General features: G+C 44.1%; 1 protein-coding gene across 3 annotated transcripts; it reads right to left on the bottom strand.

The window, feature by feature from the left end:
- Positions 1 to 68,168: 68,168 nt before the first annotated feature.
- Abcc12 (ATP binding cassette subfamily C member 12) lies at positions 68,169 to 128,258 on the bottom strand. Of its 3 annotated transcripts, none has more exons than XM_015488807.2 (29): positions 128,140 to 128,258; positions 125,942 to 126,097; positions 123,600 to 123,747; positions 123,080 to 123,313; positions 121,494 to 121,667; positions 120,944 to 121,091; positions 117,881 to 118,029; positions 115,476 to 115,583; positions 113,376 to 113,654; positions 109,430 to 109,501; positions 105,615 to 105,739; positions 102,428 to 102,500; positions 100,684 to 100,887; positions 96,747 to 96,881; positions 96,557 to 96,638; positions 96,408 to 96,482; positions 93,233 to 93,322; positions 92,475 to 92,578; positions 90,481 to 90,678; positions 89,545 to 89,771; positions 87,224 to 87,361; positions 83,211 to 83,367; positions 76,918 to 77,007; positions 74,248 to 74,437; positions 73,634 to 73,793; positions 72,409 to 72,487; positions 71,277 to 71,390; positions 68,439 to 68,603; positions 68,169 to 68,331 (listed from the first exon to the last, which is right to left on the bottom strand). In XM_015488807.2, exons 1-29 carry the CDS (start codon positions 128,256 to 128,258, stop codon positions 68,245 to 68,247), a joined length of 4,080 nt encoding a protein of 1,359 aa, XP_015344293.1. In that variant the 3' UTR covers positions 68,169 to 68,244. The 3 variants fall into 3 exon arrangements, with proteins under 3 accessions (XP_015344293.1, XP_048648010.1, XP_048648011.1); XM_048792053.1 differs by having other exon boundaries at positions 83,211 to 83,397; positions 96,408 to 96,479; positions 96,563 to 96,638; XM_048792054.1 differs by lacking the exons at positions 72,409 to 72,487; positions 76,918 to 77,007; positions 83,211 to 83,367; ... (19 more) ...; positions 125,942 to 126,097; positions 128,140 to 128,258 and having other exon boundaries at positions 73,648 to 73,793; positions 74,248 to 74,427.
- Between the last annotated feature and the right edge of the window lie 15,921 nt (positions 128,259 to 144,179).

Here is a 144,179-nt window from a genome sequence, read left to right as displayed (position 1 = left end):
CTCTTTATCTCAAAACCTTCAGAAATAGCCAGGTGTATTAGTCAGGGTTCTCTAGAGGAACAGAATCAATAGGAAGTATAATTATAAGAAGGGGACTTATTAGGTTGGCTTATACAACCAGAAGCTGGATAGTCCGCAGTGGCTGTCTGCAGGCTGGAGAGCTGAAAGAACCAGTAGCTATGCAGTCCAAGAGGCTGAAGCCCCCAAACAAGAGGGATCAGCTGCCCTAGTCTGAGACTGAAGGCTTCTGGATAATCACTGACAGAGTCTGCTTTGTAAGAGTGAAGAATGGAGAGTCCGATATCCTCAGAGGATCACAGCAGCAATCAAGAACCCCTTCAAGAAAAATTGATCTTGCATTCACAGCTACTTCCTTGTTCTTACAACTTTTATTACATCCAAGCCATCAGCCCACTGGTGGGTGCTGCCCATGCTTAGGGAGGGTCTCCATTTCAGTTAGCTCTCCCATAGGCCAATCATTCCTAGACCCACCCTCACTGACACACCCATAAACCTCTTAATCATCAAGTTCTCTTAATCTAATCCAGTCGACAATTCAAATTAACCATTAACAACCAGGCATATGAAACATGCCAGTCATCTCAGCTACTCAGGAGTCTGAGTCAGGAGATTGCAAGTTCAAGGACAGACTGTGCAATTTAAGGAGACCAAAATCAAAAGGGCTGGGAGGTGGGGTGCAGGATATAGTTCAGTTCAGTGGTAGAGCACCCCTTGGCCCAATCTCCAGTACTATAAACTAAACCAAACCAAACCAAACCAAACACCAAACATTCAGAAAGATCTTTCTTAAGTACAATCAGAATTTGTACCTCCTGCTTAAAACTGCCTCAATAGATTTCCAGGTTTAAAAACCTAGATTTTTTCCCCAACCACCAGGAGCATGCTTCACCTGCTCCTTAACACTAACCTCTTCTCCCTTCTTCATTCCACTGCAGTTCTTTTCATTCAGTACAGCACCAAAATAATTCCCACCTTAGTCTTTGCTTTCATCTTTTCTTCTGCCTGAACTTTGCTCCTTCAGTGCTGCCCAACAGAACTTTCTGGGATGATGGAAATGCTGTACGTCTTTGCTGATCCAACACAGCGGTCACTAGCCACCTGAGGCTAGGGAGCACCTAAAAAGTGAATATGACAACTAAGCAACTGGAGTTTAAATCCGACTTAAAATTTTAATTTAATTAACTTAATTTTGTTATTAAGAGGCTACCACTTCAGACAGTGGAGCTCTAAACCTTTAGATCTTTAGAGTTTCTTGTTCAGGTTCTTCCGTATTCCAACTGGATATTCGCACTTCAATATAATTGCTACTTCCTTTATAAAGAAGCTTTATTTCATCACCTGCCTAAAACAGGTCCACAAGTCACTCTATCCCATTTCTCTCTTTTATCTTCCTCCTAGCACTTATCAGACCTGTTTATGGTTTTCTTCACATTTGCTGCAGTGTGGAAGTTTGTTCAGGGGCTCAATGGTAAGCATTGGCTGACTGATGGTATAAGGTTAATAGTTCATAGGAAAATAAAATTTTAAAATATTTTTTAGAGTTAAGACACTTCAGAAATAGACTTAAGAAACCTTAACTGGACCCAGTCTTTCAGGAAAAGACTCAATAAAGACTTGTAGTAAACATACAGGTGGTAAATTTATGACATTCTTATTCTTGAGCAGAGGCTGAGGCTGACAATATATTGTCTAACTTAAGTAGATCTATGGATGAGGAGCTTCTTGCTGACTCACATGGGATGCAAGGGTTCCTGATGGGGTCACCCCACTCTCATAGCAGAGGTGCAAATATTTTTCCAGAGTCAGTCTGGGTACCCCTGAGTTTTGGACTGGAGGGACCATGGTTCCCACCCGTGTGATATCACTGCCTCCTTTAGCCCTGCATGTGAGTTCTGCCTGATTTATTAGGTGAAATCCAAGAATTTCCATAAATGATGGAATTTGGAGAATCCAGAATGAGATAACTGTGACTTCATGGGATATGTACATCTTCAATCTTCTAGTTCATTGGTCATCTTCAGAACAGAAAAGCTGCTTAAACACAGCCAAAAAGTCATTTATGCATCTATTCAACCAACATATTTTAGTTGCAGTCACAGGAAGAAAAGCAGTGATTTATAAAGTATTTCAATAATTCCTAAAACACTCTTGTGGGTAAGTAGTATCTAACAACAAATATTCTATTGGATTAAGAGATTTTAATTGAGTATTTGGCACTTTATTCATTTACCAAACAGTATAAGACATTGTCCTACTTAAAGATGTTGAAAAGGTTGACAGCCATATTGAAAATAGATTAACATTCCCAGGTCAATTGTAATTCAGTGAATTACATAGCATGGTGGAAAGATCAGAAACTCTTCTATGTTAGGGTTCCAGCTCCTTCACCTCCCAACTATGAGGTCTTGAACAAATCCCTGAATGTGGGTCTCTCTTAGCTTCTATTTTCTCCCTATATAAAGCAAGAACAAGATCTTCCTGTAGACATGCTGAATTTGGAGAAGACATATATAAAGCTCATAGCACAGGGTTTGGTACATAGAGTCTGAAAAATTGGGAGTGCTTATTAGTAATGACAACAATAATATATAGCGAATAAATATTTATTAAAGTAAACAAAAGCTTTGAAAAACTCAAAAGATATCCCATTTGAGTAATTGGAGATGAGGCAGCATTTTTCACCTACTGGATTAGTAAATATAAAACTTTTAAGAAGACATTTTTGTAAAGGTTGTGGGAATATGAAATAGTACAACTTCTTTGAGAGACAATTTGACCATGTCATATATATATAAATGTACATACCTTTTGCCTTAACAATTCCTTTAAGAGTGTACTGAGCTTGTTATTATACACAAAGTCAACGTACATGAATAGTTTATAATGGCAAAAAATACGGAGCAACATAAATATTCACCAATAGGGAACAGTTAAATAAACCAGTTCTCCATACAAGGAATTTCTAGGAAGCTGATAAAAAGGCTGAAGTAGATCTATAATATACCCTTAAGGATAGTGCTTCAAAATATGTTATTAAAAGAAACTAGGAAACTGCAGAACTGTGTGATTAGTATGCTCCCATTGCTCAAAACATACAAACAGACATGCATATAAATATCCAGGAGGATAAACAACATATTAATTCTAGTTTAAACAGAGGACTATGCATCTAGAATGAGAAGGAAACTCTCTTTTTATTACTCATTATTTTATATTACTTGAAATAATACAGATTGTACCTTTTTTTAAACATAATGCCATCTTTTCTTAGCTTTTACTTTTTTAAATTTATTTTTATTTATTTTTTTATTAACTACACATGACATTACAATGATCTTGGAAATTCATACATTAGCTTTTACTTTAATATTATTTATTTATTTTTATGTGGTGCTGAGGATTGAGCCCCATGCTTCAGGCATGCTGGGCAAGCACTCTATCACTGAGCTACAATCCCAGCCCCTGTAATCCTTTTTCTTGAAGTTAAGAAATATTATTGGAAAAAAAAATGAATACATGCATTGTCTATTACAGGAAGTCAGAGAAGAAAGCAATTAGAGAGATGGTCCCATATTCAGATAGGGCCACATAGGAAAAAATGAATCCATACAGGCAGCTAAATAAAGGGAATTTAATATGGCAGGGGAAGTACTCATCACAAAGGTACAGAGGTATCAGAGGACCTGAGAAGCCAAACAGGGCTACTGAGATGACCATGGAGGAAACTAGTTACTACCACAGGTTCCACTCCTCAGAGATGTTCTCTGGCCTCTTGTCGCCTGTTGGATAAACTTACCTGGAAGCCAGCTCACAAGAAAGATTGGGAAATGAAGTTTGCAGGGGTTGGCTCCCTGTAGATAGAACAGAACAGAAGAAAGATGGCAATGAACTGGAGAGCCAAAGGTAAAGGACTAGCACATTCTATGGGGCATGGTAGCCCTCTCCAAAGGTGAGCATCTAACTGAATTTTAAGTAGTGGAGGAGGTTTGGCTGGGGTGAATTAAAAGGAGGAGATGAGGATGCCAGAGGTGAGAATAAGCATAAGGCTTTGAAGGGTTGAGGAGGCAACACCAGCTGGAGTAGTTGGAGATGAGAATGGCTTAGGGAGAGCCCCATTATGTGTAGTTTTGAGCACTAGGAATTTATGGAGACTCATAATGAAGTAGTGTTTTAAGCAAATTAGCCTGGCATCTATGCAGAGGACAGATTGAAAGGAGCTTAATTGGAGTTGGGGATACCTTTAGAAAGCCCACTTGAGCATTTTCTGTTTTGTACAATTAATATTAGATATAGGAAGCCTAAACTAGACCAATTTGATCTAATGTTTATTTCTTTTTTAAAATTTAGAAACAGAAGAAACCTCAGGCTCACAGAGCTCTATGTTTCCCAGTAGGAAATTCATATCTTATTTTTATTTTCTAAAGTAATTTTCTCCTTGGTAGGGAATGGGAATACGGGCTATATTACTAATTCCTAGCCAAAGAAAGAAAGATTGGAGGCAACATTCCAGGTTACCTGGGTCAAAACATTTCCCATGAACTATTCAGATAATTGAGCCTGAGGCCAGTGTTGTTTTGAATTATTGACATAAGATCCTCAGTTCTCCAACATTTAGATGCAGTTCTAGTCTGTAGGTCCAGGGTCTTCTCTTGGGTCTCTATTGAGTTATCTTTGCTGTGTTTGCCCCAAATACTGCCTTCTTCTGAGGACATCACCTTCCTCCTCTGTAAATATTGCTGATCTCAGTTTTCTGCTTCTATGGCCACAAGGGTAGTCATAGAAGCAGACAATGAGGGGAAAATATTGGGTCCTGTAACTGTGTTAAAAGCAAAGCTGTTCTCCAACTCCATTCTACATCATGTACAATCAGAAGAAGGAGAAATTATACTCCATTATATATGATAGAGTATATAGGCATTACATATGCCCACAATCTGTAGCAATTACAATCTCTCTCTAGGATATTTTGAGTTGGAGCAGGAGTAAAGACGGGTCTTCTCAAGTCAGGTGAGACCTAATTTCAGCCATGTTACTTACCAGGGGTCAGAGATAATGAAACCTACATAAGGAAGGAGGCAGAGAACAATACAGAAATGAAAGGCTTTGTCCCTGGTTCCAGTTACCCATGAGCCTATTAAAGTTACATCATTGTTTTTTAAAAATTTTTATTATTCTTATTTGTCTTAATTAGTTATACATGAAAGTAGAATGCACTTTGATACATCATATATAATGGAGTATAATTTCTCATTCTTCTGGTTGTACATCATGTAGAATGAAGCTGGAGAACATCTTTGCTTTTAGCACAGTTATAGGACCCAATAATTTCCCCTCATTTGAATTGATTTCTGTCATTTGCAGTCACAATAACCTTGACATATATGACTCTTACATGTATATAAACCCAAGAAGGTTAAGAATCCTTTTATACACTCTAATGGCTGTTTGCTATTTTTGTGGTGCTTGGGTTCTTTACCCAGAGATCAGCCCTATTAATCCAGGTATGCACCAAAGCCAGAGATAATTGCTCCTAGAAGCAATTGGGAGACTGTCTGGAAAGGGGCCTTTTCCTGGAATCAAGAGCTAGGAGGAGGTAAAGAGCATCTTATTGGAAGATAATGAGAGGTGTCTGGATTATTTGGGAGGCGTGCTAGCAGAGCATGGATTCTGGAACCAGGCTATTTGGATTTGAATGCCAGCTCTTCCTCCAGCTAACTCTGTAACCTTAGATAAATTACTTCTCTGTACTTTAGCTCCATCAACTGTAAAATGGGGAAGCATGTCACCAGACACTCTAGACCACAATATTACCTACTAAAGGTCAAACAGAAAGGGCAAGGCTCTTTCCTAATAGTAGCAGTGCAAGTTTAAGATCCCCAGATTAGTCTGTGTCATGGTTTAGATATGAAGTATACCCCTAAAACTCATGTGTTGAAGGCAGCTTGGTCCCCAATGAACACTGTCCAGAGGCAAGGTTTCTGAAAAGTGATTGAACCATGAGGGCTCTGACCTCATCAGTGGGTTAATCCATTGAGCTGAATGGACTATTGGGAGGTGGGCCTAGCTTGAGGAAGTAGGACACTGGGAGTGGGCCCTGGAAGTCTGTTCTTGTCCCCAGCCCTTACTCTCTCTCTCTCTCTATCTACTTTCTGGCTGCCATAGCTGATCAGTTTTCTTCCATCATTCCCTTCTGCCGAAATGTTCTGCTGCTCCTCAGGCCCAGAGCAATGGAGCCAAGCGCCTATACCCGGAAACTTCTGTATCTGTGAGCCAAAATAAATCTTTTCTCTGCTAACCACTCCACTGTGGTACACCGTGAGCCTCTTCGAGGCGCAGATCACATCTTGTGCTTCTCTGAGCACATTCTTTGGCACTATGAGTACATGGTAAGTGCTCAATAAATGATTTTTCATTCATTCTGGCTATTACCAACCCTAACTCATTAAATATTCCTTGACACTAGATGCTACGATTCTTCCTATTTAGGCAGGAAAGCCTGGGGCAATACTTGTGGACAGATATGCAGTGTAAGTGCTTTTTAAAAACTATTCTATGCATTCAGAGTTGTGCATGGCGCTTCACAGCCTCAGACTGAGCAGCAGACCTTGAAAGCATCTTTGGAAACACAGTTGAGGCTAATAGTCTTTAAAATGCATGAGGGATTGACCCAGCCTGGTGCTCCTTTACATAGGCTCTCATGTAGACACCATGGTAGGCCTTTGATCTACCTTGAGAGGCAGGTGAACACAATGTTTCTCTGGGGATCCCTACGGGGACACGGATGCAGCTGATTTACAGCCCTAGCCAGCCTAGAATGGAGGACTCCCAGAACACAGTTGGATTTTACTTTTCAGCTAATATGCTGGGGAGATGAAGTGTTTGCCTGCCTGTAAATCTGCTCAGCCCAAATGCTGAGACAATTCTTTAAAGGGAAGGATAATCTGACCGATATAAAAACGCAGATGGAGCCCGCCTAGTTAAATGTCACAAAACAAGGGAATTAGGATAATAACAAGAATGAGGAGAAAACCTCCCTCTGTCTTCTTGCCAACGACTCCGTGTCTGCTCCAACTGAGAAGCGCTGCTGGGAGGGCTCAGAGAAGGGAGATTAGGTGACCAGATGCCTCGAATTTCACCGTGAGCTGTGAATTTGGGGTCAAGAGCCTTTAAAAATTTTTGATCTTTTGTCTCTTTTGTAAAACACAAGAATACCATTAGAGAAAAATCACACTTTAAAATCCTAACAGATGATCTTTTGCTGGAGAGACAGAGGGAGAGACAGCAGCGTGCACATGTGCCAAGCCCCATGCAGATGATGACCTCATTGTCTCCAATATCCAGAGAAGGGGCATCTCCTGGAGAAGGATGTCACATGACAGGGTGGGAGCAAAGCAGTGCATAGGTGGCTTTGAGATATGTGGTCAGGTGATGGAGGAAGAGGAAGGGCATAATACCTTCTGTAACATCTGACCAGCACCGCTGACCTTTTTTGCTGGGAACTCCTCAGCTTCTCCCTTTACCCATATGGTTTCCATGGAAGCCATGATCTTACATGTCCCTCCTCCCCTAGCCATAGTTGGTTGGCACCTGACTTAAGCTAGGCCAACGACTATAACCTCACCATTCTGATCATGGCTAATTGGTCCAAGTATGGGCCTCTGATCCCCTGGACTCAATAAGTCCCTTCCTGAGGAATTTATATTAGAGCCAAAGAGCTTGTCAATTCAATGTCTCTCTGGGGGATAAAGCTAATATAGAGCTGCTGATCTCCATGTTCTCTGCAGAGGAAGCCCCTCTGCCAAGGGGGAGACGGAGTCGATGTTAGAAAGAAACAAGGTTACAGGATAGGCAGGAGCTTGATGGCATTTGAAGCCAGGCCTCCTTAAGGAGGCCCATTCCTGCTTTTTTTATGGTTGACTGCTTAGCCTCCCTTGGATTCCCTTTATTAACAACTCCCAGGACTTCTGTTACTTATGAAAGATCCCTAAATAGCACAGGCACTTAAAATAGTCCTTAGGGACTAAGGAAGCAGCTCAGGGGTAGAGTGCTTGTTCAGAAGTGCAAAGCCCTGAGTTTGATACCCAGCACTGCAACACAAATTAATAAAATACATGAATAAAATGCTCTGAGAAGACAGAGAGTAGAAAAATAGTTGCCAGGAGCCGGGGAAGGAGAGTGAGGGGTTGTTTAATAGGCACCGAGTTTCAGTGTTTCAAGATAAAGAGTTCTGGAGATTTGTTGCATAGCAATGTGGATGTGCTTAACGCTACAGAATGATACACTTAAAAATGGTTCAGATGGAAAATTTTATATTATGTGCATTTTACCACATTTTTTTTTAAAAAGCGTGTTCTGAGAAGAACAAAATACAAACACATCTCCCCCACTTGCTATGGGTTCACTGTCAATTATTTTCTTCACATCAGCTGTGTGTCTGAGCTTGAAACTTTTCTATCACCAGTCTGACTCTTCCCTGCCCATGTAGATCCCTTTGTTGGTCATCCCTGCCTGTGTGGCCTCATTTTAATAACATGGAGTCTATTAGGCTAAGCAATGGCAAGTAATCCAGAAAATAAATTGGCTCTATCAAAACCAAACTCATTCACTTCCTTCCAAAGTCATGTATAAATGATGTGGGGACCTCGGCTCTGCTGCCGGCCTCCACCAGCAGAGATAATGAATAGTTGCCTAAGCAGATGTACATGTGAGGGAGGGAGGCCTTCAGTCTGGACTTGGGTCCCATTAAGAGCAAGAGAAAGAGGCTTTGATCACAGCTCAATTTAAAAAATCCTTTTGTGTAGCTGCAATCGGGGGGAGTGCCTTCTAATGGACACAATCTGGTCCTGATCCATGCAACACATCCCCTTCCAACTGCAGCCTCCTGAACACACTGGCTGACTGGGGGTGATAAGGGAGATACCACAGTACATCTGTCTCCTGCTTTGGTGAGCCCTTTCCAAGGGCTGAGCCAGAAGCAACACAATCAACAAAGGCAGGATTTCAATAAAGAAAACTCGAGTTGCTGATTGTGTTGAAAAGACCTAGCAATACCAAATGCAGAGCTTTGTCTTCCAGACCCCCAAATATTTTGTGAGTATTTGTGTGTATAATAGTCTTATCAATAAACTGACAAATCCCTTTCTTTTCCAAATGTGCTATTTAAAAATATACAAATCTTCGAGACTTATTTAAAGGGAATTGACTTGTAGAGATGGAAAATCCCCCCAAAAGAGGTGAATAGAAAAAGATTTTAATAAAATATTGTGAAAAAGGTGAGTTTGAGTTTTAAGAGATGTGGAAGAAGCAGTGGGGCGGCGGGGTGGGGGGAGCAGTAGAGCAGCTCACAGAAACACATTTCTTTTCCAGAGCTAAATGCAGAAGACGTTTTAAAGTGCAAAGTGTAAATTCTATAAAGTCCTTTGACTTTAAGATATACGCATATGTGTCTCTGCCCCTGACAAGCCAGCTTCTCTGCTTTTGCTTCATATTAACATTCTGGGCAGCAGCAAAAAATGATTTGATTTGACCAAATATGAGAAGCTATTAATAAAAACAGAATTGAAATAAATCACCATCACTCCAATGCCGGCTGCTGGACTTTGAGGGAAGGTGAGATTCATGAGACTATACAGCACAGAAAAAAAAAATTAAAACAGTTCACCTCTGAGCATTCCAATCCGGATGCTCTGATAAAACTGCCAGCACTCTCTGCTGGAACCAGTTGGCCTACCGATGCCAACTCTGCTCACACTCCCAGTGCTGGGGGTGGCCTGGCCGAGCCCCAACCTGCCCTTGCTTGTCCCCTGTTCCTTGTCAAAAGACACTACATTCACAGGAGTTCATCTATCCCTAGCCCTGGGGAAATGTGATTCACCTTTTCAAGATGGTCAATAGCTCCAGCAGAAGTTGTTTAAAGTTTAGAACGGCTCCTTACAAATGCCTCTGAGATGGACATGGACAAAATTATGAAATAGACACCTTATGAAATATTATGAAATAGTCACCTGAGCTCCTAAGTCTCATTGGTATCAACCACCTCTGATCACCCTGGTATAGTCCCTGGCTCCCTTTGAGTTATGGAACTTCTCCTAACCTTCTATCTCAGTCCTCAGATCCCTCTCTTTTTCAGGGAGTAGCAGGTTATAATGGTTGAGTCACTAGATAGCAAACTCTACTTGGTTGCTTTTCAAGGAAAGAAATCTGTAATGCAGTTACAACCTACTTTTTTTTTTTTACATTTGTAAGTAAGTCCAAAGCCTTTCAAACAGACTTCACGGAACATTAGAAATGCATCATGTATATTTTAGGTCAATGCTATCAAGTGTGCGTGTGCACAATTTTTAGTATGTGCAAATGTGTTTGGTGTTTCATGCTGAAAAAACTATAAGAAAAGCAGATTGAAGGTAGCATGGAAATACCCTGTTCCCCAGTAATGCTGAACCATATGCTATTCCCCCAAAAGTACTATGCTGTTCCACACCCCTGTTCTCGCAGCCATATCTCAATTAACCGAAATATGTTCCCCTGTTCTTCATGCAAAATTCAGTTTAAACATCCCTTTCAAATCCATGTTTGACTGTAACCAGGCAGTTAATCATTTCCTCTTTGATATCCATTGTACTTTATTTGCATGTTTCTCTCCCCCAGTGGTTTAGTGAGAGCAGGAATTATATCAACAAGAAAGCCTCCTGAAGCACAAGTCTGCACTGTGTAGAGCACAGAGCTACTTGTGAGGAAGATATTAATGGGAAGATGGTAACCGACCCCCGGTCACCCATGTGCTGAGTGCCATTTATGTGCATAACAGAAGTGACCAAGATCTTTCTGGAATCTTATGAGAATTTCTAATAAGAGCTTCACAGCAAGATCTCAAACCAAGGGAGAGAATCCGTTTGTTTCAGATTCTGTTTGAAGAATATTTTGATGTTCCAGAAGAGTTTTAGAAAATTAAGAGATTCCATCCTGGGTGTAATTGATTTTCTTGATGTCATTTGCAGAGGAGATGGAAAAATTTAATTTTGCCATTTATTCCTTTACTCATTTGGCTAATGTTTATTGGGCATCTGAACTTTAACTCCAAAATGACTTTGCACACTTGAACTTAACACAAAATCTTTATTCAGACAGAGTGTTGTAATGCAGGACTTAGAAATTTTGAGAATAAGGCCACTGTATTATCAATATGTGGTAACCTACACTTGTAATGCACTTTTTCCTCTAAGAAGCCCCGAGACCCTGCTCATGGAGTTTACAGTAAGTTGACGACCAACTTCAAGTTCCTTTCCTCCATGTGCAATGAGAAAAGCAAATCATGGGGAGTGCTGACTAAGGAAAAGAAATCAATCAATATTCATCAAACATTTACTACATGCTTGGCACAGGAAAAGGAGAAAACAAACTACTGTCCCCAAGCCTTCTTCCTCTAATTTTTCTGGAGTGACCAAACTCACACAGGGGAAATGATTACAGACAACAGGAGACAGCTCACTCCTTCAACCAGCACCTTTAAAGTGAGAGCCCCTGAAAGTGCAGTCAGTCTCTTTCCTCTAGGATCTGGCTGTCCAAGGGCCATAAACACGTGATTCAGCACAAAGTAGTGTGCAAGCTCTGGCAGAGATTTGTGGTTATCCAAATAATAAGCCCACTGGAGGTCAGGATGTATTTTTCAGAGGGGAGGAACTGTGGCAATGAACTCCTAGTGAGATACACCATTCGAACTCTAATGGAGTCTGATATCAAAATAGTACTAAAAAATGAGTTTGAAAAAGGGAGAAGTTCCAAGTTTTGCCAACCTCCCATTCGTTTCTAGAATCATCTTCCACCAAATGGCTCTGAATGGACACATACATACATAAAGGTTTTCTTTCTGACTGCCTTTCCTATTTATCCATTCAACCAACTTTATTGAAGTCCCAGATACCAGGCAGAAGCCTGAATCCTAATGATACAGTAGTGCACAACCTTTGCCTCCAGAGAGATTTTATTCTGATGAGGAAGAAATTAAGCAAGATTATGTCAGATTCTGACAAGTTCGATGGAGGATGAAGGTATGATGTGTTTGAGAGGGGCTTCTGAACATGCTCTGGTCAAAGAAAGTCCCTGGGCCTAAAAGATAAGGGTGGAGTCATCTGAAGAGGTGGTGAATCTTCTAGGCTGATGGAGTTAAGAAATGTCTATTGGGCAAATTTCCCTTCAGGCTTTGATCCACTTGACCATCATTTAGGATTGGCTGGATAATGCTACAAAAATAAACAACTACAAATCACACTGGTTTATAATGACATAACTTTCCATCACATTCATGGCACAAAGCAGATCAGAGGCAGGGTATGTGTGAGGGAGTAAGATCTGCTTCATCTCTCTTCACTCCAAGGCCCAGGCTGATGGAACAGCTGTCATCTTAATGCTGGCACTTGTGAGAAAAAGAGGAAGAGAGGATACAATCAATCACACACCAGCTCTTAGAGCTTCCACCTGGAAGAGATCATACACATTTAATTGGCTAAAGTCTCACCATGCACACCTAACTCCAATGGGATGGTGAAGTGCAACCCTACATTTGTACCTGGAGAATGAAAAATGTCTATTCAACAGCTCTAATGATGACCTTATATGAGAAAAGCAAAATTTTTATGATTCTCCTTATCTGGTACATGGAATCAAGAATTAAAGGCTTGGAAAGACAGTATGTTCCTATAAGAAGATACCACCAGTAAAACTCCACATCGTGTACAACCACAAGAATGGGATCCCAGTTAGAATAAGTTATGCTACATATATGTATAATATGTCAAAATACACTCTGCTGTTGTGTATATTTTAAAAGAACAAATAAAAATTTAAAAATACAATAAAAAAAAAGAATTGAAGGTTTCAACGTTTGGCATCAGTCTCCAAGAGATTTGGTCGTGGCTCACCTGAGCTCTCTGAACAAAGAAGGAAGGTAAGTCTCTTTCATTAACTGTCTGAGTCTGTTAGGGCCACCACAATAAAACACCATGGACCGGGTGACTTAAACAACAGATATTCATTTCTCACAGTTCTCGAGGCTGAGGGATCCAAGATAAGCTGCTGGCACATCCGTGTACTGGTAGAGGCTCCATTCCTGGTTCCTAGATGGCGCCTTCTCGATGTTTGCTCACACATCCTTTCTTCAGTGTATGCTCATGAAAAGGAAGAGTTCTTGTGTCTTCCTCTGCTTATAAGACGAACTAATCCCACAATGAGGGCACTATCCCTGTGATCTCATTTAAACCTAACTTTCACAGATCCCAGCTCTAAATACCAGCACATCAAGGGCTCCAGTGTCTGAATTTCGTAGGAGACATATTGAGACCATAGAAATCCCCTCCTGTCCTGTGGCCTTTCAGAGTCAACATCATTTCTGAACATTCTGTTTCGCATTAAGTGAAGGATCCTGTGGACAATAAAACCTTCAATAATTCTTCCAACCAAACAAATGTGTCTTGATTCCCATTACCTGAGGACCCTAGAGATCAGAGGGGGAGACAGGTCCTGACAGCAAAGTATCCATTAGATTGTGTGGAAGTTCAAAGAAACAAAGGCTCAATAAAGTGTGGACTGAGAGCAAAGAGACAAACTTGGCATTAAAGGCTGCTCTGCTACTGTGTTCTCTCAGCTGTAAAACCCAGAGAGATGTTTAATCTCCCCCGAAACTCAGTTCTCTAAAACACATGCTTCAAAATGCTCAGAGACCCATCAAGCAAAACTGCTGGGCTCCCATGTGCCTGGACCGAGACCACAAAGAAAGCATAGAAGTCAGTGGAGAAGCAGGGCTTTGGTTTTTAATGACAATGGGAAAATGCCAGAAGAAGGTCAGGCAGCAAAAGGAAGATGAAAGATTTGAGGCATCTCTAATGGAAGAGCCTGAGTGAGGTGAATGTGAAAAGAGGTGGGTGAGCGTAATGAGGGGCTGCCAGTGCAGGTGGGGGAGAGAGCAGGGACCAAGAGATGAGGGTGGTGTCTCAGCAAGTGCAGAAGGGGGAAGTGCCTGGGAGAGACCAGTGTGGGACAGCTCTCGCTGTCTGGACTCTCTCCTCCTAGGGAAGACAGACTGGCTCATATCTGTGTCTTAGAAAGCTAAGGATTCCAAGGGAAAGCAGCAATCGATGCAGGGTTCGTTTAACAGTGTCTAGTCACCCCCATTTCCCTGTATATACCAGAAAGCAAGAGTTAAGCATGGCTGCTGGTTCTGCCTTGCCCGGCACCCATGCCCTTTTCTTCTGATCATGACATTCTGATTTTCACTTGGAGATGCCCCCAATTAATGCTCAGTGTTCCCCTAAGGAAGCTAAGTTGGGCACATGACCCAGGTTTGGCGGATGGGATACAGCATCAACAAGATGGTTGGTATGAAGTTGGTATGTGATCCAAATAGAACCAAACATGCCAACATTGTCCACTTTGAGACTGGCCTGGAATGATGAGGAGCTAGGGAGCTGGGTCTTCTTGTTCTCCTGGAGTTAAGCTTGGCAGAATGCCACTCGGAAGCTGCCAGAGACACCTTTGCTACCACCTGTGTAGATTGCAAGGATGAAGCAAAGGGAGGGGCCCGGGCTGACCTGAGCTGAGGGACTGAGGATCTGGACCCACTTACATTAAATGTGCCCGTGGGCATCTCTGTATCATGAGCCCCCACATTCCTTTTGTTCCTTCTGACTGCCTGAGTTGGGTTTTTGTCACTGAAAGGACCTTAATACTGTTCCCACTTCTGGCTGTGAGTTCCCTTTCTGCCCAGCTTTCTGTGCATTAACTCATTTGACTTCTTCTGGATCCAGCCAAGGTTCAGGATCCTGATGTGTGGTTTGAATCCTAGCTCTGTGGGAGGCTTTGAGTAAGTTGCTAAAGCTCTCTATGCCTGTTTCCTCACCTGTAAAATGGGGACACTACAGTATTATCTCCTCAGGGTGTTGGGAATCAATATAAGCTAATTGCCTAGAACTGTGTCTAACAAATAGTGAATTCTTAATAAGCAGTAGCTATTACATTCCATCTCTTGTCCCATGGGTGGACCCAGGAAGAGATGGAACACAGTGACCCCTGCCTAGGTCATTCCACTAAGCCTGCTCTTAAAACAGTGGGCTGACAGAAGTGGGGCTTTCTTTCCACATTTCCTGTTGCCTTTAAAGCATGCAGAGGACAAAGTGAATGTTGATATGTGAACTTAGATTTCTGGGTGTCACCAGCCATGGACCTGTGGGGGAGCCAAGGGGAGCATCCCAGCCTTCCTGGCAGCAGAAAAGTTGAGGGCTTTGAGGGCACAGTAGCCTGCAGGGCAGAGCTGTCAGTCAGTGGAAATGGTTTTCCTCGATTGGGCATTAAGCAGCTTCAAACAGGACAGAGCATCAATCCCTTCATCCTTTGTCACTTCTCTGAGAGATCTGGAACCATGTTTAAAGTTATTTGTAGGTCTGTTGCCTACATAGTAATTGAATTATGCACCCGACAATTCACCCTCAGCTATGATTTCCACCTCTTCATCTTATTTTCTGAAGTCTTAAATAGCCTATATATATATATATGACAAAAGGTGAACTTTTAAGGGAGCTAAGAAAGTCTGGGTTGGTGGATACTCCACTTGCTGGGATTATTCTCTTTGACATATGGTAGGGTAGCCCTCCAAATGCCCTGAATTCATTTTTAATTCTTCCCATGTCAGAACACACACAAGTCCTTTCTTCATGGACCCTCCACTATCCTTGTTACCATAGAAACCTCTGCCTGTGTCAGAGCACCTCGGAGAGGGTGGGAAAGAGGCATGAGCCGCTGCCATAGCAACACACATCTCCACAGCAGCATCCCACGCTCCATGCCATCTTGATTCCAAAGAGGAGGAATGGTTGTTGCAGAGGCCTTAGTAATTTACTCAGACTGGGAAGTGAGAACTCAAAAAATTTCACCCTCAATAATGACACTTGTCGGTTGTTTGGGCAACTGTGCCTGGGATGGAAGAATTTGTTCATTTCCAAAATCCTAACAATTGCTCACAGAGGCTAGAACTCATTTGAAGCCATAGTTTTAGCCATTTGCCATTGTTGAAAAGGTTGAAGTATTAATTCTAGAATTCATACTAACATTGTATTATGTGAGTAATACACATAACATCATGGTCAAGGGTAATAACTCAGGAGAACAACTCTCTGGATTCAAATTCTGGCTTGGTCACTAAATGGCTGTGCCACTTTGGTTAAGTCAACTTGGCCATGCCTTGATTTTTCTTTTCTGGTAAAATGATGACAAAGATAGTCCCTAACTCACAGGGTCATTATGAGAATTAAGTCACTGAATTTATGAAAAGCTCTAAATCCCATCATACAGTAACCCCCAACAAACATTAACTACTGTGATTCTCATAAATAATGATGCGATGGTCCTCACAAGGGCTTAATTTGTGCCAAACAGTGTGCTAAGCCCTTTACTTCCAATATGCCCTTGCAATAAGCCACCTTGCCTTCCAGGGAGGTGCTATGATGATTCTAAATCCTCACAAGGATTGCAAGCATTTGCATTCCCATCACCTAAGCAGTTAACCTCTGAACATTGAGATTTTAATTGGAAGAAATGATACACTGGGGCCTGGCAGGCTGGAAAGTCTGAGACTGGGCGCTCTCAGTTCCCTTTCTGTCTCTGGAGCATGCATTCTCAAGCAGGATAAAGTCACCACGACGGGGGCAAAATTTGGCCTGGTAGAGGTAGTGCAAAAAACACTACTCTTTTTATGTATAAAACACAGATACCTATAGGACTTGAATAGACAGACGATGTATCTGAGCTCTTAACATTTCATGGCAAGAAGGAGCGTGAAAGCAATGAGAAAAAAGTGTCTGACAAGGCTCTTTGGGGAGGTGGTTTTGAAAACAGGGCTGGGAAGTAAGAAATCAGATGAGAAGGTTTAGGAAACCAAGGAGAAGGTAAATTCGACCCTAACTTTTCTGCAGGTAATCAGGGCCAGAGCTTTCCAATTATTTCACCCCATCCCAATATCAAGACCTGGCAGGGAGAACCGTACCTTCCACCATGACCTTGGAAGAAATGAGCCCAACATCTGAAGCAATTTTTACCTTGAATTTTTTTAGAAGAAAGGGCCTGTGCAACCTCAGAGGTTTGTCACTATTCTTAGCACTGGTGGTACGGTCCCACAGATTGTCTCATAGTCCCAAAGCTTCTTTGACCTATGAATGTACAGATGTGCAACATCCTAAGGGTCTGTGCCAGCAGACTTATCCCCACTCTCCTGGGAAGCTGAGAGCCAGCTCATGAGAGGGATGAATTGAGGTCAAGGCTAGACCTCCCTTGTCTTGGAAAGGCTGACAGGACTAAATCCTCTCAAGGATTGAAAGCATTTCCATCTCTATCACCTAAGCAGTTAACCTCTGGGCATTGAGATTTTAATTGGAAGAAATGATACCCTGGGGCCTGGCAGGCAGCAGCAGCCACAGGACAGAAAGATGGGAATCTCCCCCTGAGCTGTGTTGGTGGTCCCCGAACACCCAGCTTCCCTCTCTGCCCTCCCACTAATATGTTAACAAACCTACTCAGCAAAAGTTAAAATCAGCCTGGAACTTATTCATACCCAACACTTTATGATGTGATAAGCAGATTCACCTCCCTCATAGCCATGAGACACCATTGCCATTAGTATTATTATAATTAGGGGAGGCAAGGAAGAAGATGGGCAGAATTTCAACTTTGAACATTCAGTCTGTTTCCCCAGAGGGATCTCACAGGCTAGAGGCCTTCAAACTGATTTTGATTATGATTAAACTTGGAAAATACACTTTATGTTGTAAACCCATATATGTCAAACTGAAAGAAAACTGTCCTAAAATAATACTTGTCCTTAGCATGGATGAGGCACTTTGACATTCCCTATGGTAGTCTAGCATAGGCTGTTTTTAAGGGTGCTCACACACACTAAAATGATTTCATGAGTTGGAAGCCAAGATCAAAAGTATTGTCAAAAATTACAGGTGATCCCTTAAGACACTGAAGCGCAGGGGTTAAGAATTGGATTCTGGAGTCAGTTTAGCATGTTTTCAGCTCCCACATTCCAAGCCACTGCTGTAAAAAGTTTAACTAAGTTCCTTCAGTTCCTTAATCCTGATTTTTTCCTTATTTTCAAGGCAGGAATAAAGTTTGTAGAACCCAATCTCCAAGGACTGCTTTGAACAGTCAGTGAAATAATGTCAGGTAAGGAACTCAGCTCATGCTTGGCAAATAGACATGACCACTGCAGGTAATTATCTTCATGATTACTGCTGCAATTTTGATAGAAATGGCATGTGCACCCAGGTGTGATCATTTGAGGATTGAAGGCCAGATAAAGCAGAGGTGGAAATAAAAACAGGCCCAAAGAAAGAGAAGAATGTGCCCTGGAAGAAGAAGAAAGGAAGCCTACATGGGGCGAGGAATCCCAGTGTACAACAAGGAAGGGGATATTATTCCCACCATATGGTTATGTGTGTGTGTGTGTGTGTGTGTGTGTGTAAAAGAAAAACAGAATGAAAGAGAAAGAGGGAAAGGGAGAGAGAGGTGGGTGGCCTCAGAAATCCTCCCGTATTTCCCTTCCTTGCATAAAGCCCAGGGCCTGTTTGCTTTCAAACTATAGCCAGTTGCAAAACAAATTCCAGGCATGACTGCTGTGGCCTAGGCAAACCTGGAGGCTTGTGATGCACTAATCGAAAATTACATGCTTGGTTCTCTGACTGCCAACTCCCGTCCAAGGATGATCTTAAACACAGGTCTGAGCTCACAGTTTACCCACTCCTGACTCACAGGCTGTGTTTACTGAGCAGCTGAAATTGCTGGAGAACCTGCAGCAATAGCCCAGCGTGGCCTGCAATTCACTGTGTTCCAACCAGAAGCCAGACACCAGCTCCTTGCCTCGGTTCAGGTGCTTCTTGGATCCAAACAGTCTGGGAAAGAGGGCGTGAATGTTGAGAGTGCGTGTGAATGCACGTATGAATGTGTGTGTGTTCGTGTGCCCACGAGGAACGCAGCTAAACCAGACGGCTCCCCGGAGCAGTCAAGGAAGAAGCTGCTTTCCCAGACCGTGTGCTGCTTGTGCCTGAGACTCAGGATTGGAAAGAAAAAGAATCATCGTGGAGATTATCATCTTAATAATATTAACATGACTAACCACTTATTTTGAGCCAGGCATGGTACAAAATTCTTTAATTGAAAATCACACTTGCTCTTCTCATCACTGTCTGGGCTAGTGGTTACTATTACCCCCACTTTGCAGAAGAGGAATCTGGGGCTCCTGGAGGTTAAGCAACCACGGTCAAGCACTCAGTCAGTGCCTGAGCAAGGATTTGGACAGTCTGACTTGGAGCATCGTCTTCAGGGAGGCAGACAACAAATGCCTTTCTATTTTGGAGAAGGGGGTCCTCTGACCAGGCTCCAAGCTGCCCCAGATTCTCATTTTTGGTGTGCGGGGGTTGCTGACATCTTCACCCAGCCTCAGGTGTTGAGGACAAGTGAGTCGGAGCAGGGAGGAGAGCTGGAAGGTCTTTCTTGAAAGCTCTCCTTCCAAGAAGTATAGGGAGTAAGTACTCAAGCTGGAAGGGCACTTGGGCTTTGCAGACAGGGAAAAATTGAGACCCAGAAAGAGGAAATGAGTTGCTCAAGAATACAGAGCAAGTTAGTGGTGGCGTCGAGATGAGAATTGGCATTGACAGGCTCCCACACTGAAATGTTCCTCCCACGGTCCCAATGACAGCAATAAAAGTCAAAGCAAAACAGTAAACGTGCGTTGAGTACTTATTATCAGAAAGGGTGCTATGTAATTTATTGAATCAGTTATTCCTCACAACTTGATAGGTGCCATCATTGTGCCCATTTTACAGCCAAAGCAACAGTGGCCACAGAGAGATTAAGCAACTTGCTTGTGATCACACAGCTAGGAAATATTCTATGTCCTTCAAGGCCATAAAAAGGAGCTATTGTCCTACCCTGTCACCCCCTTGATTTCATTTGACCACAGTTGTCTGTTGTTTCCCTCTACCTCCCCTTTCCTGGAGATCCCTAAGGGTCTTCTCCTGGTGCTAATCTCCAGGAATTTAGGCTGATGTAGGTGGAGAGGGTGAAGAAGGAGCCCTGGATACCAGAAGCAGGAGTTTTGCCTTCTAAACGGCTGCTGTTGTTCCATCCTTCATTACTGCTGAGTAATGCTGGCTACCCTGTGACCTGTGGGCTGCTGTCAACTGCATCTGATAGGCTCTGCCAAAGGTGCAGTTAGACTCAGCTCTAGGGCGTCTCTGTAAGTCATGACTAATAGCTTCACTGCGCCCTTCGAAAAAATTCCATTTTGAATCAGGTGTCAACTTAGATGGAAAAGGCTTTTGTATAATTTGGGTTATCTGGGTGGCAGTTTTTTTTTTTAAAAACTTCACCTTACCCTTTTTACAGCTGCAGATAATCTTTCTTTCTGTAGACAGGCCCAGAAATGTAACTATATTTATGAGTCAGGTTTTGCACACAGTCATCACTCAGAGGGAAGATGGAGCCGTAACTCACCAGGCCGTGGGCAGTCACAGCCCCCTGTGCCCTCTGTTCTCCCTCCCCTAAGCTGGTTCTTCTGGGGCACCAGCGAAGGTGACTCCCTCCAGAGTGGAATAGAAGATGAGATTTCAGCCCAGATGCAAGGAAATGAAAAATAGAACAAGAAGGAGAAGTTGGGGGTCAAGCATGTTGTGAGTGAGGTGGTTAATGACCTATTACCTCCCTCAGTGTCTGACCTGCCCAGAACAGGAGACAGAGCCCCTGGTTTATTGGGCCTCAGTCTCTAGAATCAGACACCTGAACTCCAACTGTGACAGACTCACTAGTAATGCGATTCTAAGCAAGTTACTTAACCTATTTAAGCCTTAGTTTTTCTATCTGCAAAATGGAGATATTAACAACATTCCCTGGGAATATAACAAAGATCTGAAGAATGTAACCCAAATGTGGTGCCTGCATCATCGGGAGTATTAAAAAATGTTAGATATACTTACAAGCATGTGGGTCAACTTCAGAACATGCTGAGTGAAACAAGTTTGACACAAATAAGAACATATTGTATATATGAGTTCACTGATAGAAAGTTCTGGAACAGGCAATACTAATCAACAGTGGTTGCCTGTGAGGTGGGAGATGAGGAGAGATTGAACAGGAAGGTGCACACAGGATCTTCCTGGAGTGATGGAATCCTTCTGTCTTGACAGGGGTGTACATCAAACATTAATGAATTGTACCCCTAAGATCTGTAAATATTATGTATATAAATTATACTTCCATTTAAAAATTACCAGCAAAAGTCAATTATTATTCTACTTATGTTTAACATTTTGTAATACAACATCTTAATGAGGAATCCTTTCATGATGAAGATAAAAAGAAATTTATTAACTCTCTTAGCTGGAAATTCCAAAGAGTTTGGTTTCAGGAACAGCTAGATTCAGGGGCTTTGTCTTTCCACGGGTGCAGCCTACTTTCCACGACATAGGCTCTGCCAAAGGTGCAGTTAGACTCAGCTCTAGGACATCTCTGTAAGTCATGACTAATAGCTTCACTGTGCCCTTTGAAAAAATTCCATTTTTTTCGAAATTATCATTATCAGGGCTTCAGAGGGTGGCCAGTGGCTCCAGAATTACTAACTTCCAGCTCAGCGGTCCTGAGTGGGCTGTTTGCTCCTGCAAAATCCTAGGGTTGACTTTTGGATGAAGAATGAGGGAGGGGTTCCCCAAAAAGATCTCAGTAAAACATAGTGTCCCCTCAGTGTTTAGGTGTTATTGCTGCTGATGCTCTCAAGCCCTCTAACCAGGATAATTAAATGAACCAATTTAACAGAATGGAAAATCAATCTTAACAAAGGCAACCAATTTTCAAATTCACGTTGGTCTCTTTATATGAGATAATATTTTAGTTGTCCCGAGTCTCAAGCTGAGAAGGCTCCAAAACATGTTTTATGGGGATTTCTGCAGCCTTGTTTCCATTTGCTGAAATCTCTTCTCCAACTGTGCAGTCTCTTCTGAGGAGCTGTTTGGGGACCCATGGAACTTATTATATGTTTAAGACCACGCGGGTTTTACTTTCTTTTTGTTCTAAGACAAGTTACCTCTTAAATACACTACAGATATTTTCACACACAAACTACACTATCTGATTCTGATGATATTCCTACCAGTTACTGAGCATAATTACTTTTTCTCCTGCTGAAAAGGGACAAATGTGACAAGTGGGTGACCTTGGGCTGTCATTGGCCTCTTCTGTAAAATGGGGATACGATTAGCTTTTCAGCCTGCATATCAAGGATTTGTAAGATCCAAAGAAGCTAATGCAAGTGAAGATATTTGGAAAACCACAAGTACTTGGAGTAAAGGTTACTAGAAAGAGTCCTAAATATCCAGGTAGAAAAAACCCTTGTCTGGCTCCAAAGCCCCCTGCTGGTCATCAGGTGGATTCCTAAAGGAGAAACTGGCTCTCCATGTGAGCCCCAACACAAGCCTGCACAGAGAGATGCTGGACTAACCGTCTCAGAAAGAGGCTGTGGTCTCAAAGCCCTGCAGACCCTTGCCCAGCTCCTAAGAGGTCCCTTAACATCATCAAATTTAAGTTCCATTGTACCTTCCTACTCAGAAGCTCCCCTACAGAGAATCTTCCTAACTCACTTGGGCACATTAAAATACATGTGCAAGAGGGTACATTGCACCATGTTTGTAACTGAAATACTGCAAAAATACCCAAGGGTTTTTTAACAAGGAGCCAGTCCAATTTGTATATCTGAATTATGGAATGCTTGGCAGCCCTAATAAAGATTGAAGTAGGTCTGTAGCTCTGATATGAAGTAATGTCCATGATACAGCCATTTTGTTTCATGGGAAAGAAGGAAGGAAGGAAGGAAGGAAGGAAGGAAGGAAGGAAGGAAGGAAGGAAGGAAGGGAGAGAGGGAGGATTTGCAAAGCAAACCATTCATTCACCAGTCAGTTAACATTCAAAGCACAACTGGCCAACTCACTATAGGTCAGACCCACTCCTGGGATTATAACGGTGGGCCACACAGACACAGTCCTTGTTCTTGTGGAACCTATATTTGATGTAAAAAAAAAAAAAATTTTTTTTCTTGGTGCCACATTCTCAGAAAATGCCTACTTGCTGTGACTACCCCAGAAAGTGGGATATGGAGAAGGGAATAGAGATACAGGGGCAGGAGTAGGGAGGCTTTCACTTCTTCCATCATACATTTCTGTGCTACTCTGAATTATTTTTATAATGAGCATTTATCACTTTGTAATTTTCGTAAAACCAATAGAGGAAACAAAATAAATGAATTGTGTGCGCGCTCCAGCACACACCATCCATAAAGAGCCGGGCGGGGAGGAGACACCAGGAGGTAGGAGGGAATCCGTGTGGGAGACGGATAGCCTCCTCAGTCCCTGGAAGGCGGCAGCTGCAAGGGATTCTGGAGAAGTTGCTACAGTGCTCCTTCCTCCAAGGGCTCCTGAGCCAGATCCAGGTCCAGCCTGAGCATGAAGCGCCCTCTAGGTCCTGGGTACAAAGGAGGAAAACACCAGGGGGCAGGTATGGGGCCCACTTTGTGAGCTTCTAGCTCACCTCCCAGATCTGAGAGGGAAACCTTCACCATCTCCGTCATCTTGTCCAGGTCCCTCGTCCCTGCTCCTTCCAGGCACAGGACAACCCTCACTCCTTGTATATTAATAGGGAGGTCATGATGGAACTGCAAGCAGTCCCCTTCACCTTCTTGTGCCTCAGCTCTCTCAACTATAAAATGGGGATGTTGCAAATGATAGTCATGGTGAGGATTCAGTAAGTTAATACAAAGGAAAGTGCTTAGCCTAGTGCCCAGCACACAGCAAGAGTTTAGTTGATGTCACCTGTCCTATAGTTGTTGTAAGTATTGCCTCTCACCAAGGCAAGAAGTAGAAGAAACGTTCTCGCTGTTTGTGCTGGGTCCCCAGTGCCTTTGGGTTATGATTATCATCCAGTGTATCTGCATTCAGAGCTGAACATCTAAACCCAAAGAGCCTTAGAGATTCCACAGCCCAACATTTTACAGATGGAACCACTGAGGCTCAAGAGGCAAAACCTGAGCTCCTTAGCTCACTGGGTGATATAGAGAGCAGGAGCCATAGGTGGGTGGATTCATCCTCCTGCCTTGTGTCCAGGGGCGTCTTGGTAGGAAGGAGAGCTCTGAGGAGGTGCTTAACAATGTCTGCAACAAAGCAGCCTTGCTAGTACAGTTGGATTTTAAACAAAAAATACCCCGCAGTGTAGAAATGATGCTATTAAAATTTTCCTGTGGTTTGGTATTATTCTCTTGTGGATGTGGCTAAATGTAAATTTCTTGCTGTTGCATGTATTTTCATCATGGACCATACGGTTTTTTTTTTAAAACTTTTTTGATTTTAAAATAATTTTAGCCTTATGGGTTGCAAAGATGGAGTTCCCACATAACTTCCATCCAACCTTCCTAACATTGCATCTTACATAAGCACAACACAATGATCAAAACTGAGAAACGAACATGGATGCAATGCTATTAACTGAACTCCAGACTTTATTTGGATTTTTTTACTCTATTCCATGATCCAATCCAGGCTACCAAGTGGCATTCAGTCATTGTGTCTCTTTATTTCTCTATAATCTGCGCTACACTGAGTTCAGCCTCCCAGGGTGCTCTGCAGGGCACAGAGACAGGGGGAGTGGTGGACAGGGGCAGATGGAAAATGCCTGGCCCACCATACAACCTGAACTGTGTGTTCCACCCCACAATCAGCCTATCACCTCATCCTGCTTCTTCCCCACCCATCATACATCTATTATTAGAAACTGTTTATTTATGGCTTGTTTATTCCCTGCTCCCTGAGTATAGTGCAGTTTCTACGGGGAAGCAACCTTAAACATCTTATTCATCACTACCACCTACATTCACAGTTCCTGGCACATAGTAGATGTTCAATAAATATTTTTGCATAAATAAAAAAAATGAATCAGTAGTCAGAGGCCACACTTCTGAACCTACAGCTCTTTTTGTCCTTTCAGAATGCTTCTTGTGGCTGAGATGATTTGTGGCATTCTAGAGTTGGGATTCTCCAAGGCAGCCACTCCAGCACCTCTTCCCATACCAAGGACCCCATCAACCTGGCTGAGCTGACGCCTGGCCCATCAGTGATGTTCCACCTGCTGATGATTATGCCATCTCTTGACTCCCAGCCCTGAAGCCCGGCTCACCCGGCCTCCCTGCTCACCTCTGCACAGGTGTGGGTCCCTTACTCCCACTATCACTTATTTCTCTAGATCTCCACTGTCCAAGGTAGTAGCCACTGGCCATGTGTAGCTGCTAAACACTTGAAATGTGGCCAGTCTGAATCAAGAGATGTGATGAGTGCAAAGTACATACGAAGTACACATTCAAAGAGTTGTGAAAAAAAATTAATGTGAAAATCTTGGTCATGCGGTGAAATGATAATATTTTGGATATATTGGGTTAAATAAAAGAGATTATTAAAACTAATTTTGTGGGGGAGCGGCCCTGGATGAACACTCCTTTAAGTCCTGATGCCCTGGCGTCCTGAACAATTATTGCGTTCTGCAGTAACTTGGGTGTTACCCCAGCTCGGATAACATGGCGTGGCTCCAGGTGTAGGCGTCACCTGCTGGAGTTGAGCTACACTCACCTGCCCCTTTGTAATCCTACCCTTTTGCCCTTTTGGAGATAGAATGTTCCATGGAACCTCCCCTTGTGCATTCCCTATACAAGAATAAAGAATTCTAGTGGCTTTCTCTCTTTCCACCGACCCTTAAGGTCAGAGAGCCGTCACAGATTTTGAAAAGGTTCTTATGTGAGTTTGTGTGCTTTATTTGTCATTTTCTTAAGTTATTGGAAGAGTCAGATTTTTGTGACCCCAGAATTAGGCTTCCAGCTAGGATAGATGGCAATTCACCTGTTTTTTACTCCTTATCAAACTTCAAATTACATACGTGACTCACCTCCTATTTCTCTTAGCCAGCTCTGCTCTAGACTAAATGTCTCCATGAGCCTCTGTTTCATTTGCCACAGAATCTCCAGAATCAGGCATTGAGCTGGCATGTAGTAGCTGCTCAACAAATACCTGCTTATTAAAGGAATATCTCCTGCTAGAGCTTTTTTCCCCAGGGAGGTCTTGAGCTCTCAGAGGACAAAGCAGGGATCCTGTCTACCCCATAAGCAAAGCACAGAATGACAGTTGGGTAAAGCGCACTTTTTTTTTTTTTTAGCTGTAGATAAATGCAACACCTTTGTTTATTTTATGTGGTGCTGAGGACTGAACCTAGTGCTCGCATGTGCAAGGCAAGCACTCTACCAGTGAGCCACAGCCCAGTCCAAGGCACACATTTTTGAATGAAGGAGACCTGGAAGGTTGGTGACTGACTGAGGTTCCCGAAATGACCCTTGTTGGGGGCTGATGTGGGAGACAGGAAATAAAACCAAAGGATAAGACTGGAGAATAAATGACCACATTACCTTCTAACAACAATCACTAATGCAAGATTTTTAAAAGAACATTGAACTATAACAGAAGAACCGCAGGACCCTGGTGGGGAAGTTCCCTTCTCCCCTGGAGACTGCTGGATGCAGGTGGGAGGACATTTTTTTAAAAATATGTCCATGTCCCTTCATTGGTCTAAACCTCAATGACTATTGGTTTCAGTGACTATGTTGTCAAGAACTAAAAGCACACTTCATGCTTAAAAGATAATTACTGGGCATACTGTTGATTTGTAAAATAATGATAGAGCAGTTATCTAATATAGTCAAGTTCACTATTTCCTTGATTTGAGTATTCCACAGGTCATATCCTAACTCTGGAACAGAACAACTACACTTGATTTGAGGCATCAGCCCATTTCCCATGACCAGCCTTTCCACTGCATCTCTATAGAAACTTACTCAATGCCATCGAGATTGAGTTTTCTCCAATTATAATTTTCTCCCTATGTGAATTATTAATGACAAATTCTCTCCTTATATATCTCCTCATTATTCTGTGGCCCATCCAGATGTTCGAAGTCGCAACCCTTAGAAAGAGGGTTGCATGAAAATTTGCTGCATTGAAGGGCAAATAAGTGTGCTTACTAACTAGGTCATCATAAATATTCCGGTGCAATTTATGCACAAGGTGCTATGGCAGGAAGTGAAGTCATAGGGGGAGACAGACCCCTGCCCTCCGCTGGTGGTGGCTTGCAGTCTGGCTGGACAGTTGAGATGCTCATCTATGTTGACAAAAACTAGCCATTTTGCTGAAAGTATCACCTTAAATTCCACATCTGAGGCTGTGGAGTGGCATATTTTTGAACATGTATCTCAAACCTGACCTTTGTAGCATGGATCTCAGAAGCAAGTTCAAAATGTCAGTTCAGAAACAACGGCTTCTAAATCTCTAATCAACCATGCTTAGGCTTCTCTGTATTCCTTTCAGCTGAATTTCTTGTCTTGCAAAGTTTTTTTCTTTTTATCAATTTACGAGTGAAGATTCATTTTGTTTGATAAAAGAGAAAAAATGGGAAGCCCTAGACGGTCCACATTCATCTTGCTTTCAGTTTATGTTTCATTACAGATTTCCATTACATCTGACTCTCACATTAACAAATCTTTGGATACATCGTTTTGGAGTTAAGACAATAATTTGCCTACGAATTTGACTAAAAAAATGGGTAATGCTGAAGATCCATCATACAGATATAATTTGCTACTGCTGTGATCATTTTCAGTAAAATGATCCAATTATACTCCACATAGCTTGTTATTAGGTTCCTTCCCTCAGCCAGCTGGAGAGAGAAAATAGTGTCATTAGTAAATGGCTAAAGTTTCCTTTGCACATCTCAAGGTCTGATTATGACAATGAGTTGTAGGGACATCAAGCTCCAAACCCTGTAATGATTTGTTTACTCAACAAATACATGTTAAAGCTTTGCACTTTGCAAGACACTGCTAGGTATGAAGAGGAGGAGGAGGAGCTACAAAAGGTGAGAGACAGGAGTTTTCCCAGACTGAGAGCCTGCAATTGCCAGGTGGCTAAAATAATTGACTGAGGTGGGCACAGGACTCAGGTCCCCCATCTATTTCCTGGTGCAAAGGTAATACTGCTTTGATATAATCAGATCATCTGAATTATTACAATACTGAAACCTGGAATCTGATTTGAAAAACATGGCTGTTCTCCTATGCCCCTATGCTAATCAGGACCCCTGACCAGAATGGCAGCCCAGCCCCCACAAAGCTTACAGTCTAGGAGGCAACAGTAGACAATTTGACACAGAGTAGAGTGAAATTAGTGGTGTGATAGAAATAGCTTCTCTGTTTTAGAGAAGCAAGGAGAGAGAGCCCTCTAACTATGGCTCTCAGCAAGGTCTTCTCCTGGGAGACAGGTAGGCCATAGACATTCTTCCCTTTGAAGACCCCACCCCAAGACACATCAGTCATATTAAAATTTCCAAATTCCAGTATTAAATAGAGCATTTTGTTGTTCAAAATATTTGAATGAATTTTTTAAAAAAAATATTATTTTGACTTTGTACTTTTCCTTTTAGGTCTATCTCGTCTACCAACATCATCAACAGTCTCCTGAAAACTCTGCAGGACTTGATGGATAAAATAATTCTAGAGTCAGAGATGGTATCATAGATCTTGATAAATAAGGATATTTTCCTCAACAGAAAGGAAGATGAAGGATTTTCCAGGAAGAATGAATAATGGGAGAAGTTTCAGGAACAGTAGAGAAAGAATAACATACTCAGCCTTTGCCAAAGGCAGGTTAGAGAGACGTCTGGAAAGATTGGAAACTCAGTGTGGATTTTAGAGTTTATGCTCCAGGATGTGAGGAGACACTGAGAGTTCTGAGAGAAGCTGGTCCTGTCCAGAATGCTGGAGGGAGATGAATCCCAGCAACTCAGGAGGCTGAGGCAAGAGAATCACAAGGTGAGGCCAGCCTCAGCAACTTAGCAAGAACCTGTCTCAAAATAAAATATTAAAAGGCCTGGTAATGTAGCTCAGTGGTAAAGTGCCCCTGGGTTCAATCCCCAATACTAAAAAACAGCAAAAACAAAACCAAAAAAAACCTTGATTAGAAAAATAAGCCAGCTTGGTATAGAATCCCTGTTTGCTTCATTTCTCCTGTCTTCTCAGAGCTCCTCACTTTCTTTCTCTGCCTCCAACTTCCCCAGGACCTCATTCTACTCATCCTGCCTGGCTTCCCACCAGTCTGGACTTGGTTTCACTGCCTGGCCTTCTCAGTCCACATTTCATTCATTATTAAATCTGCCTTCCCCCAAACACATTTCCATCTAATTCACACTGTATAGTTTCTCTTTCTCCTGCAGAAAAGAATTATTTTGTAGAACTTTAATGCTAAAAGAGACATTGCAGGCTTACCACCCTTCACTTCTCTTAAGTAAGGAATATGGCTTAGAGAGTGAAAAGGGAGTTGCCAAGATCATCAGAATCAGGACTGGGGTTGGGACAGGAATCCGTGTCATCTGGTGCAGATAATTCTGCGTGTCTGCACTCAACCACATCCTGCAGGGATAACCTGAGTATTAAATTGACGATTATGCAAAGATAGAAGCACTACAAAAGAGACACTCTGTGGTCTGAATTAAGATTGATGTCCTCAAGGGAAACCTAGAAATACTTTGGGACACAAGGCTTTGAAGTTTGCTATCAGACCAGGTTGTCAGGCACCAACGGGACTCATCCATGGATCACATTCCCCATGATGTCCCCCAGTCAGACTCTGGTTGACTCTCTAAGTCCATCCCAGAAAAAATGGTGGTCAGATATAGCCCTTAGTTTCTGGGGTATTCTATCTGCTTTCCCTTATCATTTTAATTTAGAAGGCATCCTGGGCATCATGAATTTGTCATGAAATTCCTAAGGGACTATAATACCGAAAACTTCCATGACAGTTTGTTAATGCTAGTATAACTCACAGTGAAATGTAGTATTATGGAGGTAGTTGGGGGGAAGCCAGGAGGCATAGAGTCATACCTACATGGCCTACCTCCCTCATAGTTGTGGAATTGTTTCAGGGTAGCAATCACCATCAGGGGAAACACCACACCCTGACTCTGAAGCCTCCACCCAATGATCTCCCGTAGTTTCTGATTCTTATCAAACCTGCAATCCCTTTTGACATTCGTTTAATTCCTTCCCCTTTCAGGTCAGTCCCTAAAACATGCTCAGCTGTGTTCTCCACCTTCCTAGTTTAGAAAATAAGACTGGCAGCAAGCCCCCAGTGTTAAAGGCAGGTTGTAGGAAAGGTTTCCTTGGACTCAAGGACCCGGATTTTCAGTCTGAGCTGGGTTTCACCTAGGCTCTCTTGGAGAAGTTGGTAGTGCTCACTTCTGTGCTGCCTCTTTGTTTCTTTGCTGTGCCCGTGAACCTCCTGAATGCAAAATGAGAGCTCTTCCCTCGTTTGAATCTGTGCTTACAGTCCCTAATTAAATAATAACTTTCACAGCATTGTGCTGCTCTAAGCCTGAACGGCACTTCCATTACCTCTTCTTAACTGAAGTCAAAATTACAGACCTGTCATTTCCTGGATTTTCTCATAAATGCAAGCATTAAATTATACCTACACTCACCCATTAGTAACTTCTCTTTGTGGTGGGTGTTTTAATGTCTTATAATGACTCCACTATCTCTTCGACTTTCCAGCCCTCTCAGAATATTAATGAATTCTGCCTTGTTCTAGAACTCCTGTCTAGTTTGTCTTCTAATTTCTTGATGTAACATGAATTTGATTGCATAAAGTTCTCTCTCTCTCTCTCTCTCTCTCTTTTTCCTTTCTTTCCAGGGAAGAAAAAAAAGAGAAACCTCTTTTCTTACACAGAAAAATTGCCATGCTTCTGGGCAAGGTGAGAATCTGAGAGGAGAGAAATCATCTTTTGGGTTTCAAATTGTCTTTTAGCAAAAGTGGCCCTTCAGTCATATTGGACCCTCTCTCTGAGGAATTTAATCATGTTTTGTCACTTGCCCACACTCGGATGACAACACTTGTGTCCTATTTGTGTTACACTATTAATCTTCACAATATCCCTATGAGAGAGGTCCTATGATCGTTCCTGTTGTTCATCTGAGGAAACTACGGCAAAGAGGTTAATGGGCTTCCCTCAAGATATCACAGTTAGCAGGCGCCAGGTGCAGTCTGAACCCAAGCAGTCAGAATCCAGTTATCTGTCAGGATTTCCTGTGTTACAAGTGATAGAAGCTCGATTCAAAATCCTTAGGCAAAAAAAGGAGTTTCTTTCCTCAGACAAGTCCTTGAAGACAGCAGGAAGGGGCCTATTCTCTGAGATGGCTGAGGCTGGGAATTTGGCCCCCTCAGGACTCTGTGATCTCCTGAGTGTGTCCACAGTGGCCTCGGACCGGCTTCTTCTGTAGGGCTAGTGTTGAGTTTACCAATTATTCTTTAGCTGTTGTCATCCTTGCAGCTCCAATGAAAAAGAATGCTCTTGCTCCCAAGCACTAATTAAAAAAAAAAAAAGAATTGTAAAGCATGCTGATTGGTCAACAAGGGTCACATGCCCAGCCCCTGACCAATCACTGTGGACAGGAGAGGGGGATTCTAGGATTGGCTCTGCCTGAATTAAGTGCCAATCTTTGGATAAGTTAATGTGGAGAGTGAGCTAATGTAGTCTCTGGTTCCCCCCCAAAATCAACGGCATGGAATTTAAAAAGAAAGAAAGAAAGAGTTCCCTAAAACATGGAGGATAACACAGCTTTACCACAAGGATGATTACTGCAAGTTGAACAAAGACTCAAAAGAAATAAAACTCAGGAAACTTTATAAAGGGCGAGATAGTTGTTTTTGAAGCAGATGAACAGATCCGCAGATCTGGCAACACTAGTCAGCAGTCTTCAGGATCTGAGGACCAGGTTCCCCACTCAGGTGGGACAAGGACAATCCACCTCTGTGGAGTCCCCTGAGGCCTGCTTTGTTCATTTGTGTAACCTGCCTGGCCCCTGCAGGCACATAAGTCTGAGGCCCAAGGCTTACTGAGTGTGTCACCAAAATGGCACATTCAATCATTGTGATGACAAACTAGAGCATCCGTTTCCTCCATCCTACCTGGCCAAAAGCCAAAGAAGAGGGCTAATGCTCTAAAGAAGAAAAAGCCAAAGCCAAGGATCCGGCAGTTAAAAACAGTTTTCCTGACAGCATGGCTTATGGCATTTGACAGAATTTTTCAAGGCACAGAAAAACAAGTTTGACAGAATGTGTTTTAAGCAGAGACGCGTATATGGCACTTTCAAAGTCAATCACCGCCAGCCTCTGGGTGGGGTGGGGCCACTTCATTTCTTTCCTCCTCCTTTCCACCCAGAGCCTCAGTCTGCCCTCTTCAGGTGGTTGTAGGAACAGGCAGCCCCCCTTCCCTCTGGTTTCCACTCATTTCCAGCGGTTCCTTTTGTAAGGATGCTCAGCAACTCCTGGAAAGCCAGAAGCCCTGGGGGCATCACACCCCCGACACCAAACTTTTCAAACTGTGGCCTCAAAAATTCTCTATTGAAAAAATCCAGAGGTGTTTTCTGGCAAGATGCCTGCTGAAAACCTTCTAGAACACAGAGAAAAGAGGTTTTTGTTTCCCCCCTGCACCTGAGGGGCTGGGATGGGGTCGGTGGGTAGTGGAAACCAGGATGAACATTTCATGCTCCTCATGCCATCTTTATTTTTCTCCCCACCTGAAGCTACAAAATATATATATATAAAGAGCCACTGTTGGGAGGAGAGGGCAGTAACCCTGAGCTGGGAAGTGGAAATTGAAGGAAGTAGGTGATCATTTAGGAAAAGACGTCACTCTTGTCAAGCCAAATTGGCTCCTTCTATTCTGATTTCACCTGCTGACCAGGAGATGAGCCTCTTGCTTCTTTTTACAGGATTATTGGTCCCATTATCGTATTTGGTGTGGCTGCAAACTTGGCTGCCAGTGACCATCTGTCTCCTTCCACTGCCTCTTTCAGAACAACAACCCATATTTATGCAGTAGACTCGGTTTTCCTGACTGCTTTGCTGCCCCTCTGGGCACCATTGTTCTCCCTGTGACTTGTGTAATTACCCCGATACATTTCTAAATGATTTCACTGCTTATTTGTATGTTTTCCCTTTATTTCTTTGAGAGAGAGAGAGAGAAGAAAACAGTTCATTGTTCCCTAGTTGCACCCCTACAAACTCTCAGCTTCCATTTAGTATTAGACTAACCTCTCATTCTGATGATTTTTTTAAAGGCAAGAAACACTGTCTCTATCAAATCTAGCTGTTGGCCAAAAGGAAGTGAGAATGTGTTTGAATTTTCATTTGTATTCAAAATTTATATAACCTGGGATTAAAGTCATCCTTAATCTAACAACTGATTGTCTGTTATATCAGATTCACCCATTTATCCATTCACCACCCATCTACCCACCAATGGGTCCATTCATCTCTCATCCATCCATCCACCCACCTGCCCATCATCCATTTCATTCATTTAACATTTTGTTGAGTGGTTACTATGTGCCACTCACAGACATGTCCCTTGTTCTTCCTAGCTACAAGTAATATTTTTTTCAGGTGAAAACATCAGACCAGAGACCACCCATCTTTGGTGTTTTCATTCATCCCAGGAACCATATAGAAATCAGCTGCTTCACAAAATAGCTACTAAGTGAAAAACTGTTTTCAAAACATCTGAAGAAGCAATTTGATGAGGCAATTATTAAGTGGGTCACTGAGCTCTATTAGATTTTTTTTCTGGAGAGCATTATTCCTAAATCCTTAAAAGTCATTTCTAGGCATGAAGGTAAAGTGTGACTGTTCTGTCAAAAAGAAGAACAAAAGGAAGATAAAGAGATGAGAACATTACAGATGTCCCCTTGTCAAAGTCCCTTTGTTCTCCAATAACCTTGGCCCCCTCCTTTCTCCCTAAGGTTATCAATGTTAGGAAGTCATATTTTTAGACTTTTTATATGTGCTTGTGTACACATATATAGTGTGATACAATTTATATTAAAATATACACAAAACACAGTCATGCATTTTTCCATGGGTAAATGCAAATGTATATTTTCGCTGAGTTTTTATAGCAAGCAATCTGATCTCCCATGGATTCAGTAGAAATGGACAGGGCACATGGGTCATTTGTTCCTTGCTTTTTGGCATAAATTTAAAGTCCCTGGCTAAATATTAGGGCTTTAGTGTTAGCAGAGTCTGGGCTCAGGTCAGAATGAATTTGGCATAGATTTGGAGAAATGCAATTTGCCTGGATCAATTAAAATTTTAAACTACCTGTGTTGATGGTGGGTCCTGCATTATCAATTGTCCCCACTGTTTTTCCTTAGTGGGGACTGGGGATTCAGGAAAGTAGCATAATACCGCTCTGATTTTCAAAGGCCTAGCCTTTCTCCCACAACTCACTTCCTCTTAGCTCACTGTCCCTGAATTGAGAGGGTAAAAATTGCCACCCAGGGAACAATAACTTGAACAAGAGAGAGTCTTAAAGCTTGGGGCTGTCACTATATCAAGCCCAAACTGGCAGTGGTCGAGGCATTATAAACAGGGCCCTAAGTCACAGTGTTAAACTTGCTCTAGCTCTGACAGCAGTCTTTCCTTCAGCCCTTCCTTTACATCATTTATTCATTGTGTGTTCTCTTTTTGCTTTGCTGACAGTATTGATCATAATAAATTAATTTGCTTTTAACACGGAAAGTTCATTCTGTATCCCCTATTCCAAATCTTATCACCAGCTTTGCACCCCAACATGGGTTAAGAAAGCTTGGATGTCATACCTCAACTAAAACATAGCCCGACAACAATATGTGGAGAAGTTTCCAAATTGGAAATCTTTGAGCTTAAAAAAATATGTGTCTGATTCAGGAGGCTGAGGCAGAAGTTCAAGTCCAGCCTGGGCACAAGACTCTATCTCAAATGCATCGAATACATAAACACATACAATGCATCTGCAAAGACTAAAGGAACAAGAATAGAGAACCTATATATAAATTTGTGCATCTACAACCAATTGATTCTCAGCCAAGTTTCTAAAAACATACATTGGAGAAAAGACAGTCTCTTTAAAAAATGGTCCTGGGAAAACTATGTATTCACATGTAGAAGATTAAAACTAGACCCCAACCTTTTGCCTTGTACAGAAATCAACTCAACAATGGATCAAAGACCTTAATTTAAGACTGAAACTCTGAAACTAATGGAAGGGGAAACGCTGTAAGAGATTGGTATAGGCAAAGATTTTTGGACTCCCAAAACCCAAGAAACAAAAAGCAAAAATTCACAAATGGGATTCTATCAAACTAAAAAGCTTCTGCAATGCAAAGAAACAATCTGAAGAAACTTATAGAATATGAGAATAACATTGCCAGCTTTTCATCTGATAGAGGGTTAATATCCAAAAAGAATTAAGGGTGCAAAAAAGTTTACAACAATATAATCCAATAAAAATGGGCAAACAATATGAATAGATACTTCTCAAAACAAAACATACAAATAGCCAATAGATCTATTAAAAAATGTTCAATATCATTAGCTATCTGGGTAATGAAAATCAAAACAAAAATGAGGTACTACTTCATAGTTAAAATGGCTATTATAAGGGTCAGGCATGGTGGCACACACTTATAATCACAGTGGCATGGGAGAATGAGGCAGGAGTATCGCAAGTTCAAAGCCAGCCTCAGCAACTTAGCAAGGCTTTGAGCAACTCACCAAGACCATGTTCTCTAAATACAGAAAGAGGGCTGGGGGTGTGGCTCAGTGGTTAAATGCCTCTAGGTTCAATCCTTGGTACAAAAAGAAAAGATGGCTATTATTAATATATTTTATATATATATTAGAGGGGAGGAAAATTTACACACTGTTGGTGAAAATGTACATAGTCACTATGGGAGACAGTATGGAGCTTCCTCAAAAACGTAAAACAGGGGCTGGGGATGTGGCTCAAGCGGTAGCGCTCGCCTGGCATGCGTGGGGCCCGGGTTCGATCCTCAGCACCACATACAAAAAAAGATGTTGTGTCTGCCGAAAATTAAAAATAATAAATATTTTAAAAAAACACGTAAAACAGAACTACCATATGACCCAGCCATGCCATTCATGAATAAATATAAACATCCAAAGGAAATAAAATCAGAACAAAAGAGATACCTGCATGCCCATGTTCACTGAAGCACTTTTCATGACAGCTGAGACGTGGAATCATGCAAGGTACTCCCCAACTGATGAATGGATAAAAAAAAATATCGTGTGTGCATGCGTGTGTGCGTGTGTGCATGTAAAAAATGGATTATTATTTAGCCATAAGGAAAAGGGAAATCGTGTCATTTTCAGCAAAGTGAATGGAACTGGAGGACATAATATAAAGCAAAATAAGCCAGACACCAAAGAGACAAATATCCCATGATGCCTCTCTTGTGGAAACTGGGCAAGTGCTCTGCCCCTGAACCATGTTGCCAGGCCCATGTGAAAACTAAAGAAGAAAGCTAATCAATAAAAAGTCAACCTGAAAGTAGAAGAGGGTTCGTTGGGGACTGGGAAGGGTTTGGGAGTTGGGGTAAATGTACAAGAAAGGCGGATTGATACAATCAATTCGTGATGTAGACACATATGGAAATATCACAGTGGCCATTTTCCTGTATAATAAAAAATTAAAAACTTGTTCTGAATTAAATCAGCAGGATACACACACACATACACACACACACACATATATAGAAAACGAGAGAGAGAATCTATAAATATGAATAATAGTGTCTGTTACCCCTAAGAATCCATGTTAAATTATTCATTCCTACAGCATATTTTCCCAATTAACTGAGAATCCTTGTTTTTCTGTTTTGTTTTGTACTGGGATTGAGCCCTGGGGTGCTTAACCACTGAACCACATCCCCAGCCCCTTTCATATTTTATTTAGAGACAGGGTCTCACTCAATTGCTGAGGTTGGCTTTGAACTTCCTGCCTCAGCCCTTGAGCTGCTGGGATTACAGGTGTGCACCATCCTGCCCGTGCTGGAGACACTGTTCTTTTATATATATATAAACATTTTTTAGTTGTAGTTGACACAATACCTTTACTTTACTGATTTATTTTTATGTGGTGCTGAGGATCGAACCCAGGGCCTCACATGTGCCAGGCGATTGCTCTACCACTGAGCTCCAACCTCTGCCCCTGGAGTTCTTTAGGCCGCTGTTTTTGAGAGTAATGATTATAAATTTCTAATTTATAATTAGTCTGAGTTTACCATAAAGAATTAAAGTGATGCCAAATCTATAAAGAAAGTAAAAGAATTACCCTAAACTTAACCCCCCAAAATAGATATCATTAAAATAATGTGAATATTTTGAAAATTACAAAAATATAATTCCAAACATCTCTCTTTTGAATACATACAGATGAGAGGCCAGATAAATCCATTAAAATACATGTCTATAAAGTGAATGATGCTATATATGCTATTTTAATAATAATTAAATAAATTTAATTTTACTTGAATTAAATGGGGAAGATTGACTTTAAACTGAAAGAATTTATAAATTTCAAGTAAAAGTTTCTGTACCACCAGAGGTATTAATTTTTCAGAGGGCCCTATTAGTTCAAAATAATGATGACAATTAAATTTTAAAAGTTGAAGTCTTGGGCTGGGGCTGTAGCTCAGTGGTAGAGCGCTTGCCTAGCATGTGTGAGGCACTGGGTTTGATCCTCAGCACCACAGATAAATAAACAAACTAAAGGTATTAAAAAAAAAAACAATAAATTTTTAGAAATAAAAAAAGTTGAAGTCTTTGTTTTTAGCTATCTAAATATTCCCTCCTCCTATTTTTGTTAGTGTTTTTGTTGTTGTTTTAATTTCCAAGGTTTGTGACTTGGACAAGCTATTCCATAATTGTAATTTCCAATTTATTTAATTCTGGTTTATATTTAAGTGACTCCAGTGCTCACTTTTCTGTGGAAAAACTACACTTTCCCATGTCTTCTCTACCCTTCATTCTTTATTTTGAATTCTCTCTTGCTCAGTTTTATTTTGTTGTTGGGTTTTTTTCTTCAAGGGGACCCAGCAGAGGATGGGGGGCGTTATTTTCTCAGAATGCTTTCCTGTTGAGAGTCTCTTTTTGTACCACTACAGCTGAATGACATCTTGTTGGCGTCTAATAGGTTAGGAAAGGATGTTACGTCCAGACCCTGAGAAATGAGGAGAGATGCTGACACTATCTCAGCCTGCCGGGCTACAGCGGTCCAAATACAGACAGATGGAGGAGAACTAGGAAGAGGAGAAAGAGGAGAGGGTGCGGGGGGAGAGGAAGGGGCCTCTGCAGGAGGAAAATGTCCCCTGGTTCTTTGTGGGTATTGAGGAAAGGCTGCCCAGCAGAGAGTCAACCCGCACCTGTCCCTGCTTTTGGATCAGCTGTACTTGGAATCCAAAGGAAGAGGACAAAGGGCCCCCATGAAATGACAGAGGCCAGGATGTGAGCCAAAATCAGCCTGCCAGGAAACTGGGGAGAAAACTCTGCCACCTGAAAGCCAAACCCTCTGAGGAATAAAACAGGGTACAACTAACTAAATAAACAAATCAGAGCAAGAGCAAATGAGAAGGGGACGGTGAGGCTGGGAGGAAATGAAAAGCTGATGATCAGCACAGCTGGCCCATTCAGAGCAAGCTTAATATCTCTCAATTACGAGACGTGCTCTGCTCTTCAAGAACACTCATACCCGTTTCCTCATTCAGTCCTCACAGCCACCCTGCCGGGCTGACAGAACGAGGCTCATTTCATGGAAGAGGACACCAAGCTGGGAAATGGCAGGCTGGAGGCACATGTTAATCCAGGGGGACTTTCTATGTGATGCTGCCTCTGGTATTGTCAACAGACAAATGAAATAAGGGGGGAAAAAAGACAAAGACGATAAAACTCAGAAAGTTTAGACAACAACTTACTTTTCTTTTCCTTGCCTTTGGCAAGACGGTGGCTGGGGCCATCCATGTAACGGACACCATCATCTCTTCTACCTGGCACCTCTGCCCTTCACAATAGCCTGACACTTTCTTACTGGTGAATTACCTCCTGCCCCTCCCTACTGGGGGTAGTCTTGGTACAAAATAATTTCAGATGATCACCTCTTACTTCTGAGACTAAGGGATCCAAACATGCCAGGTGGCCTGGAGAAGAGCACTCTTTCCCTAGACTTTGAATCTTAATAAAGTACTGAAAGCAAAGATGTCAGTGGTTGGAGGCCATTCATCATGGCAATGGTGGGGGTGAAAGTAGCCATGGCATCCATACCTGATGTAACAGGTCCTGCCTGTTATGTCTTTTTTAAAAATAAATCTCCATTTGTATAAAAAGCAGTTGCTTTTTATAGCAAAGTTATATGCAGTCCAGAACCCTGATGCAAAGCGGTTGACAGAATTTGTCATCTTTGTAAAACTCCAGTCTCATACTTAGTCAGAGAGGACCTAAATGGACATCCAAAGAATTAGTAAAAGAGAAGGGCGTAATAGATCCTTCTTGGATCATGCAGCTATAGGTGAGCAGATCTTGAATTCAGCAGATGCTTAGCACTCATGATCAAATCACAGTGAAAAGCTCCTGGATGTCTGGGGTGATTGATTGTGGCTACTCACGCTAAGGCGTGAATATATACGTCCCTCCAAAATTCATGTTAGAACTTAAACTCCAAGGTGACAGCATTAAGAGATGGGGCCTTTAGAAGATGATTAGGATGAGAGAGGTCCATCTTTTTGAATGAAATTAATACCTTCCAGAGAGCTGCCCAACCCTTCAGTCCCTTTTGCCCTGTGAGAACACAGCTTTCATCCCCCCTGAAGGGTATAGGAACCTGAATCTTCCAGGACCTTGATCTTGGATTTGTCCACTTCCAGAACTCTGAGAAATAAATCTCTATTGTTTATAAATCACCCAGTCTGTGGTATTTTGTGACAGTAGTAGGAACAGACCAAGCAGGAGCCAAGCAGAGTCGTTCCTGTCCCTAGGGAGACTCTGGGTCTAAAAGTTGCATTAAGCTGGGGTTGCCTCAGGGAAAAGACAGAAGCTTTGTGTAAGAATATTCCAGAGAGCCTGTCTCTCATAAAGTTTGTTGAAGGTGTCACTTCCCCCTCCAAAATATTCCCTGCACCCACAGAGAGGCAGGCATCCTGCAGAAAGGCTACCCTTTAATTATGTCTGCTGCTTGTGGCAAAGCAATGCTTAAAAGAACCTGATTGGGAAACATCTGGGAATCAAGGCTGCAGCCTTCACCCTCGGACTCTGCACAGGAGCCTCATCCACGCCCGGAGCTGCCCATAAACATGACTTTGCCAATTTATGCCAAAGCTTTTTTCCAGCGTCCTCACTGGAGTGGCCTGGCTCTCAGCCTCTGTAAACCACACCCGGGAGCCCACTTCCTCGAAGTCTCTGTCCTCCTGTCCAGTCAGACTGCCCCCCCCCATGGGGCAAGGCAAGGAAGCCTCCCCAAGGCTGTGGGTTTTCTGATTCTCTCCTCTTTTTCCTCTTGCTGTGTGAGAAAAGAAGAGTTGTCTGTGGAGAAGGAGAGTTGTTCGTTGCTGTGGTGATAAATGCAAGAGTAGATGTGGTGGGAAAAAAGTTTTTATTTGACTCTATTCATTCCCTCCTTTTTAAAAAGGCTGCTTGCAAAACAGAGATGAGAAAGACAAAATGGGTAAGGCCACAGCAACAGAAGATACACAGCAGATGCTGAGTTTGCTGTGGTCACTGCTGGGTGAACCCGACACTGGGCGCTCATTAACTAAGGTGGGAAAGTGAGTGAGAGGGACCACTGCTGTGATGTGGTAACGTCTCTTTTTCTTCTCCTTCATGACACCGGGAATAAAATACAGAACCTAAGGCATCTTGGTAATGTATGCTGATGGCCTTATCCTATGCTGAAGATGTCCAGAGAAGTAAAATAACTTACTCACTCACCATGACACACAGCTGGTTAGAGATAGAGACGGACTTACACTGGAGACCTCAGGACAAATCTGTGAAGACCACAGAAGTAAAAACTCCTCCTAAACTCTTCATTTTTCAGGCTACATTAGAAATAGATGGTCTTGTTTAAGTGCCAGATTTTAAGGGAGAGTCAATAAATACTTTCCGGATGAGTTAATATTGAAAGAATTACTTTGACAACTTGGATGAGCTGAGGAAGAATGATGGAGAGATCTGGGAGCTGTGTCATTTGAGAACCGGATGGATTTGTTGGAATCCTGGAGAAGGGACAGCGATGGGACACAGAGCCGCTCTCTTCCCATATGTCTTTCCTTGCCCACCAAAACTTAGCTCAGAGCAGGCATGCCACAAATATTTGTTGTGTGAGTGAATTAATTGTCTTACTTAGAGAAGAGAGGGCTAGTTTATTACAGGCTGCTCCAGAAAGCTCAATAATAGCTAATAAGTAGGAAAGTTTCAGAAAGCTGGCTGTCTCTGGGGAAGGTGGGTGGCATCTGTCAGAGCTGAAGGAGAAGAGCGCTTCTCATATTTCAGTGTGCTCTTGAATCTCCTGGGAGTCTGGATAAAAAGCAGATTCTGATTCATTAGACGTCTTGGTCCATTTTGTGTTGCTACAGCAGAATGCCATGGATAGGGTTATTTATTTAAATAAAAGAAATGTATTTCTTATAGTTCTAAGAAGTTTGAGACTCGGGGAACATCTGGAGAGGGCCTCTTCTAAGAAGGCATCACATGGGCAAGAGAGAAAGCAAGAAGTCAATCTCCCAACCTCAAGCTCTTACATCAGCATTAATCCATCCATGAAGGTGGTGTTCTCCTGGCCTAAACACCTCCCCCCAGGACCCAGCTCCCAGCACTGGTGCATTGGGGATTGGGTTTCCAACACATGCTTTGGGGGGGACACCTTCAAACCACTGAACCATGTTTAGGGTGGAGCTGATATTCTGCCCTGTCAATGGGCTTCCAAGTGATGCTGATCCTAATGTTTGGGGACCACCCTTTGGGCAGGGAGGATGTACATGAAAATCATTCAAGAGGTAAACATCAATAATCATTTTGGGTCACTTCCATCCAAGACTCATGAATGCTGAGCCTCCCATTAAAAAAAAAAAAAAGTCAACATTGAGAAATCTGGTAGGCTCTGATTTCCAGGCATACACATTTATTTTTATATTTATGTAAATCCAGAGATCTCTGCTGGGAACTGTGATGGAAGGAAGGGGAGTCATGTGTCTCTGTATTCTCACACCAGAAGAAAAAGCATGCCTGGTGCCTATGAGTCTACTAAAATACTCAGCATATGTGTACTGCATTTCACAACAAATCTCCTCAGTTTGATGCATCTTAAACCTGTCAAATGCTTTACAAGCAGGAAATACATTACTCAGGCAGAATCCACAAAACACCCAGAGCTACTCTCAGTAAAATGAGGTCTTTGTACTCCCATAGCTTCTCTATTAGGTTTGTTTCTCTGGTGATCAGCTTTCTGTCTAGATTTTCCACATTCGTTCTGATGCTGTTCCCCCACCTGACCCTGAAAAGCCCAAGAAAATTGTCCTCCGCCACATAAACTAAGCACACTATCTTTCCTAACCAAGGGGCAACAGTTGTAAGGTAGAAAGCCAGTTCTTTCTCTCCAGAGATCACTGAATTGACAGCTGTGGTTAGGGAGAGAGGAGAAGGAGAAGGAGAAGGAGGGAATTGCATTTTTTGAGCACCTACTATGTGCTCATTCTATATATTTTTCCTAAATGCTCATTCACCTGCCATTAGAGGAAGGGTCAAAAGAGAGAAAGAAGTTTCCTAATGGACATAGGCATCAGAGACCAGTGAGCATTTTCCAGTCTGTCCTATATCCTTCAACTCACAGGTCCCACTTTGCCTCTGTGTCCAGAAATCCTGGGGGCCAAGCTTGCCCAGATCGAAGCTGCACAGGGAGATCGAGTTATGACGACTCTGGGTTGTTTTGATTTTGCTTTGTTTTCCTCTAGCATTGTCTGTTCCCAGGAGAGAGCTACAGACAGCAAGTGCAGAAGTCCTGCCTGGATTCTGTCCTCACAAAAATTATAGATCCTCTCCTGGAGCCAAATCGCAAGAGTGCCACACTGCCCAGGCCAAAACACTATGGCATGAAGCCCAATTATTAATGCCACTGATTTCAGGTCTATTTTCCATCATCAAGGAATAGTTTTTGTTGTTGTTTTGCCTTGTTTCAGATTGAAAAGGGCTAAATTGATAAGCGATGATGCATGTCCCTTGTGGTCAATTGTTCATACTAGCAAAAAAAATATCCAAGATAAGAATGACAAAAATAATAAAGAATAACAATGCCACCGTGACCTTTTAGCAACATGGAGGAAATCACACTTCAGCAGGGATTCATTTCTCCAGCTTTCATGTTTTCTAGCCACAGGAAATAAAGAAAGGATTGCATCCCGCCCTTTAATTCACTCTTTCCCTCATCCAGTTTCTATTTACTGGTAAATTAAATAGCTGTAATCTACAAGCTTTTCTTATTCTCTTAGCTCCTGTGACTCCCGCTTTCAAAAGTCTCCCAACTCTTCCTCTACCCCTCCACCAAATTTCTAACCCAGTTCTTCCAAACAAAGCTTATGTAGATCCTGTTTAATTGATGTAAGGGACTCTGTACATAGTAGGTGCTCAATAAATTCTGACTAGGATTCAATCAAAGCACCAGTAGTTCCTTTTCTTAGTCCTAGCCTGATGGAGATTTACAGAATCCGGGGAGTGTGCTGATGACACCTTGCCTCCCCCGTCTAGTTTGTCCTCTTCTGTGTCTGTAACTCCGGACTCGTCATTGAGATTCAATTCTCATCTGAAACCTCAGAAGAGTTGCCCAGAAGGAAGAGCTATTTCTCCCTAAGTACTGTGTTGGACATGAAGCATAGAGCCCAGTTCCTATCAGCCACAGCAGCCTGCACCTGTCAACAAAAGGCCTGAGGGTCAAACATAAGGGACCTTCTGATGAAGCCATCTTGGCAGGGCCATTGTATAAGAAAGGAGTCACATACTTGCAAAATGAGGGCAGGAGCCAAGCACACCAGCCAAATCTTCTGAAATCACGAAATTAGTCATGAACTGAAATAATCTCTCTTTGTCTTTTTCTTTTTCCCTCTTGGTAAACAGCTCGGCTCTTGGGGCCACTCCCTGACCACAGCAGCCCCTAGTGGAAACAAGCTGAACAGGCACGACTGCAGCAGGATCCCAGGAGGAAGGCTTCAGGGTTTAGATTCTAAATATGTCTTCAGAGGTTAATAGGAGCCTCAAACCGTTCCACCTCCAAAACCCTCGACACTAATGGGGGTTGGGGAGACACGGGGTCAATGAGGCCCTGGGGTGCAGACCAGAAGGCTCACAGGGAGAAGGCTATTCTCAGCCAGTCCCCAGGTCTACTGGTCCAGTGTGCCCCATGCCACTAGAGCCCAGTTCTGACTTGATCTTTATCCAGAAGAATCATCTGTCAGAGAGTGAGGAGTGGCCTCACTCACCCAGGGCTCACACCTCTGCTTCTATCTCCACCACCTCACAGGTGGTCACCACCAGCCAAGGTGAGAGAAACATGACAGCGTCCTCGAGAAAGCCCTTTATTAAGCAGCAGAATGGCTTCTCTTTCCAAGGAATGAATTAACAAAACCTCACACTCCTCATTTATATGACAGCTTGAGCAACTTTTCTTAAAGAAAACCTAAATGAAACCACATCCTTAGAGAATCTCCCTATACCTAAGCTCAGGTAATGAATTTATGCCACGATTGCATTCCCTCAAAGAAAATCTAAATAGTCAGCTCTCTCACAATCCCCCAGCATAGAATCAAAGGATAGTCGGAGGCACCAGCCTCCTCATAGTCTGGGAAGAGAGGGAAAATAAATCTTTGAATATCTTCTGAGCATTGAGACTGTGATAGATGCTTCCCTCACCAACCTGTCTTAGTCTGTTTTCCATTGCTATGACAGAATACCTGAGGCTAGGTGCTTTCTAAAGAAAAGAAGTTTATTATTTACAGTTCTGGCAACAGGAAAGTACAGGGTTAGGAGGCTGTATCTGATGAGGGCCTTCTTGCTTGTGAGGACTCTTTTCAGAGTTCTGAGGTAATATAGGGTGTCATGTGGCAAGAGGAATGCATACAAGAGACAGAGCCAAACTGGCTTTAATAAAAGACCCACTAATTCCCTAATCCAGAAATGGGATTCCCATTCATGAAGCTATCCCTCATGATTCAATCGCCTGTTTAAAGTCCCACTGGTCCCACCTCTTAATATGCACAGCAGGGATTAAGCTTCAACAGTTTTGGTGGGGACATTCAAACCCTAGCACCTTATCTCACTTCAGACTCATGTGGAGAAAACCAGCATGGAAATAATTCCTCTGGAAGGGAATTGACCCAGGAATGGAACTGTAACTCTTGATCCTGCCATTAGCTGGCTCTGCAAAGGTTTGAATTGATTCAAACACAACTGAAACTGAGCTGGTCAATTTTGGCATCAATTAATATACTCTGATAACCTTAGCAGAAGAGAACTTTGATTTAAGCTCCCAGAAGAGAAAGAGAGGAAGAAAGAAAGAAAGAAAGAAAGAAAGAAAGAAAGAAAGAAAGAAAGAAAGAAAGTCAGCCCTACACTTTTTGCTTTAAACTCTCATAGAACATACAGAGCAATTCCCCTGGAGTTTATTATCAAAGCCTCAGAAGATGATAAGCCCACGGGGAAAGCCTGGAGCTCTGGGTCTGGGGGGGGGGTGGAATGTGAGTGAGTCAATAAAGGATCAGCAGGTCCTTTAAACAATATGTGAACTTGGAATGTGTGTGGCATGCTTTTCCTCATTTGAAGGATGGATATCAGAACAAACAGGCTGGGAACTCAGGGGTCAACTTCCAAGCCAAGGTCCCAAAAGACCCAGGCATTTTAAGATGGCATCCTTTCCCATTATACCTTTGCTGAGCTTTTGCTTTGCCCAAGCCCCAAAATGTAGCACATGGTAGTTGTTACCATGTCTTTGTCCTTCTGCAGGCCGCATTTCCTGAAATGGCTCTTGGGAAGTGCACCAGTGTTCTCCCAACAGCAAGACCTATAAACCTCTTCTTGAACTTCCTGGCCTTGGACCTCCTTCTCCGCCACTGTCACTGAGTTCCTGAGACATGGCCTCTTCCCTCAAGCCAATTCCCTCTAAGTGTTGATGCTCTCAATGGTTCAAATACTTACATCTGGTCTTTAAATCACATAATTCCCCTTTATTATTTATTCCAAAAATATTCATTCCAAAAAATATTTATTGGGTGCCTACCATCAACCAGGCATTCTTCCAGGCCTGGAAATATTACAGTGACTCTAACTAAAGGCTTTGCTCTTGTGGACACAGCTCATTGTGCTAGGGTTGGCAAACTTTTTTTCTGTAAAGGCCCAGATAGTAAATATTTTAGGCTTTGCAGGCCATATGGTCTCTGTAGAAACCACAGCTCTGGCTGTAACTCAGAAGCAGCCATAGACAATACATAAACAAGTGGACATGGCTGTGTGCCAATAATTTTTTATACAAAAAAATATGGTAGGAGGAAGGGATTTGGCCTGTTGGAAAGAATATGTCCTCAATTCTGCTGCGATTTTCAAGGTGGTAGATTGAAGTGTTGGGGGTATCAGGGCCACTCCCATTGCTTGAGAATGAAGCCATCCCAGGGGAAAGACATCCTCGTGGCATCCAGAACATCTTTTGTGCTTAACCATGTTGTTTGAGCTGATACACATTCTCACCTCCTTTCTTTTCCCAGTTCCTTCCCTTCCTCCAATCCGCACTACATTTCATACATTGAAAATCCCCCAATGAACAAAAATTTAAAACCTCAGCATCTTGTCACTTTTCTGCCCGGAAATCAAAAGTCAATAGCTCTTCCTACAAAAATAGAAGTCAAGCATTTTGGGTAGCAATCAAGGCCATTTGCAGGTGGCCCAACCTACTTTTTAAAAAAATTTAAGATGTAGAACATAATGTTTTGATATATTGAAACTGTCATTACAGTCAAGAAAATTTACATATCCAGCTTTTTTTTTTAACATATCTTTTTTTTATCTTCTCACTTACTGATGCACTACTTAATACATTCTTGGTCTATCTGCTACTTCCAAAACAAAACACGTTTAATGTTCATCTCTAAAACCACTGAAAATGGTTCTACCTGGAACGATTCAACTGCTCTCTGCCTCCCCTCTAAGTTCCTCCTCATTTCCTATTCTTCCTAATACTCTTAATATTCTCACCTACCCTCAACTCCCCATTTCTGATCTCTCTCTCTCTCTCTCTCTCTCTCTCTCTCTCTCTCTCTCTCTTTCTCTCTAAGGCATTATTGTCTTATTTGAATTGTTGTCTTGAATTGTCTTCACCCATTATTTTATATATACACACATACACAGACACACACACACACACACACATACACTTATATTTAGTTATTTAATCACATCTTATTTCCCTAATGAGGCAGTAAGATAAGATTTCTTAAATCTCCATAGTTCCTAGTACAGTTTATATTATAGCTCTTCTCAACTGTGGCTGCACATTACAATCTCCAGAGGAAATTTTTTTTAAAATATAGGTTCCACAACCAGAGATTTGGATTTAATCGATCCGATGTGAGGCCCAAACCCTGTTATGTTTTATATGATTCCAATGTGCAGCCAGGCTTGAGAATCAGTGGGTTAGCACATCACAGAAACCCAGAGGAGGGTTGATGGATGTTTGGCTGATTGACTTGAGTCCAGATGTGGATCCAAATTTTATATTAATTGCTCCAAATCTACATGGCTACCTTAAGAAAGTGTCTAACCCATCAGATAAAAAATAGCCTTCGGGACCAAAAACAATTAATATTGATGATGACGATGCTGCTGATGATAAAAACCTGAAATAAATTCCTTTGTACATTGCTCATCTCAAAATCCAGGCAGAAGTTCCCCAGCAAGAAATAAGGTCAACTCCAGATGAATCTTTGCAGATTCTTTTCTTCCATAATAGGTACCTGGCGCCTTTGCAGTCCCTCATACAGACTCTTTGCAAGACCACAGACTTCCTGCATCAGAGGAGCAGATGCACTGGGAATAACCCAGTTCCTCCTCATCCCCAAGGCCACCGTTTATAAAAAGCTTAGTTAATTTGTCATTTGGAGGAAATTCGGACACAACGAGGTTCTTTTCTTAATGAGGTCTAGCTCACAGGGAATAGGTAGGGACACGGTCCTTTTTAGTCTGTGGCCTGAAACATTCTTGGAAGAAAGAGAGTTTAGGTCAATGGTTGTCAGCAGTTGTTTGGAGACACTGACTACTGAGGCTAAAGTTGTGGCCCTGTTCCTTCGAGGTGTGATGATGAGCTTTGCTCTGTTCCTTGGGCAGGCCCCAACCTACCCTCACTCAGCATCTCGAAAAGGCCTTGAGTACATACAGATGGGAAGCCGGTGGGAGGATTGGAGAGTGCATCTTCATCTAGAAAGGGGGGCCCGTAATTACAGTCTAACCATTCACAAACTGGAGGCTGTTTCTATCATTTTATAGCAGATCTGATTTAGGACTTATTTGGTTCGAAGTCAAATGAGATTTGAGATGCAAAAATTGAGTGTGCTTTTCTTCTTATTTAGCCCAATTTCTATTTAAAGCCAGAAGAAACCAGGGCAGGTCCGAACAGATCTGGAATAGAGGGGCTTGGTCAGTTCTTATTTTGGGAATCACGTGGAGACCATGTCAGGGGATCAAAATAGTATAATGGCCAGAAGTAGATGCCCTGGAGTTAGACGGCCTGAGCTTAAGCTGTGCCTTGGGAAAGTTTCACCTCCAAACTTTGGTTTCTATATTTGTAAAATAGGATAATAATACTAAGTAATAGTAACAATCCTAGAACTTTCTAGATTAGTGCAGAGGGGATTTATTTTTAATTTTTTTTCCTAGTTGTAGATGGACACAATACCTTCGTTTAGCTTATTTATTTTTATGTGGTGCTGAGGATTGAACCCAGGGCCTCACACATGTGAGGCAAGTGCTCTACCACTGAGCCATAATCCCAGCCCTGTGCAGGGGGAAATTTGGGGAACTATGGCATTGAAGGTCTTCTGTGACTCTTGTGTGGTCATGAGGTTGTCCCAAATCCTTGTTTCACACAGCCTGGCTTCTGTTTCACACACTTATTTTGGGGGAAATCGCATTTTCATTGAGGGTAATGGGGATTTTTTTTTTTCATGCCTGTGTCACAAGACAGACCAGTACATTAATCAGCATCCAGTCAGAAAAGCAGAAACTAATCCAGATTTTCCAAACTGAAGCAGCTTAATATGGGGAATGTGTGATGACAAGACCTGAAGAGGCAAGAAGCCAGGTAGAGATCAGTGAGGTGGGCCAGAAATTAGCTACAGCAGGAAGTCACCTCACTGGAGGGAAGTTAGGAAGAGATGGTTCCACACAATCCAGGTCGGAGTGAAAACTGGGAAGAATCCAGGACCATGCAAGAAGGGGCTTTCCAGTGGAAGCAGAAGCCATGGAGGAGACACAGCCACAGCCACTGACATAGTAAACTCAGGGAGATGGGAAGAAATACTCTGGATTTTCTCCTCCTCTTAGCTCACCCAAGGAGCAAGGGAGGCTGGGAAATGTAGTTTCCTGCGACAATGAGTGAAACAGAGAATGCAGGGAATGAAAATGAATCTGAGAGGAAGACAAGTAATTGACAAGCAGAGCTTCTTTCCCACTTCTTGAAATACACCCGTCTCCCCCGGAGCCAAGACAATCATTGTCTCATTGGAAGAATTAAAATGCAGAAGCGCATTCTCACTTGCTAAATGTCAGAAGGCACTGTGTAACCTGAATTAGAAGGTTCTGAAAACCACGCTGACTGTCCAGCCATTCTGCTGGGATAGAGCAGGAGGGAAATGCTGCTGGGATTCAGGGAATTTGATTTGCTTGCTTTTGAAAAAAAAAAAATTATTTTTCTGGCAAGTGCCTGATTTCTTTTGATTATTTATCTGGATTTTGTTTTGCTTTCTTCACATTCTCAACACATCTTTGGAAGATTAATATAAACCAAATCTGCAAGCACCCAAGGGGCTAATCCATTTTTCTGACTTTTTGAACAAAAGACAACTATTATTTCTTATCAAGAGAAAAAACACAACATTTTGAATTAAAAGCCTGGAGAGTTGCCTCCCTTCTTAGCAATCTGGAGGCTGGGGGCAGGGCTGGGGAGCTCAGCGCAGGATGAGTCTCTTGTGGGACTTTACCATGATGGTAGAGAATGGTCTTTGCCACACCAGGTGAAGACTTTGGGACCTGTGGGTACCTACTTCCCCTTCCCCTCCTCCTACCCCAATTCTGTGGAAAGGGTAGAGCTCCCCTCAGCCAATGAACAAATGCATAGTTGTGGACCAAGTTCTGCTGATGAGCAAATAAAATATTTAGTTGGTGAATTGTAGTAAGTGTTCCATCTTTTGTCCAAAGTCCAGACTCTGAGGTGCTTATCAGAAGCTAATCATGGCAGAGTCTTCCTGTGGGGAGTCAAGAGACATAACTAGTGGTAGCCATGCCAAGAAAACAGAGAGATTAGGGAAGAAGTACCCTGGCTTCCCCTCCTTTCCTGCCCTCCCACATCTGGAAGAAGGATCACTCTTAGAACTGGAATGTCCTCCCACTTACCTGGAGAAGTCCTTAAGCTGCTAAAATGCCTAAAAGCTGGAAAGTCCACTGTTGTTGAGAGCCACAGCCCAAGGGGCCCCAGCAAACTTCCAGCTGATTGGCTCACCGCAGCCCCAGCAAACTTCCAGCTGCCAGTTGATTGGTTCCTCTGTGGTGATGCTCATTGGGCTGTTTCCCTGCCCTTTCAGACAAGGAGCTGCTCATTGGGGGACTCTTTTGGCTCCGCCCATGAGACCCAGCCAATCAGCCTCAAGAGCCGGAGGAGTGGGGGTTGAGATGCTCGCAGGAAGCAGGTGGTGGCAGTTGGGCCCTGAGGGAATGCCTGAAGGCCTCCCGTGGTGCAGCTTGTGTGTTCTAAAAATAAAGTTTGTTTCTGTTTGACAAGTGGCTCGTGAATTGTGCCCAGCCAGACTTTGGCACATTGTCCCGATTATTACCATCTTCTAACTTTTACCAGGTCTGTCCGCTGGTTTCCAAGGTCAAGGCCAAGACAGACTGCTCCCCTGCCTGATAACACTTCATAGACTTTCCTTCCTCTCTCATGACTTCTTAATCTTCTTTCCTCCCAGCTAAAAATTCCCAGTTCTTAGAACATATCCATCACATTCAGCTTTTGGTTTATGTGTCTGCCTGCTAAGTATTTGAACCAGACTTCTCCAACATTTGTCACAGTATATAAATTGGCATTCTTTGGAAAAAGAGAAAAAAAGTCCTGAGGTCAAATATGTTTTGAAAATGCTGGGTCCATAAACTTTGACAGCTGTGGTCAGTGTCCATCCATATTGCCGGACGGCAGGGAGAGGCTGTCTGGGAGCCTAGCAACTGCTTCTTCTCTCCCATAATGAAATATTTATTGGGGAGGGACTGGGGAGGGATCGGGCATCTGCCCTCCTCAGGACAGGACAAGTCTGTAGAAGTCAAGGTCAGCCCCCGACACCTCACACTACCAGCCCAGGATTTCTGGTTGCCAGGGGCAGAGGGAGGCCCCCTACACATACTCCCACACACACTCATGGGAAGGGTTGTGGGTTGTCCAGGAGACTGTCTGCCAGGGGTGGGTGGCACTTCACTGCACAGTGTCCCCATTCCCACCATCAGCATCTGCATTTCTTTCCCAAGGGCTTTGTCTGGCCTGTGCAGCCCACTTTGCTCCCCCTGCCCCCGACCCACCTTGGTAAGCAAGAAGCATCTGGAAATTAACATTTCTCTGGAGCAGTTCTCAACCAAAGAGGGGCAGGAGCTGATGTGAACTACCCCAGCCCCCTTCCACTACCCTTTGGGTGGTCCATGTCTTGAGGTCATTGTGCTGCCAGGATTTCCCAGTGAGACTAACCTTCAGTTCACAGTGATAACTGACCACAGAAGAAATCCTTTCTTGACTGATTCCCCTTCCCTCTCTCATTTCCCACACCTTCCAGGGACTCAGGAATTTTTGTCTCAGTAAATGCTCTTGGGGAACTTAAACTCTGACACAGCCAACTTGAGTTGTAAGTCTCCAAGAATGGAGACCGAGGCCCTTCCCAACTGTGTTTGACTGAGGAGCCTTTTCTCACAGTCCATCTTGATGGGCTAGGGATCCAGAGAACTCCCTAATACCTGGGTGGGACGCAAGCCTGTTGCAGAGTTCTTGAGAAGGAAGAAGTCAAGGATGAGATGCATAACCAGGGTGCAAGGAAGGAACGGTATTGACCAGGGACCTAGAAATACCCAGAGTTGGGACTTCCCCAGGGGAGCATCCTCTCAAAGACCCAGTCTGCTGGGAAGTGACTGATAGGTGTTTAACGGGTTCATCTGCTGTTCTGGGCCTGCTTTGAATTCTAGTTCTCATATTTCAAGTGTGGCATGGGAATTGGACTAATTTCTAGTGGATTCATACTTCATACATACAAAAAAAAATGTACTTTAGCTGCCTGTGAGGGCATTACCCTTCTGCTCTGCTTCTGCCTGTAAGGAAATGGTGCCAATCTCCTCAAGCTGTGAATCAGAGGCAGAGTCACCTCAGGATTGGGCCATTATGTCAGGAAATTTAGCATCTGAGATGAATGGAAGATAGCTGGGGACCTTTTTCTCGACAACTTGGCTCGAGCAGGATTGATTCCAAACCTGGAAAGTATTCAAGCAACGCGGCGCCTGTGAGGTTCCAAAATAGGATCATTCTGTAGGAGGAAAATCTAGCGTGTGTCCTGCCATCAAAGCTGAGGTTTTTAATAAGGTTGGTTGAAGCTGTTGAGTCAGTGAGGAGGAAATCAACTGTGAAACCCTGGGTCTAACCTACACTTGGAGTCTGATAATCATAGAGACACGAGGCAGCTGCGTGGACTGGGAGACTTGATCTTGCCCATGGAACAACACCCCCCTAGTGCTGTCCCAGGACAGCTCTGTGCTCTTCCTGAGTAGGACATGATGTCTGAACAGCACTCATGTTTTTGTCATGTTTGGCATTTGGTGACCTGTTCCACATGGGATGGGATAAAATGTTTAAAAGGTAGACGTTTCCAGTCTTTCCTGATTTCCATCCCACTAAAGAACATCCTTTCTGGGGCTTCCCCAGACCTTCTGAGAGGGTCTCTGCTTGGCAAACAGCTCTTGAGATTCAGAATCTGGAGAAAGGAAGAGAAATACAAAAAGCCTGAAGAGCAGAGCTGGGAAGATAAGTTTTTCAGAGCATTTGTGGGGGAAAAATAAGTTCAGAGCTACGGCAGTAACTGAGCAAAATGGATGAGAAAGAAAACAGGAATGTGCTAAGCCTGGCTGATATCTACGTGGGCCCTCCTTGTGTTTGAAAAATATCCACCAAGTTCAGGAGTGCTTGCTTTTGTAATTACTCTTGATTGCTGGACTGGACTCTCTTGACCTCAAACCCACCTTGGGTCTGGGTTTTGTGGATCATGGCCTAAAAAGTTAAACAGATGTACACCCAGATTCTGAGCCTTTAGACAAATCTACCCACCCACAAAAAGTATGGCAGCAGCCAATTCAACTGGACACTGGGACTCCCCGCCTAGTTCACAGCAGTCTTAGATCATCTCTCTCCTCCTGACTGGACTGTATTTCTCACTGTCAACTCTGCTCAGGCTTTTCTGACTTCTGACTTTTTGACAGTTCTCTAATTTCTAGCCCTGCACTTCCTCTTTGGACTTGAGCTTGACTTCCATTGTTATTGATCCTTGCTGTCCTTAAGATCTCTTCTCCCCTATGCTAATTCACCAGCACCACCCGACTCCAGTCCCTGTCTCCTTGATGCTTGGAGTTAGCTGAGTGTGCTCTGCATCCTTCCTCCCCTCCTGGGGGCCATCAGACAGTGTAGTCTGTCTGTCTCCCCTGGCAGATGGGCCCTCCTCCGTGTGCTGTCTATCACAGAGACCCCCCTACTCGCAGCACTACATCTAGTCCATAACAAGGGCTCATCAAGTATTTGTTGATTGCTAGACACAGGATCAGCTTTAGGTCTCAGCCTGGGGGAAGTGTCAATAAGAACTCTTGACACTTGGAATTTACCACTGAAACACTGAAATGTGTTGACAGAAATTCCAGAAAGCCAGAGAGGTTCTTGGATAAATTAGAAATCATAAGGAAGAAAGATGCTATATTCTGGTCAACAGCCAATCCACTAATGATTTAACAAAGTCAATAGCTCATGGGCCTCCATGACCTTCCCTCACTGAATGGCTGTTCCTCCTTGTACTTGTAAAGGTCGGTCTTCTCCTGGCTCAGCTTATTTTTTTCCTCAGCTGGGCTGCACTTTCTCTTTGCCCCTGGATGTCTACTTTGTGCAGCCCTCCCTCTCCATTACTTTCCTCCTCATTACTTCTAAAAGCTGAAACAAACAAACAAACAAAATTCCTTAAGCCTGTGATGAAATCTTGTTGTTTTGGGTTGAATTTCTCATTTTTCCAGTTTTTATTTACTTTTTTCACCGTGGACCAAGACCTCTACTGGGCACTGGGAATACAGTGACAGTCTCTTCCATGAAGAGGTTCCAACTCAATGGGGAAGACAGAGAAACCCGGGCAGAATGACAAAATATTGCTAGGTCAGAGGGCTGGGTGTTACAGAGGTAGAGATTTGGGGTTTGCATGCACCACCCTGGGCATTGGAAGAGGGGACACAGAGGTGGGAAAGGCTTCCAGGAAAAGCCTGAGATGATTTTGGCTGGGGTGAGGGGTTGAGGATTAGGGGAATGGGGAGTGGGCATTGAACCCAGGAAGCACTTTACCAATGAGCTACGTCCCCATCCCTTTTTTTTTATTTCTTTTCTTTCTTTCTTTTTTTTTTAAATTTTAGACAGGGTCTCACTAAATTGCCTAGGGCCTCTCTAAATTGCTGATTCTAGCCTCCAACTTGCAATCCTCCTGCCTCATCCTCCAGAGTCATTGGGATTACAAGTGTGTGTCACTGCACCCAGATGCCTGTGATGATTTTAAAGTATATATAGGAGGCAAGTAGGCTCAGAGGAGAAACAAGAGGAAGATGTTTAGATCTTCCTCTATCTTCTGACTTAAATGTACATCAAACCTTCTTTACCCAATACATTTATCTGTACACATCCTCCAAAACCCAGCTCAAAGAATGCTGCCTCTGTACAGTCTTCCTGACACTCTTCCTACCCCTTAAACTTCTGGAATTAAGCTCTTTGGCTTCCCCATAGAATGTTTGATTCCAATACAGTAAAACTTCTCACGCTATGTATCATTATTATGTACCCATGAACTTGCCTCCCAGTTGGATGGAAAAGTTCTGAATCTTATTCATCTCAATAGTCCTGGGTTAGTATAATCCCTGGAACTTATTACCTTTTCAATAAATTATCACTGAATTTAAATAGTCAAATCTTGAAAGAGCTTGCTGATGCCATAATTATTTTGCAGGTATCAACTTATATAGTAACTGGTAAGTGTTAGGTGGAGTTTTTAGACAGAATATGTAGGAACACACTGCTATAATAATATCTCAAAACAACAAAGATTTGACACATCATAGATTTATTTTTCACTCATATCACCTGTTCTATTCAGGTCAGCTAGTGGTAGGAATAAGGAGAGGAAGGGGATTCTTCTCCATATACCTACTCAGGAGCTCAGGATGATGGGGGTTCTACCATTTGAAATGCCCCCTGTGGCTAAAGCAGGGGAAGAGACATCTAGAGGGTTTTATGCTGACCTTCCCATGCATCAGCCCTGCCAGTGTGTCACTTCCACTTTAACCTGTTTACCAAGATTATAAGGTACTTGCAAAAATCCCTTCCCTAATGGCAAGGGGGCTGGGAATGGTGGGGAGAGGAGATGGAGTGTTTGGTGAGACCACTACCTGCTACTATAGGAATATCATTTCCCCTGCCTTTTCTGGTACAACTGTGGCAAAGCCACCAAACCACAGTATCTGGCCGGAGATTCCATTGCTCGGGCTCCGATTGATTCATGGGAAACTCTGAAGCCTGGAGCCATAGAAAAGACTCATGTTACATCCATTTTTCCTTGCAATTGCTTTGAGAGCAGGCTGACTGGTCCTGGCTTTCTTCCTCTAGAGTCACTGTCACTGTCAAACTTCCATCTGTATTACGGGTGCCAGAAGCTGACCGGACGGTGCTTCTCTGACACTGCATCCATCACTGACTTTCCCCAGTGGAACCCTGACCCTGGCGACTCCACTTTGCACAGGGCTGCAGAATACCATTAGGTAGCGGCATGCACACTCTTTACTTTCTTGATTTTCAAATTTTCCTTTGGTCTCATTCTTCTCTCCGGTGCCAGTCCCTTGAATTACTGCCATGTTTTCATGTTTCAGTTTAATCAGATAGTTCATCTCTGGGGTTGCTGTCGCCTGGGCTTCAAATAAATAACTTTGGGTAATCATTTCTCAATGTCTTCGCACCCTCCCCGATACCTCCTCCCCCTACCACCCCTGCACCTATTATTCAATGCATCTTCTTTATGATCCTAGCTTGGACTCATTTGTGAAAGTCATTTTAACTTATTTTCTGCTTTCGTCTATTAATACAATGCATTTCAATGCTATTGCCTTCATTAATTCGACTTGTGCTTCAGACTGACTCAGGAGATGCGCCTCAACCCCCACGTGTTAGCTTTTCAGAAGGGAGAGGGGAGGGGTTGCCTTAGTGGCTGGAATTTGCATCACCTCTGCTGATCTTATTATTCCTCCAGAGCAGCCGAGAGTCTTGATTTCCATGGGTTTCTCCTTCTGACCTTCTCCTACTAGCTCACCTTGTCTGCGCTCTCTCTCCAAGCAGTCACCGTGTCTTTTCTGTGCCAGTGATGGCCTGCTGGACCTGCTGGCTGGACAGCTCAGCTGCCTGTCCTTGTGACTGATCAAGCGCTCCACTCTAATCCTCCTCTGGCTTTGCTCTCGAAGATCCTCCAAATCTATCAGGAGTAGAAATAGAAAAGAGTCCTCCAGGCAGCCCTGTGGGACAGAGGAGCCCCATCACTCCTTGGGAATGATGGCTTCTTGATCATGTGTTTGGCTCTCTCATTGACTTTTCTTCCCTTAAAATTTCAGGGAAACTTGGAAGATTCCTAGCCATTTTGGTTTGAACCCCAAAACTGTCTAGCTTATCAGAGGAACTGGGGTTAGTGTGGATCCTCTGTTTCCTATGAATTTAGAGGAAGACCATCTTAGGGTGGTGAGGGAGGAGGTGAGTAGTGTGTGTGTGTGTGTGTGTGTGTGTGTGTGTGTGACAGATAGATAGAGAGGTAGACAGAGAGGGAGGGAGGGAGGATCATACATTGTTCAAGAAACATGTCTGACTAAAAGAACTGAGAAAATGGAAACCCCAGACTTTGACTTGCTCAACTCACTTTTAGGCAAACCTGTCTCTTCTTCAAGGCTCTGTCTCTCCTCTAGCTAAACAAGCAGTTGGAACTGCATGGTTTCGATTTCCTCCGACTCTGAGCTTCTGTGTTCCTCTGAATGAACATTGACTTGAGAATCATGGTTCGTCCATGGATTTCTTTCAACATTTTATGCTTTGAATTTTTTTTAATTATAAATTAATTCAAAAAAATTATTGTGATAATCAAAGGAGATCAAAGATGTTAAAGCAATGGAAAATATTTAATGGTACTTTTAAAATGCAAGTTACCCAACCTGCCTTTATCTCAGGGCCTTCATCTGCTCAGGCTGCTATCATAAAATCTAGGTAATTTATAAACAACAGAAATGTATTTCTCACAGTTCTGAAGGCTGGGAAGTCCAAGATCAGGATGCCAGAAGATCTGGCATCTGCCAAGGGCAAAGTCCCCGTAGATGGGGCTTCCTATGTATCTTCACATGACAGAAAGAGAAAACAAACTCCTTCAGGCCTCCTTTATAAGGGTACTAATCCCATAAATGAGGGCTCTGTCCTCATGACATAGTCCTCTCCTGAAGGCCCCACCTGTTAATATAAGATAAGGGCATTTGGGATTAAGTTTCAACTTATTAATTTTAAAACCTAATTCACACAACAGTACTCAGTGTCTCCATCAGCAAAAAGCAGACAACAGCAGCCCATATTCTTGGAGCTGTTAGGAGAATTAAATGAGGTAATCCAAGCAAAACTCTTAAAATAGTGTCTTGATGATGTCAAGCATCAAATAACTGTTTCATTATTTAAGTTTTAATGGGGCAATGTAGCAGGGGGACCCCCTGTGCCCAAGGTATGACTCAGGGACTGATTGACAGGAGGCAGTTTTGCTCAGAGGAGACCTGGGTCTGAAATAGCATTTAGTTCCCAGCCTGGCCCCAGGGTATGGGACTAGAGGGTCCTTCACTCTAATTCAGCGTGGCTCTGGCTCAGTGGGGCATATTGGTACTTTGGGGTTTAGGAAACTCTGGGGGTCACCAGAAGACAGCATCCTGGGGCATACCATCAACAGCAAGTCCACTGTTATATGTATGGACCTTGAATGTCCCGCAAAGGCACATGTTTTAAAGCCTTTGCCCTCGGGGTGATCCTACTGGGATGTGGTGGGACTTTGGGGTAGGGGACTAGTGGGAACTCCTTAGGTCACTCGGGACATGCCCTCGAAAGGGATTGTGGGACCCTGTTTTCTTCTTCCTCTCTTCATTTCCTGACCAAATTCCTGCAAGGAATTTTGCTCTGTCATGTACTCCCTCCATGAGATGCTGCCTTACCACAGGCCCAAAGCAACAGGGCCAACCAGTCATGAACTGGAATCTCCAAAACTGTGATCCAAAATGAACCTTTTCTCTTCCTAAATTGTCTCTGGCATTTTGTTATTATGGTGGAAAGCTGACTAATACATCCACCAATAAGGACTATACTGTCAGGAAGGAAATGAAGGAGTACCCAGAGCATACTGTGATATCTATCTTTAGTCAACTCTGCTTCTTCTGCGTTGGCTTCATTCTTGGGCAATCTCTCTTCTTGTGATAGTAAAAATAACATCTGGAAGCTTGAAACTTAGGAGTCTGAATTATCTACCATTCAAGAAGAATGCATTCCCCTTGAATCCATCTTGTCCCACCATCCCAGATATGGAACACCTATTAAAACTTAAATTGAACAACAGATACACCACTTATAATAACTTTGAAATAATGATTATGTTTGCAGAGTTGAAAACTTGGGACTGACTGGGTTATGGTATCTCAAGTCTTGGTTTTGACTCTTATTGGCCCACTTTGGGTCATTTGTCCAGCCCAAACCTCTTGAAGCACCACAGAGATGTGACACCCTGATTGACATGGTCTAGATCCCCAGCCCACTATGGGGGCATTAGTGGAGTCAGCCTCACCTGAACGTCCCAGGTTCTAGACCAAGAATAGTTGAGAGGTGGTCCACAAAGAGTTGCTGCAGACTTGGAAATGATGGGTTTGAGTTGGTGTACATATTTCTTTGATATCCCTATAATGGGTCAGATTTCCCAGAAACAAACCCTGAGATGAAGATTTATAGGCTTGTGATGAATCAAGGAAGTGCTCTCAGGGAAGATCTGGAAGCACCAGAGAGAAACAGGACAAAGAAGAGAAAAAGGACAATTTCAACAAAGCCCTGCAAAGGCTAACTTCAGCCTGAACCCACAGAGGAACTGAAAGTGTCAATCATACTTCAGGGAGCTGAGCCTATCTGCTCAGCGCTCCCCTGGAAGAATGTAAACTTCTAGGCATGGCTGCCATCCATTGTGTATGAGGTACTCTGGCTTCAGGAGGCCTGAGAAGAATTAAAGTGGTGACCATGGACAGCAGAAATACACTGAAACACACCAGCCATCAATAGAGGGATTGGGCAGAGAATGGTTGGCAGGGTTTATTAGAAACCCGAAGCCCATGGTTTCTTCTTTATGTCCCGCTTCCCAGCTCTGCAGTTCATCAGTCCAGATGAACGTGTTGCCTTTGCTTAGAATGAGGACACTTGGCTCTAAAATCCCCATGTCAGAGAAAACCGAGGAATTTGATGAGGGCTGCAGTGCCATTATGACCACTTACCAAAGAACCCATTTGGTTGCCAAGCCAAATGTGCTCTCTGCACAGAGTGGCCTCACCATTTCCTAAATGATCCTGCTATGCAGATGATCTTTGATGTACCAATTGCAGAACTAAAGAGGCAAACAGTTTAAATAGATGTGCCAGAGGGGACTTGGCTCTCCTGTCTTTTCCATTGCAAGCCCAGGAAAGAGCTTCCTGCTCACAGGGGCAGCATGTACCATTAGGGATGGGCAAGCAGGACCCCTGCATGTCACTGTCAGTGTTTGCCCTCAGGATACACTTCCTGTCCTGGGAGGTGTGATATGGTGGAACTAACTGACCCCAGTTCTCTCCCCTGGAGCTTAGTTGGCTCTACGGCAGGGGGATTGTCTGGGCTTTTCCTTGGCCAGACTCCCTTTGTTGCTAATGGGTTCCTCCCAAGCGCCTACCCTAATTATGTCCACAACAAACTGTTCTCTCATCACCAATTGTATCCAAGCCATCAGTGGTCACCAACTGTGTTTGGAGATCCAGAAAGCAAAGTACCTGAAAATTTTCCAAATAGTCCTCAGCCCCAGTTAGGCAGTCCCTGCCTGACTCCCTCAACCTGGTTCATTTTCCCTTCTGGTCTTGTTCAGATGCTTTCCCCAACTAGGATCCAGGAGCACCATTCCCAACACTCATCACCTTCTGGCTCCCACTTGTCCTACAAGAATGTTGGTTGCTTCCAGAAGGCTTCTCATTTCTTCCAACTTTCACTCATTCCTCTCCCCGCCAACCCTTATTATAGCTCCTAGGAATCAAACCCAGGGCCTCAGGCATGTAGGGAAAACTCTCCATGCCTGAGCTCTACCCTTGGCCCCATTCCCTCCCTTTCTAAGTAGAAGGAAGAATCAAAAGGGTCAATGGTCAAGTTAAATACTGAATGAGTGAATGAACAAAGAGACGGAAGAATGAATGAAGGAGCTCAACCCCAATCTTACACTCCATCCTCTGGCATTTTACTGCATGCTTTTTGACACTTTCAGGTAATTTCTCCAATAACCGCACAGGTTGCCTAGGGTGACAGAGTTATTATTTTTATTTCCTTTATGGTTAGGCCTTGGGTAGAACAGCCTGATACAAAGGAACATTGTGGGCACAACACTAAATTGGAATTCTGTATCCTAATCTTCCCCCCATCACTCTTTGAATGAAGTTGGACAAGTTTTAGGCTTTCTAAGCCTTAGTTTCTGATCTGTAATGTGAAGAGACTGGACTAAGATAGTCAGCTCTGGGGTAAGAATTCAGTATCTTCTACATAGGATCTGGGTAAATTTGAGAAGGTGCACAATCTCCCTGAGTAAACAGGAAGGATCATTACTACCTCAAGAGTTGTTTTAAAGACTTAACAATATGATGTCTGCCAGGTGCTAAGCCCATGGCTAACAGAATCTCTAAGTTCCTGCCCATATTGACATAGTGAGAACGTCCCTTCAAGAATGCTATATTAAATTTCTCTCTAAAAGAAGTGCAAGACCAATAAGCACACAGAGAGATATGCAATGCCACTTGTCGTTAGGGAAATGCAAATCAAAATCACAATGAGAAACACTTCACACTTATTAGGAAGGCCTTAGAAAGAAGTGAAATTCTAATACGTGCTGCCACATGGGTGAACCTTGAAGATGTTATGCTAACTGAAATAAGCCAGACACAAAAAGACAAATATTATATGATTCCACTTATATGAGGCACCTAGAGTACTCAAGTTCATTGAGACCGAACTAGCTATAACAAGACACTAGAGACTAAGAAGTTTATAAAGGATGGAGGTTTACTCAGCTCACAGTTCTATAGGCCAGGAGGTCCAAAGTCAAGGGGTGGCAGCTAGTAAGGGGATTCTTGCTGGCAAGGACTCCACACTGACCCTGGGCAATGCAGGGTACCACATAGTAAGAGGGACACCCACAAGAGGCAGAATCAAACTGACTTTTCTAACAGACTCACTCTGAGAGAACCCATTAATCTACTAATCCATGAATGAACTGATCCATTCATGAGGACAGAGTTCTCCTGACCTAGGACCTCTTACAAGTCCCATCGGTCCCTCCTCACCATGGGGATAACATTTCATCATGAGTTTTGGTGAGGACATTTAAACCACAGCACCAGGAGTTTGCCGAGAGGGATGGGGAGTTTAACGAGTAGAGAGTTTCAGTCTGAGAAGATGAAAAAGTTCTGGAGATGGATAATGGTGGTGGTGCATGACACTGCCGACCGAGGTAGTTAAAGCTATTAAACTGCACACTTAAAATGATAAATTTCAAGTCATATATATTTTACCATAATATAGATTTTTTTTTAAATGCAAAACAATTGCCACAATTCAAACTTAGGTTCCTTTGGGTGTATTTCTTTCAAGGTAAAGGAGGCCCAGAGCTCCAGATGCTCTTGGAGCTGAAGGTAAAGATCAGCCTGGCTGAGCGGTGCTTTATGCTAAACTGGAAGAAACTGGGTTGGTCTGGCCGTTTAATGCTGGTTCCACCAGAGCAACGACTTTTCAGCAGGAGCCACGAGCATGCACATCATGAAGTCAGGCAGGGCCTCTCCATGGAAATCAGCATTTATTTGAAGATTTTAGTGCTCGATTTAGCCTCACCCAGAGGTGACCTTCTATACATGGCCCAAAGAAAAAGTGATTTCTTTGATCATCCATCTGACCCCAAACTGACCTCCTGCATTTTTTCAATTCATTTTAAATCATTCCATTCAGGCCAAAGTCATTCCAGCTTCTTAGCAAAGAACAGTTTTTACCAACAATTCCAGGCTGATTTCAGACTTGTTCACTTAAATAGCAAGAATAAAATGTGTGAATTTAGAGTCCTTCTGATCTGGGGCTGTAGGGAAGTAAAATGAAGGAAAATATTCATAAATGGAATGAGGAGAAATGGATGTGAACTAATGATTGTTTGGACCCCATCTAAATTGGAGGAATATGACTTAACTCCTGGGGGATCGTAGCTCTGAGGAAGCTCAGGTCAAGGTCAGCATCTTTGCAGGATGCTGCAAGTAGCAGCAAGCCCAAGTTAAGCTGGCTCAAACATTAAGGGAAACATTTCCTCTCGAAACATCTCAAGGCAAGAGGTAGGATGACTTGGGTTTGGCAACTCAGCCACTCAGTGTCATAAGGAAGAACTTGTTTCACCCATCTGTCCCCTTCCTCCATAGCACAAGATGGCTGCCATAGCTTCAGAGTCCACAGAACAAAGCTATTCAGCAGAAGCCATGACCGTGAGCCAGCAGACTCTCCTCCCACGTGACTCCTATCACGTGCTAAGGCAGAAACTAGGAGTTGACATACTCATTCTGTAAAGGATTAGGACAGCAAACATTTTTGGCTTTGAGGTTGTACATTTGGTCACAATCACTTAACTCTGTCTTTGGAATGTGGAAGCTGTCATAGATAATGAGTCAGCAAGCATGGTTGCGTTCCAATAAAACTTTATAAAAACAGGTAGCTGCCTGGATTTGGCCCGTGGGCTGTCATTTGCTTACCCTTGCTCCGTACCAGCTACCCTCAAACCAGGATCCAATGACTGTGAATCATGTCACAGGCCATTGGTTACTAATTTATAACAACAATGTCAGTGGCTTCCTCCATTCTCTGTTGGCAGCAGATAAAGAATATTGAAGAGGTTCTAATTCATGACACTGAGCTCAGGATCACCCCAAAGGCAGAGGAAGTCAGAGCACAGCAAAATAAATGAGAAGAAATTTTCAAAGAATTTCTTAATTCCTGATCCTCAAAGCAGATGGTAAGGGAAGACCCAGAACTTGGCTAAACTTTGTTCAACTTAACAAATTTAACATTTAAGAAAATAATTACATTGAGGGGGCACTGTAATTCCTCCGAACATCTAAATATCACTATTAATGCTCTATAAATTGTTCTTCTACCTCCTTTTTGTTTCTCCTAAATGAAATTTACGACTGAAATGACTTTAGTACTCAGGCTAAACCTCAAGATTTACAGATGACAAAACAAGCTCAGAGAAGGCAAGCTGCTGTTCCCAGATCACATAGTCACTCAAGTGGCAGATCCAAGACCCAAGCCCAGGTTTTGGTAGGTTGTAATACTGTTCAGACTATTTTCTGTCCTTCCAAAGAGAAGGATCATACAATTTCCTGCAGGATGAAGTGTGGCTCTTGGGTGTCGTGTTCCTCCCTGCAGGTGACATATATATACGACTCCCCTGCCACAAACACATTGACATGCTCTTGAACTCAGAAGTGACCATGTGACTTGTTTTGCCCATGAAATGTGGGTCAAAGTGACATGTGTCTCCTCCTTTTTAAATTCAGTACTGGGGATTGAACCCAGGTAGCTCTATCACTGAACTACATCCCCCTCCTTTTTTTTTTTTTTTTTTTTTTTGAGACAGGTCTTGCTAAGTTGCCCAGACTAGCCTGAAACTTGTGAACCTCCTGCCTCAGCCTCCTGAGTCTCTGGGAATACAGGTGTGCACCACCATGCCTGGCTGGCATGTGTCACTTCTGATTGCCATGCCTGTCTGCCCTCTCCCACAAGAGTGATGATGGCCAGAGACTGATGTTAAGCCTGAACCATAGCTGAAGAGGATAGGAAGTGTAGCCATCGCTGACTTGTGATAGGCCCCTGAGATCTGGGTTCATTTGTTACTGTGATGGAGCTGGGCCCATTCTGACCAAAACATAGGCTTTCTGACCCTGAATGCTGCTCTTTCTCACCTGGAGAATCTCAAGAATTCCAGCGATTTTTACATGGGATTTAACAGCACAGGCTTTCAAGGTGAGCTTGACATGTTATTTCTCAGTTTCCTCGTCAGTAGTATGAAGATAACACTGGTACGGCTTAGTCCACTTGAGCTTCTATAACAAACACCCTCCATTAGGTAATTTATGAAAACAAAAATGTATTGCTCTTAGTTCTGGAAGCTGGAAGGTGGCATCCATTGAGGGCTCTGCTTTACACATGGTGCCTTGGATGTGTCCTCCCATGGTGGAGATGGAAGACAGCTCCCTTGATCTTCTCTTATGAAGCTCTGTACTCACGGCCCAAGTCACTCCCAAAGAAGCCATCTCTCAACACTATTGCTCTGATGCTGGGTTTCAACATGTGAGGAACAGCAACATTCCGACCATAGTAGGTAAGGACCGCAGGGGATATGGCAGGGATTGAGTGAGGAGCGCCTGTTTGTTGAGGAGCCCTGGGTAAATGTTGGTTAATATTATTTGACATCCTCTCTCCCTGGCTGACTCTGCAGTGATAAGCCGTGGTTGGGGTCAGGGTGGGGGTTCACTAAAACTATTCCATGGTCTACATGCAAACAGCCCCCTCTCCAAAAGTCACTGTCCCCCACGTGTGATGCTGACAGCCATCACCATCCCTGTGACAGGTCTAGGGGAAAGGGCAGGAGAGGCTCTATTGTGGAGGGGTCAGGAGCAGGGCCCCTGGAGTCCCAGTGGATGGGTTCAAATCCTCTGTGCCTTCCTTCCTGCACGCCTGTAGCTAAGCTCCTAACCTCAATGAACCTTAGCTTCCATCTCATGGGGTGAGGTAAGGATTCAGTGAAATGATTCATGAAAAAAATGCTTATCATGGTGTCTGGCACACTGCAAAGGCTCAGCAGATGTCGGGATCGATATCAGTATTCTTTCCTGCCAGTACCAGCCAAAAAGAGTGGGCAGGAAAGGGGCTGCAGGAGGTGATTCATCCCTCAAGGCTTCTGAATGAGCAACAGGGATCATTGCAGCTTACCTTTGTCCTCACCTTGAAATCAGGGGCTGATTGCCTGGATGGTGCCAGGTTGGTACAAAATCAAGCATCCTCCCCCACACCACACAATTGGTATGGATTCCCATGACTGACAGGGACCCACAGGTCTAGTAGACATATCATGTGGGTCACCGGACATCCAAGAAGGTGCTGGCTGCACTCAGCCTGCCCTGGGGATGTGGGTTTGATGACCTCAGATCAGGGTCACACATCATGGGGGGAAGTGCTGATGGTGTAAAAATACACTGTGCCACTTTACAGGGAGTCCACGCTTGGCATGGAGATGCCCACAAAAGGAACCCCCTTACTCATGACCTTTTCAGCCACATCCTTCCTGAGAGCACACCCTCCATGCTGAGCTGCCTGAGCTGGAGTTTTAACACACTCACCAGACTGGGAGCTCTGCCTGGGCCCAGGAGTGCTGGCCTCTCTGGTTTGGCAGACACCTGCTCAGGGCCTGGCCAGAGGTAAACTGGAGAAAGATCTGTTGGACATAAGCCCCTAAATCCCCCTTACCATCCTGGCTCTTATCTACTAGAAATCTCAGCATTTCTGCATTAAGCCTTAACATGCAAATGTACCTGGAAGGGGAACCCACCAGGCTCTGCTTGTGTTTGAGAGAGCTCATCAAGTGTTGTCATTTGTGTTGCCACAAGCGTTTCTTGAATGCTCATGTGTCAGGTACTGCCTTCCTCCACATTTGGAAAGATGGGGGAAGTATGAGACTATAATGGTCAATTTCGATTTTCCACTTGATTGGATTAAGAGTTGCAGATGATTGAGAGGCTTATGGGCCTGTCAATGAGGGTGTGTCTAGGAATGATTGAAGTGTGCGATAGCCACCTGAAATGGAGACCCTCCCTAAGTCTGGGCAGCACCATCCAGTAGGATGGTGGCTTGGATGGAATAAAAATTGGAAGAACCAGGAAGCAACAGCAAATGCAACTCCACTCTTCTTGAAGGGATTCTTGATTGCTGCTGAGGTCATCTGAGGATATTGGAAACTTGCTTCTTCCCTCTTGACGAAACAGACTCTGCCAGTGATTCTCCAGAAGGTTTAGGTCTTGGACTAGGGTAGCACTATTGATCCCTCTTGTTCTAGGGCTTCAGCCTCTTGGACGGCCTAGCTACTAGTTCCCCCAGCTCTCCAGGCTACAGACAGCGGTTGTGGACTATCCAGCTTCTGGTCACGTAAGCCAATCTAATAAATTCCCTTTTTATAATTATACTTCCTGTGAATTCTGTTCCTCTACAGAACCCTGACTAGAGAACACTTATGAAGACTCAGAAGGGGAACAGAATGAAGGGTGCGGCATGGAACTATCCAGAACTGGGGGGGGGTGCCCCTCAGCAAATATTACATAAAGTTCAATAGACTTTATACTTTTTTTCCCCAAATGTCACCATGGAATTAACAGAACTCTCTCCTGGGTTACTGGGAATGCATCTTTTCTGCATCCATCACAGCAAACCTTGAGGTTGGAAAGAAAACCTTTCATTTGGTGAATGATTGTGTAGGAGTATTACGGAGTCAAGGGAGAAGACAATGAAGATCTATGAGAAGAAACAGTGTGGAAGTTGGAATATCTTCAATAAAATAATTGCAAGTCAATATTTCAGGGTAGTTTAATTTCCTATGGCATTTTAATGACCAATAAAGAAGATATAAAAATGTCATTTGTAGAGAAACTCTAACATTTTTGTTTTCCTGGTTATTTTAACAGATCAATTGGAACATACAATATGATTTTCAAAATAATTTTTTTTTTAACCAAACACTATAATCACTCATGCTACAGATCTGTGTAGTTACTGCTTATCACGCAGTCAAGATAGAAGTGAATAGAAGTTAAACAGGAAGAGAACTCTACTCTTTTCCCTTCTGATAATAAGGTAAGAAACCTTGTAAGCTCCAAGCCTAGTCATTTTCCCATTCTGTTTGCTTTGACTGATTTTCAACAGAAAGTTGCAATGTTTCCATTCTCAGGTACTCGGATGATATTGATGAAGACACATGAGGGACCCTTGGGGTTCTAGGAGGTGAGGGGAAGCTTTTTAATCCATTAGCTCCCGTCTGCCTCTGTCCACCATCCAGAACCAACCCCAAGCCTTCCAGCTGAAGTGAAGTTTCATGGGATGGGTAGGAAAGAGGACTCAACCTCAGGCCCAGATGGACCCAGTACTCCAAGGGTGGGAGGGGCTGTGGCCAGGGCACCCAGCTGAGCTGATAGCTCTGGCTCCTGCAGTCTCATCCTACTTATCTCACACACCCTCCTCCTGCACTCAGATCAGCCCCAGGGATTTTTACAGTCGGACTTCTGACGCCAGTAGCATTGCAAATGCAGAATTGGGCTTCTCAGCAAGGACTTCTGGTTTGTCAAATTCAATCACCTAAAAGAGAAGAAGAAATGAAATTAAAAAAAAAAAAAAATCACCCACCATAATGCCCAAACTACTGAAGGCTTTGGGGAGGTGACGCCAACCACAGCTTTCTGCACCTTCCCATTTTCCATGACCAGGACACGGTCGCAGTTGAGAACAGTGTTGAGGCGGTGGGCGATGGTCAACACCGTGCAGCCTTTGAAGGCATCTTTGATGGTACTCTGAACGAGGGTGTCTGTCTTGGAGTCCATAGAGGCGGTGGCTTCATCCAGGAGAATGATCTGTCAAGGAAGAAACACTGTAAAAATCATGCTAAGCCAAAGCTGTGCCAAGGGGGAAATTTACAGTCTCAGCTCTAAAAGCACCCATTTTTTAAAAAAATTACAAAAGAAAAGAGAAAGAACAGTCAAATCACACCCACTTCACCTTCCTTAGAGAGGCTTGCTGGAGGAACAAGACTGTATGTTCACCAGCCTCCTTTTTTTAATGGTGTATTCTAATGTTACAAATATGTAGAAAGAAACCTTGAATTCATCCCATTTATTAATTCTTGATTTTAATTCTTGCGCTATAGGAGTCTTATTAAGGAATCGGGGCCTAATGCCACATGATGGAGATTAGGGCCTACTTTTTCTTCTATTAGACGCAGGGTCTCTGGTTTAATTCCTAGGTCCTTGATCCACTTTGCGTTGAGTTTTGTGCATGGTGAGAGACAGGGGTTAATTTCATTTTGTTGCATATGGGATTCAAACTAAAAAGCTTCTTAGCAAAATAAACGGAGTGAATAGAGAGCCTACATCTTGGGAGCAAATTTTTACCACTTGTACATCAGATAGAACATTAATCTCTAGGGTATACAGAGAACTCAAAAAGCTAAACACCAAAATAACCCATTCAATAAATGGGCCAAGAAAATGAGCAGACACTTCTCAGAAGAGGATATATAATCAATCAACAAATATATGAAAAAATGTTCAACATATCTAGCAGCTATTATGAATACAAACAACCTTAAGTGTTGGTGAGGATGTGGGCGAAAAGTCACACTCATACATTGCTGGTGGGACAGCAAATTGGTGCAGCCAATATGGAAAGCAGTATGGGAATGGAACCACCATTTGACCCAGCTATCCCTCTCCTCTGTTTATACCCAAAGGACTTAAAAACAGCATACTACAGGGACACAGCCACATCAATGTTTATAGCAGCACAATTCACAATAGCTAAACTGTGCAGCCAACCTAGATGCCCTTCAGTAGATGAATGGATAAAGAAAATGTGGTATATATACACAATGGAATATTATTCAGCATTAAAATAGAATAAAATCATGGCATTTGCAGGTAAATGGATGGAGTTGGAGAATATAATGCTAAGTGAAGTTGGCTAATCCCAAAAAAACAAATGTTGAATGTTTTCTCTGATATAAGGAGGCTGATTCATAGTAGGGTTTGAGAAGGGGAGCATGGGAGGAGTAGATGAACTCTAGATAGGGCAAAAGTGGGAGGGGAAGGGAGGGGTGTGGGGATAGGAAAGATGGTAGAATGAGATGGACATCATTACCCTAAGTACATGTATGAAGACATAAACCATGTGACTCTACATTGTGTGCAACCAGAGATATGAAAAATTGTCCTCTCTATGTGTGATATGAATTGTAATGCATTCTGGCGTCAAATATAACAAATTAGAATAAAAATTTTTTAAAAAAAGGAACCTTGAAGAGACCTTCAGCAAACCAGCACGGGGTATAAAAACAACACTTACATACATTTGCTACTGCTGCTATAGCAAATGACCACAAACTTCGGGGCTTAAAATGACAATAAATATATCATCTTATAGTTTTAGAAGCCAACAATCCCCCCAAATCAAGATGTAATCAGGGCTGCATTCCTCTAGCAGACTCCTATCCAGATTCTAGAGGCCACCTGCATTCTTTAGCCCATGGTCCCTTCCTAGAATCACACCTCCTTCTCTCTTTGACTCTCCTTCTTGCTTCTTATAAAGACTTGTGAATAGACTAGGCCCAATGAGATACAGGAAAATCTCTCCATCTTAAGATCCTGAACTTAAGCCTGTCTTCAAAGTTTTTTCTGCCATGTAAATGAACATATTTTACATGTCTGGGGTATCATGACATGCACATACTTCTTTTTTTTTTTTTTTTTCCTTTTGTAGAGGGAGCATTACTCTGCTTACCACAGCACTGATTTGATTTTACAAATTAGAGAGCTTAAATTCAACTCCCACCTCTTCTGGACCTTGGTCTAGTTACTTCTCCATGGTTCCATTCTCTCATGGGAAGGGGAGTTAGCTTTATTATGAGACAGAAATGTAAAGACACAGAAGCACTTAGCATGAGCACTGCCATAGGAGGCACCAAGCAGTCCTGGCTGCCTTTCCCCTGCCACCAGCACATCTACAGAATACACACGTGTGTCCCACCCTTGATGAGGAATCAGAGTGGGATTTCCTAAACAATGGCATTCTCCAAATCAGTAAGCAAGTCACTTAAAGCAAGTAGCTAAGTCACTTAAAAAAAAAAAAAAAATGGGAATGCGTTTTACAAATTGTGAATGCTAGCATTCTGTTGGCCTTCTTGAGTGTCCTGGGTACTGTTTCTGAGGACTCAGAATTGTTCGGGGACAAAGGGAAAAAGTTGAGAGACAGATTTTTCAAACTCAAACCACTTAGGGGAACAGAGAGAATACCTAAGCAAGACCTCCTGGTGGGGCAGCCTAGGGGAGGAAGATGCTACTGCTGAAAATGGCTATTATTTTTCAATTTTTACCCCTCACAACTTTGTCTTAAGAAAAAGTGATCAGTTTTTAAATGGCTCAATTGCTCTGTCTTTGCTGAAAGACAAACGCCGGGCCCCGTCTCCTGGATTGAGCTGCACTGCAGGAAATATCCAAAATTTGACCAATCCATTTTCCGTGCTGTTTCCTTACTTTTGAATTACGAAGAAGGGCTCGGGCCATACAAAGCAGCTGACGTTCCCCTACTGAGAAGTTTTCCCCATTTTCTGTGACTTCTGCTTGTAATTTTTCCGGGAGTTTCATTATCTATAAAACATAGAAAATGCCACATTTATGCTGATGATCTATAAAATTGTCCTGAATCGTCTGTATTGATTGCCCCCTTCTCTTGCATTTATCAGCTTGCTTTATTTTACTGTAGAAAAGAAAGTGCAAAACAACAATCATTTCAATATTGCAAACAGGCACCAGGGAAAGACCAGGGAGGAGGCGGACATTAATAATATAAAATCACAGCGTGACTCATAGAACCCCGTAGACAACTCACCAAAAGAGTACAAATGATGCACAGACGGTTCCAGAGAACACACAAACAAAGAGAAATGGCTTTTAGGGAGGCTACTGTGGGACAGGAACATTTGGGGCTGACAGGGTCATGGGCAAGGGCTGATTTATTCAGTGCAAAAAGCCAGAGTGACTTTGAGAGATGCTCATGCTGGCACCATGTGGCTTCACAGGCAGGATACTCACCTGCCGACCCCACCTGAGACTGCAGCTCTGACGGGGAGGCTCCCTGATCACAGATGACTCAGTCTCCTCAAACCAGCCGTATTTGTCATTCCCAGGACAGGCCATACCCCCTTATCTTCCTGTGGCTTATCTGTCCTGATAAATAAATGAGGCCACTGGCCTCATAATAAGGCACAACTCCCCTTCTAAAATCAGCTGGACTTGGGTTCATGTCTCTATTCTGCTACTCACTGACCTGGACATGTCTCTTCCTTGAGCTTTAATTTCTGCATCCCTAAATTGAGGGGTAAGAGCACCAACCTCAGAGAGCTGTTGCAAGGACTGAGTGAGGTCGATGCTTGTAGGACACTTAACTGGATCATTGCAGAACCATAATAAAAGTGCCTATGGCTGCTTTTTATTTAAAAAAGAAAAAGAGCAAATAAGGATTGTATTCTACTGACGTATGTGGCATCCACAGAATAAACCTGGCCTAGTGCTGTTCCAAGTGCTCATCAAATTTAAACCTGGACCAGGTATCTGGGGGGACTGAGACTGGGAAATGGACTCATCCTGAACTGTCCCAGAAACCTACTGTGTCTTTCATGAATGTTCTCTCCAGAACCTGCCAGAGCATCTCATCGGTGTGACTCTCAAAGGGATCCAAGTTGTACCTGCAACAAAGGAGAAGAGAGGGAGCTGGATTTCCTAGGGTGAGAGAATGGGGGTTGGGGGGTCCTTCCAAAGACAAGAACATGGGGAAGGAGTGGGATGCTGGAAGGAGCCGTGGGCCAAGGAATGCAGGTGGCCTCTAGAAGCTGGAAAAGACAAAGTAATGGTTTCTTTGTGGGACAGGTAGGGAAGAACAGGAGGGGGCAGGTGTGGAGCCTGCAGCTCCAAGAACCGTGCTCAGCCCTGGCCATGATACCAAACACCCACAACTCTGCAATGAATCAGAGACCACTGAGGCAGACGGAAATGCGAAGCCCTGCAGAGAGGAAGGCACAACACTTGGCCTCTCCATGTCACTGGGCAGCAAAGTAGGTTTGACCTTCCATAAATTCTTGGCAAACAGAGAGATAAAGCCAGTAACTCAAGCTGGCATTCCAAATTTGCTCAGCCTTCAGAGGCCAGAAGTACCTCTGCAGCTCCCAGGACCTTGCACAGGGTTGAGCATCTCATAGGCAGGATGTAAGTCTAGTGTTTCAAGATGTATTTCTCCTACAAGCCACGCTATAGGCCTCATTCGGTGCTCCATTTGAGGGAATGTCCCTCTCACTGGGACCAACTGAGAAGCTGCGGTTTCCTTCTCATGCTTTGACCTCAGATCCTGGGCCCGTGGAAATTGCAATCCTGCTGTTCTTTTACTTGAACAGCTTCTGCTTGCTCTTTAGTAGGAACAGATTAATGCACTTCCAAGAGATGGCTTCACATGTAAGGCTACCATCCATCTATTCCATTATGCACTCTGGGGTATCTTTGAAAGTGGCCATTACTAAGCCAGATGAAATGCCGGGATACAGGCATAAAATAAGTTTGTCCAGGGCCAACCGGGATATCTGCTCACCCTACATATCAAAGCATCTTGCTTATTAATAATGTAGTTTCTGAAATGCAAAGCTCATGGCTCTCTTCCCCATCTCCTTCGAAGGCTTTACTCAAAAAAAAAAAAAAAAACAAAAAAAAAAAACAGGTACCAACAGCCCATGGAGATGCTGCCTCCCTGAGACAGGACAGCCCCAGGCCAGTCAAGCCCTGGGGACTGTAGGTCTGGTTTCACTATCCAAAAATAGGAATGCAGGATGATCAAAAACAGCTACCTTACTGTACCTACAAACAGGACAGGATCCTGGGGGATCACGGTCAGCTTGGTTCGGAGGTCTTCCAAACTGATGGTACAGATATCCACCTCATCGATGAGGATCGTGCCGCCCGCTGGCTCCACCAGACGGAACAAGGCCATTCCCAGTGACGACTTTCCTGGGAACAGTAAAAGCCACAATAACAAATCCAACATTCGTTTGTGCTTCCATCATACCCCGGCATTTAATTAAAGGAATTTTTAGTGCAACGAAAATGACTCTGTGTAGATGACTGTGCGGGCAGAAATTCCTCACTTGGGGGGAGGGGGGGAGCGGAAGCCTTGTCACCGTTAACCTGCCCGTCCTCGCAGGGGCCTTTAGCACACGAGTCATCCTCTGAGCCTCATTTCACCAGAATGAATCTCATTTAGTTAATATAAAAACGGATGTGTGGTTGCTTCCAACTCACACAACCATTTAACCTGAAGTCCTAATTTACCAGTAAATAGATGTGAGGGGAAATTACAGCCGATCCAACACACATACCCTTCTCTCTCTGGTGTGGCCTAACACATTCAAGGCAGATTCAAGGAAAACAGCCTGAAAGAAACAAAAGCAGGGCTTGTCCTCACCAGAACCTGTTCTTCCAACGATCCCAACTGTCTGCCCACTTTCTATGTTTAGGTTCAGTCCGTTGAGAACAAGGGGAGTGTTGTCTCTGTATCTCATCTGATAGTCTCTGAAGGTTATCTCCCCGTGACTGGGCCAGTCCTTGGGACAGGCCCCCACTTTGAGGGGATGAGTGCTTTCGGGAACACAGGTCTGAAAAGCAGAATAACCAACGACAGGTTAATAACTATTCATTTCCCCATTTGTTTAACTCATTCCTTCCTCTAACTCTAGGTTCTGGTATTCGTGGTGGTGAAGTTGACCCATAAGAACCCTGGTCTCAAAAAAGCTCATGTTCCAGTGGGGACGTCAGATAATGAACAAGAAAAGCAATTAGAGATGCAGACAATAAAACAGAGCATTGGAACAGCCTATGGACTTGTGGGGTGGGCAGAGGAGAGGGAAGTAGGAGTATTTGAGGGCTGAAGAAAAAGTCTATGTGACATTGGAGCTGAGACCAAGAAATGCTGAGAAGATTCCAGTTCAGGGCCTTCTAGACAGAGGGGGCCAGAACCAACTTGGGTACTTTGAGGAATAGAAAGTCATGGGGCTGTACTGCTTAAGGAACAAGGGGAGCGTGACACGGGGGAACAAGCAGGGACAGCTCACACTGGGCCCCCGTGGACCTGGGCAATGTCAGCAGTGTGACCTTGAAGCTGTGGCAAATCCAGGCTGAGACTTGAGATTTGCAGAATTCAATCAGATACGATTTCAGTATCTACCAGAGCTATCAGGGTACTAGAAGTGAAAAGACAAGAATGCAGGATGTCCAGTTCAGTGGTCTTTAGAGTCAAATGGAAAAGGCATGTAAGTTTCCTTCCTGAGAGTTGAAGAAATGCAAAGTCTAACGAAGGAGATCAGTTTAAGATTATATGACCATTATAAGACCAACCCCTCCTTTTAAGTTTTAAAGTTCCCTATTAACAACTAGAATTAGGGATCCCATATGCCCTGTCAGGGTGACTGACCAGCCCAGAAAAATTTCAATTAGCTGAAGAAATAATTGCTTTCTTACTATTTTTAAGCCTTGGAAGATGTAGAATTAAGAATAAAAATATTTAAGAGAAGAATAGCTGGGCTTGGTGGCACACACCTGTAACTCCAGTTATTCAGAAGGCTAAGGCAGGAGGATCCCAAGTTCAAGATCAACCTCAGCAACTTAACAAAAATGAGATCTGATCTCAACAACAACAAGAAAGTAAAATAAAAAGGGATGGGGGTGTGGCTCAGTGTTGCAATGTCCCTGGGTTCAATCCTTCAGAAAGGAGAGAAAGAGAGAGAAGGGGGAGGGAGCAATACTGTAATCATATATTTAGTTTAAGAAATCTGCATACTTTGTGTTCAAGTATTTATAATATGTATAGAATTAGGCTTTGTGATTCTAATTCAAAATATAAAATTGAATAATTGATTTAAACACAATTTTAAGTTAAAAGCTTTCTGTTTATACACGGCCTTGGAACTGTCACGAGAACCTAAAGCTCACCATATTTACAAGTTTAATTTATTAGATTTATACAAACTCAGGAAGGCTTGTTTGTTAAATCACATTATTGAGGTACTTAAAAGGAAATTGAATGTATTAAATTTTAAAATGCAGTTTAAAATGTTTTAAGTGTTTAATTAAGTTTGTAAGTGGGACCAAACACTGTTCAAAGGCCCTTAAAAAGAGATTGCTAGGATCGCTTAGACTTCTTTTCAAAAGAATAACAGCACTAAAACAGGGTCCTCCATCTGAAATTGGTAATGGCTTCTTCGTGCTGAGTGGGGGTTGGGGGAGGGGGACTCCAACCCCCTACGGGGCCGAAGAAGATGGGAGTGGAAATGGCCTTTGTCTCCCTGCCTCTTCTCCTGAAAGTTCTGCTAATTTTCAGGAATTTCCGAGGTAGAATCTTTGAAGCAGTTAAGTTTCTCTTGCCTTCCTTTAAAGCTGACTTTGTGCTAAGTACATTAGCCCACACCTGCAATTCCAGCATCTCTGGAGGCTGAGGCAGGAGGATTGCAAGTTCCAGGCCAGCCTCAGCAATGAAATGAGGCTCTAAGCAACTTAGTAAGACTCTGTCTCAATAAAAAAATAAAATAAAATAAAAAGGGCTGGGGATATGGCTCAGTAGTAAAGTATCCCTGAGGTCAATCCTCAGTGCCAAAAACAAAAAAACAAAAAAAAAGAAGTTGGCTTTGAATAAAACCAACTTTCCTACCAATTTGACTCCAAATATTTCTGGAGCAGGGAGTGTTATACAGCCAGTCTCTTTCCTCCCAGGGGTTGGTACAGCTGCCCAGTAAGAGCAGCTGTGAATTGAACAGAAAAACTCTCAAAGAGAAGTGAAGCTGTTTTTATTTTTCAATTTACAACTTTAATCAAATATTAATTTTTAGAAACCAAAATGAGCCACTGAATTGTCTTTCCTGAGTATATAAACCACCTATAAAGAATTTTTTATTTTATAGAAAAAGCCTCACATTCAACACCAAGGACTTCGGTTTGTATTATAAATAGAGGTTTAAAGAAGAGGGGTGACTGGTCAGATTTGACTTTTTAAAAAGATCCCTTTCACATCAAAAAAAAAAAAAAAAAAAGATTAAATACCCGCCTACTCCTGTCCCTTCTCATTCACACACTGGTTTCTTACCATAATGTACTCCCTTAGCAGCTCCACGGAGGTGAACTTGGCCTGGGTCTCTGTTCCTGTCCGCACGCACACTTGGAGCAATCCGCTTAGCTATTGCAAAGGAGCAAGCAGTCGCCGTTAGAGGCCTTTCCTCCTCTGGGTTCTGCTCTCCCACCTTTCAGGGCTGCCCTTGAGGATCACCACCCCCTTTCTCACTCAGGGCCAGATGCACAGGAGGCCTGCATTCCCAGCCAGGCACCCCAAAGTGGAGATATATTCCTGTCGGGTTCTTTTGCCTTTTAACACTTCCTCTATGTCTGGAAACAAATGGTGTTTACATTTTCCCTGGCACTCCAGATGGCGGGAATCATCCCACCACCACGGCACCACTTTATCACTCCCCTTTCTGTCTGAGCAGTGGGGACCTGCCGTCCAGTGGGAATGCTCCCTGGGGGCAGAACTGCTGGGTATCGCTTCTCACAGCACCTGGATGGGCTCTCCATCAAGGCCCCCTCCCCACTCTCCGCCCAACGCCAAGAAGGAATTGAAAGCTCAGCCACCACCGGAGACCACTAAACCATCTAGCCCATCTGCCCGCTTTACACATGAGACAATCATGTATTAAAATAAAAAAAATCATGTAGGGCAGAGGGATGGCTTGATAAGATGACCCACTTGAGGCCAGGATATCCCAGAAGGCTACCCTGAGATTTAGGGCTAACAGTGTTTTAGGATGAAGGATGCCCCCTCCCCCACCTGCCTAAGATATGTCCATATCCAAATTCCTGGAACCTGTGAAAGTTACCTCATTGGAAATAGGTCCTTTGCAGATATAATTAGGATCTTGAGAACATCCTGGATTACCTGGATGGACCCTAAAGCTAGTGACAGGTATCTTTACAAGAGACGGGATAAGTCACAGAGCAGAAAAGGGGATAGGCAGGCAAAGGCCGGAGTTAGAGTGAGGCAGTTGTAAGTCAAAGAATGCCAGCAGCCACCAGCAGCCTGGCCAGACCAGAAACAGCCTCCCCTGGAGCCTCAGAGGGATCACAGCCTTGCCAACACCTTGCTTGTGGACATCTGACCTTCCAAAGCGTGAGAGAATAAGTTTCTCTTTTTTTAAGTCACCAAGCTCGGGGTAATTTGTTGCAGCAGCCTTAGCACACACAGGGTGTAGGCAGTGAACCCAGAAAGTATGGAGGGGATGGGTGACATAGGAAGACTGGGAAGGCAGCCAATCCCAGGTGTGTGTTCATGAGAGGTCAGGGCAGCAGGCAACTGGGATTGGGTTGCACTGGGACACCATAGGGGCCACACCACAGAGTTGTTCCATGCCAGGGCAAGGAGTCATCCCTCAGTATCCTTGAGGGGCTGATTCCAGGGCACCACCACCATCACCCTTGGCAGATACGGAAATCCAAAGAGGCTCAAGATCTTTACATGAAATGGCATCATATTTGCATCTTACCTATGTACCTCCCCCAAAGAGTCTAAGTCACCTCTAGATTACCTCTAATATCTAACACAATGTAAACATTATGTAAAGGGCTGTCACACTGTATTTAGGGAATAGTGTCAAGAAAACTAGTTTACATGTTCAGTAGCGACACAGTAATTTTTTTTTCCTGAATATTTTCATTCTGCAGGTGGTTGAATCTGTGATGTGGAACATGTGGATTCTGAGGGTTAATGTATCCACTAACTCCCTTCAGTCACTGCTGAGGCTGTGAGAACCCCATCCCTTACATCTCCAGCTGTGCCCCTGGGCTTAGCCTAGCAGGAAAGAGTTAGAGGCAGGACCAGTCTTCTCTCATGACACACATAGATGACACACATTTATTAAGCAATAGTGATGGGCCCAGTACTGGTCAGGGGGCTGGTTTTCCCAGGTTGAACGTGATAGACAAGACCCTGCACTCGTGGGCTTACATTCTAATGGACTGGCAGGTGGAAATTTCAGGAACCATAAGAACAGGGTATTGATAAAATAGGAAGCTTTGGGTGACTGGCTAAGCCTAAGGTTGGGGAACTAGCCTACAGTGGGCAGGGAGGACTAGGTGAGCTGAGGTCTTTATGAGGAGATGTCCACCAGGCAAACCTCAGGTGAGAAAGCTCTGGAAAGCAGCAAGCGACCCTCACAGAAGAAAGCCGTGGAGCCCAAGCAGGTGAATGCAGTAGGAAGAGCAGTGGCTGCAGACCCTCACAGGCCTCCGTTGCACCTACCTCCCTGCTCAACACAGGCCAGGGCTTCCCATTTCTCTTAGAGCAATGGCTCTCAACCTGGGTGATTATGCCCCCAGGGGACATTTGGCAATGTCTAGAGACATTTTTGGTTGTTCCAACCTGGGGGGAACATATTGGCATCTAATAGGTAGAGGCCAGGGAGGCTGTTGAACATCCTCAGGTACACAGGACAGCCCCACAGGAAAAGCATTATCTGCCGGGCATGCTGGCACCCAATAATCCCAGTGGATTGGGAGGCTGAGGCAGGAGGATCACGGGTTCAATGCCAGCCTCGGCAATCTAGCAAGGCCCTAAGCAACTCTGCGAGACCCTGCCTCTAAATAAAATACAAAACGGGCTGGGGATATGACTCTGTTGTTAAGCACCCCGGGGGCTCAAACCCCAGTACCAAAAAAAAGAAAAAGCATTATCTCACCCAAATGCATATTAGAATACAGGTAACACCCCTTCCCTGACTTACAAAGCCACACATTCTACCCCTGCCAACTCTTACCACTTTGCTTAGGCCACTCAGTCTTTTTCAGACTCTCAAACACACCAAGCTCAGGCCCCCAGGCCTTTCCCCGGCTCCTCTGCCTGCTGCACCCTTCCTCCCAGTCTCCTGTGGCTTGTTCTTTTTTGTTCTGGTCTCAGCTCGGAAGTCACCCCCCAGCAGAGGCCTCCTCAGGCTTTTGGTTGTAATGTTGCTCCCTCTTCCCCCATCGCTGTACCCCACTTTGTTATCTTCACTGCACTTCCTGAACCCTTATTGGTTATTTACCACCATATTTATTCCAGCTCTGCACTAGAATGTCAGCCCCATGAGGGCAGGACGGTCAGATTGTTTGCTGCTAAATCCACAACAACCAGTAGAGTTCCTGGCTCACAGCAGCTGCTCAGGGGAGAGCTGGCAAATGAACCAACTGATCCTTTTCCTTGACAGAGGCACATTTCATTAAGGACAGGAGAAGTATGATCTCCCAAGGGCTTGGGCAGCCCACCCAGGTTTAGAATGTCCACATCAGCACAGAACTGGCCCCAGTAGGTGGCTCTTCTCCTCCACCATGGGAGGGGACGTTACTTTACATTGGCTTTCTTGCTCTGTGGTGTTTCCTGCCAATTTTTCATCCGTCCTCTGTTCTCAAGTGAAGCTCTGTCGTTTCGTTTCTGTGTTCTCCAAAGGGGTCTAATGCTGGAAAAGCCCCAGAGCCAGCTGGAGAAGCCATCCCATAAACCTCAATGTGTGCAAATTCTTCTCTGACCCCTACAGGAACGTTTGGAAACAATTTTACCGAGAGCCAATGATATTGCCCAAAAGCATGACCTTAGATGGGGCAAGCTGTTTTACTTGGACCAATTAAGGGAACCGTTCAACATCATCTGTTTGATTTTTTTTTCACTAGGCAGCAACAAATGAAAGCATCCATCCATGAGGGAAATTGGCTACCCAAGGAAAAATTCATTATTTTCCTTATCTTAAGAGTATAGAAGATATATTTTTGTTCCTCCTCTTTCCCAAATAACACTTAGAATGATATCAGAAAAATTTCTCCAAAAAAGAATAGACCCTTAACAGCAAGGGGATTGGAAAGAGATGAAATTGAATGAGAGAGTTACAAATTTCTGCAAGTTGGAAAGAGGATGAGAACCTTTTGATAAAATAGAAGCAGAATGGGCTAAAGGGATTTAAAGAGCCTTCTGTCTAGCAGAACCTGGAGAGCCTCCAGGTGTGAGGAGGAGCCCACAAAGAGGTTGTCAAATTCACAGTCTGTCTACAGAGACTCCTACTGGACCCATTTATTCACTTCCCTCTTCCAACCAGAAGTAGTGATACACCGTATCCCTAGGCACAGGTTATGAACACATGTATATACACACACAATTTCCCCTCTAAAGAAACTGAACTGACTACCTGGGGCTCCAGGAATCGTACCTAGATTAAAATTCCCTTTTAATTCTAGCATGTGGGTGTCTAACGGCCAGCTCTCTGGGTGCTTTCCTGCAGTGCTGCACCCAGCCCACCCATAGTCAGGAAGCTTCCTATGAAGAGAGACCTAGGAAGAAATTCACAAGTGTCAAAGAAGCCCTGAAAACCCAACCCACCCATTCTCCCATGCTTAAATGGAAACAGAGCAGGAGACAGCTGAGCAAATCTAATGGCATGAAAGAGCAAGAACTGGATAAACAACAACAAAAAAAAAAAAAAAGAAAGAAAGAAAAAGAAAAAAAGTGACCCAGAAACAAACAGATATATATATATATAAGTCAAAGAAGAGGAAAGAGTCTAAGGGCGGTGGGGGGGGGCTCTAATAATATAAATGTCCTCAGAGAAATTTAAAACGCTTCATTGATTTAAAAAATTATTTTCTTGGAGGGGGAGGGGAGGGGAAGGGGGGAATGGAAGGACAGCAGAATAAAATAGACATTATTATTGCTGTGGGTATGACCAATGTAATTCTGCAACCTGTACACTCAGAAAAATGAGAAATTATATCCCTTCTGATTCAAATGTATGATATGTCAAGATCATTGTACCATCATGTGTAACTAATTAAAACAAATAAAAAATATAGAGAGAATAGATAAAAATTATTTTCTTAAAAACAGAAAGAATCAGAGCTTGTGAAAATTAAACATATGAATATATGATTGCCAATCTTAAAATTCAAAGGAATAAAAACAGATTTATTCTCAGAAAAAAAAAACCAAAAAGCAAGAACAGAAATTTTGAGATAAAAGAAACAGAAATTGATGCAGGAAATCTAATATGCAACCAATATACATGAGTCACAGGAAGAAAACAGAGAAAGGAAAGAAATTGTCAAAATGAAGGAGAAATTTCTCTGAATTGAAGGGAGATTTGACTTTAAAGTAAAAGAAGCCACAGCATCTAACAGAATATTTTAAAATGACCCATATTCTGAAACATTGTCCTGGAATTTCAAGTACCACTGGTAAGGACTACATTGGAAATGTTTCTTTTTTTTTTTTTTTTCAATTATTTAAATCGTACATTTTAAATTCCACTGAAAATGTATAGTTCCAGGTACCAGAATGAAAAGATAAAAGTACAAAATTAAATTGAATAATGGGGGTGGGGCATAAAGAAGTGTTTTATCTGGGTTCATTCCCACCCTCTACAAGTACACACTGGTTACCCTCTCCTGAAAAATGTGAAAAATCACTAGTGAAATATACTCATATTTATTATTGATTAATACGTTTTCTTTTTTTTTTTAATTTTTTATTGTGGGTTGTTCAAAACATTACAAATTTCTTGACATATCATATTCCACACTTTGATTCAAGTGGGTTATGAACTCCCACCTTCACCCCATACACAGATTGCAGAATCACATCAGTTACACATCCATTGATTTACATATTGCCATACTAGTGGGAAATGTTTCCAAAGAGGAAAATGGGAACCATATATCAAGGGACAAGTTCAAGAAGCATCAGACCTAGGTGGGTAGGCTTCAAATCCTGGCTTTCAGACATGACATGTATGGGATCTTAGCAAGTCTTTCTGGGTCTCAGTTTCCTCATCTTTAATATGGGGCTTACAGTAGTATCATCATGGGAGGTAAATGAATTAATTTATATAAAGCAAAGCAAATACCATGTGTTCACCTACTATTGTTGTTACTCAAAAGAAAATAAGCATCCAAGAAGATAAGCCAGTCATAGACACTGCCATGGCCCCTCCAGTATTTATTTCACAGCCCCCACTGAAGAGTAGCTATACAACTTCGTGGTGGCCTAAATCAATCATCCCAATCCCATTGAGCCACTAATTAGTTCTTGGATACCTAAATTAATCCAATAAGAGTAAAGCTCAGGATTTGTCCAGTGGTTAGGACAGGAAATATCTCCAGCCACAGACCCGAGAGGACGTTGATCACCATTGCATAACTATGAGGGAAGATATCACAGAAGGACAAAGACAAGAGCCGTGATCCAACTGTGCCTGAAGCCCACACAATTTCCCAACATTTTAATGATGCGAGCTACTAAACTCTCTTCACTGTGTTAAGCCCATTTGAGCTTTCTTTTGTGTCCAACCAAAAGCACCCTCCCTGATATGTTACCTGGATGATGTAAGACAGCGACAAGCCTTTGGACGAAGGACTGATTGAGGAGAAACTCAGGGTCACCAACAAGGCCACAACCAAGGTGACGATGTTCATGAGGATATCCATTCTTAAAGCAAACCACCTGAGAGCACAGTTAAAATACAGAAGGTGGCTGGAGTTTTCATCGTTTAGCATCTTAAACCTAAAATTAAGAAAATCAGACAAAACAAGAGGTCGGGTTATGCTTAGGTCACACAGACGAAGGATCAGGGCAACTGGAGGAATGAAGCCAGGGGCTCCTTACTCAAAGAGAAGCCCGTTCTCACACGGGAAAACTGAGCCTCTGTCCACCTTCTCTCTGCCACCACAGACATCTTTGATTTGCACATTTTTGAGAAATCCCATGTGGCGGTTGCCGGTGGTGCCAAGTGGGCTCTTTCTGTCTCTCCCCAGAGCTGGCGATTGGAACCCACAACTGAGAACAAAAGCTACTGAGAACTCACGTGGGGTGATCTACATAAGGGGTGTGGGGAGGGAGGTGTCGTGGAGGAGGCCACCTTTGAGGAGAATCAGTGTCTGTGATGATGGTGAAGGAGGCAGGGAGGGTGTCGGCCTGGCTCCCCTCCCCACTTCAGACAGACAGGATTCAAAATCATTGCTTAGAAAGCTGGGGGGGTCTCTTCAAGGACAGGAAACTGACATCTCGTACCCCTGCCCATGTCCACCGAGCCAAAGGGCTCACTGAGAGAGAAAGAGCACCAGGCAGAGTAACAGAGAGGTGACCCAGCAGAGCACAGGGGCCAGACCCACCCCTGGTGTTCCTCATTCCCCAGATGAAAGCAGGGTGCATCCTGCCCGTTCCTGCAGTTCCTGGAGTGGAGGGGGCGGCAGGAAGACGGCGTGTGAGTGGCAGGCTGGATGCAGCGTTCCTTCCAGCAGGAGGCAAAGGGGGAGCCGGTGGGAATGCTGTCAAGCAGCTCGCCAGCGGACCCAGCAAGCCTGACGTGGCCATCCTGGCAGAGCTGCTTGGGATTTGGTCCTGTTGGGACCCCACCCTGCCTTGGCTGCATCTGCCCAGTGAGCTGGGTCAGCAGGGCTGAGCCGCAGAGAAGGGCCCAGAGGCGGGCAGTCCCCTAGGAATGTCTATTTTCTGATCCCCTCCCAATTCCCCTGCACCAGCATCAGAGGACCAGGCTCAGAGAAAAGGGAGAGTGAGTTTAAAAGAAAAAGGAAAGACTGGGTGCTCCCTAACTGCAAATCTGTCTCCCCCAGGCCCCCCATCACTCACACACACACACACACACACACACACACACACACATACACACACGCAGCACAGCCTTGCCATGCCAAGTCTTGGGGGGAAAGAGAACCATGACTTGAGTTTCTGTACCACTGAATTTTTACGTAGACTGAAGTAACTATTAGAGACATAGATTTCTGGGCCACCGAGAGTTCCGTGACCTACTGAAAAGCGGGCTTCATCAGAACAATTGGTAGAAATTATCGGGGAGAAAAATGAAGACGTTTCAAAGTTTAAAGTCCTATGGAGTTTAGTTCCTCTATTGCCATGAATGTCTCGAGGCCATGCTAGTCCTCCCTGTTCTTATAGTCCCCTTGGGGATTCTACCTGGAAGCAACTCTGACCAGCCTTCGTGGACTCTTTCTGCCTCCATTCTAACTATTTTCCTCTAAACCTTAACCAAGATATTCCTCCAAACACCACAGTGTTTCTATTTCTCTGTGACAAATGCAATGCCCATCAGAAGCCCTCAGCCCTCTAAAAAGAAAGATGGGGAGAATGCGGAAGACCCCATCCGTCTAGTAGGGCTCAGCTCCCGAAGGGAGTCTCTGAGAAATCTTGAAGGAGAACCTGTGGGAAGACCAAGCTTGAGTCTGTTTTGTTTGTCAAGGGTGAAGAGATGCGCGGCTCTACAAACTTTTCTCATGATCAGGACATGGAAAGGGTCTACCTGTGAGGCAGGACTCGGCAAACGATGTCAAACCTTGACATCAGGTCAAATTAGGCACAGGACCAGCTGCCGACTGAACCCAGGACAAACCGTCAAGTCCAGTCTATTGAGATCCTGGGCAGCCAGATGGAGAGACAGTGAGAGGGAGAAAGAGTTAGACCCAAGCATCAAAAGGGTGTGTTAGCTTTTTAAGGAAGGAAAAGGTAGGAAAGAAAAAAAAAAAAGTCTATGTTATAGAAGTTGCTTGAGATTCATCAAAGTTCATTTTCATTTCTTCCTTTGGCCATAGCTGGACTGCATTCCTGGCATCCTGTGCAGTGAGGTGAGCCCATGGGACAGAGATCAGGTCAATGAATGTACAGAAATGTGGAGGATCCTCACCAGGGTTGAGCCATAAAAACACCTTCTATGGGGTCCACCACCCTCCTCTCTCCCCGTCTCTTCCTAAGGCCTGTGGAGCAGAAAAGCCTTAGATAGAAAGAGATTATGTGCCTAAATGTGGAACAGAATCCCCTTCTCCTGCCCCACGGAACCTTGTTAAATTGGTACTTGAGGAATAAATATATATTGTTAAGATCTCAAGTCGGAGCTAGGGAGGCTGAGGCAGGAGGATAGCAAATTCAAAGCCAGCCTCAGCAACCACGAGGTTCTAAGCAACTCAGCAAAACCCTGTCTCTAAATAAAATACAAAATAGGGCTGGGGGTGTGGCTCAGTGGTCATAATGTGGAGAGCCTACTGTGATTCATACATTTTTCTATGGTATTTTGAAGTTTGGAGCTGGAAGACTCCAGAGAAATTTACTAATCTAGTCCCCAAGTTTTAACAAGGAGCAAACTGATCTATCCACAAAATTAAAAGAAATGTGGCCTTTAAAAAATATTTTTACAAAGAACATGTAATAACATGAAAAATGGGATTTAAAATATGTAAGTTTAAAAAAGGCAATAAAATGATTATAAATATTTAAGAAAAAAATCTTGAAGGGTTGGGGATATGCTCAAGTGGTAGCACGCTTGCCTGGTGTGCATGAGGCACTGGGTTCTATCCTCAGTACCACATAAAAATAAAATAAAGATACTGTGTCCACCTAAAAAAACTAAAAAATAAATACTTTTTTTAAAAAAAGGACATTGTAATGTTATGTATAACTAAGTAAAACAAAAAATAATAATAATTGGGAAAAATCATTTAACATTTAGAGGCATGTTTAATAAAATTAGTCTTTTAAGTTAAAAAAAAAAGGAAAATCTTGAATAGAATCTTCTGATCCATGGTTAGATGTGCCACTGGCCTCCTAAACCTAATTGATTAGAATAAAAGAAAAGAAAGGAAGGAAATACAGGTTGAGTATTACTATCTGAAATCTTTAAGACCAGAAGTGTTTCAGATTAGGTTGTTTTTTTCCCCAGATTTTAGAATATTTACATAGACATAATGAGCTGTCTTGGGAACGAGACTCAAATCTAAACTAAATTCATTTTTGTTTGATATATGCCTTGTACACATAGCCTGTGGATAATTTTCATACAATACTTTTACTGTGTTTGTATGACTGTGACCCATTCCATGAGGTCAAGTGTGGAATTTTCCACTTATGTAGACACATCAAAAAGTTTTGTGCTCTGGACCATTGCAGATTTCAGATTTTCAGATTCGGGGTATTCAGCCTGTATATGAAAATGTGAACAGGGTCGGGGGTGGGGCCTATGAGCAACTTTTTCTTCTTTGTTTCTGTTTTCCTGTTTTCCTGAACTGAACACATTTTAGCCCTTCGAATGAAAAAACAAACAAACAAAAAAAAAAAAAACATAAGGTTGCATTCTGAGGTCATCCTGAATGAGTTCCCCTAATTCATATCTTTTGGGGCTCCAGATGCTGGGAATAGAGCCAGTTCTCTGAGAGTGTCCCTGCCCAGTTCCCAGCTCATCAGTCAGACCCCAGCAGTCCAGACTGCCCTTCTTAGAACCACAGAGGACATTTGTTCCTGCAACTTTCTTTTGGGGTCAGGCAGGAAGCAGGGAGACCTTGGGGCAGGGGCCCAGCCCAGGACTCACTTGTTGATGCAGTCTTCCTTTTTGTCATAGGCATGGATGACACCCAGACCCTGCATGGAGGAGGTGATGTGGGAAAACCAGGGTGACCGGCTGATGTTCTCCACCTTCTTGAGCTCCTGGACTCCTCGGTGGAAAATACTGTGAGGAAATCAAGAGGGGCCAAGAGAGCCACAGAGCGGGGTCTCAATGGGCTCGCCCTCGCACACAAAGCTCCAACCATGCACTCAATATGACAGTTAAGTCAGAGATGGTGCCATCTAAGTTAAGAGAATGCACCGCCTACCCTTCTTCTGTCAGAATGCCCTGTCTGGTTGTGTGAAAGACACACACCTGAAAAAGGTGAGCATGCGGTCCCTTCATTTGCTCTCACACCTAAGTGCTTCTTGTCGTGCCGCATAAGACATAATTCTAGTCTTTAAAGACCAGAACTTTTCATAAGGTTCAGCCCCTGAATATAAGCCGACCACTTTAGATGCTCAACTAGAGAAAAAAGCGATCTCTTCTATCTTGGAGCGAAACCTGGTTGTCACATGCCAATGTGTGGTCTTCTAAAGGCATTTTCAAAGACCATTTTGAACTAACATCAGGATAGCCTCGGGAGTTGACTTTAAAACCAACCCCCCACGGGATGCTTCCCTTTGCCTGGAAGCCCCAGGAAGCCGAGTGAGCAGGACACCAGTGGCCTTGGGCTTCCACATTAGCTGGCTGCTTATGAGAGAGAGTCTAATCCCGCCTCCAGACTCTCAGATAAAACTAACCCAGGGGAGCGAGGGAGGAACCTCATTAGCTCAGAACTCAAGTGAGTTGGATAAAAACATTTGGCTAATTCGGTCAGGGCCAGCTCTGGTCTGCCCTGTCTTTAAAGCAAGAAAGTATGGGTGCAGGGCAGAGAAAAACCTTATGCTAAGTCAATCAACACTATGAAGAGGACAGCAGACTAAAACAGGGATTACCAAAATGAACCCAAGTCCACGGAATCCACTGGAGGTAATGATATCCTTTCCTTTGTAAAGAACTTGCAGATATTTTTTTTTTATTTGATTGTCCCAATAAACACTTGAGGTTGGAGATTGTGGCCAGGTGTCCTTTCTCAGAGTCACAAGGGATACTTTAGGGAGAGCCTGGCTCTCCCAACTCCCAGGGTACTTCCCACCACACCAAGTTCCCATACAGGATGCCAAGTCCAGCTCCCCAGCCCCAGGGCCTCTCTACCCACATGTGCCATAATCCACTGACACCATCTATGAATTTGATCATTAAACTTCGACAATCCACAACCAAACACATAATTGTGACTACCCTAACCACCTCTCCTCCTATGTCCCCTGTATCTCCTCTTTGCACATAACTTCCCCCATCTGGGGTCATCCTTGGCTTCTCCCATCTTCCTAATGCCCCAAATTCCACCAGCCGTGTAACCCCAATGAGTCTACCTTACAAATGACTCTTGAATCCATCTTCTTTTCTCTTCCCTCTTTTGTGGCCTATGTCTGGTCCTTGTCAACTTACACTCTAAATCTCTAGCCTGCATTCAATTGCACTTTATTTTTAATTTACACAAATTTATAATCTAGTCATTTGATCCTCACAGCAACCCCCTCTGAAGCAGGAGAGGCATATATTCAGTTTGGAGATAAGAAAACTGAGCTTTGGAACATTTCTCAGGCTTCTCCAAGGTCCTCCAGCCACTTTGTAGCAAAGTTGAGACTCTGGTGCCATTTTTTTTCTGACTTTCAACCTTTTCCCCTCACTCAATGCCCACCATCTACGTGCTGCTAAGAGCCTCTGACCACCCCAGGAATAGGTGCAGCTGTATCCCCTGGGAGGCTGGGATCATTGCCACCCTCCTGCCATCCTCCAGGTGGGCAGGCAGAGCCTCGGCAGGAATCCCCAGTGCAAAGCAGGCTTTTCTGTAACTCTGCCAATGATTAGGATGCAGGTTATTTCTCAAAGTTCACAGCATAAGAATTGGCCTCCTCTCTCTATCTCTCTCTTGCCAGTAGCAGTAACGGCAGAGTCCAATGGTTAAGAACATAGCAGACAGACAGCAACCATGGTTACTAGTTTCCTGGCTTTGGACCAGTGACAATCTCCCAGTCATATCCACCTCTCAGGGTTGCTCTGAGGCTAAAATGCCAGATGTATCCAAAGCACTTAGCACCTGGTGTTTAGTAAGTGCTAAACATCAATGTGCTCTACCATCAGAGGGACCGTAAAGGCTCACTATCACCTGATACCCAGCCGTTATGCATATCAACTCTGTGTGTGTGTTTGTGTGTGTGTGTGTGTGTTTCTCCTTTTTAAATGGTGTGTAGACCTACCATAAAAGGATCAAGAAGATTATAGCAAGGACAGCCAGGACCAAAAGGACAGCAGGAAACACGGCAGCCAATATCATGAGAATAAACACCACCATAAAAAACTGCTGCAGAAAGTTCTCGGCATGAAACGGCAGCCTCACATCCAGCTCATCCATGTCTTTGGAAAAACGATTCATTAGCCTGCCAGTGGGAGTCGTGTCAAAGAAGCTCATTGGGCTCTTTAAGATCTGTGGATAAGAGCAGAGATTCAAACTGGGTTGGGGAGAGTGTGTGGCAAACCCTGGCCACTCTGCTGGGGCTGGAATTGTGAACTCAGGGCCTGGCCTTTTCCTGAGGGTACAACTCAGTGTGCCAGGTGATCTTGAGGTGGTGAGGATGGATGCTACTCATTTTTTTGTGGGCGTCAGGTGTGGGTGTGGGGAGATTCTGCCTCTGTGTGTGGCCTGCAGGTCAGGCTTCTGCAAATCTGGGATGCAGCCTGAGAGGAGAGAGGCTTGTGCCTTTGGAGGAAGAAGGGACGTTTTCCCTCCCTAGGGCCTTTAGAAGACAAGTTCCATTTTGCCTCTGTCCCCTCAAAGTGTGACCCACACCTGTACACTCTGGAAAGAACCCTCACAACCAAAGGCTATGGCAATGGAGTGTGAAGAGGGTGAGAAGTCCTTACTGTACTCAGGGCTAGCAGGAGCAGGAGATGCCCTCTTGGCCTGAATATTTCTGCTCCCTACCTCTACCTCGTCTAAGGGACCATGATGTACCAGTACAGTTCCCTGGAATTGACCTTCATGACTGGTAATTAGATATGTGGAAGAATCCTAGCTGTCTGCAATCTCCATGAGAACTGTTCTCCCCCAGGCCCCAGCACAGTGCCCAGCACAGAGGAGGGACCCAATAAGCCCTGTGAATAGTGGATGTGCCTGCGGCCCCTGGTAACTGTACCTTATCGAACACTTGGTCGTGTAGCAAGGAGGACGCCATCAGTGTGGTCTTGGTGAAGGTCAAGCCTTTTATAATGCCAAACGTCAGCACGAACACCATGCTGGCTGCATATACCCACTGGTACATGTGCTGCCCGATGTCTGCCAGGATATTGCCGATTTCACACGAGCTCTTGTTGCTGTGGGACCCACAGGTTATCTTTGAAGCAGAGCAAGAGAAGCACCATGAGTCAGTAAACTATTAAGAGAAGGGAAATTTTTCCAGAGAGAAGAAAACTAAAAAGAGGCACATAATCATGAAGAATGAGTCTGGTGGGTAAAATCAAATCAGCTCCCTCTGGGACCTAGGAGCTTAAAATGGTTCCTCCCCAAGGGGCACCTGACTTATGAGCATCAGACAGTCGGGGGGGGGGGAAACAAGGCAGATGAGCTAGGCGGGTACAGGTCAGCCATCCCAGAAGCTACCTGTGCCTCAGAGGACCAAAAGTGATGCTGAGCCAGCAAGATCTAGAAACAACAAGGAATCTGGATGCCGTGAGGGCTAGATGAGGACCAACTGGCCGGGCTGCCCAGGGATTTTTAGGGGCACTCAGAGGGGCTTCTTACAGTCTCTCCCCTTTTCTTTTCCCAGCGGCCAACTGTGAGGGTGCAGGTACACTACCCTGCGGGTTCCCTGGTTGGGGAGAGCGAACACAGAGGGCTCTCAGAGGATTTGAAGAAACTGTAGCTCCAAGTTGCCCAGGGAGAAGACAATTTCACCAGCATGTCCAGGGGGGAGGCCATCTTTCCCTCCTCCTCCTGAGAAACTGGCAGTTTCATTTTTCTTTGGGCTCTGTGCTAAAAGTCAAGAGTGCCTTTGGGGAGCAAACAAACATCTTTCTTCTAAATGCCATTCTGCTGATTACACTAATAGAGGAAATGTAAACCAGAGGTGGCTGATGGATGAACGCCTATAAAGGCAAAAGCAGCCCTGGGGAGTCAACTGATAAAAGGCCCAACTTGGAGGAGGGGTTTTCCTGGGCCTTAGGTTGAGCCCACAGCATTGAGGGATTGGGGCAGATGCAAGGGTCTGCCACCACTGCTGCCTGGCTCCATGGCCACCTGGGAAGGCACCCAGCCTAGGAGGTGGCTTCACTTCAACCCTATGCCTGAGGCTCTCCAAGGAAAGGGCTCTTTCTTGGGGAGAATACATATGTTCTAGGAGAATACATATGTTCCAGACATGACTCTCTATTTCTGCACAGTGCAGGTCACCCATGGGCCTCTTCCCTTGGGAATGGCCTCTGGAGGCTGCACCAAGCAGCCTCTCTCCTACCCAAACTTCCCCATGTCTGCGCACATTGGTTGTCATAGCAACAGAACTGTACCAACCAAAATGTAATCTCAGGGGATGGGCAGGCACCTTCAGAGCATTCCCTGGGGGTCAGGAAATCTTTGAAACCACTGGCCATCAGCCAGGAGAACTCCCAGCAAGCTCCAAGGAGATAAAACTTCTTAGTGCTTCCCTGGAGGGGCCCTGACCAAGGTAGAAGCCTTGGGGGTGGGACAGAAAAAAGGCTTCTGGTGGCCCTGTAGTATTTGTAGACTAAGTCTGACTTTTCCATGTCATGTCCCCTTCCTGCAGAGGCAAAGTTGGAGAGCAGAGCCATGAAGAACCTTCTGGCACCAGCAGTGTCTATGACAAGATGTCAGTTTCTCTCCAGAAGCTTCGTTGGCCCCCCACTGCCCCTCCTCAGAGAAAACTTAGAACAGAAGCTGCAGAACCTCCCTCTCCGGCATGCACTTGACCCCATTTGCTGTATTTGACTAGATGCCCTGCCTGTCTTAAAAAACTGAAGGGGGAACATGAATCATGAGGTGCAAGCAACCAATTTCAATTTCACAAAAAGGGGCAAAAGAACATAAATGAGCTCAGTGTGTGCTGCTGGACTCAGATTTTCCTCCAGCAAACTTTTTGCTCCAGATACAGACTCAGCATTGCCAAATGAAACTCACCTCTGAGCCCTTGTCTAACCAGAGACCCAGCCACCAGTTGCTGAAGGCGGAGCTGCCAATCATCAGGAGGAAGAAGAACATGGCAAAGAAAGAGAGAAAGTACCCTGCAAGAGGAGGTGAGAGAGAAGGGTAGGAGCAGGCTCATCATCCTCAGAGCCCAACCCTTGGAATTTGGGAAGTACCAAGCCTGGGAACTGCATTCTAGACTGATTCAAGATGTCTAGGGGTTGGGCCCCTGAATCCCAATGAGGACATCTATTCCATCTGGTTGGAAAATGGGTCCAAATTGTTATTAGAAAAATCTCTGATGTGCACTTTAATAGAAGCAACCTAGTATTCTTTAAAAGGAAACCAATAAAAACGCAGTCTTGGAGAGAAACCAGAAATGAAACTACAGATATGTTCTGCACACAGAGGCGGGAATTGGGTGCAGATGACAGGTAATCAGGTGATTGCGTCTGTACTCAATGATTAGAGAGCCAAGGTGTGGAAGAACCATCGCTGGTTCATGGCTGCTGCCCACTCAGCTCCAATAAAACCGAGTCTGGCAGCCTTAATGGAGATAAAAAATGATTCCATTTAAAAGGCAGCATTATCAGACTTTAGTTTTTAGGGGGGAAAAAATAAAAAGCATTGATAAACAGCCCTAGCATAAAGACAGTAATTGTTAAAGGAATCATAAAATGTGAACCCAACAGTTTAAGAACAGATTTTTTAAATGCAAATTAAATCAAGAAACCCATTGTTTTATACCGAACCTCCAGAAGCCTTAATGTATGTGTGATATGTTTTCCAGGTCACGGTTCCTTCACGGGAGGATTCAGTCTGGACAAGCTGGTGCACAGGAACTACAGAGAAAAACACAAGGCCATGGCCCTCAGTCCCGACCCAACCCCCTGCATACACCACACCTCTGCTAAAGGGACCTATGACCCATCCTTCCATTTGCCTGATGCTTTCAAATTTCTACCATACTTTAGCTCATTTTATTTTGTTTGATTTTCATTATAGCCCTGTGAAGTAGGTGGTATTAGGTCTTTTGAGAAACACTTATTTAATACCTACTATGTGCTCATTCCTGGAGTTCAGTGTGTGCTGAGCTACATTGGTGTTTCTCCAGAAGTCCCCCAAGTATAGATAGGAATGCATGTTCAGGTGGCCCTCAGTACCCACATGGCTCTGCATCTGCAGAGTCAACCAACTTCAGATTGAAAATGTCTGGGGGAAAATTTTCAACTATACTAACCTTATGCAAACTTTTTATCCTGCCCTCACTCCCTCAATAATACAGTGTAATGACTGTTTGCATAACATTAATATTGTGTTGGGCATACACCGAAATAGAGACGATTTAAGGTGTAAGGGAGCATGTGTGTTGGTTATATGCAATTACTATTCCATTTCATAAGGGTCCTGATCAACCGTAGGCTTTGGCATCTGGGGCATTCTCCTGGAACTAATCCCCGGAAGGATGCTGAGGGGTAGCTACAGTTTATTTGGGAGCTAAAGGGAAAAAAATGAAAGGGAAGGGAAGGTCACAATAAAAAATGTGGCAATCCCTGCAGGCACCTGGAGCTTAATCCCATTGTAGAGAAATCTCAGAGCCAGTGGCGAAATACATCTCAGAGCTTTTTCACATGAAAGGGATCTGAGATTTCCCTATACCAATTCCTCTTGGCCACTGGGGGAGGGGCTACTTCTTGGGGAGGTTAATTCTGCAGCTTGTCTCCTGGCCACCAGAGATAGTCCCCAAGCAAAGGAATGCAGAGGTGGCAGTTGGGAGTCAGGCTGTGTGCACTGAAGGGACAAGGACACCCACAGCCTCTTCTAAAGGGTGCCCTCCTAGGTCAGTTGTTGCATGGATTTCTGACTCCCTCCACCTGGCCATCCCAAGTTCTCTCCGCTCCCCAAGGGGAAGGTGAAAAGTTCTCCGGCAAACAGCATTTTACAGATACACAGATGATGGCCAAGGCAGCTCCCAGCAGCCAGCGCTGATTGTACATTTCTTCTCCCTCCTTCACACAGAAGCATGAAAATGTCAACTCCCAAGCAGAATTATAAACCATCCTTGGCTTTTATAAACAGTGATAAATAGAGCTGGATGAGGGGGCACCCTATACACGGACTCTTTCACACCTCAAAGGCGGCTCTGTGAATAGAACCACCATTATTCTCTGCCTGGGAACCTGTGTGCTTCTTTGAAAATGGTCAGGCTGACTTTCACGCATTATATCTTAGACTAGAAAATGAGGGAGATGGGTGTGGGCAGAGCCCAAGGAATGGGCACCCTGGCGCACAAAAGGAACCCGTGGAATCCCCTGCAGCCTGCCAGCCCAGCCAGGAGTGTGGCTGGTGCCTCTTTTGCTTTTGCTGGGCTTTAAAAACCACTCTGAACCTTTAACTATGCCTAGGCCTCTTCCCTCCCAGTACCTTTCAGAGCACTGAGCACCTGGTGTGTATCCTGGAGGATTAGGTCTCTGGGGCGGGGGATATTTCACAACTTCACTGCCCTCTCCAGTGGAGAGGGGGTGGGAGAAAAGGAGGAGCAGGAATTATTCTCTCCACAGGACCCCTAATCCTGGGCAGCCTAGAGTTTTTCCTCCAAAATATGGAAGAGATGTCTGAGCACTTCACTTCTGCCTAAGAAGCTACAGAGCAGTAAAAATAAGTTGTCTTTCCAAACATGTGTGCCTGTGTCACAAGCACCATCAATGGCACCCAGACCCATTGATTCAGAGACTTTTTATTCCTTCATGTTTTAACATCTCTGAAATCTGGATGTGCCTTCCCCTCAATAGCATATGATATCATTTAATTGGAACAGAGTGTTTTTCCTAAGTGGTATATAAAATAATGGTGGGTTTAAAAATGGATGGCATTTTAAATTTGATGAAAAGCACTTACTTAAAAAAAAAAAAAAAAAACACCTACACATTAATGAAGATTAGATCTCTAACTTGAAAAGCCATCTTGCTGTGGGTGCTTTGAAGAATTGGGACCCCTGTTCTATCAATATTCAGTGCTAGGCAGGGCACAGGTGGATGCTCTAGGGACACAGAATGGAGGACAGGATGCAAGAATACAGTCTAAGGAGAACTGGACTTTGCCCAGTGCATCTTTCCTCCTCAGCTTCTTGGAATTTCCTCATGCCTTCAACCTCAAACCCTCCACCCTCTCCCCCTTCTTACCACAGTATCCCTAGCAGATTCCTACACTTCCTTGAGAAACCAATTTGGAGGCCACCCCCTCTGTGAAACCTCCTATGTTTGTTTGTTACTCCCACCTCGACTCCCTGTTTTTCTAATCAGTGTTTCCCACAGCTTTCCATTTGCCTAGGATTCCTACCAGACCACAGACCACGAGGTCCCAAGAACTCACACATTGGTTCTTTCTCTCCCAGCCTAGCTTAGTATCTGGCACATAATAGAATGTTTAGTCCTTAATTGTTTAAAGAACAAATAACCATATCCCATCTTGATCCCTTCATAGCTTCACAGTCCTTTCTCTGTGTTCCTCACAAAGGATGGGAAACAGCTCTTGCTGGCTTTTCCCTCTAATTAATCCCTGTGCATTGTTTTGATCTCTCCGGTGAATAATAATAATGACTATTGAGGGTCATTCTGTGTCAGGCACTGTGCTAATCACTTTGTGTGCAGGTTGTCATTTAATCTTTGCAAGAACCTATGAGATTGGTATGATTATGACTCCATTTTATGGGTCAGGAAACTAAGATTTCAATATTCTCAGGATCTTGCTCAAGATCACAGAATTAGTCATGGTGTAGAGCCAGAATTTGAAGCCCCCGGCTTATTTCCCAGTCGGCAGCACAATTCCAGCTACCTCAAATGACGTTCACAATACCTAGACTCAAACGGTAGAATGCCCAACATACACTTGAGTAGTTACACAAGATCATGGATGGTAAATAAATACCTTTTGTTTCTACAAATTCTGTATTGGTTTCAGATTCCTTTCCTTCATCTTTCTCATCTCCTGGAGTCAAAACTAGGGTGAGAAAGAAAGAGAGGTCTGTGTCCACTCTGGAGCCCAGGATGGGAAGAGAGGCGGGATTGGAGCTCTGACTGTACCAGCATCTTCATCCATCTCCTCGGAGCTCTCCTGCAGGGCTTCCACCATGGCTTTGTTGTAAATGTGTTCAGGGTCCTGGAGACAAAATGAAATTTCTTCTGAAAGCCAAATGGCAGAACTTCCTCCAAGGCCAGACATCACCAGGGACGGCTCCCACCCTCTCCAGCCCAAATGCATAGTTACCTTGAATTGCAACCCCCGGAGATTGTGAATCAGTTTTGCATAGTGCCCTCTCTCCTCCATTAGCTCCTTGTGGGTTCCCTTTTCACAAATCTCTCCATCTTCTAACAAGATGACTTCATCGCAAGACTCCAAAAACTGCACAGAGAGTAAAGTGATCTCCAGTAAAAGAGAGGAGAGCCTACACCCCCAGCAGTGCCCCAATCAATCTTGACATTATTGACATTAGGGGCCAAATAATTATTTGTCTTGAGGGGGCTGTCCTATGCATCGTGGGATATTTAGCAACCTCTCTGGTCTCTATTTGTTAAATACCAGTAGATTTCGTTCCCCAATTTTTATTTATTTATTTATTTATTTATTTATTTATTTATTTATTTTTAATTTTTTATTGTTGGCTGTTCAAAANAGCCTTGCATCCCAGGGATGAATCCTACTTGATCATGGTGCACAATTTTTTTGATATGTTTTTGTATCCGATTCGCCAGAATTTTATTGAGGATTTTTGCATCTAGGTTCATTAGAGATATTGGTCTGTAGTTTTCTTTCTTTGAAGTGTCTTTGTCTGGTTTAGGTATCAGGGTGATGTTGGCCTCGTAGAATGAATTTGGACGTTCTCCCTCTTTTTCTATTTCCTCGTTCCCCAATTTTGACAAGTAGAGATATCGCCAAACATTGTCAGATGTCCCTTGAGAGCCCCCAGTTGAGAACCACTAAGCTAGTCCCCAAAGATCTCATGAGTTCAAAAGCCAGCTTTGGCCCCCAAACAGTGAAGTACATTGGATTTTCCTTTGCTTCTGCTTCCTAATTGAGCTGCCCCTGCTAAGAAATCTGATTGTGGATATTTGGAAAATGAAATTGACAGTCATTGCAGCCATGATTTGGTAGAGAGGAGAAATATCATCTCAGCAATGGCTCTCCTCATATTTAACATGACAAGACTCCCTCACCATTCCCACTGAGCCCAGGAGAAGCAGACCATGGTGTGATAGCTCAAGCCACACTCCAAGCCTGGGTTTACACGGGCTTTAACTAGATGATAAAAATACAGCTACATTTAATGTGGGTATCCCTTGATTTGCTCAAACCACTTCTGTTTTTCTCATTTGAATTCTCTATTATTTCCATATCACTCTTGTGATCAAAGAGTTCTGCTAACAGGGGTTTCCCTTCATTTTGGAATAAGACAGAGCTCTCTCCACAGGATTAACCATGGGAGAGCAGGAAGCCCCTCCTGCTCTGTAAACAAGATGCTGTGAGGTTCAAGATGGCTCAACCGAAAGCAGCCTTAGCAACAGGGTCCACCTGAGGTCAAATCAACCTGGGATGCTCTTGATTAAAAGCCTGAAAGACCTGGACATGGTGCTGCATGCCTATAATCCCAGAGATTCCGGAGTCTGAGGCAGGAGGATCGCTAGTTTGAGGCCAGCCTCAGCAACTTATGAGACCTGTCTCAAAATTAACAACAGAATGAATAAAATTAAAAAGTCTGAAAGAAGTAGCTACATTTATTCATTGTCCACCTGACAGGGGTGGGGAAGAGGATTGCACTCAAAAGGTTAAATGATAGCAGCTCATGGCTTGGATGGCTCTGGCCTTTTTGCCTCCCTGGGACTGTCTCAATGCTGGTCTACTTCCTCATAGGGCCTACACAGGAACAGCTTGGCTTTTAATGTCCAGTTGAGGCACTTTCTGACAGAGCCTCTTCTCAGAAGACAACCCCTCACCTTTGCACAGCATCTTCCCACTTCTCAAAGCCTGGCCTGTCTCTTATCTCCCAACCTCCCACCACCCAATATTGCCAGAAGGCGGGCAGCTTTGTTACCAGTTGATTTTCTAGATGGGGAAACTGAGGCACCACTGGGCCTGTTACAGCCCCACAGCCTTTTCTGCCTGTTCCAGGGCCCACTTGGCCCTCCAAAAACTCCTGGCAAAGCCCCCAAGGATCAAGTCCTTCCCCTCTAAGGAAATCAGGTCTCCAGTTTGCTTCAGCCAGACCAGACAGATTCCAGTGGCTTTATTCTGCAGAATCACAAACCTGACCCTGGGTCAGGTATCAGCTGCACTGGCCTCATTTCATTTGTTTCCTCAAGTAAATAGAAGAGCAGTCACCCAGCCCAGCCTCTCAGAGGCATCCAGAGTAAAAGCAGCAGAGACAGAAATGTTCCGGAAAAGCCCCAAGGCTCCAGTTCTGGGGCTCTGAGTCTCCTCCTCCCTGACAATGGATGGGAGGATCAGACAAGGGTTCTGGTGCCACCTGGTGGCCATCTGCATTTTTCAGTACACAAAAAGTGAGCTAAAATGACCTTGGGGGAAAGGTAAACAGACTCTGGGTAGAATGAGGGGGAGGGGGCCATTGCTTGCCTGCTGTCACCCTGCTGGTTCCTGAGTTTCAAAGATAAAGCAGGGCTGAGGTTATAGCTTCCCCTCCAAGAGGACCACAGGAAGGACAGCTCTGACTCCCACTCGCCAGGTGAGAGGCTTTCCCCACCAGGTCCCAGGATCCTCAGGAGGACAACCTTCCCCACTGCAGGTTGTCTCCAGGGACCAGTCACAGGTCAGAGCTATGGTTACATATTTAGCAACTTGGCTGGCCCAGACCTCCATTCCCAGGCACCACATGGGGCTCCAGAAGAAATCCAACCTTTTGCACCCTGACCTACACAGGCAGAGAGGGGCTTGGAGCTCTCATCCACAGCAGCCCAGCTTAGGGCTTCCAGCCCCCTTCAAGGAAACCCAGACAGTCTGTGCCTGCAAATTTTAAATGTTTAGGGCTTTTTCTGGGACCAGAATTCTAGCCCTGGGCTGAGGTCAGCTCAGGGGCAAGGTCACAATGATGGGAAAGCTGGTTTCCTAGGTCTCTGAAAAACTCAGGTTCGTCCTCTTGGTCACTGCCAGAGGATCCTAAAATACTGGCTGCAGTGTCCTGGACCATAATAACCTCATTTGCTACCACCCTCTCTCTCTCCCTGCCCCAGCTTGACTTACCCTTGCAAGGCAATGAGACCTGCTTCCTACCCTCAAACCAGGCCCTTGTTGAACATGGTCCCCAAAGGAGCGAGAAGACAGGGCTTCTGCTCCTCTGTCCCAGTGAGCCTCCCGATGCAGGTCAGTCTCATGGGATATCTCCTCCTACAGGAGATCCCCACACACGCATGCACACCTATATGTGTTGCACATCTAAGGAGAGAGGGGAGAGGGAGACAGCAGGAGGAAGGGGAAACCTGGATTTTCTCGAGATGGAAAAGAATCCTGGATTCCCTGTGATAAAAGAGTCCAGGCATTTGGCAACCCCTTGAGTCAGTCTGAGGTCCCTACCCTGCCAAATTCTCCAGCTCACTCAGTATGACAAAAGTCACTTTCTTCACCAAGATTCATGTCTCTAAGACACATCTTCCCCAAAAGGCAGACAGATTCTGAGCAGGAAGAAACTTCCCCAAAGCCTTAGCTTCACCCCAAAGTCCTGGCCTCAAGCCCCTTTCCCTGAGGCGTGATGACTGGAGCATCTGGGCCTGTCATCCAGAGGGCCCACCACCCCGTCTTCCCCAGCCAAGGTGCCCCTGGCCTCAGGCCTGCCCAGTGCTTGCTGGAGGAAGGGTGGGCTATGAACTATTTCCTCCTGGCTCCCCACCAATGGCCCAGAGCTCAGCAGGGGAACCTCATGTCTACCCACAGGTAAAAGTCAATTGTTCCCGCAGAATTCCACTCTGATAGAGGAAAGATCTTGGCTCTTCTGAACCCAAAGTTAGGGCCAATAGAGGACACGCACAGAGCACCAGGCTGGGCTGCCTGGAAGTCTGGGGGAATCATTGGTGTCACCTGCTCCCACCATGCCCTGTCCAGGTGAGGACAGCCTCGGATGAGAAAGGTTATACAGGAGACTGAGCATCAGGTGCTACACCCCCACCAAGACCTCATGGATCCTGCATGTCCCAGTCACCTGCAGTTGGTGGGTCACCAGGACGACCGTCTTCCCCCTGAGCGTCTTCTTAATACATTCCTCAAAGACATGCTTCCCCACGTGGGCGTCCACCGACGACAGGGGATCATCCAGCAGGTAGAGCTGACGGTCTGAGTAGACAGCGCGGGCCAGGCTGATCCTCTGCCTCTGACCCCCAGAGAGGTTGAGACCCCGCTCCCCAATCTGTGGACAGGGACAATGGCACCACCCATCATCAGGTCCCAGTTCTCAAAGGACGGGAGCTTCCTGAGGCATCTCAGGATTCAGGGGGAAGACACACAGGCTGATCATCCTCTCATCCAAACTCCCCACCCTCTTGCTTCTCTTGCTGCCCCAGGAAGCCCAGTGGGTGGTGGCACCTCAGGAACAGCTTTTTCCAATGCTGAGTGATGGGCGCCTGCCTCACCACCCCCCCCCATTCCAAAGCACAGCCCACCAATAACACCAAAGAGAGTTGTTTCAGCAGGTAACTCTGGGAGAACAGACCAGTGAACAGGAGGGGAGCCCTTTATTCATTTTCTATGGTGCAGTCGCACGCCCCCCATAGGTAAATCTAGACTCCACAAAGAGAGGATGCATGCTCTCTGGTCATTATCTCATTTCTAAGGCCTGGCACCACTCTGGGCATAGAGTAGATGCTCAATAAATATTTACTGAAAGAATGAAGAGCCTCAGTTGCTAACTTCAGGGGATTCCATCCATCTGAACCCAAAGTGAACCCCCATCACATTCAGCAGTTCAGGTGTTAAACTGGGCACTGAGAGCTGGACACACACTGGACAAAATAATAATATGTGCCCGATCTATCAGGAGCTTATGTTTTTAGAGAGCAAAGGGATATAGACAATCATGGTACCACAGCAGAATTCAATAAGTGCCAACTGAGAAGCATATTCAGGGTACTTGGAGGAAAATTGCTTCGGGCTGTGAAACTGCAGAAAAGGAGGTGGCTTTGAGGCTGGAACTCAAAGCAGGGTAACAAGAGCAGGAGAAAAGACTGAGAGGCTCAGAGTGGGTGGGCACTCGGGCAGGTGGGGTAAAGAGGATCACAGCCTGGAAGGGTAGGAGGCCAGAGTGCCTGCTTGCCGGGCCAGGAAGGCTGTGCTGGCCCAGGAGATGGAGGGCCATACTGACTGCCAGTCCGTGAGACTGTGTGTTCTGAGCTGATCTTTTCTCAACTTTCTGAGCTCCACCTGGGCTCCTGGGAAAAGTGGTAAAGATTGTGCAGAGTGCACGAGAAGTCAGCCAGGGAGAGAAGAGAATGGCATGGTCACTCCCAGGTCACTTGAATTGGTAGATCAGCCCAAGACGGAGCCAGGCTCTTTGGACAAGCACCCCAGGGGCAATGTCTGGAGGTGACCCCCTACACTTCTGGGCTGGGCAGAGCCAGTGAGGCAAGAAGGAGCCCTTGAGATTCCTGCTGTGTGCAAAACTCCTGGACCCCTGCTTTGGAGAACAGAGCTAGTCCTTGAGGTAAGGAAGCCTTTCCCAAGATGACCAGGCAGATGGGGAGTGGCCTCTGGAAGTGACCACAATGAACCAAACATAAGTGGGCTTGGACTGTGGTGTCCACGAAGTGCAGACCCAGATAGAGAATCCTGGGTGGTCAGAACCTGAACTTTGCCTGTATTTTCTGACAACCTTTCTGCCTCAAGGGCATCTGGATACAGGACTGGGGTTTGCTGGGCAGTTGTGTTGGGGTTCAGCTCCCTGCTCTGCTCACCTCAGTCAGGTCTCCATAAGGGAGGCTGCGGAGGTCCTTCAGGAGGCCACAGACACGAACCGTGTGCTGATACCTGTGGGCATGAAGTCAGAAGTCACCACATGAGAAAGACCCCTAGCACTGCTGCCTGCCTCGGGCTGCTTCTGAAGGTACCATCCATCATCACTGATCAGCTCCCCAGCCAGTTGCCTTGTCTTTGACCTCCCCAGGTCAGCATCCCCTTGGCTCCTGGGGCCTCTCCCCTGACCTGGAACAGAGTTGACTGAGGATGGCTCCTCCCCTTGCAGGGTTCCCACCATACTGGGAAGATGACACCAGAGTACATGAATCCCCTGGAAGGAGTGCCAACTGCTAACACTGCTCATGGGAATCAGAGAATGGGGGCAACCTTGTGGGCGGAGTCACTGGGGAGACAACAGCTGAAGCAAGACAGTGAATGGAAGAGAGATGTGTGGGCGGAGCTTAATGGCATGGGGCTGGGTGATTACAAATGGCAACCCTGACATCTACTGAGCCCCTTTTGCTCCAGAAAACTGCCACATCCACCCATCACTCCTACCAGGTTGGAGACAATAGGGTCCTCCTGGGACAACCAGAAGGCACAGAGAATGTCACCGAAAGGGAGAGAGGCCACATGGGAGTAGTACTCTCACTTTGGGGCCTCTCAGCCTTTCTTTTGCTCCTTATTTTGCATCAGCCACTGTTAAAGTCTTGGAGTTCAGTCTTTGTGGAGTTTGATTTATGAGGCCCTGAGCGGCTGGACAAGCAACTCATCTGCAAACGGTACCAAAGTTAAGAGGCTCAGCACTAGAGCCGTCCCACTGGGCATGGCACCACTCAGCCCCAGGGAGAAATCCATCCCTTGCGAGTTCTGGCACTGAGTGATCTATAAAAGTCAGGGCTTAGTGGGATGTCCAGGCTGGTGTCATGAAAGAAGCCTGCAATCTCCTTCCTCAGTTTTCTGTGCACCTCAACCCCATTCGGCCCTTCTGTAAAAGAAATGCAGTCCCCCTCAACCATGCTCAGCCAGCCACCTTGGGAACTAGTTTCTGCTCTAAATGGCCCATGTGCCAGGTGGCAGTCAGGTTTGGGCCCCATCCAAGCAGCTGCCAGACCTTACAACTGGACCCTAGGTTTGTATCCTGCTGCACAGGCTGCCTACCTCCACCAGGGTTGATTGCTGATTGACTGAGTGATTGACAGACATCATTAGCATCATCATTATCACATCATCATCATCAGGACCCTGCTTCCGCCATGCACAACAACAGGCAGGCCTCACTTCTCAGACTCCACAAGGCACACCCTCCCAATAAAGGTGCAGTGGCAAGGCAGAAAGCGGGCAGGCCTTGAAATGCTGCCCTTCAGGTGGCACTCAGGCCCCAGGCAGCACTTGACAGCCAGAAGAGAATCTGGGCACAATCCTGAGCATCACACTCATACACCAACCTCAGGTCTGGAGTACACAGTGGTGATGGCTGGAGGCTTTGAAATAAGAATATTGTGGGTTTAAATTGCATGAGGTGACCCTGGACAAGTGACTGTACCTCCCTGGCCCTCATTCTCCACTGGAAGGAAAACACTGCAAAGCCATTGCCTCAAAGTCTTGTGCACAGCAAATCCTCCATCAAGTAATGTCTTTGCCAATCTTCAACCACAAGGCCAGGCCGCTCAGCATATTCTCATCCCCTCACCACACCCCATCTTAAATTCCCTCCTATCCTCCTGCTTCCTGTGGTCCTGAGAGTCACAGTTTCTAACCTAGGAGCCAGACCTCTGCTGAAGTATCAATGAATGGAAGTACTTGATTCATCCCTCAAGGTTAATCAAGTACCACCCTCTCTTGCCTGATCTCTCCCCTCTGGTGATCCCTGCTGCCTTTGGACAACCTGACACGGTCTCATGCCACTCAGCACGATCCTCCCTGAGGTACTGACATTTCTGTGCATCTCTTACAGCCCTTTCCAGATCTGAGCACCTTATGGGCAAAGATTCATCCAGGCCATCTCTGGGTCCCCTGTGGAGTCCTGCATGTTGCAGGCATTTGATAACTATCTACCCTTTGATTTCCTTGTTGATAAATAAAGGAACCCTCCTTCCAGGCTGCTTCTGTGGAAAGAGAAGCATTCCAGGTGGTGGTAGGAAGCGGCACAGACAGAGGGGGTCAGGTCCAGGAGACCCGAGCAGAATGATTTGGCCACTGCCAAGGACTCCCATGCTGATTGGCTTCCTGTCATGCTTGAGCCTCCTGTTAACAGGATGGCAGGGGCCAAGGGAGGAGGAGGTGGCGTAATGGGCCCCTTGCTGAGAAAGAACATGCTGGCCAATGCCAGTCAGCAGGGACAGAGTGTGTGGGTTCAAGCAACAGAATGAGGAAGTTCAAACTTAGCCAGACTCCTAAAACCAACTCTCTCTCTCTCTTTATTTCAGCACGGTGTTGCTTAAGAAGGTTGCTAAGTGACCCAACTGTCAGGCAGTTCCAACTGCAACAAATGATGCTGGGGTTCAAGACTAAATCCAAAACTCAAGTCTGCCATTTAATAACTTTGACCTTGGGCCAGTCAACTCAATTCTCAGTTCTTCATCTGTAAAATGGGGATGCAATGCCAGGATCCCTCTAAATAGATGGTTAGGGGATACAAATGAGAGAATACACATGGCAAAACACCACACTCAGCAAAGAACCTGGCCTAAAGTGTATCAAATAATTATAACTGAAACTTTGCTTTTATTTCGTTAGATCATTTGGAGGACACTAAAGACAATATATCCTGATAACACGGATGTCAATTAACAATGTCAAGGCTGATTAATTGCATGCCTGCTGCTCATGATTTCAAGTGAAGTTTTTGGTTACTCAGCCTAAAGCAAAATTGCCAGATTCATTTTTCTCCAGTCAGACAACATATGCCCTGTTTCAGAGAACCACAGAACATATGGTGCTCCGCCCTGGGAACAAAGTGTCAATTGCATCCTCTCCTCCAGTGTGCAGTCACAGGTCTGCAGAATGTGCCTCTCCCGAACTCTTGGGTCAGGAAGGGAAAAAACTGTGCTTGTGTGGATCCCATGAATGTTTCATCAGAACTCATTAAAGAAACCCACTTAGCGATCATTACCAATGGCATCAGCATCTGCAACAGAGCGTACCAAATACTACAGAGCTTCGCACTTTAAAAGTTAATGTTACCTTTGGTGATCGTACTTTTCTCCAAATAATATGTTTTCTCTCACATTTCCATGAAAGATCCACGCTTGCTGTGAAACATAGGCCAAGGTCCCGTTGACAGCCACAATCCCTTTCTGTAACTGCATCTGCAGTGACAATACCAGAAAAGCCTCAGGAGCCAAACCTCGAGGCCTTTACAAAAGCCCGTTGCTCTCAGCCACCCCCTTATTCTGTGAGCATTGATTATGGAGGTGCAAGAGGTCGATAATTTGCCTTGTCCGTGCTCTGCGAAGCCCAGCTCTGCAGATGGAGAGTCTCAAAGTCAAACACCTGCAAGGGCCCAGGAGGGAACATTAGGGAATAAGCAATGGCAAGCCCTACTGCAAACTGGAGAGCACAGGCTGCAGGGCCATGTCACACACGGCGCCCCTGTGCCAACTACAACTACACCTCCTGAGCCAATGGATCACAAGAGGCTCCCTTTTTTCCAGGTGCACTGACAGGCTTTGGCCCTCCTTAGCCAAGTCCCCAGGGAGCAGGACACAGCCTGCACTGCTGTGGGTAGTGGCCCTAGTGTGCCTCACCTTAAGGAAGGTAGCTACAGCTCAGTGGCACAGTTGGCACCATGCAAGAATGTGGGCCAGGTGTTATCAGAGTTTCTGCTTTTACAAGAGGAATGGAAAAATCTAGTTTCATATGAGACTTTTGGGACTTTTCAAACATTGAGCAATCTCGTCAAAAAACATGCATGATATGCCTCACCAAAAGGTGAAAGATGGAGAAAGGAGCCAATATGGCAGCCATTGGTTACAAGAGGCCACTGAGTATTTGAAATGTGTCTAGTCTGAATTGAGGTGTGCTATGTGTCAAGTAGACATTAGATTCCAAAGAATTACTAGGATAAACAAAATGAACATGAAATATCTTACTAACAATTATTTTCTTTGCAAATTATGTTGGTAATCCATTGGGTTAAATAAAAATATATTAAAATTAATTTCTCCATTTGTTCAAAAAAAAAAGAAGTAAAGGAGAACAAGGTAACATATTCTGTATCTTGACTGTTGCCATTTTTTATATTTGTGTTGTCAAAATTCATATAACTAAATAGGGCAAATTATACCCTATATAAATTATATCTCAACAAACAAATTTTATCTTAAAAATAAATCTAGTTCATGAGCTGTCTTAACAGTATTGGGCACATACTAACCACCTGATAAATAATGGCTACTATTATGATCCATTAAAACAATCAGCATCAGGCTGTTTCATAGTGGGGTATGGAGGGGGGCATGGGAGGAATAGACGAACTCTCTGGATAGGGCAGAGGGGTGGGAGGGGAAAGGAGGGGACTCGGGGGTAGAAATGATGGTGGAATGTGATGAACATGATTATCCAAAGTACATGTATAAAGACACGAATGGTGTGAATATACTTTGTATACAACCAGAGATATGAAAAATTGTGCTCTATTTGTGTAATATGAATTGTAATGCATTCCACTGTTGCATATAACAAATCAGAATTAAAAAATGCATGAACTCCTGTTTGTGACCCTTGGGTACATAAGGCCATCTAAGATGACCCCACATGATCGGCTTCTGTTAGGTCATGATAGATATTAGTGATGGTGCAATGTTCAAAGACACTGGGAAAGAGGACGTCTGAGACAGGCCATGTGCTCAGGCTGATGCACAGGGGACAGCAGCAGGGTTGGTTTTTTCCCCTGTTTTGAGGGCAGGGAAGGAAGGTGGCAAAGCTGTTAAAGGATGTGGTGCCATTTCATCTCAAGAATGGTCCAAGAGACATAGAATTAGACTCAGAAGAGAGACGATGATGTTAACAATAACTGTAATAATGACAGAAGATAAAAATGTGTGGGCAGTGGAGTCTTACTGAGCCATAAAGAAGAATGAAATCATGTCATTTTCAGGAAAATGGATGGAACTTGAGAACATGGTGTTAAGCAAAATAAGCCAACTTCAGAAAGTTAAGGGTGGTTATGTTTTTTCTCATATGTGGAAACTAGAGAGGGAAAAGGAAAAGAAAGTTAGGGGCAGGGGAATCTCATGAAAATCAAAGAGACCTGAGTAGAGTAAGTAAAAGGGACCGGCGGGGAGGGAGGAGAAGTGGAAATGGGTAAATATTGGGGAGTGATGTTGGCCAAATTATATTGTTGCATTGTGTGCATGTACGAATATGTAACAATGAAGCCCACCATTATATACAGCTATAATGTACCAATAAAAAGTATGGAAAAATGTGTAGGTATATTTCAGGCACTTGTGAAGTATATATAAAGATTTTTATCACCATGACTGGCTTTGGGAATTATCCTACAACTATTCCATAAATTTTCTCATTTCATCCTCACTAAGCTCCATTTTATAGATGAAAAAACAAGACTCAGAAAGGTTAATTCACCTAACCAAGGCTAAACAGTGAGCAGACTGGAGCCCATGGGCTTCCTGCCTCCCCTGTGCCCATGGTGAGGGGCCTGATCTCCCCACTGTATCATGGGGATAGATTCTATTTTCTCTGAGAAGTTCCAAAGGAGCAGACCAAAAGACAGAAGTTAAAAGAAAGCAAGTTTCGTTTCAGTATATATCAAACCACTCCAAAGAGGGAACTTTATATGAAGTTATTGTTTCCCCATCACTGGTGACACCTGAGCACAGGTTGGATCATCTCTTCCACTGTCAAGAGGATCCATGCTCTTATGGGAAGAATTGGGCTGGATCACCTCCAACATCCCTGCCAACTCCAGGGTCATCACTAGGCAAGCATGCTGAATCCCAGAGCACAGGTGACCTCAGGGGCTCACCCACTTAGCCCTGGCCTCCACCTCCAGGCAGAAAAGGGGACCTCACTCTTTCTACAGAGTAGTCAACAGAGACTGAAAGAAGTTCCTCATGTTGGAGCTTATAATACACACACGACCCTCCCCATTCTGCTCCACTGAGCCAGGTATCTTTGTTTCCTCAGAGACACCCCAACCTCTTCCTGTTGCATGCAATCCCAGCTGGAAAACAAATAAACAAACAAACTTCTCCCAAACTTATCTTTAGGGACAGTGGAGTAAAAAGAAGAAGGAACTTAATATTTTTCCCCAGAAAATTTCTCATTCATTTAGGATGCGACTTAGGAGCCATGACAACACGGAGGCCTGCGGATGCAGTAAACGACTTCACCCTTTCCCCTGGAGTCACACAGCTAGAGGTAGGAGAGAAGGAACAGGACCCCAGCTTCTTCCCTCTTCCTGCACAAGATTTGTAAAGAAGTTGGAGGCACGTTGCTGCTTTAGTGTAAGCCTCCATTCAACCTCTCCTTCCTGGAGGCAGGCCTGGTTGAGCATCTGCTCTTGGCAGACACTGGGGCAGGTGCTGGGGACATGGAGATGAACGAGAGAAAAGGACATCTGAAGTCACCGTGAATGCCAGACTCCTTTGTTTTCCATGAAGCTGCCTTGCTGGATTTTCTAAATCAGAGCAGCTCAGGTCCTGGGGAAAACCATGAGCTTAATGATCCATCGCTTCCTTTGACCAAGATGGGGCTTTAGGTAAGGAAGCAGGCGCCATTTAACATACATCCTCAGGGAGCAAACTCAAGAGTGCGTGCAAAGCTTAGCCCTTGTTTAGCCGAGGGGCACAGAGCTACTAAGTACATCAACCTCCCAGAAAGCATCATTAACTATGTGCACAGTGCCCAGTGCAGCCAATCCCATGCACTGAGTCCACGATTCCACCACCCGAAAGCCCCCAAACTCCGCAGGAGGATAAGCATTTCACTGCCATTCTGGTGCCCTGTTTCACAGCACCCACCACTCGGCTTACCTGTCCTAGGAGAGCTGCAATGAGGGAGCTCTTTCCACTTCCGACATTCCCGCATATCCCTAGGACCTTCCCCTGCCAGAGAAATAGAGATAAGCCACAGTCACTCTCCTAAGTCCTCAGAGGGTCATGGGCCAAAGCCATCCCTCCCAGTCTATGCTGGCTAGGCTCGGACAGGGCAAGGGGTCACGACTGGCTCTCTGATGTGACTGCCGCAGACTCTCATCAGAAACTCAGCACACACAGCCCGGGAAGATGCAGAAATGTAAGTCTTAATTAAGTGTTCTCCCTTGTGCAGCACAGCAGAGCACCCAGAGGGCGTCTAGAAATCATGTACGGGCACTGATGTAAAACAGCCTTGTGAGAGACACAGGCCCTGGACGTGAGCACTGTCCTGTGCCCAAGTCCCAGGAACGCAAATCTAATGTAAGCTAAATGTCTCTACAGCCCAGGGGTTTGGGAGTAGCCTTTGAAGTATGGCGAGCTGGGTGCTTTTCAAGTCATTTTTAAATAAATTCCTCCACCAAAACAACTCAATTTTAAAATACTGAACAGTTGTACTATTTCAACATGTTGGACTCATGGATGACTCTACAGTGGCAGATTTATGAATTCAACTATCAAATTGTTATTTAGCACTCGTTATGTGCCGGGCGTTGTTCTGAGCACCCGCAGCAACACACACAACAAGGAGCTCAAGAGATCGGTTCTGTGTCTGCCCCCACCGAGCTCGTTTTAGTTGGAGAAGACGGACAGGAAGCCATAGAAGGGAAAAGTGAAAAGCGGGGAAGAGACAGGGCGTGTGGGGGCGCAGGTGTGCCAGGAAAGCCTTCCTGGAAAGGAGGATGTCTTGAGTTCTCCCAGAATCAGCCACTTAATCGAGGATTTGAGTGAAAGCGACAAATTTGGGAGGTACAGGAAAACAACAGGAGGGAAGAGGGGAGCGATATAGAAAAGGGAAGGTGGCCCCAAAAGGTATATTAAGTCAGCTCTCACAGGAAGCCAATGAAGCGCCATGCTGCAGGGAAACTCCTGGAAACTGAGTATGGTTTTATATGAACACCCCAACAGTCATTGTCTGTGGGCTGCTCCCTGGGCTCTTAAGGTCTTAGAGCTCAGTGGGTAGGGTGGAGAGCTACAGATCTGTAGATCTGGCCAGAACACAACTAAAGACCCAAGACATATGGACCATGCATAGCATCTGGTACATTGATGTTTGAATAAGACCCAAAGGAAGTAAGGGAAGAGGCCACACAGACCTCTGCAGGGAGCTACTTACTATAGGCAGAGTCTTCAGATAGAGACTCTGAGGTAGCAACATGCCTATGGGTGCATTCAGGCAGAGACTACAATATTTCCCATGGAACATTCTAGAACATTTGCATTTAGCCCTGTTCCCTGCCATCCCTAGAGCAAAGATGCCCAACATGGGGCCAGATATGGCTGCTTTCCCACCTCATGCTAGACCAGAAGGCCCATCTCCTGCCTGTCACACTCAACACCTGAGGGTTGCCACCTGTCATCATAATTCCTTTGACAACTCTTTACTGAATTCCAGATATCATACTAGGTTGGAGATAAAACAGTGATCGGGACAGATGTGGTCCCCGCCCTTGGAGAGCTCACAGTTTCATTAGAGCTGCAGGTATAGGAAGGCTCTCCTTTTTAATTCCACTAAAAGGACTTCAAGGAACTTGATAACATGGAAACCTTGGGACAAAGAGATCACAGGTATGGATCCAGCCTCACTGGGTACTTGGCTCTCCCTCAGTCCTGTCCATTTTGGAGGGCCAGATAAGAGCCCTCTAGAGCTATCCTTATATTCAGCAGAAAATCCATGAGGCCTGCATCCTCCAGGCTTCTGATTATTTTATGTGTTCACTTAGCAAACATTATTGGGAACATCTGAGCCAGGCCCTGAGCTCAGGGCTAAGGACATAATTCTGAACAACACACCCTGACCTCATCCTGGAGGATAGACTCTAATGGAATTGGGAAAGCACAGATGGCCTAAATTTAGGACATTTAAGAGCAGCACTTCAGCTGGACATGATTGTTGTTAAAGGAAATAAGGCAACAGCAGGTGCTGACATCAGCTGACAATTTGAGCTTAGTATTTTTTTTATGAGTCTGTCTATTCTTACAACCACCTTGTGAAATAGGTACTATTATAAAATCCATGGATCAGATAAAAAGACTGAGATTTCAGGAGCTCAGGCAATATACTCAAAGTCAAGTGGTTGGTACTGGAACCAAGGTCCATAAGTCTCCAGAAGCATATTCTGAACCCACATGTTCACTGTATGGCCCCCAACTATAGCTTCTGCTTATTTTACAAAATATTGGCCATGCTCTTGATGTACAGATCCAGACATTACCAACATACTGAAAGAGCATTTGGAGTAAAGCAATGATAGAGTTAAATGGCAGTTTCTTTATATGGGGGCAGTTTGCTAGGGCCTTTCTGAAGCAACTGGGAAAGCAGGGTTGGAGCAGTCAGGGGCTGCACCAGAGAGGCCACAATAGAGAGAGGAGAAGGCAGAGTGGCTGCATTCAACAGCACTTAACCGAGACCCGAGCTCAACTGCACTCAGTCCACAAATATCAGATATCATTTTCAATAAATATGTGGCAGACAGTCTTGTCAGCCTCAAGAGGTACTATTTTCACGCTGCTATTAAGCTTAACATTGCATAATAAATAAGAACCTCTCCTTCTATGGTATTTGCATAGTGAAAGAGAGAGAGAGAGTCAACAAGATGGGAGATTAAAATACTAGGCAAAAGATTAATGCTGAGCCCTCTGTAGCAAAATCAACACCTCCACCTTGGGAATGCTAATGCCAGGTTCCCAGTGCAAGAAAATACATGCAGGAGATGCAAGAGCAAGCCAAGAATTCCCTAAATTCATAGCTTCATCTAAAAACCCTGATCTCAGTCCTGAGGAAAGGGAGGACCCACAGTGTCTGACTGACTTCGCTGGCTTTGTTCTGGGTTGCTTGTGGATCTCATTTTACTTTTTACAAGAGCAATATTTCATGGTGGTTCAGAGTATAAACTCTGGAGTTTGGCACTGTGTGTATCAAGTCCTCCTCTGCCATTTGACCTTGGGCAAGTTGTTTAACTTCCTAGACACCTGAGTTCCCTCGATGATAAAGTGGGGGTATTATAGTGCCTACCTCGTAAGGCTATTGGAGTGGCTAAATGAGTTAATTATGTACCTGGTAAGTAGTAAGTGCTCCTGTCCGTTATTATGATTTATCTTAATATTCCAATGTTAAGAAAAAAAATCTAATAAAAAAGCTAGTCAGTTTGAGGCTAACTACCTGAAATGGATTGTCCATTCAAAATTGCATCTGGCTCCAAAGGAGGCATTGAAAACCAGTACTAATATGAAGTCATCTTCCAGAAGTTAAGTTTGAGGAGAATGTCTCCAATGTTTACCCACCTAGTTTTTAAATTGGGGTTGGGGGTGGGGGAGGCAACAAAGAATCTGGTGAGAGACATCCTGCAACTGCTTCCAGCTCAAACTGAATTTTAGAAGGCCATAGCTATGCCATACAAGAGGAAGGAGGCCATACTTTTAGACTCACTACAGTTTGGTTATCAAAAGGGCCCCAAAGGTCCATGTGTTAAAGGCTTGGTGATGTTATTGGGAGGTGGTGTTGACTTTTAGGAGAAGAGGTCTTATGGAGGGGTCTTAGGTCATTAGAGGCATGCCCTCAAAAGGGATGTGGGACCTGATCTCTCTTTCTCTTGTCTCCTTACTCATGATGCAAGTGATTTGCTCTTCCACACTCTTCCCGCCAGGATGAGCTTCCCTCACCAAAGGCCCAAAGCCAAGGGGCTGCCAATCTTGGATGGAAACCTCCAGATCTATGAGCCCAAAGCAACTTAGAAGTCAATTGTCTGAGGTGTTTCATTATAAAATGCAAAGCTAACACACCCACCTTTCTCACCACAAAGCTTATGTTATGCAGAATTGATTTCGGACTGTCACTCTGTTCCTCTGAGCCAGCAGCTCCCTGGGCCGATGGACTGTGCTCAGCGTATACCTCCTGCCTCTGTTTCTTGACAAAGTGCCTTTTCTGGTCCTGCGCTTTCTTTGAGTTATTCTTCTTGCTGGTTTCTTGCTCCCATGTCAAGGTGGCATTTGCTAAAAGCAAGACAATATCTGGGTCTTCCGGTTGGGTGATGTAAGATGGGGGGCTTTTATCTACGAGAATTTTCTAAGAGTAAAGAGACAAAATTAGATGGGCAGATGTCATCCATTTGCAAGAATCTCCCCAATATTTCTTCTAATGACCCCCAAATCACAATCTTGGTGATTCTACCCAAGAAATCCAGGAAAGATATTCTGAAGTTATTTCCCCGGGAGAAGAATAGTCCACTATTACATTTTCTCTGGGACAGATGCCTCTTTAACCATGAGGCTCATGTGGGTCACCTACACTGGAGAATGCTGATTCTAGCTACATTTTACACTCATGTGTTAGATAATCCGCCTTTGCCTGCCTTTGGCTGTGGAACTTCTCTGTTTGACACTAATGTATGTAAAACCAAGGTCATGTGCTTAAGTCTCTATTGTGTCCTCTTTTTACATCCCCACTCCGCCTTGCTCAACCAAGTGTTTGCCACGTGCCTACCATGTGCCTGGCTAGGGGATAAACAGCAGAAATGCAAATGTAAAATGAGGCCGGTTCTTGTCCTTGTCTGGGAGGAGATGGGAACATGCATAGATGGTTTCAGTGAAATGTGACAAGGACAAAGCACTGTAATTTCCAGAGAAGGGACACTTGTCTCCCCATCTGGAGGTCCACGTAGTTGACGACCAATCTGAGTCTGTACAGGTGCTACACGGGCAGAGATGAGGAACGGGAGGGAGGGTGAGAACTTGTGCGTGGAGGACCCAACATGGGAGAGATAAGGATGCCTGCAGAACACGGTTTGTTGTTAGGGAGGGGGGAAGGCGTCAACAAGAAGTTCAGGAGTACTTGAGTCACAGGGCTCAAAGTAGGAAGGGGCTGGGAAACAACAGAGACAAAACCAAGGAGCCATTGATGGACGGCTTGAGGTCAGTCCTGGAGGGGACAAGTGTTCTAGAATTTCAAGCATGTAAGAATCCATTATGGAGCCAATATTTCAACAGCTCTCTGAGAGCTGTAATAATATACACGTGGTGGTGGTGATTCTGGTGTTGCCTTTAGAAAGCAATAACATTTCTTACAATGGTGCCTCTCAAAATGGGGAGCATATAGTGATCAGGAGGTGACTCAACAGGGCTCTAAATTCTTGAATGTGGAGAGTGAGAAGAGAGGTATGGGAATGGGAACCCAAGATGCTGATTTCCAGATGCCTGGTTTGGGTGAGTAGGACCATATGATTAATTCCTAAATATCTGAAGTGCTATTTTCTTGACTAGCATGCCCCTTTTCTCCATTCTTCACCTGGACTTCAAAACCACTTTTGTCTATACTTTTTGCATGTCACTTAATATCCTTACCATGTACATAAATTACTAGTGTACCCGGTCCTAGATCAGAATGGGGGCACTTGAGGTAAAGACTCTCTTATATTTGAACTTCCCACATGCTTTGTATATAGAAGACACATAGTGAATCTTTGATGAGTGAATAAAATGTGACTAAATGGAGGTCACTTTATTCTTTATCACTTCCATCATCACACCCATCGCAGCTCAAACTAGGTAAACAGGGGGGGAAGATTCAGAGCAACAGAGCAAACCCATACCCACTGCTAGAACAATCTTAAATTTATTGTTTGGATCAAGAGTAAAGGTCAGGAACATCATCTCCATGGACAGAGATTCTATTTTATTTTTCCCACAAGGGCAGAACACCTATAAAACTCACACGGATCCCTCCTCCATGCTTATTTATTGCTCTAACTCTAAATGGATATCCTTCTCTCAATGTCAACCCAACAGGGGACCCAGCTCTCCAGTGGATTGGTGCAGCATCCCCAGATCTGAGAATTTTCCCACCCAGAAATGAGATCTCTCTTCCCTACTCACCCAGTGTTAGTTATACCTTCATTCTCCTTAGAGAGACATTGGCTTCGGCCATTGCTTTGACCGAGAAAGGCAAGATTGCAATTGAAAACTTCATTACATTAAACATGGCAATCACACTAAATGCCTGAAGAACAAAAGAGAGACACAAGGGTTTAGGAGGGGAAGCTGTGTTGACTCTAAACTATTCTATCCATGGGGGTTAAACTTACTGAGATAAAAAATGGTAGCACAGTTGGGATTCACAGAGGAACGTTTTGGTTTTTTCATTTCATGGCTCAGAAACCATGTGTTTAGAAAATTAGGGACAGTGGAATCCTCATCTATGTTGCTTCTGAATTTTCACCATAATGGTAGGAAATGTATCCCCTTGTCTCTGTTGAACCAGAAGGGAGGCCTTTTAACTGAATACTTCTGGAAATCTCCATCCACACCACATTCTTCTTTAAGTCTAGACCATTCAATGTGCAGATTTTCCTAGGTCATTCTCTGCTCTTTATTCTTCAGGGCCATCTGACCCTTTGGGACTAAAGGTTCCCTTCTCCACACCACACATAATAACCCCAGGGATGGAAGTGGTAGGCTCCCTAGAAGGATCTGCTTGCCCCTGCTGACTTGACCTTTGGCTCTCCTGCTCTCAGTACCTGGCCTCTGTGCCCTGCCTCCCCCCGACACATACACACACACCAATGCCAGATTTGAGAGCTTTTGTTCCATTGCACTTCCCCCAAAAGTCACCTCCTGTCTTCCTCGGGTTCTTGCTCTCTGAATCTTACCTAGTAGGTAATTATTATGGGTGAATGAAAACAAGTTACCTCCCTTCTCTGGGTACCCCAGGGGTGCATGATCTCATCTCTGAGACTTCATCTTCTCATCTGTCTGACTTCTAATTAGCAGCCTCTCTCCAGCCACCCATTTTAAAAATTAATAACACAACTTCCTTCACCAAATCCTAAGTGATGCTGCCTGCTTTTGAAAGGGTCCCATGGACAGGGCCCCAGGCTTCAACTAATTCTACTTACTTTGCTAAGAGGATGATGAAGGATGCTCCTATCACATCTCATCCTAAATACACCCCCAAAGCAATTCTCTCTCAGGTCCCAAAACAACACCTTTGCTCTGGAATCCAGGCCTTCGTTGACAGAGCACCTGGGCTGTCTGACATGACCAAAAACGTCTGAGCTGACCTCCTACTGACATGGTCCTAGCAAAAGAAGCAACTGCAAGCGATTCTGAATCCAAAGAAATAAGAGTTTTGCATTCAGAGAATTTGGTTTGGATCTAAATTTTTTTTAAACCATCACAGTAGAAAATATTAACTATATGCACTTAATTTGGTTTCAAATTGACTTTCTTGATGTGCTACTGCTTTATTGGAGGAAAAACAAATTGGGATCATAGAAAGCAGGCGCAATAATTGGGCAGTGTTCTCATCAGCTTTCAATACATCACTGCCATTGATTTCAGCTTTGGGCTCAAATCCCTTGACTATTCCAGAAAGGAAACTGGGTATGAGGTATTACCTGCCGAAGATCTTGAGAAAATAAAAGCATCTCTCCCTCTCTCTCTCTCTCTCTCTCTCTCTCTCTTTCTCGGCCTCTATCCCTCTCTCTGTCTCTCTCCCTAACCCTTGTTTACTTTCCTCCAACTACTTGTCCTGAAGACATTTCCTTTAATATTTTTGTTGCTTTTTTTCTTTATTTAAGGCAAGGGCTATTTTCTCTCTGGCTCTGTGTTTCTTTACCTTCGAAGGCTCAGGTCCATTGTAAAAAGCAAGCTCATCTCACATTCATCGTGGCTCCCCCCTGTGGCTTGCAACCTACTTTTGCCTGGCCCCGGGTGAGAATCAGGCTAATAAGAACAGCAAACACTGATACAGCACTTAAGGGCCAGGGGTGATTCTTCGTGCTTTGTATAAAATGACTCTTTCAGTCCTCACAACTGCACTGATAGGGACGATTATCCTCCTCTTAAAAGATAATAAAAACCAAGGCAAGATAAGTTCAAAGATTTGCCCTAACTCATAGCTAGGAAGTAGTGGGCAGACCTGGCTCCTAAGCGGGATGGGCTCAGAACCCAACACTGCCTCTCCCAAGACCTCCAAGTCCTTTGACCCAGGGAATGTTCTCAAATTCTCCCTCTTGTAGTATACAGCATAGGAATAAAACATCCAGGTGCTATTTTGGTTTCTATCTTTTCTCCAGACATAAAATTATATCCCACTGTTAACTGGCACCCCTGCCCTGCCATGAACAGAGGGTAAGGATCATGGTTAGGATCTCCTGGAATCCTGGTCACTTTGGACTGGATTCGGGCCTAGTAGCCTATTGTGATTGGGGGCTCTGAGGCCAGGGTCCAACAAAGGTGGGAAGGGGCTTGCCAGGGGCAGGGTACAGAAGAGGCCAGGTCTAGAGATGTTCTTACCACAGGGGCCGTGAGGTTGCGCCTCAGGAGGATGTGGCATGAGAATGTCAATACGATGGCTATGGTGGACACAATGGGGGCCAGGGCTGAGTTTCCACTCTGGACATATCCAGCTTTTTCTAGCAATTTTCTTTCCCTCTTTCTGATATCTGTGAAACAGAGAGCAGTCTGAGGTGGCCTTGTTTTGTATGTCAAGCACCAACAAGAAGACACGTCTCCGTGCCGCCTGGTCCTCCGCCAAATGAGGGTCAGTGATTCCAGTGGTACAGAAGCCCCGGACCAAACCCAGCAGGGATGTGAAGCCAGAGTCGGTTGCCATAACTGGATGGTTTCCAAGGTCCCTTCCTGTCCTGTTACTCTATGTGTCAAGAGTCGCAGGCTCAGATGCCTACGAGGGCCAGGCAAGGACTGTAAGTGACAGGAGTGAGGAGGGGGTGGGCCCAGAGGGAATGTGACCGAATGAAGAGCCCAGACCACAATGAGTGCCTGGGAGCCCAGCGTTTCCTTCAGCTCTTCTGAAGTTTGAGGTATGGACCTTTATAAGCTATTTTCCAACTTTTATATGTTGGGAACTCATTGAAAAAAAAAAAGTTTATAAATATTGCTGTCCCAGAGACTACCAGACCCTGATGTCCCCTACCAGCCACCAACACTCAAAAGAGTATTTTTCCCTTTCGTAAGACTGCAAGGTACCCAGAACTCTGCACTGCTCACAAATTAAATCCAAACCATCTTCCCCTGGTGTTTACAGTTCTCAGCTCCAATTTCAGCCTCATCTGCAAAAGCCCTTTCACATCAATTGTGCAACGGCGGCGGCTGTTCTTACTGAGTGCTCTCCGCGAGCCAGGTGCGCCACTCAATGCTTCACAGCCCCATCTCTTTAGGTTCTTCTCACCACCCTGACGAGAGGCTATTATGAGGCCCTTTTGACAGGAGAGGACACTACCTTAACAAGTTAACCAGTTTGCCTTTTAAGAGATCGAGGAAGAATCAGAACCCACTTCTACTGGGATTCAGAGCTTTGCTACCCATGTGCCCTTCACCCCAGAACATCCACTTTCCCAAGCATGCACCTGCATCTCCACCCCCAGGATGTTGCTCCTACCTGGGGAAGCCCCAGATCTCTGTGTGTCCACATCCTTCCTGTCCTCTGCCGGGAAGCCTTTCCTGACCTCCCCACCTGGTGTGCTTCCCCCCGGGAGCTCCAGGCAGCCTCTCTCAGGTCTCCCTGGGGCACGTCCCCTTTTTGTCTTACAGAATAATCAATTCAGGTGCTCACTCATCAAACACATTTTAATTCAATGTTTACTATATGATAGGCATTGCATTTGGTGCTAGGGAATAGAGGAATAAATAGGGTCTTGGCCCTCTTCCGGTGGGGGAAGATCAACAATAAAGAAAGAAACAATTAAATAAGATAATTATAAATTTGTTGAATGATCTCAAAGAAATGACCAAGGTAGAGTGATGAAGAGGCATTGGTAGAGCACAGACATGGTTAGAGCTCTGGTCCAGAGGGCCTCTTTGAGTCAGTCACATTGAGAAGAGACCTAAAATCAAATTAGAGTCACTGTGAACATATAAAAGAAGGGTTCCAGGCAGAAAAAAATAGCACGTGCAAAGATCCTGAGGTATGAGGGATGTGAGACACTTTGCTTTAGAAACAGAAGGTTCAAAATCTGCACTAAAATGTGGTGAGGTCAGAGTGTTCACCAGGGACAGATCGAGTAGGACCCAATAACCTATAAGGAATTTGGACTTAATTCAAAACATCTAAATTTGAAAAAAATCAAAGTGTTTTAAGAAACCACCGAAGAGTTTCCTGCAGGACCTAATTGGCATTTTTGAAAGGTCACACTGGTGCATAATGTTTTGAGGGGGAAGGTGAAAATCAGGAGGGGGGCACAACTAAACCTCCTCACCACAGCCCGGGAGAGGAGATTGGCTTGAACAGGAGTGGCAGTGGGGTGGAGAGAAGCAGATGGATTCCGGGTATATTCTAGAGAGAGAGCCAACAAATTTGGGACTGTTTTTGAGCTTAGTCATCTCAACCTCCTTTAATCTCAGAATCAGAAACCCTTTGCCTGATCATTTGTGTAACTCCCGTGGTCTTACACATAGTAGGAATTTGATTTTTTTTTTTTTTTGTAAATTAAACTGATTTGAGTTAAATTGAGTTGAGCTGAAAATGGGATGAAACTTAATGAAACCAAATGAGATTGTGTTGAAGTGAGTTCAGAATGTGAGGAAGTGTGTCTGAGCCCTCAAAGAGAGTCCCGTAGGAAGGCTGATGTGCCCCGTCAGAGGTACTTTCTTCAGCAAGCTCAGAAGCAGGTTTTTCTAAAGCACTTCCCTGATGTGCAGACCCACAGCTTCAGCCCCAATTACACGCTGATGCAAAAGTGTCATCGTAGATCCAGAGAGTCGATTGTAACTGTGATTCATACCATTAATTGGCCAACCACCTGAGTCCATGTCAGCAGTTATGGAAATGTCCCTGCAATTAAGATTTGCATTTATATTTGATTGAAATAGTTTTTAATATCATCTTTAAAAAAAAAAAAACTAAAAATGCATCCTCAAATCTGCCCAAGAAATGTTGAGTCAGTGGGCCATTCAAACACAAAGCTGATGCAGGTGAGATTTGTGTGTGTGTGAGTGTGAGCGTGTGTGTGTGTGTGTGTGTGTGTGTGTGTGTTTGTAGATTTCTTATAAGTCAAAGAAATAGCTTGAGGCAGCTCCTCGATTGCTTACAATGTTAGTGGATTATTTTTACTGATTATTTTACCTTTTATCAAAGGTACTGGTCATGCCAGGATCCCGTGCCCCAGTAAAATCACAACCATATGTTGCTCACCCTGGGATTCATCACAACAGATGCCTGGCTCTCTTATAAAGATTATAAAATCTCCATAATCCTTGGGAAAATCCTTGAACCTGCAGAGCATCTCAGGGGGTTCCTTCAACTCACTTCTGCAACGCCTGGCCCTGGGAACCTTAAGAACTCCCTAGAAGAACACATTCTACAGGGTAAGTGGTTCTCTCAGCAGTTTCTCACCCTACCTCGAATGGTGTTCGTAAAAGATCTCTCCCAGGTGTACATTTTAATCAGCTTGATGCAGGTCAGAAACTCATTCATTGTCTGAACGCGCTTGTCTGTCACCGAAATTGCTGATCTTCGGAAAGCTGAATTGAGCCTAGCCATAAACATCTGAAAGCAAGGTATAAACACTGTGTTCGGGGGAGAATTGCTGAGTTGCAGTTGGCCTAAATACTTAGGGACTGGAGCACTAGTGCCAGGAAAAGTTCTGAGAAGTTGGCTGAGCTTCTCAGCCGAGTCCTTCCCTTGAGATTTGGCAGATGACCTGGCCTGGGGGGAAACCGCTGGGGATCAGGCAGGTGATACATAATGAATTGCCAGGATGCAAGGGGGGGGAGTGCTGGGGACTTTGGCAAACTGAAGGAGCATGCTCCTTTTCCCCCAAAATATTCAAATTCAAGTTCTTCAAAAACTACACTGTGCCAGCAAAAGAAATGAAGCCTTCTATCCAATTCCATGAGCGCAAATGCAAATGCACAGCGAGCGGTTCCAATCGCAGAGGTCTGCCATTACCTGGATAGGGATGAATATGATATACACGAATATCCCGATGAGAGCTGTGGGTCCCAGAATGAAATAGGCGTACACTGCACAAACGGCCATTAGGATAGGGATGGTGGCTGGCAGGGGACAAAACAAGGCAGCTTCAAACAAAGAATAGCTATCACTTGATAGTATATTGAGAACCTGGAAAGAAAGCACATGGGTTCAGGCTTGGGGAAGGGTAACTCAAACATCTCCTCAACTGAGGGTTTTCTGAACAGCTAATGGGGCAGGGCACCTGATGAGTTTTGGGGTCTCATTCTGGACTGAGGATCCCGAAGAGGAATGACTTAAAGAGTAATAGAAACTGCCAGGTGCAGTGGTGCACGCTTGTAATTCCAGCGGCTGGGGAGGCTGAGACAGGAGGATCTCGAGTTCAAAGCCAGCCTCAGCAATGGTGAGGTGCCAAGCAACTCAGCGAGACCCTGTCTCTAAATAAAATACAAAACAGGGCTGGGGATATGGCTCAGTGGTCAAGTGCCCCTGAGGTTCAATCCCCCATAACCCCACCACCACAAAAAAAAAAAAAAGAGTAATAGAACCATCTAGGTGATGCTGGAGAGACTGCTTGCTGCGTACTCTGTATCTGTTTGCCCTTCTTAGGCAGCAGAGTTCAGGCAGTATGGCGCCCAGCTAAAAGACTACATTTCCCAACCTCCTTGGTGGAAGGGGTGACCGTGGGAAGGGCATGGTGAGATACAAGTCAAAGTGTGTCATGGGATGTTGGGATGGGTTCTAAAGAGGAACCAACCCAACTTGGAAGACACACCCATGTTTGTTTTTCTCTCCCTCTTCCTACCAACTATCTGAAACATGGTTGGGATGTCTGGGATCTCTAGAGTCTATCCTGAACCATTGTGGGAACTACATGCTAAGACAGTGACGAAGAAAAGAGAAGGATCCTGAAATCCTCCTGCCAGCCCTGGATTGCCCTCTTCCAGACTCCTTTTAAATGGTGAAATAAATTCATCTTGGTTAATCCACTGTTATTTGGGGGTTTCTGTTACTTTCAGAATCTAATCATAATGGATGTGGGACTCTTTGAACACACTGAAAAGAGCAACTGTAAGAGCCAGGCAAGCCCTTTCTCTTAACTCGCACCACTTGGGGTTCCCTTGATTAGGAGAATTTTCTTGAATAAGCAGCAAGGATTTTATTGCTGAGGATTAAGGGCTTAAGAAAATGTCAACTCTGAAGTACAATAGGCATGGTTTTCATAATGGCTTTGGCATCCCAAACGCTACACAATTGGAATTATTGGATCCACCCATCAATCAATTTTATTGAATACCTATGGTTGTGCTCTTCATTGAAAACCAAAGGGATAAGAATGAAGTCACCTCGGAGGCCTGTCCCAGCTGTAACTAGGAAGTCACCCAATTCTCCTTTCTCTGAACTTTTCCCATGTCTTGAGTCCCCACCCCCTCTGAAATGCAATATGATGGATAGGATATGGATAATCAAAAGAAAGGCTAGTGCTCCATCCAGACCTCTCACACATCTTAAAAACTCAAGAATTAATTTTCCAAAAGTAGACTCCTTCTGGACAAGCTTACCTCACCAACAGAGAAGTGTGTCAATGTCTTGAAGGACACCAGGTTTTCGAAAACCAGGGTGGAGAGGGCCACCTTCAACCGGATCGCCGTGCGGTAATTTATGGCCCAGGCAAGGGCCCAAAAGAGGACCTTGGTAACCTCGGTGGCAAAAAGGGCTATGCACAGGCTGATGCCAACCCAGACTTTCCTGGAGGAGCTCTCGGTGTGCTGGAGGATTTGGTGAATGAGAACCGTCTGTAAAACAGCGCGGTGGAGAGAGGAGAGGGCCACTGGGGGTGGAGGTTGGTATATGAGGCCTCAGATAATGTCAGCAAGCAGACTTTATGAGGCAAACTTTTTAATTAATTTCAGTGGCTGCTGCGCTCGACAAGGATTAACTTTATGAAAATTCGCCCCTGAGGAGCACAAAGATAATGACAATGTACTAAACCCACCAGTTCGTAGAGAAAGTAACTAATGACATGCTTTGCCCAGCTGGGGACCTAGGAGACAAGGCAGAAGAAGGGCTGCCCCCACTCACCGGCCCTATGGCTGACATGATGATGCATAGGATGTTGGCCAAGATGTCCATCAAGACACGCGTCCTCTGGAACTTCCAGGCCACTTGGCCCAGGGAGGCCTTCTCGGGACCCACCCTTTCTACCTCTTTATCCCAAAGGATTCGAAATCTGTGATGAAAGAACAGAAAAGATATTAACATTGCCATTTAAAACTGCTGTGGTGGGCACACCCTGACAGGGGGTACCACACAGCCCTTGTTCCTGGGAGTGGTGCTTTGCCTTCAGACAAGCAGCATGGATTCACCTTCTTCTTTGCCTGGGCAGGTGGCCTACAGGAGGGGCAGAGGGCAATGCCTAGACAGGGCTGAACAGCTGGCACTTGGGCACACTCTGCCTTTGCTTGTACTGCCTCCTGGCCAGCTCTTCTCCAGGGCAAAGAAGACTGTCCACTTCCAAGATCTGAAAGACCAGCATGACAGGAGAGTGGCATGTGAATCAAGAGGCTGAGAGGCATAGCTAGGCCACATCTCCCGGGACCTCAACAGCCTCCATGAGGAGATTAGATTGTATTCCAATCTCAAGTGCAAGAGAAGCCATCCCAGGTTTTTAAGCCACTATAACAGGACCATTTCACTTATCTAAAAGATCGCTCAGCTGCTGTGAAAGCAATGGATTATTGGAGGAGCAAGGGAAAGGTAAGGATCCCACAGTAGAAGACTATTGGCATCCAGGTGGGAGGTGCACAGTTCAGTAGTGGGTGCAAGGAAAGGTGGAAGGGAGTGACAGCAAGACTCACCCATGAATTAGAGATGGGCGGAATGGAGAAGGGTGGATCCCAGTTTCTTGGATTGACCAACCATGTGAAGGAAGTTTAAGGAGTCAGGGAAAAGAGGAAGAGGAGAAGATTACCAAGTTGGGACTGAGATCACTAATGTAGTTTTAAGCACTTGCCTAGCACGTGCAAGGCCCTGGGTTCAATCTCCAGCATGTGCACACACACACACACAGAATTCAGATTTGGATATAGATGCTTGTGAGTCACCCAAATGTCACTGTGCAGTGTCATGCTAGGTGTGCAGATTCAGAATCCGGAAGAGAGGCCAGGACTAGAGATGGGTATATCATTGAGTAGCCCGCATGTGCTTGGTGTCTAAGCTTTTGAAACAGAAGACAGCATAGAAGAGGATCTAAGATGATGTGGGGTAGATGGAAGGGCACAAGAAAAACGAGAGAGTCAGGCCAGAGAGCTGGAAGGAAAATCCAGTACTCCACAAACGCCGGTTCAGCCCTTTTCTTTCAGTGCTGCCTGGCAACTTTCTCCAGACAGTAGATTCTATCTAGAAATTACCACTGGCTGAGATGGCTTCAGGGCAGAGATGAGGGGAAGTACCATTCTAGAAGCAATGGCAAGGCTACAACTAACACTCCCAGCCCTTTGAGTGTTTACCCCAAACTAAGCCCTGTACTTTACCCCCATGTGGCCAAAGACAGGGTGAAAAATATCACAAGGGCCTTTGAGAACTTCTTCCTTGTTGAAGACATTCTTGGTCATCAGAACTATAGCATTCAATGCAGCTGGTGGAAAGAATAAAAGTGAAGGCTCTGTGTGCACAAGTCTTCGTGCATTTCCAACTGAAAAGAGCAAAGTGATGAACAACTACAGAGTATATTTCACTTTTTTTCCTTAAATGTAAAAAGCACAACCTGTGGGTGGGGAGGAAAAAGAAGAGGCATTGCCCTGTCAAGGATGATGGCACAGGGCCTGTTTCATCAGAGTAGGAAGATCCTGGAAAGGACCGCATCAACATTTTAACAGTGTTTAACCTCTGCAATGGGAAGCAAGAATATGCTAGGGATACTTGCACTGCTTAAATTTTGTTGCTTTAACATTTTTATAATGAACATGAATTGGCTTGGACCAATGACATTTCCATTTTTACAAGTCAAAATGGCAAATACTGGTGGTCACGTTGGGTTCAGCCTAGGTGCCTTTTGTGATACAGAAGTCCAATAATGGTTTCTAAAATGAAACACAACACAATGCCAAGAGCTCTATGCAGCAGCCTGGCAGGGCCACCAACATCCAGCAAAGTGAGTTTCCAGCCACCTTTGTTCTACAAAGGAACTGAAGGACCTGAGCCTCAGACTGGAGCTCTCCAACCAACTCTGCCCAACCCTCACCTCCCCTGAGGCAAGAAGGGCAGGCAGTCAGCCCAGGTCTCAGAGAGCAGGCACTGAGCAGGATCACCAGCTGCTCTGTGCATCAGTTCCATACAGGGGAAATGGAGGCACCCAGAGGGGACCCCAGGACCCCTTCCTAGGGTTGGCGCTCTCCCCAGGTCACGGAAGCAAATTCAGGTACCTTCTGGCGTTGGTGTCAGATGAGTCATATGGTGACAGCGGGGGCAGGGTGTCCACAGTCAGCGTGTGCCTGTACCCTCTAACCATCATTGGTGTAAGCCAGGAGAATGTGGCAAAGGAGAGCAGCCCTGCATCGTCTACCGGGTTGGATGCCAACCTACAGACAAATGCAATACTCAGTGTTTCTGGGTGTTGGGGTCATTGCCCTGGCCCCCTAGTTCGACTTAGTAACCACAATAATAACTACAGCCACACTTAGAACCTGGGACTTGCATTCATTCACCCTGGGGCCAGTTTATACAAGCTCATGAGAGACATTATTAAATTTTCAGGAATTTTGCAAGTCAATTGCTAAATGCAGCCAATATTCAAAATTAAGTTACATAAATTTAAATAAATTATCCAAAAGACAAAAGGTGGCTCCACACTCAGATCTCATCACTTCCTAATTATGTTACTATTATCTGTTTTCTTGAAGTTATTTGCATCTATTATCATCTTTATACTGGAAATACCATGGGATGGGATGGTACCGGGTATCTCTTCCCAACTTCGTATTCAATAGCATCATATAGATGGCTCAAAATCGACCATGGTAGAGTATTTACACAACAATAATTGATAAGTGTTATAAACCAATGATTTTTTTTTCAGTGAAATGGTTGTTGAACATTTTGCCAAAGCTTGAGCCTCATGATCATCTCATGGGAAGAAGGGCACTTGCCACATTTGATAAATGAGGAAATGAGAGACCCATTAGTTGACCCTCAGAGGGATCAAGTACCTGTCTTTTGCTTTCCAGGGGACTGGTAAAGTCCAGAGCAGGGCATGCCACAGAGGGCAAGGCGTCCCAAGAAGGTAAGAGCTGAAGGGAAACTCTGGGCTTATTATGAGGACTGAGGGCACCGACACATACAAAGTGCTACGTAAGTATTACCTAATGGATAAAGGAGAGAGATAGGAAAGGCAAAGGGGCAGGAAGAAGAAATGGAGAGGAGCAGGAGGAAGAGGAGGAGGAGGAGGAGGAGGAAACTGAAGAGAAAGAGGAGGAAGATGAAGAGATAAAAGGAAGAGGAAGGGAAGAAGAAAAGAAGGAAGAGGAAGAAGAAAAGAGAGGAAAGAAGGAAAAAGGAAATGTGCCTAAGAAAGAAGAAAAACCAATGTTTTTGCCCTTGAGGAATTAATCGAGTAAGACAGAATAAAAGTCAAAGACACAGAGCATTAGCTACCAATTACTGAATGTTAGCTGTATTCCAGATGCCCGAGCTCTATATTGTGAAGAGGGTTCCAAGCAAGCTCAGGCTGGCAGTGTCCCCTCTCAAATGCACACTGTGTCTATTCACCATTATTTTTTCAGAGCTTTCTCAGGTGCACCAGTGTGCAGCCCATGATTGCAGGAAGTTCATTCCCCGCAGGGTCAAACCTGAACTAAGAGTGTGTTAGACCATGGGTCAATGCTCCCACCTCACATCCTTTGGGTAGGAGCTTGGACCCTTCTCAGGAGTCGAGTCCCCCTTGCCTATAGCAGTGGCCCATCCCATGTTGCCTTTTATTCCTTCCCTGTCTCACTCTCCCTAAATCTTTATCCCTGCTTCTTGGAAGGTGGAGTGGCCAATTAGCCCCGTTGGCCCTATCCAACAGCCAGCCAAGCCCAGGAGCACAGTCACCTTGCTGGGCAACGGATGCCTAAGACCAGGTGAACTACCCCCAACTAACTCAGCCCAAGTTGCTTTACTTTATGGGCCGCCCATAAAATTATAAGCTAAATACGTGGCAATTGTCTTAAGCCACTAAGTGTTGGGGGAAGTTTGTTAAAAAGTAAAGGCTGTCTCCAGGCAAGTTATTTAACCTTTCTTGTGCCTCGGTTTCCTCTCCTATCAGATAAAGACAATACCAGTACCTCCAGGGTGGTTATGAAGAGTGGATGAGATGTTTGCAAAGCACTTGTGCAGGTCCTGGCACATGAAAAGCTCTCTTTTAATGTTTGCTCTTGATTCCCCTTCATCAAAGGACAGGAGGAGACAGGAATTGAGTGATCAGGAAGTGGGTACATGGGCAGATGGGTGGATGAACAAAGGACAAACATGCAGAGCAGCACATTGCGGGGGAGGAGGGCAGTGCCCACTCTGCTCATGGGCTCACAGCTATCCCTGGGTCAGATCCTGTCCTGACCCCACTTCAATCCTCCTCCAGACTTACCTTGCATAGGGACGCACTGGGATCATGGTCTTCAAGCTGGGGTCATATCTCTCTGAAAAGGACCTCCGCTGGCCTCGCCGATCCAGATCAGAGATAAGATAGGGTCCTTCCCCAACCATCATGAGGGCTCTCTGGACCCCTAGGCCAAAAGCCTAGGGACACTTTTACTCTGTGGCAGAGAGATGGGGAAGGCTCACTGAGAAATGAAGACGTCTGGAATAGTCAGACAGCTCCTACCCAACCCAGACCTGATCCCCTGCATTGACCCCACAGACCTGGTTTTACCAACTCGCCATCCACATTTATGCAGGAGTAGGACCCAAAGCCCCACCACATCCCTTAACTCCATCCTGATACTTCCTTCTTAGTAAGAGCATTTTGCTCCTATTCTTTTCCCCTGTTGGGTTGAATGGGAGCAAAAAAAAAAAAAAAATCCTATTGTGAGTTTTCTGGTAGAAACCAGGCTGAATCCCAGCCTGGCAAAAATAATTTCTAAGAAACTGGGTTTGCCCTCTTAGCATGATCCAAAGTGAGAATTTTCACACCCCACACACCCTTTATTCTCCCAGATTACCTCCAGAAGCTTGTGTATCTACATCCCCTTTACCTGGATACCCACTGATAAGAGAACTTCAACCTCTCAGGACCAGACCCACATTTTTTCCCACTTCTGTGGTCCCTGCCCCCAATGGAATCAAACAACCCAGTTGGAGAGGACACTTTTCAATGTGGTATGTCCAGTCCACAAACCAAACACCTCATTCTCTAATCTCCTAAGGACTTCAGTCGCTTCTTTTCCTGTGTTGGGTTGCTTGGGAGCTTAAAAGCTACTCTTGCTTTAGGATTCCATGACATTCCTCTCCCCATATCCTAAAAATAATTTCTCCTTTGATTTTGTTTAACCTCACCTCTGTTAAGTTGGTTCCTGTCACTTGCAATCAGAAGCTTTAATATTATATACACAAAGGAGTCACTCACACCCCCATGAGTTCTCTCCATAAGTCTGAATATACCAATTCCCACCAAGGTATTAAACATACAGCATGGCAGAGCTGGGAGTATCCTCAGATGCAACTGTTCCAAAGTCCTTATTATACAGAAAAGGAAACAGAGGTCCAGAGAGAGGAAAGATTTCCTCCAGTGTATATGGAGAAGAATGTCACCATCTCATCTGGGGCAGTCTAGAAACAAGGGAAACTGAGACTCCCTACTTTCTGCAATAACCTTGGGAAATCCCTTGCTTATATTACAAGAGGTACTTCTCTGGGAAAATATGATGGTGGGTTTTTTTAATTAAAAAATATTTTGAAAATCAAAATGTCTTTATCACAAAAACACAAATTCTCCAAAGTGGAAATGGAAGCCTTGTAGTCAGCTGGAAGAGGCACATGCAGTAGATCTGCTCAAAATTTCTCCAGTCATTCAGTTAGTGAATACTCATTACCTGTATACCACAGACCCAGCTTCTAGACTCCTGATTCAATCAGAAAATTAGAAGTTACCAATCAAACTCACTACTGCTTACGTGTACCCTACTCTGTACTCCACTCTCGGTTTACACCAACTAACACTGAGCACCAGCCCAGCTGAGAGTCTCAACACTCCCCGAACAAGGTGCCAGCTCCTCCTTCCTTGGGGTCTTTGTACTCACCACTGCCACCATTGGAACAATCTCCTATTCCTCCCTTCTCTGGACCAACTCCTGCTCAGGCATCAGGGCTCATTTCAGACCCATCTTTTTCTGGGAAAACTTCCCCACTTACTTTTCTATTTACCCAAACAGACTATGAGCTTCATGTCAGTCTCTTTCACAGCTATATTTCTCACCTGGCCCAGTTCCTATGTGTACTGGATGTTCAGTACATATTTGTCAAATGGATCACTAGTCATGAGTAAGACAGTAGTCTAGGACAAATCCCCCCACAAGGAGAAATTAATACACAATATCACACAGTATAATGTGAACCACAGTATTATATTAGCCCTAGGGAAAAAAATACCACAAAAGGGGGTTAAAGATAAGAAGTTTTAATCAAGTTAATAGAATGGAATAGTAAATAATAGATTAACCCACCCCCCAAAAAAAGATAGGCAAGTAAAAACAGAGGAAGAAAAACAGAAGGAATACATAGAAAACCAATAGCAAGCCAATAGATTTAAACCCAACCTTATAATTATTGCGTTAAATGTTAAAGGACTAAATATTCCAGTTAAAAAACAAAGATTGTCAGACAAGGTGTAAAAGCAAGATCCAATGATATGCTGCCTACAAGAGGTGTATTTTAAATATAAAGACATGAGTGGTTGAAAATAAAAGGCTAGAAAAGGAAATTCAATACTAACAGTAAGAAGTGAATAGATGTATTTATGATCTTCAAATAAGGAAGGATTTCTTAAAGAAAATTCAAAAAGTAAGTCATAAGTTTGAAACTATAAGATGTCTGTTCATCAGAAGGCACAATGTTTAAAAGATTTGCTGGTATAAATGTGATGCATTTAATTATAAAGAATTAGCATGCAGAAATCAAAGCATTTTCAATACATTAATAGCAAAAAAACAATCAATTAAAAAAGTGAGAAAAAGATAGAAATAGGCAATTGATAGATGAGTCAAATAAACACAAGAAAATATGTTCAATTTCTAAGTGCCCGGGAATTGTGGATTAAAACCAAACTACAGTAATAACCATGTGTCATTCTTCAAATAGGCAATATTAAAAAGCATAAAAACTTCACATACCAACACTTAAATCCTGATGGTGGGGCTATAAATTGAACAACTAATTTGTAAAGCAATATGGCATTACCCGGTCAAGTTAAAGATTGTCTTACTAACAAAGCTACCTTATCCTCCCTGGATATGGACATGCCAGGGGAAATTCTGCCTGTCCAATCAGTCACATACAGAGTGGCCACAAACTTTGCAAGATCTTTTTCATTTTCCTCACAATTCTCTACCACCTCTACTAGCCTCTCTTCTCTCATACTTACTGGTGTCAATACGGAAGTTAATCTAGAAAAAACACAAGGAAACAATCCACAGAGGATTTAATCTCATACAAAAATATCTTTATGGCCCCTCTACAAGAATATTTGAAGTAACTCTGTTTACAGCATCTCAGACATCTGCAAATAGGAAAATAGATGAACAAATTATATAATATGAACAGAGTATATTACTATTCAATGCTAAATATTAATGTGCTAGGTCCACACATCAACCTATATGAATGTCACACACAATAAATTGAGAACAGAAAAATTAATAAATTGCAAAAAATTGCACTCCGAAACAACTGCACAAAGTTCACATACTTTCAAAACAATAAATGTATTTCTTTTACCAATAACTGTATTTGCAATACAATTCCACTTCTCCAGGTACCCATGACTCCTTTTCCTGAAGAATGATATTAGAAACCAAGATCTGGGCACTAGGTTTTTTCCTTTGTTATTGGAGTACTTTTGCTTCTGGGCCCTCTCAGATGATGAAACAAGGAATATATGTGTGTATATTGGCTAGTGCAAATGCACATAGCTATAAATATTTCTATATGTAACTATCTGTATCTATTTTAAGATAAGCATACTGATTCTCCAACTTTAATCCATTACCATAATTGTCCTAATTCTAGCATCCTCTCCTTGCTTATCTACAAACTCCAAATCTAAAAGTGAAAAACCTGGTTCTCACCATCCACTATCCATTTACTTAATTATCCAATTAAGTATACATGCAGAGCAGCATCAAAATTATCAACCTATTACCCTGCAAGAAACAACTAGAGTACAATGCTTCCAAGAGTTCAGTGCAATATAGGAAAAAAAATAATAACTTTACAGTGAAGATAACCTGACAATCACCACCTCAGCCAGCTGATATTGGGGTCAGTATCAAGAGTGGTAAGTCATGTGGATAATATGTGCCCTTGAAATGATGTGATGAGAATGATCTTCCTCCCCCAAACCTATAATCCCAGCCTAATCTTGAGAAACACAGGAGACAAATACCGGTTGAGGGACATTCCTGACCAGTGCTCCTTCAATTATCAAGGTCGGGGCTGGGGTGTAGCTCAGTGGTAGAGTATGTCCTTCCCATTCATGAGGCCCTGGGTTTAATCCCCAGAACCAAAGCAAAACTATCAAGGCCATCAAAAATAAGGAAAGTCTGAGCAAATAACACAGCCAGGAGGAACTTAAAGGAAACGGAACAACTAAAGTGGTATCTTGGATGAGATCTTGGGACAGAAAAAAGACATTAGATAAAAACTAAGAAAAGCTAATGTAGCAATATTTGTTTGTGAATTAGAATACACATACTGTGATAAGACAGGATATTATATGTAGGGAAAACTGGATGTGGGGTATGTGGGAACTTTCTGTACTATTTTTACAGTTTTTCTATACATTTAAAACTTTCTTAAAAAATAAAGTTCAGGGGCTGGGGTTGTGGCTCAGTGGTAGAGCGCTTGCCTAGCATGTGGGAGGCACTGGGTTCGATTCTCAGCACCACATATAAATAAATAAAGGTCCATCAACAACTAATAAAATATTTTTAAAAAATAAAATAAAGTTCATTTTTAAGAAATTCAACATGATGGCTACCTCTGGGTGTAGGGAATGAGATCTGGAAGTTACACAGGGATGCTCCTATGTCATAATATTTAATCATAAGCCCTGCAACCAGGCTGCATGTGCTGTCACTGAGTCATGCAGAACACCTGTGCTAGAGAAGATCCAAGGACAGAGAGGTCAGTATGATCTGGAAGGAGGATGGGATTAGAAAGAATGTCCCGGGGGAGGTGAGACTGCATCTGGGTTATTGCAGAAGAAAGGAAAGGAAAGAAGAGTTTGAGAGAAAGCCCAGACCAAGGCTTTTGGCCAAGACTGAGTGTGTTTGTGGAGCTGCATGGCGAGGTTCCTAAGGGGACCTTACCATGTGCAGCAAGCTTTGGTAAGAGAGTCAAGAAATAAGGCTGTCATAAAGAAGAATGAAATTATGGCATTTGCTGGCAAGTAAATGAAACTGGAGAATATCGTGCTAAGTGAAATAAGCCAATCCCAGAAAACAAAAAGCCGAATGTTCTCTCTGATATGTGGATACTGACACATAATAAGGGGTGTGGAGAGGGAAGAATAGAAATTCATGGGATTAAACAAAGGGGAATGAAGGGAAGGGAGGGTCGAGGGAAATAGGAAAGACAGTAGAATAAATGGGACATAACTCTCCTATGTTCACATATGAATACATGACCAGTGTAACTCCACCTCATGTACAACCACAAGAATGGGCATTTATATTCCATGTATCTATAATTGTCAAAGTACACTGTACTGTCATGCATATCTCAAAAGAACAAATTAAAAAAAAAAAAACAAGGCTGGGAATAAAGGGCTTCAGATTTGCCCATTTATGTAGACAGCAATCTTATCGGTTGGTTCCTATATAGGACTAGATCAAGGCTAAAATGTTCCTGTAGAACTTTTTCCAAAAAAAATTCTGTTAGTAGTTAATTTTCTATCACTGTGACCAAAATACCTGACAAGAACAACTTAGGGGAGGAGAAGTTTCTTTGGGCTCATGCTTTCAGAGATTCAGCCAATGGGTAGCCAACTCCACTGCTCTGAGCCCATGGAGAGGCAGAACATCATGGTGGACAGGCATGGTGGAGGGAAGCTGCTCAGCTTATCACAGCCAAGAAACAGAGAGAGGGAGGGAGAAGCCAGGGACAAAATATATAATCTCCAGGCATGACCCCAGTGACCCACTTCCTCCAGCCATCTGCCTACAGCTACTACCCAGTAATCCATTCAAATCATTAACAAACACATAAACTGGATTAATCCACTACAGCTCTCACAATCTAATAATTTTACCTCCTGCATTAATACATGAGCTTTTTTGGGGGGGGCGGTGCGGGGAGGGGGTATGCATCCCATAATCCAAACTATGGCAACTTCTATTTGTGTATCAAAAAGTTCTTCAGAGTTTTCTCTACCCAAAGCATCATGCCCCTGGCCTTTCTGAATTTGTTTCAGGAAGACAATGGAGAGCTGCTAGTCACTCTAAAGGATGCTCAGTCTGAGAACAGAAAAGAAATTGGTCTCTCATCCTTAGAATGGTCATTGGTCTCTGAGTAAATGCAATCCAGTTCTGACCATAAAGGCAAGAAGAGACCAGGACATGGACATAGCCTTTGTGCACAGTCTTGAAACCATTTTCTGATCCTTAATACCACTGCACTACAGGTGAGTGATCAAGCTATGGTCCCTGACAATTTCTTGTGACCTCCTACTAGCTTCTGGACCACTCTCCTGCTCACCATGACCTGAGCAAAGCAGAAGAAAGAATTCACCGAAAGTTCTGAAATCCAATTGAAATTATTTGGGGGTGAAAGAATCACAGAATCCAAAAATTTCAAGAACTCAAGAAGACCTCAGATATGGCAAACTCAGCCACCCATATGAGGATTTCCTCTGGCCAACCTGATCCTGCTTCAACAAGCTTTGGCAACAGACCTCTGAATCTTCTTAAGACAGCCCTCATGTAGCACACATGCAGGAAATGCATAAACTGAATCCAGAGGAGATGTCAGACAAGTTCAAAGACACATTCTACAAAATAACTGGCCTGGGCGATTCAGAAGCATTATTATCCCGAAAGACAAGGGAAGGTGAGGGGAAAGCTTTGAATTGCAGGAAACTAAAGAGACATAACAGCTAAAAGCAATATGCAATTCTGGATGGGATACTGGACCGAAAAAAATAAGATTCAAAAATGTTCTTGGGACAACAAGAGAAAGCTGAATATGGATTCTATATAATTATGTTATATCAAAGTTAAATTTCCTGACTTTAATCATTGTACATTTGGATCATTTTGATCAGATGTTCTTTGAAAATACATACTGAAGAATTTAAGGATAATGGAGCAAAATACACACAGTTGACTTTGAAATGTGTCAGAAAAAATAATAATAATGCATAGAAAGAGATTGGTAAAACAATTGTGGCAAAAATATTTGTTTGCAAAATATGAGTAAAGGGTAGTCAGAATTTCTTAGGGTTGTTCTTCCTACTTTTCTGTACATTTGAAATCATTTCAAAATTAAAAGTTAAGTACTTTTAAAGGAAATAGCTCTAAAGGGAATCCATTTTTTCCCTCTGTAGAACCAGATGCTATTTTCCGGCAACCACTGCTGTGGTCTCAGCCATTTAGACAAAATCTATGCCCTTTCTATATGCCCTCTGATATTCTAGGACGACCTTCATTTCCTTCATTTCAACTCACAATGCCCACCCCCCAACTCAGTCGCTATTCGTCTCTTGTCCGGGCTGAATTCCCAGCCCCTCGTCCTGATCTGCCTTCTGAGAGGGTAGGCCTCGTTTGTTGATGCAGCGCCCTTACCTACGATTTCTGCCTTTTTGGTTCCCATTTTTACTGGCAAAAGGCCCCAACAGCAACCTGTCGGTAGCTTGCCTTTGGGGTTCTGAGTCCAAGATGTCCAACAGAGAAGGCCAGCTTCCCTGGCCAGTTTTGGGTAATCAGAGTGCATAGGAAATTGGTGCTGGGAGTAATTTCCTTGAACACTCCACGGGGGATGCAGAGTTATGATTACCTAAGACAGCTTGGAAGCTTTGCAGCTGGAATGACACTTTGCTAAATTTGGCAGCCCCGGAGGGAAATGAGACTTTTTAAAATCAGGAAGTCGGCTTTGGCTAATGTCTCCATCGCCGTCTGTCATGCCATCCTCTGCCAGGAGTGAGAAGCTGCCTAGAGTGAGAAATCTGCTAGCAGGCAGCCATGGGGGGAGGAGGGAACAGCTGAGAAGAGCTTCCAGGAGCCGGCACATGCCCAGGCAGGCCAGGGCCCCTGTGGCCATCACGACTCTGTTCTTGCCCTGACTTTTCCCATTCAGAGCATCTGAGGGCTGGCAGGAGATGGTAAGAAATCCCTTAGTGCATCTCTCTGCTTGCAGGCTGGGGGTTCCTTACCCAACGTCAATACACTGGACAGGTGGAAGCAGAGGAGGCCTCTGTTTAGAGAGGACACGAACTAATAAGTTGATGGCCTATACAACTTATGGGTCCATTTGATGCAGCCTGTAGTTTTTTGTTTAAATTTTTTAATGTGTGAAAAACATTTAATAATTAGAAGACATCACATTAAAAAAAAAAACCCTCTGGCTTTTCTGAAAAAGCAGTTGCTCTGTACATTCATGTGGCCATGGTCAGTGGCCATCACCCTTGGGGGCAAGGCATTCAGTCTTTAGTTAGCCACAGTCCTCACCATTCTTTTATTGCTCCCTGATTCTGGGGTTTGGGGTCACTTAGCATTTAGCACCACACTTACACAGTTATTGTTCATAAGTAGAATCATTTTTCTCTATCCTTGTCTCTGTCCAAGCTGGGGAGAACAACAGACGGCATCTCGAGAAGAAACATCTTCCACACCTACGGCTTCATATTCCATTTCTGCCTCTCTAACTTGGAAAACTGACAATTTCCTGTTTGAGAACTGGATTCCCAGTTTCCCTGGGTGCCCCACAATGGAAGTCCTTTCTTAGGACTCCTTTCACCATAAAATCCTTCCCAGATAAGAGACCAGGCTATTGTTGTTCCGGAGATCAGACTCAGAGCGGTGAGCATGTAGATACTGAACTACATCCCAGCCTAATGAATACATTCTTAATTTAAAACCACCCAAATCGGCAATATCTGATGGTCTCACAGCCTCCCCCAACTTCTTCCAGTGTCTGAGCAGCCTCCAGCTCAGAGGAGGCTTTCCCACACCCCTTCCTGCTCCTGTCTGTTCAGGTTGGCTCTCCCTAGCACATGTATGAGCAGATAGACAGAGACGAATCCCTGAGTGATGAGGGGCTGGTGTCAGAGTGAGGGTCCCAGGAGTGGAGGAAGGAGCAGAAGGAGGCATAGGCGGGTGAGCCAGCACAAAGTCAGGAAGGGAAATGAGATGAGGTGGTGCTTGAGGTCTCTTATCCCCCGAGGGCCTAAAATATTGGCTTGTGATGGCGTCTCCAAATGAGGTCACCCCTTTGGGACAGAGATGTTCTGACATAACTAAAGAAATATGAGAACCCCCATTTTAAATGTATGAGAACCACACAGTAATGCACCATGAATTCAAGGTCTTTTAAAAAATAAATCCTCATGATAAACTGTGAACTCTGTGTGTATGTGCACATGTGTGTGTGTGTGTGTGTGTGTGTTTGGGAGGGTGTATTGAAAGGCCTCATTTATTCAAGGTGGGCTTTTGTATATCACAGATTTTTTAAGGCCTGTCCTGGCATTCCTGCTTTTTCTTTCACATACCAGGAGTCTCCAAAAATGGAAGAGCCCAGGCTTCCTTGACCCTCTGGGAGTCCCAGGCCCCTGTTCCTTCCCACAGGGCAGCCACCTGTGATCATGTCACCCACTGGATCCTGTCCTGGGGATAAGAAACAAGGACCCTGAGGACTAATTGGTACCAATAATTGCAACAGAGAGAGACTATACCTGGACAGGAAATGCTCTGAGTTCTCAGGTGGAGAGGAAGAGGCAGTAGGCGTCAGAAGTCATGAGGCTCAGAAGGTGGCACCTGCTGTCCACTTTGCCTGGAACTCCTTCTCTCTATGGACCTTGGGTTTGGCTTCTCTTGTCCCACCTGCTCCCACCTGCCTGGAGCCCTCCTCTCCAACTGCCCCATTCAACTGCCACTCCCACCACACCTGAGGAGGGAACTCTGGGGGGCCAACATTCCCTCAGCCTACATTAAAGGGCACTGCCCCCTCTGGGGATGGTCCATCAGCTCCTCTGGGGACACACAGAGTTCATGCAATGTGCTTGCCTAGCCACCTCCTCATGGCCTGTCACAGAATACCTTTGTGTAGGAGGGAGGGAGGGTTCTCCCTCCAGCCCCATTCCAACCATCATGAGCCTGCCACGACTGGTGTGGGGCAAGGCTGAGACCAGTATCCACGCCTCCTGACCCTCTTCCTGGCCCCTGCCTGTTTCAACGTATCCCATTTCTTTCTCTATTCCTACAAAGGTAAAGCAACTCTGGACTCAGAAGAAGGAAGGGAAATCCAACCTTTAAAACAGAGAAAAATCTCATTCATTCATCCATCGTTTATTTCCCACTCACTTAACCAGAAATAGAAGGGCATTTTGAGCTCAATTCTTTTTTTCCTGAATTGACCAAAAGTCTGAGACTGAAACTTTGCGTAGAAGCTTCCTGCTTGTCACACTGCAAGCTTCATATGCTCTGGAGCCTGGGCCTTGTTGGATTCCTTGGGTCCCTTTTGAACCTTGCCCAGAACAGTTGGCCCAATCTCAGTTAGCAGAAGGATTTCACAGTGGCCAATGAATTGGTTAGGAGGGAGTAAAATCTCAATCCAGAAATAACAAATCTTAATTTGTTTTGAAGAATATTTAGACATTTTAGAAGATCTTCTCCACCTAACTTACATGGGTTTAAGGACATTTTTTGCTGTAGTCTTTTTATCTGCCCAAGGCTCTTTCTTTACTCTTGTGCTGGTCAATTCCTCCCCCTGCTGGTGGCTTCTGGCTTCTCTGTTTCCTAGAGATGCAACTCACTGACTTCACCTGAGCTGAAATGGGGAGGGTCTGGAGACAGATGCAGTGTGGGAAAACGGATCCTTCGAGGAAGGCTCCCTGGCATGGGGAGTGGTGAGACCAGCAGACGTTTTCTTTACGCACATCTAAAATGTCCCATTTCATTTACCTCCATCCCTTCCTCCGCGGATGCAAATCACTGCTAATAATATCACTTGACATTTGTGCCGCCCTTTGCGTATCCTGAAGTTCTTTATCCTCTTGATCACTCAATCTTCTCAACAATCCTGGTGGGGAGGGATTCTCCATGTCAGACTGCCTTGCACAGTCTTCCAAACAAGTGCAGATATTATGGAATTAACCAGTCGAGGACCCTGAGCAGTTTTTCTCCATGTTCAGACCAGGCCCGGAGGAGTTGAATTTCTACCAAGACAGACAGTATTCTGGTAAAGCAGAGTCTGATCTTTCAGGGAACAGATTCTGGAGTGGAATGATAGAGAGAGGCTGTCTGCTCTCTGGCCAAGGGAGTCCTTCAGCACAAAATAGATCAGCTCCTACTTCAGACAGTGCATGGGTTTGTCCAAGGTGAGGGAGCGAGGTCCAGCCTGGGGGGTGGTGGGAGGAGCATGAGGACCTATTGGAGTACAGGAAGAAAAATCGGAAATCCTTGTTACTTTTCCTCATCCTTTAAACATTCCGTTTTGTGTTCTATTAAATCAAATCTTTGGAGACGCAAGGGTCTCTGAAATAAAAGGACTTATTGAACCATTGCAAATGGTAGCCAGGAAAATAAAGGACCAGGTTCAGAGACAAGTTCCTACAATGATGGGCCAGGACCAGCATTGAGAGCATGTTTCATAAGCTCTGGGAAAGGAAAACTCTGTGCCCTATACTGGCTACAGAAACAGGGGCCTTGGTGGGACTGAAGTCAAGGTTTCAACATAAAAGGTGTTTTTGTTGGTCTCACCTGCAACCATTTACTGATTAACTTCCCTTATCTCTGCCCACTGGTCTATGTAATTAAAATTTAAGACATCTCATTGTTTTTCTTTTATCCTACAGATACACCAATACAGTGATTTGCATATCTAATATCCTGCACATCATTTGTACATAAATGATATATGCATATAACAGGAGTCTATGTGCCCAAAGATAGGGGTGCTTGTGGCAAGTAGAAATCCATGTTTGCTGGAAAAGAGAATTTTCCCAGCTCTGAGCTTCTAGGAGGCTTTCATTCTAAAATGAGGCTCTGTCTGAAATCTTCAAAAGGAAATATATAGATATAGATGTATGAACACTTATATATGTAAATACACACACACATATAAAATCAGTTTTAATGTAATAACAATTATACAAAGACAGAGACTCGGAGAAAGAGGCAGTGAGTTCTGGCCCCAAAGCACTTTGAAATCAGTGTGTGGAGTTGTAGAGACTCGATATCATGTGCTGGTTGAGAACAGGAGCTCTAGAATCAGATCTGACATCAAAGTTTCTAAATTTCAATTTCTCCAACTACAAAATGAAAACACTAACCTCAAATCATTGTAAATTAATTGAGGTTTTAAATTAGATAGCATGAATGAAGGGCACAGTGCCTTTTACATAGTAAACACTCAAAAGGTAGCTGTCACTTATGAATAATTTTCAAATTGGCAAGCTTTTTTGAGAGATAAGAAGTCCACCTTCTGGATTGCTGTTAGTCTGCCTGGTGGACATACATAGAAATATGTGCTTAAAAAACAGGTTTGGCTTATCTGTGTTGTTTTCCTAATGAATCAAGGAGCAAGATACAGGAGGAGGACCAAACAAAGTTGATATCAGATGGTTCTAGAAATGTGTGGAATTTGAATGGACTTTTAAAACAAGGGGAAGAAACACCAGGATTAGTGAACCAAAAATACATGCATGCAACAATTAGAGAACAATCCTTCTAATAAAGAACAAAAAGGTTTCATAAACTCAAATATTAAGTCCTGACCTCAGTCTCACCACTCACAGCTTAAAGATGTGAGCAAGTCCTTTGGCTCAGAGAGCAGCCTGGGAATTGAAACCCACCCTGCTCATGCAAAACGTTAACTCTGCATCCTCAGGACCAGGAAACCTATGCTAACGGTGAACAACTAAATTCTATCTTTAAATGATTGGTATATGATCTTGTAATACACCTATTTCCTTCTTTGCATTGACTCTTCAGAAGCTCACGGTGAAAACCCAGCCATCTCAGGCACCCACAACCAATCCTACATTTTATGTAAAATGATGTACCTGTGGAAGTGTTCTGTGAGCTTTAACTCATGGACAGGCAAAACCCCAGGACCACAAACTATATGTGATGCGTGTGGGGAGGTGGTAGAGGAGTGTTGTTGTGTCCAAAGTCTAGTTGTACCTGGGCATTGGGGTAGGATGCAGGAAAGCCCAAGAAAGTGCCTGGAGACAGCATGAGAGTCATCTGGTTTATTGAGGGAAAGCTTATAAGTATCAGTAACAGCTCCAAGAAAAGTTTAGTGGCAACAGGCTGAACAGATAGCACCTCTGACCCTCAAGGTGCTTAGCAAGCAGCGCCTCCTCTCCCTCGTGGCATTGGGTTCAGTGGCAGCCAGCTGGATGAGTGACATGTATCCTTTCCATGGCGCCCAGGCCAGTCCCCACGTAAAGAGAGGTTCTAGCTGGGCACAGGGGCACACGCCTATAATCCCAGCAGCTTGGGAGGTTGAGGCAGGAGGATCACAAGTTCCAAGCCAGCCTCAGCAACTGAGTGAGGCCCTGAGCAACTTAGCAAGAGCCTGTCTCAAAATGAAATTTTTAAAAAGGCTGGGAATGGGGATCAGTGATTAAGTGCCCCTGTGTTCAATCTGTGGGAGAGAGAGAGAGAGAGAGAGAGAGAGAGAGAGAGAGAGAGGTGTTTTATATATTAAGCTGCAGAAGTAGTGACATCATTAGCATTAACTTGCTTAAGTTTCTTATATGAATTGTCTCTCAAAATGTAACCATCTTGAACTGTAGGTAGGACAAAGGGGAGGGAGGAGAAGGAAGGGGGCACAGGGCTAGGGAAGACAGTGGAATGAGATGGTCATCATTACCCTAAGTATATTTATGAAGACATGAATGGTGTGACTCTACTCTTTGTTCAACCAGAGACATAAAAAATTGTGCTCTATATGTGTAATATGAATTGAAATACATTCTGCTGTCATATGTAACAAATCAGAATAAATTTTTAAATTTTTTTAAAAAGAGCCTAAAGAGATAAGATAATCAAATGCAATGATAGCTCCTTATTAAGATCCTGGATTGTCTGGAGAGGGGTGTCTGAGTTGTAGTAGATATTACTAAGATAAATAAAGACATTTGAATTGTGTGTTAGATAATGGTCTATCGGTTGTGAAGTTGTTCATTTCAGTGGTGAAATTTTATGAGTGTAACAATTATACTTTGGTTATGACAGAAGGTGCCTGTTTTTAGGAGCTATATGTAAAGGATGTAGGGTGGAGGGTTATACTGTCCACAAGTAACTTTCTAAAGGCTCAAAGGTCTGTGTTGGTATGCATATGTATCACACACACACACACACACACACACACACACACGGAAGCAAAATGTTAACAAATTGTTCATCTAGGTAGAGGGTATTTGGATATTCATTATACTCTACCTACAATCTTTCTACAAGTTTTGAAAATTTCAAAATAAAACACTGAAGGGAGGAAGAAAAAAAAATGCAACCATCGTGGTGTATACACAAGAAAGTACTTTCTACAGATAACAATAACTTGACCTTGGTTCCCGGTGTGCATAAGAGAAACCTGTGTCCTTCAAGATAATGTGTGTCTGTATCTTCTGGCCCAGGCTTGCTCTCATCGTCTCCTTAACTCAGCTAGTTAACTTGGGGAACAGAAAGGGGCCCTTCAGGCACATGGTTTTTACTGTCCCCTTTTTCTTTATGGAAGAAATAGGAGCATTTCAGTGACTGCCAGGTAACTGACTCCCTCAGAGTGGAAGAGAAGTGTAAGAATCAATACAGTTTTCTCTGGGGCACAGTAGAGACCACAGGGCACTTGGGAACAAAGAATTTGGTCAGAAACATCATTATTAAATTGGAAAACGATACTCCTCACACCACAACTCCCAGCAGACCAAGCCCGACTACGGTATTGGGGTGAGGCCATTGTCCCCAGCTCTTGATGTGTGCCTATTCCTCTTCATTCTTTTCCTCCACCTTTTTAGATTTAGCTTCCAAGCCAGCCTGTTGGAAACCAGTGATGTAGTTGTAAGCAGGTTACCTCCTCTGCCTGGGACTCAAGTTCCCTCCAATAAAATCAGAATTGAATTAGATGAGGGTTCTTAATTTACTCTTTTTGTGCCATGGATCTCTTTGGCACTCTAGAGTATTCTCAGGATGTTTTTTTCTAATTCCCACAATAAAGTATGTAATATCATAAAGAGGGTCAATTATATGGAAACATGATTATCAAAATAGGTATGAAAACACAAAAATTGGATATTATAAGATATAATCTTCTATAATGATGCACTAAATAACATGATCTAGCAGTAAGTCTAATGACAACTATAATTTCAAAGCACTGATGCATATAAATGATATTTTGAATTACCTGATACCATTGAAATAAGATTTGAGAACATCTATTGGTGACAAATTCAAAGCTAATGGTACTAATACTACAAAGTTTGTTGTCTCAAGCATAATCAAGGGAAATTCTAAATTTCAGTTGGTAAAAATAAAGATGTAATTTTTTTCCTGTCCAAATTCATGGATCCCCTGAATCTAGCTGACAGGTCTGTGGACCACAAGCTAACTTCTGGACTAGGAATCAACTAAGTAGCTTCTGACTCTGACATAGTTGGATTTCATAGGATTGTCTAAATGAGACAGGCAGACAGAATAGGGGTCACCTCTAAGAACAGCATACTACAGGAACACAGCCATATCAATGCTTATAGCAGCACAATTCACAATAGCTAAATTGTGGAACCAACCCAGATGCCCTTCAGTAAGTAGCATGAATGGATAGGGAAACTTTGGTATAGATACACAATGGAACATTACTCAGTATGAAAATAAAATCATGGCATTTGTAGGTAAATGGATGGAGTTGGAGAATATAATGCTAAGTGAAGTTAGCCAATCCCCAAAAAAACAAAGGTCGAATATTTTCTTTGATATGAGGATGCTGACTCATAATGGTGATGTGGGGTGGGGAGAGCATGGGAGAAATGAAGGAACTTCAGATAGGGCAAAGGGGAGGAAGAGAAGGGAGTAGGAATGATGGTGGAATGAGTTAGACATCATTACCCTAAGTACACGTGTGAAGACACGAATGGTGTGAGAATTCTTTGTGTACAACCAGTGATTTGAAAAATTGTGCTCTGTATGTGTAATATGAAATGAATTGCATTCTGCCATCATATATAACAAATTAGAATAAATAATTTTAAAAAAG

The sequence above is a fragment of the Marmota marmota genome, unplaced genomic scaffold (assembly GCF_001458135.2).
Source record: "Marmota marmota marmota unplaced genomic scaffold, marMar, whole genome shotgun sequence".
NCBI classification, from domain to species: domain Eukaryota; kingdom Metazoa; phylum Chordata; class Mammalia; order Rodentia; family Sciuridae; genus Marmota; species Marmota marmota.
Note: the sequence above shows the minus strand (reverse complement) of the source record. Positions and strands in the feature narration are given on the sequence as shown.

What these genes read in the sequence shown, in the direction of transcription:
- Abcc12 (XM_048792053.1), bottom strand. Translation starts at nt 128,258, where the DNA reads ATGGTTGGGGAAGGACCCTATCTTATCTCTGATCTGGATCGGCGAGGC. An exon ending in CCAGTGCGTCCCTATGCAAG is followed by an intron (nt 126,098 to 128,139) that starts GTAAGTCTGGAG and finishes ATTTGTCTGTAG; the next exon opens with GTTGGCATCCAACCCGGTAG. An exon ending in CTTATGGAGACCTGACTGAG is followed by an intron (nt 100,888 to 102,427) that starts GTGAGCAGAGCA and finishes CCCTGTCCACAG; the next exon opens with ATTGGGGAGCGGGGTCTCAA.